This window comes from Littorina saxatilis, linkage group LG2, assembly GCF_037325665.1.
Source record: "Littorina saxatilis isolate snail1 linkage group LG2, US_GU_Lsax_2.0, whole genome shotgun sequence".
Lineage (NCBI taxonomy): Eukaryota > Metazoa > Mollusca > Gastropoda > Littorinimorpha > Littorinidae > Littorina > Littorina saxatilis.
Genome location: NC_090246.1, coordinates 14,462,870 through 14,607,048, shown reverse-complemented (window position 1 = coordinate 14,607,048; position 144,179 = coordinate 14,462,870). Strand labels below are relative to the sequence as shown.

At 41.1% G+C, this 144,179-nt stretch overlaps 8 protein-coding genes across 10 annotated transcripts in view; 4 read left to right on the top strand and 4 right to left on the bottom strand.

Annotated features, from left to right (window-relative positions):
* LOC138958267 (uncharacterized) overlaps positions 1–4,083 on the top strand; it is a 15,056-nt gene extending 10,973 nt beyond the window's left edge. Inside the window, exons 7-8 of the mRNA XM_070329377.1 lie at positions 3,005–3,110; positions 3,578–4,083. Of these exons, the coding sequence (XP_070185478.1) occupies positions 3,005–3,110; positions 3,578–3,750 (279 nt within the window). The 3' untranslated portion in view covers positions 3,751–4,083. The remainder of the gene's footprint in view (positions 1–3,004; positions 3,111–3,577) is intronic.
* A 1,323-nt stretch (positions 4,084–5,406) lies between these two features.
* On the bottom strand, positions 5,407–29,314 carry LOC138958278 (uncharacterized). The gene is made up of 9 exons (XM_070329388.1): positions 29,173–29,314; positions 23,285–23,396; positions 21,818–22,955; positions 20,684–20,778; positions 20,238–20,517; positions 17,626–17,738; positions 16,770–16,875; positions 9,226–13,825; positions 5,407–8,900 (listed from the first exon to the last, which is right to left on the bottom strand). The coding sequence occupies exons 1-8, from the start codon at positions 29,211–29,213 to the stop codon at positions 13,641–13,643; spliced, it is 2,070 nt and encodes a 689-aa protein (XP_070185489.1). The 5' UTR covers positions 29,214–29,314; the 3' UTR covers positions 5,407–8,900; positions 9,226–13,640.
* Positions 29,315–29,367: 53 nt separating this feature from the next.
* LOC138958283 (kinetochore protein spc24-like) lies at positions 29,368–37,374 on the top strand. 2 transcript variants are annotated; one of them, XM_070329394.1, is made up of 5 exons: positions 29,368–29,506; positions 31,227–31,423; positions 32,377–32,623; positions 35,419–35,495; positions 36,109–37,374. In XM_070329394.1, exons 2-5 carry the CDS (start codon positions 31,255–31,257, stop codon positions 36,213–36,215), a joined length of 600 nt encoding a protein of 199 aa, XP_070185495.1. In that variant the 5' UTR covers positions 29,368–29,506; positions 31,227–31,254; the 3' UTR covers positions 36,216–37,374. The 2 variants fall into 2 exon arrangements, with proteins under 2 accessions (XP_070185495.1, XP_070185496.1); XM_070329395.1 differs by lacking the exon at positions 29,368–29,506 and adding an exon at positions 29,670–29,890.
* Positions 37,375–41,532: 4,158 nt separating this feature from the next.
* LOC138958282 (retinoid-inducible serine carboxypeptidase-like) lies at positions 41,533–54,327 on the bottom strand. The gene is made up of 11 exons (XM_070329393.1): positions 54,042–54,327; positions 51,634–51,773; positions 51,046–51,135; positions 50,387–50,542; positions 49,709–49,783; positions 48,920–49,030; positions 48,244–48,466; positions 47,646–47,822; positions 46,602–46,679; positions 44,863–45,011; positions 41,533–44,424 (listed from the first exon to the last, which is right to left on the bottom strand). Exons 1-11 carry the CDS (start codon positions 54,133–54,135, stop codon positions 44,365–44,367), a joined length of 1,353 nt encoding a protein of 450 aa, XP_070185494.1. The 5' UTR covers positions 54,136–54,327; the 3' UTR covers positions 41,533–44,364.
* Positions 54,328–54,961: 634 nt separating this feature from the next.
* Positions 54,962–63,141, bottom strand: LOC138958266 (centromere protein X-like). The gene is made up of 6 exons (XM_070329376.1): positions 62,982–63,141; positions 60,952–61,003; positions 60,445–60,498; positions 59,939–59,970; positions 57,485–57,541; positions 54,962–56,812 (listed from the first exon to the last, which is right to left on the bottom strand). Exons 1-6 carry the CDS (start codon positions 63,009–63,011, stop codon positions 56,798–56,800), a joined length of 240 nt encoding a protein of 79 aa, XP_070185477.1. The 5' UTR covers positions 63,012–63,141; the 3' UTR covers positions 54,962–56,797.
* A 1,388-nt stretch (positions 63,142–64,529) lies between these two features.
* LOC138958280 (splicing factor 1-like) lies at positions 64,530–83,065 on the bottom strand. Of its 2 annotated transcripts, none has more exons than XM_070329389.1 (13): positions 82,908–83,065; positions 81,358–81,522; positions 79,193–79,268; positions 74,465–74,617; positions 73,383–73,503; positions 72,908–73,060; positions 72,547–72,665; positions 71,912–72,016; positions 71,279–71,345; positions 70,767–70,883; positions 69,923–70,190; positions 66,290–66,601; positions 64,530–65,846 (listed from the first exon to the last, which is right to left on the bottom strand). In XM_070329389.1, the coding sequence occupies exons 1-13, from the start codon at positions 82,951–82,953 to the stop codon at positions 65,557–65,559; spliced, it is 1,992 nt and encodes a 663-aa protein (XP_070185490.1). In that variant the 5' UTR covers positions 82,954–83,065; the 3' UTR covers positions 64,530–65,556. The 2 variants fall into 2 exon arrangements, with proteins under 2 accessions (XP_070185490.1, XP_070185491.1); XM_070329390.1 differs by having other exon boundaries at positions 65,713–65,846; positions 66,264–66,601.
* Positions 83,066–95,525: 12,460 nt separating this feature from the next.
* On the top strand, positions 95,526–104,729 carry LOC138958264 (monocarboxylate transporter 14-like). Its single transcript, XM_070329375.1, has 4 exons — positions 95,526–95,743; positions 97,296–97,439; positions 98,614–99,726; positions 101,353–104,729. The coding sequence occupies exons 1-4, from the start codon at positions 95,563–95,565 to the stop codon at positions 101,508–101,510; spliced, it is 1,596 nt and encodes a 531-aa protein (XP_070185476.1). The 5' UTR covers positions 95,526–95,562; the 3' UTR covers positions 101,511–104,729.
* A 10,185-nt stretch (positions 104,730–114,914) lies between these two features.
* Positions 114,915–119,529, top strand: LOC138958287 (protein chibby homolog 1-like). Its single transcript, XM_070329399.1, has 4 exons — positions 114,915–115,033; positions 115,508–115,701; positions 116,949–117,064; positions 118,733–119,529. The coding sequence occupies exons 2-4, from the start codon at positions 115,512–115,514 to the stop codon at positions 118,811–118,813; spliced, it is 387 nt and encodes a 128-aa protein (XP_070185500.1). The 5' UTR covers positions 114,915–115,033; positions 115,508–115,511; the 3' UTR covers positions 118,814–119,529.
* Positions 119,530–144,179: the final 24,650 nt, after the last annotated feature.

Sequence of the window (144,179 nt, the reverse complement as noted above, 5' to 3'; positions counted from 1 at the left end):
TCAGATGTACTCCAACATTTGGCACGAGCAATAAGTCACCGATTAACCATTGTTTTAGTGTGTGTGCGTGTGCGTGTGTGTGTGTGTGTGTGTGTGAGCGCGTGCGTGCGTGTATGTGTGTGCGTGCGTGCGTGCATGTGTGTGTGTGTGTGTGAAAGAATTGCACATAAATATGTCCACTTTACACAGGAAGCTGTGAGGTTGTTACTTTTTGCTTTGAGTCCAGAGATATACTCTGACAGGCATGCAAGACTTCATATGATGAGGAGAATCGTTTGTACTTGAAGGATTGTGCTTTTTAACAAAGCAGAATTATAAAACAACAAGTCGCGTAAGGCGAAAATACAATATTTAGTCAAGTAGCTGTCGAACTCACAGAATGAAACTGAACGCAACGCAACGCAGCAAGACCGTATACTCGTAGCATCGTCACTCCACCGCCCGTGGCAAAGGCAGTGCACGTGGAATTGACAAGAAGAGCGGGGTATTCGTTGCGCTGAGAAGGATAGCACGCTTTTCTGTACCTCTCTTCGTTTTAACTTTCTGAGCGTGTTTTTAATCCAAACATATCATATCTATATATTTTTGGAATCAGGAACCGACAAGGAATAAGATGAAAGTGTTTTTAAATTGATTTCGAAAAAATAATTTTGATAATAATTTTTATATATTTAATTTTCAGAGCTTGTTTGTAATCCGAATATAACATATTTATATGTTTTTGGAATCAGCAAATGATGGAGAATAAGATAAACGTAAATTTGGATCGTTTTATAAATTTTTATTTTTTTTTACAATTTTCCGATTTTTAATGACCAAAGTCATTAATTAATTTTTAAGCCACCAAGCTGAAATGCAATACCGAACCCCGGGCTTCGTCGAAGAGTACTTGACCAAAATTTCAACCAATTTGGTTGAAAAATGAGGGCGTGACAGTGCCGCCTCAACTTTCACGAAAAGCCGGATATGACGTCATCAAAGACATTTATCAAAAAAATGAAAAAAACGTTCGGGGATTTCATACCCAGGAACTCTCATGTCAAATTTCATAAAGATCGGTCCAGTAGTTTAGTCTGAATCGCTCTACACACACACACACACAGACAGACAGACGCACATACACCACGACCCTCGTTTCGATTCCCCCTCGATGTTAAAATATTTAGTCAAAACTTGACTAAATATAAAAACAAAAAGCACTCAACTCTCTGTCTCTTTTTTCTTTTTTTGTGGTCATAAACAAAACAAACCTGATTAACTGCGTGTCATATAAAACTGTCGAGCACACTTATTCTTGAATGTTATGGAAATTAAAAGAAGTTGTTCCTCTGCAAGTGTGTGAATGTAGGCATTATAGTAGCCTATATGTGTTATATGCAGTTTCCATCTTGTTGAGCCCGACGCCTATGCCTGGCAAGACCAGAGCGATGCTTATACCGCTTCATGCACGCATTGCATAAATAAGCGTAGCCAGTAGAGTGGGTGATTTGGTGGTCACGAAGATACTTTCTTCTCATGAACGACTTTTGACAGGTTTGGCACTAAAACCCCGGCTTTTCACCCAGACATATATGCTTGTCCAGACTGCGTTTGTGTACGATTTTTTGCAAACACCACACTGGAAAGGTTTGGTGCCTGCATGCTTGTTCATATGAGACTGGTAATCTACCTGTCGACCAAACCTCTTGTCACAAACTATGCATACAAAACGAGATTCGTTGCCATGTTTCTCACGTTTGTGATTGTCCAATGTTCGCTTGTGTTTGTATGCTGATCCGCATTCGTCACACAAATGGAGGAGACCAACCTTCTTCGGTGTAGAAGTCTGTAAAGGGACTGTCTCACCTATAGTCACCTCACTACTGATGTCTAGGTAGCTGTCGATTACTTCCCCAGACACCTCCCCGGCAGATAGCGTGTGGTCGCTGGTCTCCATCTGTCAAATAAAAACGCTTCAAACGGGTCAGTTTTGCTGTCCATGATGTGCTTTTTCAGCGCGCATGTGCGGGGGGGGCGTAGTAGGCACTCCAGCAAAAATGCGGGGGACCTTATCTGGTGTCTGCGGGGGACCTTACCCACTGAGAATCGAGTACCACAAAATAACGCTAGATTAGAGCAGCTTATCCACGATGCTGGTGCCCAAAAACGCGCATACAAGGCTGCAAGGTATCGAAGATTAAACTGTGAGTATTAAAATAGTGTTTTAAATGGTAGTTCTAGGTTAATTTGTACGAAATTGAGACCTCTCTGTATAATTTTCACGGACTTCGGCAGAAAATCGAACGCCACTGTTCACGAGTACACAACAAGACATAAGTTACATATTATACATATAGCCTAGGCAATTCTGCTTCAGAATATCTATACTTGATAATGTGATTTGCCACAACGTACCTTCACAGGGCAATTCCTTTGCGAGATAACAATTTTGCTTCCGCGTGCGGGGGAACGAATTGGGTGTTGTTCCTGCGGTGGAAAAAACTAGGCGTGCCACCGTCTACGGCGTGCATCAGGCATCCGCTGACGGCAGTATCACTGTGTTCTGCTGGTGTTTTCTTTGAACTCGGGTTTGTTAAAAACAACGGCAGAACACAGTAAGGGAAGTTGCTGTGTTCTGCCGTTGTTTTTTGAGAACTTAAATCGGTTTAAATGGACTTACTTTATGAAATCTCAGGAACTAAACGTCATTGAGACTTAAAATTTACTGACAAAATGCGCGCTGATGTGCTCATAATGATGACATAAAAATCTCATTTTTGACAAAAATGGACTTACTGTGTTTTGTCAGAGGACGGCAGATTAGAAATCAGCACGCCAGCACTACTGGCCAGAAGACACCAGCCTGGACACCAAGCTCTGGGGACCCGCTGCCGAACTGCTGAAGACTGCGGACTTCATGGTAGCCACCGACCTGACGATATGACGGCCATGAATTATATCAAACGCAGAAGAAGAAGCAGAATACATTAGAAATAAGACAAGATCTGTTGTCTTTTTTTTCCAGGCAGCTGCATGGAAACGGAATCTGGTTCGAGTAACTGTTGTGCTAATAATTGGTGTGTTGGCTGTTCTATTGAGGAACAGCTTTGCCTACATCTCTGCTTTCATAGGTTGGTGGCAGCAATTTAGCATACTTATTATCAGCAGTATTTCTTCATCGGTCAGTTTTCTTTCCCTGTTAGTGGTGCATCTCCTTTGTTTTAGTAGATGTATGAGCTTTGGACCGAAAAAAGCGGTACGTGTATGGGACGGGAGAGGGGTTGTTGTTTGTTTATCTGTCTGAGTGCGCTTTCAAACTATAACTGGTTTTCTTTTCGCGTGCGTGCGTGTGTGTGTGTGTGTGTGTGTGTGTGTGTGCGGTGTGTGTTGGTTGTGTCTCTGTGTGTCCGTGTGTGTGTGTGTGCGTTCTCGTGTGCGTCAGTCACGTGTGTGTTTCTCTGCGTGCGTGCGTGCGTGCGTGCGTGCGTGCGTGCGTGTAGGATGTGTCTGTATTGACTTATTTTGTAAGCTGTTTATTTCTTCATCTTCATACCTTTTCTTTCAATTAGTTTGCTATCTGCTACTGAATTGTGTGCAGGTGCCCTGGGCAGCACTTTCGTGGCCTTCGTCCTGCCCTGCGTCTTCCACCTCAGGCTGTGCTGGCCCTTCCTGTCCCTGCCAATCAAACTCAAAGACATGTCAATCATTGTTGTGGGCGTGGTCTTCTGCGTCACTGGGGTCTACTCTGTGATGAAAGACATGATAGCTTGAGAGTACCTGTGCCTTGTTTTAAAACTTGTTTTTGTAGCCCTGAACTGCTGTTTGTTTGTGTCAATGGTATCCCTCTTTGCAGACCACCAAAAAAACCATCTGTTAACCCCTTCACTGCCCACCCCGTATGTAATACGTGGTCATTTTCGGTTTGTCCTACGCCCATAACCGTATCTCATACGTGGGATTTGTGTCAACAACATTTCAGGACATTTCTGAAAACTAAATGGGAGGTAACCACTGTCCAAGTACTTGTAGGGGTTCTAAACACATTTCTTTCCCATAGACCGTTCGGATAATGCTGTTATACTGTGGCAGTGAAGGGGTTAAAAATCAGGGCTTGGAGAAGGAGTTAATTTATGGACATTATGAACTGAGAAAATCTTTGGAAGCATGCAATAACTTATGCTCATCTTCAGGTCCTCTTTGTTCACCCTGTTCCACTGTGGTTTTGTATTACATGTAGCCTATGTTATGTTATATTGCTGTTTTTCCTGTACTTATGTATCTTGTATGTGTCCATAGGCTCTGTGCTTTAATGACAATAAATTCTGATTCTGATTCTGATTCTGCAGCGTCTTAAAAAGGCGGGGGGGGGGGGGGGGGGGGGGGTGGAGGGGTCTTGAATTGGGGAACTTAAAAGAGGCCGGTGGGAGAGGGGAGGGGAAGTGGGGGTCTTTAAAGAGGCCGGGAGGGGGGGGGGGGGGGGGGTCCATAGTATGTAAATGAAGTAATGAACAGAGCAAAAGAATATATGGTTCATTTTGGGCTCAATTTTTGGGCTTTTTTATTTTGTTACTATCGTTTATGAGATTTAGTAGAAGTCTGTGTGTCAATAGATATACAGGGGCATCTTCTGTCCCACTGGTAAAGAATTGTAAGTAAAAGGTTTCAACTGTCCAAAAATAGAATGTTTTATCCTGCATATTCTTATCTAAAGCCAAAAGTGATAAAACTATCTGCCCAAAAGCACAACTGTGTGAACTTTGCCACAATGACTGAACCTGAGTTACAGAAATTTTAAATGATCAGGATGAAAGTTTTTGACTCACTTGTACATGTTGTCAAAGTAGGAAGACGTACACAGAATGGCAACTGAGTTTTGTTTTTCTTCTGTGGAATTTCGTCAGACTATTGGTACTTTTATGTTGTGATGTGCTTGTTGGAGTCTCTCTCTCTTTTCACCCTCACATAAACACACACACACTTTACTCTCTCTCCCTCACTCGTACACCTTCTCTCACACACACACCCTTCTCTCACACACACACACCCTTCTCTAATTCTCTCTCACACACACACTCACTCTTTTCCTTATAGACACACACACACACTCTCTTAATTCCTCATTCTCTCTCACACACACACAGTCTCTCTCTCTCTCTCTCTCCCCCACTGGATTTGTGATTTCGTAGTTCAGTCCCCCACACTCTCAATCTTTCCTTCCAAACTGAGTGTTGTGAAAGTGATTCTGTATTCTCGAACGAAAGTACAATACTGTTTTGGAGAACGCACTCACAACCATTTCATCATGGACTGTGTTAATTTTTATCAAGTGTGTAGAAACTGTGCAGCCCTGGAATGAAACCGTAACACACACACACACACACACACACACACACACACATAAAGGTAGAAAGAGAAATAAGTCAAGGACATTTTTAAAGACCATTTATTTTTAACAGAATCCAAGCTTTCACAGATGTGCATATAACGCACAGAAATGAAGAACTACAGCGTAGAGTCATAAGGCAGCAGAGAGGCTAGTTGCTATTACATTTTTTTTACTATTTAAAAAAAAAATAGTATAACTTTTTATCTTTCCAAGCTCACATGCACAAAGGTACATGCAGTCTCACACCTGAAACACTCTCATACACATGCACTCTCGGCGGCAAACATCGTCATGTGATCATCAACCTAATTACCCCTGGAACACTGTGGCTCACAAAAATGTTTTTATGGATTCTCTCTGAAACATTCAACAATTAAGTTGAGGAAGCCCCTCAACCCCCCCCCCCCCTCCCCCCCCCCCCCCCAAAACAAAACAAACAAGTCGCGTAAGGCGAAAATACAACATTTAGTCAAGTAGCTGTCGAACTCACAGAATGAAACTGAACGCAATGCAACGCAGCAAGACCGTATACTCGTAGCATCGTCAGTCCACCGCTCACGGCATAGGCAGTGAAATTGACAAGAAGAGCGGGGTAGTAGTTGCGCTGGGAAGGACAGCACGCTTTTCTGTACCTCTCTTCGTTTTAACTTTCTGAGCGTGTTTTTAATCCGAACATATCATATCTATATGTTTTTGGAATCAGGAACCGACAAGGAATAAGATGAAAGTGTTTTTAAATTGATTTGGAAAATTTAATTTTGATAATAATTTTTATATATTTAATTTTCAGAGCTTGTTTTTAATCCGAATATAACATATTTATATGTTTTTGGAATCAGCAAATGATGGAGAATAAGATAAACGTAAATTTGGATCGTTTTATAAATTTTTATATTTTTTTTACAATTTTCCGATTTTTAATGACCAAAGTCATTAATTAATTTTTAAGCCACCAAGCTGAAATGCAATACCACAGTCCGGGCTTCGTCGAAGATTACTTGACCAAAATGTCAACCAATTTGGTTGAAAAATGAGGGCGTGACAGTGCCGCCTCAACTTTCACGAAAAGCCGGATATGACGTCATCAAAGACATTTATCAAAAAAATGAAAAAAACGTTCGGGGATTTCATACCCAGGACCTCTCATGTCAAATTTCATAAAGATCGGTCCAGTAGTTTAGTCTGAATCGCTCTACACACACACACACACACACAGACACACACACACACGCACATACACCACGACCCTCGTTTCGATTCCCCCTCGATGTTAAAATATTTAGTCAAAACTTGACTAAATATAAAAAGAGAGAGAGAAAGATGGCAAGAGAGAATAAATGCATCATGAAAGACTTCAAGTTTCCCCCTATTTGGAGAGGTGGTTACATTGGTAATGCTATCATCATCAACAGTCTCAGCGTGCGAAGACCAGAATCTAATAATCATGTAGTTCATTGAAGTTATTGGATTGAAAATAAACCTTCAAGCAATGTCGATGTCTGGGTATCATCTTCAAATGTCATGAATTCCCCTTACAAATTATTCACATGATTTTAATGTTCATAAACATGAAAGTGAGTGTGTTGTCTTGACCATAAAAATGAGTATGTATCTTGTTCCCTTGCACACTTAAAAAAATAGTGTACAGCCTAAACAAATGCAGTTTGAAAAAGTGAAAGTGATACTTCTCATTATTGTGATTTGGCAAGGTCTGGAATAATAAAGCCAAAATTATTCTTCTTCTTCTTCTTTTATGTTCCTAGATCAAAAATCAATCACAACATCTTTACAGCATTTTAAGTAGCAATGACAGTGTTTTGGTAAGTTTAGACACAACAACAGCAACATTTAGTCTTAGGCTAAAACATTGCCAGACGTAAAAGGGATTTAAAATGTGTAAAGCTAATGTCAAATGCTACAAAAATAAAGAAAATGCATGCCTCTCATATTAGCACACAAGAAAAATTGCCACTAAAAACTGTATTGCACACTTGATACAACCATGCAAATAGAAAAAGCAATCTCAAATAGAACCACAACAGGAATGAAATAATCTTTTCTCATCTATCACATAAAACAAAAGATCATCCGGCAAGGGTTTAAATGCGGCAGAACCGTGTATGTTTAACCAGTACACAATGCAATCACATGTACACCATAGGTGGATTTTTTTTCTCTAGTGTCAATAATAAATACAAAGTATAGATTCCATTTACAAAGTTAACTCAGTTTGTAACTCAAATGTTCACTCTTGCGGTCCCAAAAAGAATTGCTATTGCTATGGAGGAATTATGAGAATAAAAAAAACATGTTAAAAAGCATGAATATTTAAAAATAAGCCTGTTAAACCAATTGTTCATGCTCACTACCCGGAAGGCATGACTGAACTGTCATCAAAGACAAAGCAGTATATTGTGTAGAATCAAACATTGTACCTTCAAGTTTCATTTTGAATGTGCTAAACTTGAGTAGTGATGGACTACAGTTTCTGTACTACACCGGTACAGTGAGCTACTGCTACTACATATACATACAATGTGCTACATTTTTGTACAGACGCACTACTGCTACATACTACTATCAACACAAGCAGTGGAACCCGCCTTTTAAGACCTCCAAAAATAAAAAATAAAAAATGTCTTAAAAGGGAGGGAGTCTTAAAAGGGAGGGAGTCTTAAAAGGGAGTGAGTCTTAAAAGGGAGTGAGTCTTAAAAGGGAGGGAGTCTTAAAAGGGAGTGAGTCTTAAAAGGGAGGGAGTCTTAAAATGGAGGGAGTCTTAAAGGGGAGGGAGTCTTAAAAAGGAGGGAGTCTTAAAGGGCAGGGAGTCTTACAAGGGAGGGAGTCTTACAAGGGAGGGAGTCTTAAAAAGGAGGGAGTCTTAAAGGGGAGGGAGTCTTAAAGGGGAGGGAGTCTTAAAAAGGAGGGAGTCTTAAAGGGGAGGGAGTCTTAAAGGGAGGGAGTCTTAAAGGGGAGGGAGTCTTAAAAGGGAGGGAGTCTTAAAATGGACGTACATTTTACAGAGGCAATGAAGAAAAAATCTGAGAAAACTAAAAGGGAAGGAATCAAAAAACAAGAAAGGTAGGTTGTTCGAACGTTTGTTATTGACAAAACAATACATTCACAGAATATTTCGACCCAACGGTCTTTTAAGTGAACAGACAAACAAATATTCACACAAAACTTATCTTGATAGTTCTATCAGTTTACGTCCACTCGTCAGGAAGCCGAGCGAATGAACTATCAAACTGATGCTTCAGTTTAAGATTATACGTAAACTGATAGAACTACCAAGATAAGTTTTGTGTGAATATTTGTTTGTCTGTTCACTTAAAAGACCGTTGGGTCGAAATATCTGTGAATGTATTGTTTTGTCAATAACAAACGTTCCAACAACCTACCTTTCTTGTTTTTTGATTCTGAATTTTGGAACGTTGGCAGTCTCTTTGTTTTGGGATTTATTTAAAAGGGAAGGAGTCTTACAAGGGTGGCCCCACTGTACTCCTATTAATATCATTACATATACTGTTTGGACAACCTCTAGTAAGACCGGCACGGTTGGCCTAGTGGTAAGGCGTCCGCCCCGTGATCGGGAGGTCGTGGGTTCGAACCCCGGCCGGGTCATACCAAAGACTTTAAAATTGGCAATCTAGTGGCTGCTCCGCCTGGCGTCTGGCATTATGGGGTTAGTGCTAGGACTGGTTGGTCCGGTGTCAGAATAATGTGACTGGGTGAGACATGAAGCCTGTGCTGCGACTTCTGTCTTGTGTGTGGCGCACGTTAAATGTCAAAGCAGCACCGCCCTGATATGGCCCTTCGTGGTCGGCTGGGCGTTAAGCAAACAAACAAACAAACAAACAAACCTCTAGTCAAATTTTCACCAGCAAGGAAAGACACCATATGTGCTGTGAGAGACACAGACTAAAACAAAAAAACCCATGAAAATACTGATATAGCTAGGCAAGGTCTGTTAAACTGAAAAAAAAGGTTCAAACACCTGCCTTGGAAAACACCTCTAAATAATAACCACCTTCCCACAATGGCCACCACAAAAGATCTCCCATAAGTTTTTGTTTTCTACATAATTCACCTTTCCATAGCCACCCTATGTCTACAACAACCACTCTTGGGCGGTGGTCATAGACAGGTTGGACTGTATTGAAAAAAAATCAGGATACAAAACTTTTGCACAAACAAGGCCAGGTTACCTAGCATATAACCACGTCATGTCCCAAATAGACTCTAGTTCTGGGGACAGCAAAACCAAGTTAGCATAGCAATTAGCAAGGCCAGGCATCATTCTTCTTCTCCATTCAGGTTTCTTCAGACCACAAAATGGTTGACGAACTAAGGGTGCGATGTGAAACAATGTAAACGTGCACAGATCATGACATGTGAGCACACCTGAACAAGAGATGCCACGAGGAAACAAATGCTAAACAGAGTTCTGTACATGAAAGTATTATGTTTGTTTATTTCATAATATACAAAAATTTACCACAAAAGAAAAGACACAGAAAAATAAGTGACAGCCATAACAGAAATATAAACAAGTCGCGTAAGGCGAAAATACAATATTTAGTCAAGTAGCTGTCGAACTCACAGAACACGTGGAATTGACAAGAAGAGCGGGGTATTCGTTGCGCTGAGAAGGATAGCACGCTTTTCTGTACCTCTCTTTGTTTTAACTTTCTGAGCGTGTTTTTAATCCAAACATATCATATCTATATATTTTTGGAATTAGGAACCGACAAGGAATAAGATGAAAGTGTTTTTAAATTGATTTCGAAAAAAAAAATTTGATAATAATTTTTATATATTTAATTTTCAGAGCTTGTTTTTAATCCGAATATAACATATTTATATGTTTTTGGAATCAGCAAATGATGGAGAATAAGATAAACGTAAATTTGGATCGTTTTATAAATTTTTATTTTTTTTTACAATTTTCCGATTTTTAATGACCAAAGTCATTAATTAATTTTTAAGCCACCAAGCTGAAATGCAATACCGAACCCCGGGCTTCGTTGAAGAGTACTTGACCAAAATTTCAACCAATTTGGTTGAAAAATGAGGGCGTGACAGTGCCGCCTCAACTTTCACGAAAAGCCGGATATGACGTCATCAAAGACATTTATCAAAAAAATGAAAAAAACGTTCGGGGATTTCATACCCAGGAACTCTCATGTCAAATTTCATAAAGATCGGTCCAGTAGTTTAGTCTGAATCGCTCTACACACACACACACACACACGCACGCACACACATACGCACATACACCACGACCCTCGTTTCGATTCCCCCTCGATGTTAAAATATTTAGTCAAAACTTGACTAAATATAAAAATGAACGGGAAATCAAAAAAATAAAACTGGTTACTTATAAAATTCCTGCTTTAATTTTGTTGTTGTTATTTGTTGTTGTTGGAAGATCGATCTTATTCTCTTTTTTTTTCTTCTCATCCAACTCTTTAAAAAGCAATTCACGTTTAAAGCATATCACAATAAAACTAAGGTATATGGTTCCTAAAAATAAATTCTTTCACACTTCGTAATTTAAAAGTTGTTAAAACTCTTAATTTCTTTCAAAAAGGAAAGATAAAGCACAATACATGTACACGCATCTTCTTCAATTATACAACATGAGTAACATATCGCTAGTACTTCTCCTATTGCTTTTATGGTATAAATAAACAAAATGTTATTCAGATTCATACACACCACAACAGCTACTTCAGCATTTACAGCAAGTGCTCACAGTGTAATCCTTAAAGGTATCATCCTTTTCGGGTATACCGTCCTAAAATTCACCACCACTGGTCTGTTTACCTTTAACATGGGGCAAGAACATCCCCCCACTTGGACACATACCCAAACCCAACAGCCTGACGGCTTTCTTTGCACAGTGAAATAAATTTAAATTTTTTTTTTTTTTACTGAATTGATTTTTAAATTACACCTCCGAAAATAAAGCATATCACAATAAAACTAAGGTATATGGTTCCTAAAAATAAATTCTTTCACACTTCGTAATTTAAAAGTTGTTAAAACTCTTAATTTCTTTCAAAAAGGAAAGATAAAGCACAATACATGTACACGCATCTTCTTCAATTATACAACATGAGTAACATATCGCTAGTACTTCTCCTATTGCTTTTATGGTATAAATAAACAAAATGTTATTCAGATTCATACACACCACAACAGCTACTTCAGCATTTACAGCAAGTGCTCACAGTGTAATCCTTAAAGGTATCATCCTTTTCGGGTATACCGTCCTAAAATTCACCACCACTGGTCTGTTTACCTTTAACACGGGGCAACAACATCCCCCCCACTTGGACACATACCCAAACCCAACAGCCTGACGACTTTCTTTGCACAGTGAAATTAAAAAAAAAAAATTTTTTTTTTTTACTGAATTGATTTTTAAATTACACCTCTGAAAACGGCGTATGGCTGCCTAAATGGCGGGGTAAAAATCGGTCATACACGTAAAATTCCACTCGTGCAAAAAAAAACCACGAGTGTACGTGGGAGTTTCAGCCCACGAACGCAGGAGAAGAAGAAGAAGAAGAAATTACACCATTGTCAATTTGCAAAAAAACATGCAATGCAAAATTCTTCCTCTGCACAAGTAGCGTCAAGGATGTTGATATTTGGTATGTGTGCAAGTGTAATGAAGGTCTTATTCCATGTGAAAACCTGCACAGATCTGTGATTATTGTGTACCTTCAACTTTACCTGTACTCCTTGTACCATTGCTACTGCTGATGCTGCAACTACTAATGCAGTCATCAACACACACACCAGTCAAAAGGAAATAAGTTGTGTGATAATGGCAAAAGTACAACACAAAATAACAAATCCTTAAAAGTAAAAATCACAAAGATAAGGATACCTAAATTGTCGATGAAGTCATGACTACTATGTCAGAAAATGTTTTAAAAAAATGAAAATATTATGTCATGGTAATCCAGACATTAGCTTTTCTTTGAGCTGGGATTGGGAATGGTGTTTTGTTGTGTTTTACATACAATACATGTACAGCGAGCATCAACAAATCAAAACTGAACAATATGCTGTTGTAACCAAACGGATCAGGTTGATTTTCCACTACCAACAGTAACAATACCAACAGGAATGATGGAGCATTTGTCATGCTGAACAGTTGAGCAAACACTGTAAATCAACCATAGAGCATTTAAAGTTCTGGCAATTCAAGTTACATTCTGCCTATCACAGTAAAAGCACGTACCACAGGTACACACAAACACACACACACACACACACACACACACACACACACACACACACACACACACACACACACACACACACACACACACACACACACACACACACACCTTCACAGGATGGACATTAAAAATCTAGTTTTTGTTATGTAAAACTAACCACAAAGGATTTCACATTAACTTCAAGCGTCTGGTGGTATGAACTTATCAAAATTCTGATCAAATACTGGCCTAAAATTAACACTGGCAAAGTTTTCACACACGAATACTAGTCTTGCAAGATTTCTAATTGACATCAAGACAAGTTTCCTGTTTTTACATCACTTAAAATAATAATAATGATAAACGCAGGTCTTTGCAGAGGCACAGTGAGGCACAAATTGAAAGGCTCAAATGCTAGTATAAAAAAGAGAGTCTAAAACTAAAAGGGAAATGCAAAGCATATGCCAATTTCACATCAAATTTGCTCGTGTCAATATTCACATGCTAGATGCTTCTGAGGCATTAAAACAAAACCATTAAACACTTTGTACAGATACATATTTACTAAATCTGGCATGTCTACTCAATAAAAATGTGCACGTTTTCAAATCACTGCACACACACACACACGCAAATGTACACAGAGTTCAAAATGAACTAGCATCTGTATACACTCCTAAAATGCAATAAGAAATATCTTACAGCAGTTGCTACTACGTACAATGTACATACAATTCTTTACACAGGATTTATTACCCTGTGTCCAATATTTTCATGATTACTTTGAAAGCAGTTCACGTCAGAGATGCGTGGAAACCAAAAATTCACTGTAACCCCTAAATCTTATAACACACACACACACACACACACACTCGCACATGTACGCATGCACAAAAACGCATGCAAAACTAACCTATATTCAACAGATTAGAAGCACCGAAAGACTTGCTTTTCCTTGTGGCCAAGAAAATCTACACCTGCTGAGACCTTGCAAGCAAATTAAACGAAGAAAAAAAAAAATAACCCACGGACAAAGGTGATCAAGTGTTCCCGCTGCTGATGATTTCCTGCAGAACTGAGTAAATGCCGGCAACTCCGCAAGCAATGCCGAGGATGATGATAATAATGTCCTTGACCCTGATAAAGACCGGCAAGTCTTGCCAGCACAGTCGGAGGTGGAAGAGACAGGGCAGGATGTAGGCTAGCATGGTACTGCCCAGAGCACCTGCAGCAAAAAGCAACACACACTTTGTAGCTGACAGTTAAATAATATGTTGACAGTTAAATAATATGTTGTCTGGCGGATGTGCCTATAGACGAATTACAGAAATAACCTGGACAAGCATTTCACTGCCTGTGAAGGACCTGTGCCCCAACCCGAACAATGAGGTTAACATGCATGGCCATAATTATTCTTGGCGATTTTGATGTTTTCGTGCTTAGTAGACTAAATAAATAATTCTAAATGAGAAATATTCTCTAAATGTTTACGATGGACAATCTATGACTTAACATTCTTTTATCTATCTTTCCATGCTAGGTACAAATATAAACACTATTTCAAAATAAGAATAAGAATTTTTTTCTTCTGCTGAGAAGCTGCCTAAAATGAGTTACGTCAAAATTCCATGACGTCGTTGACATACACAGAGAGAGAGAGAGAGAGAGAGAGAGTGACTAAGAGACAGAGAGACAGACAGAGAGACAGACATAGAGAGAGAGAGAGAGAGAGAGAGAGAGAGAGAGAGAGAGAGAGAGAGAGAGAGACAGACAGACAGACAGACAGAGACAGAGACAGAGACAGAGACAGAGAGTGACTAAGAGACAGAGAGACAGACAGACAGACAGACACGCCTTGATTCTTCTGTGTCTCATCCTTGAGGACCAAGCACCAGACCATTTTACACATTACCTTTGCGGCTGATTTCTGACATAAGCAATACAATCTGTATCTGAGTCTAACCATCTGCTGAACTTGACAGCAATTATGTGTCCAGGTAAGCCATTATCAGCACATTTAATCTACCACTGATGTGTATTTCCTGATGATGTGACTGATTGTCATGGCTTAACCTTATCCTGTATCAATGACTCACACTTTGCTTTTCATGTTACACTTACAGTCCAACCTGTCTATGACCGCCATCCAAGCTACCAACCAAAAGTTGTTTATAGACATGTGGGAAGGTTAATTAAAATGAAAAAATAAACTTTATATGGAATCCTTTAGGGAGGTGGAAATGGGAAGTTTGACTGTAGAAGTACAGTGGAACCCCCCTATTAATACCCCTCAATTAAGGCCTCCTACCCCCCTCAATTAAGGCCTCCTACCCCCTCAATTAAGGCCTCCCCCTATTAATACCCTCTCCATTAAGGCCTCCTACCCCCTCAATTAAGGCCTCCCCTATTAATACCCCCTCAATTAAGGCCTCCTACCCCCTCAATTAAGGCCTCCCCCTATTAATACCTCCTCCATTAAGGCCTCCTACCCCCTCAATTAAGGCCTCCCCCTATTAATACCCCCTCAATTAAGCCCTCCTACCCCCTCAATTAAGGCCTCCTACCCCCTCAATTAAGGCCTCCCCCTATTAATACCCCCTCAATTAAGGCCTCCTACCCCCTCAATTAAGGCCTCCTACCCCCTCAATTAAGGCCTCCCCCTATTAAGACCTTGCTTTTTCAGATTTTCTGTTCAAATCTTATCTAAATGTACTCCCATTTTGAGAGTCCCTCTTTTTTAAGACCTGAATTTCTCAGATTTTCTGTTCAAATCCTATCTAAATGTACCCCCATTTTGAGAGTCCCTCTTTTTTAAGACCTAAATTTCTCAGATTTTCTGTTCAAATCCTATCCAAATGTACCCCCATTTTGAGAGTCCCTCTTTTTTAAGACCTGAATTTCTCAGATTTTCTGTTCAAATCCTATCTAAATGTACCCCCATTTTGAGAGTCCCTCTTTTTTAAGACCTAAATTTCTCAGATTTTCTGTTCAAATCCTATCTAAATGTACCCCCATTTTGAGAGTCGGGCTCTTTTTTAAGACCTGAATTTCTCAGATTTTTCGAGGTCTCAAAAGGGGGGTTCCACTGTATTAAGAAATGCTTACATGCAAAACATGGATGACAGGTGAGTGTAAGGCGGGTGTTGACAGTGAAGAAGGGAGAGGGTGATGGACAGAAGTGGAGAAAACAATGGAAAAGAAAGATGCAAGCTAAAATTAAACTGAGATTTTCACCATACAAATTTGTCTGCACTGTCACCATAGTGAAATTGTCTTCTTTACAAATGTACAATTACATGTGGGTTCTAACCTTATCTAGCACAAGATGCAAAGATCCAACAGGATTATAAAAAAAAACCTTCAACTCAACAAAACGTAACAAGAGAGGAATTTGTGTACGTGTGTGCGTGTCCAGGAACAAAAACAAGTTAATACAACTCATAAAACAAACAAACCAAAATATGGTCAAATCTTGCAATGAACAACTCACACCAGATATACCCACCAAAAACTGATCACAAAAAACTGCAAGAAATGGATTCACATGCTTTGTTAAAGACGTTCACACGTTCGAAAGTTTGGTAAAAATCTGCCTTTCTTCTTCTGGTAAAATCATGACAAGCATAACACATCCACAAACGCAGACAGACAGACAGACAGAAAAACATGCTGATTTCTGACAGAAACGCAAATGCCTGACTGCTTGGGAGGAAAAAGGCTGTGCTTTTAGAGCTCTCGCTAATTTAAAACTGGCTGAGGGGATGGAAAGTGGAGGATCGGGGCATCCATTACCTACTGATCCATCCATGGTTGATTGAACAAACCACTATGCTCCTTTCCAATTCTGAGTCATCCATCGATTATTAAATGCAACTTTGCTTTGCAAGGGAGTGTTGTGGTGGTAGGGGGAGGGGGGGAGAGGTAAAGTCGGAGACACAGAAAGGGAAAAAAACCCTGAAAACAAGCAAGATAACGAGAGAGAGAGAGAGAGAGAGAGAGAGAGAGAGAGACAGAGACAGAGAGACAGAGACAGAGAGAGGCACAGAGACACAGAGAGTGAGAGAGATAGAGACAGAGAGAAATAGAAAGATATAGGGAATGAGACAGGCAAAAAAACACATACAAACAAGCATTTAAAAACATGCAGGCAAAGAGACTGAACAACTTACCAACAAAAGCTGAAATGTAGGCAAAATTGTTCCGTAGCAACACTGCTAGACCAGCCGCAGTCAAGACGATAAATATCCGCAAAGCGTTTCTCTTCCACGTTGGTACCTGCACCAGAAAAAAGAATAAGCAATAACAAATAATTATGTGAAAAAATAAACATTCCAAAAAAAATCAAACAGAAGAGAGACTGTTTTAGAGTGGATTTACACATATACACTTGCCTATAGCAATAGAAAATTTAGCGTAAGTGTGTGTCTTACCCAGGTACTATCTTGATTGCACCCATACATTTCATGATTCTTTTAATGAAGTTTACAAACAATTCTGTAACAGTATAGTATTTATTTTTTTAACATTTAAATCAATTTAGATTCAATGTTACTCACAGGCCTCGGTCTTTGGTCATTTACGCATCCTTTTTTGACTTGGCACATTGTGTTGACCCCAGGGCCGGTCGAATGTCTCAATGCTTTTTGACACATAGCCGGGTGCCTTTTGACGTAACCATTTTTTTTGCACCATTTTGACCAAAACATATTCTGAATCCAGTGACCTATTGTCTTTAGGGTCTAGGAACAACACTGTTAAAAATGTGTGTATATATAGTGTGTATAGCATATATATGAATATTGTGTGAACAGTACATGTGGTGATTTTTGTCTGTATGGTTAATTGTTTTATGTAGGTTGTACATTTAATTGTTCTATTCTGTATATGTTCTTTTGTAAAGGGCCTAGAGCCATAGGTTAGGCTCTTAAAATGTCTAGTTATTATTATTATTATTATTATTATTATTATTATTATTATAAATTTGATAATAAATCATAGATGGTAACAACTAATATTTCCACTTACACTATCTGAGATTTTTTCGGCCACAGGTATAAACAACTCTGTTTCATTCTTGGGCAAAAGAGACTGGTGGTCGCTGGACTTGTCTTCCTCTGGCTGGGGACCACACAGGCGGCCTGCAACAAAAAATAAAATGATTCTTACACTGTAGATCAATCAATCAATCAATATTAGGCTTATATCGCGCGTATTCCGTGTGTACAGTTCTAAGCGCAGGGATTTATTTATTTTAATTTTTATTTTATGCAATTTATATCGCGCACATATTCAAGGCGCAGGGATTTATTTATGCCGTGTGAGATGGAATTTGTTTACACATTATTCCCCCCTCTGCTTCTTTACCTCTGTAAACTTGTCGAGCTAGTTATTTTTCAATAATGACCCAGCAACCAAACAAATAACGAGCCAGCAACAGCCTGAATCCTCGATAGTGCAATGGGTTGAGAAGCTGTTCTGTTTCGGTACTACTTTTGCGACTGAAAAGTTCCGAACGCTCTATACGTACGAAGTATACATCTCTGGAGCAAACAATACAAACATACCGCATTTAAATTAACAACTACAGGCCTGAACACATGAATCTCCATATAAAATCCATGAGTTCGGTTGTTTTCTGAATCTAGATCTGCCGTGCACAAACGTTCATCACAAGCAAATTCCCAAGGCAAGTAACTCATACTTTGTCTAGCGCCAAGAGTAGTTCCCCTTCTTTTCACTCAGTTTCTTCGACAACACTGACTGCAATCCGACGGTCAGTTTTCAACAATATTTCATTTTATAAACAGATCACACGCAACCAAATGCACACATCTCATCAATTTAAACAACATAAAGCGGTTTCATACACTATTTTCCCCAGAAAACTGAACTTCATACAGTAATTAACATTGGAACACGGGTGCAAAAGTTCGTCTGCTAGTCCCATTTGATGAAAGAACATTATCCTAAGCGATACTAAAACATAAACAGAACACACAATATCTGCCTTTACCGCCACAGCAGAATAACAGCATATCTGTGTACTTGATTTTAGTCCAAAACAGGGAAACTGACAAGAAGTGTTAACAGAATGGAATGATTTGCACGGAACTATACATCCGCGCATTAATCGATCGCCTGCGCAGGTTGACTGGTTGAGTGATTCGGATTCGATCAAACTTTCGCACAAAAACTCCTGTTTTCTTTGAATAACTGAAGAAAGGAGGAATAAAGAGGTTACACACCTCGTCTCAGTGATTATTAAAAATAATGGTCTCAGTTCACGGTCATAAAAAGCTCGCTGAAGCTTGCATTTTTCATGATCCGCCAACTTCGACCATTATTTTTAATAATCACCGAGACTCGGCATGTAACCTCTACATACATCACGCATTCACATCGGCCAGCAGATCGCAGCCATTTCGGCGCATATCCTACTTTTCACGGCCTATTATTCCAAGTCACACGGGTATTTTGGTGGACATTTTTTATCTATGCCCATACAATTTTGCCAGGAAAGACCCTTTTGTCAATCGTGGGATCTTTAACGTGCACACCCCATTGTAGTGTACACGAAGGGACCTCGGTTTTTCGTCTCATCCGAAAGACAAGCACTTGAACCCACCATCTAGGTTAGGAAAGGGGGGAGAAAATTGCTAACGCCCTGACCCAGGGTCGAACTCGCAACCTCTCGCTTCCGAGCGCAAGTGCGTTACCACTCGGCCACCCAATCTACGTAGAGAAATAATGAGGAAAAATACACTGTTTCTCGGCATGCAACAAGAAAAAACAAACTCATTCTTCTCCTGAAATAATGAGGAAAAATACATTGCTTCTAAGCCTGCCACAAAAAAGAAAAAACTGATTCGCTTCCAGAAATAACGAGGAAAAATACATTGCTTCTTGACCTGCAACAAGAAAGAACAATCTGATTCTTCTCCATGAATAATTTTAAAAAAATACATTGCCTTTCGACTTGCAACAAGAAAGAACAAACAGATTCTTCTCCAGAAATAATTAGAAAAAATACATTGCCTTTCGACCTGCAACAAGAAAGAACAAACAGATTCTTCTCCAGAAAAAATGAGGACAAAATACATTGCCTCATGGAGGCAAGAGAACCCCTGCCAGGCTATTGAACATTAGTTCAACCACTCTAGTATGTATAAAACTGATGAACAACCATCATTCCTTGTCAGCAAAACCTGCAAACTCCTGTCAATATCAAATGCAAAAAAACAAAACAAAAAAAAAGACCAAACAAAGACAGAACTTATAACATATGTGACCCTCCACCACGAAATGAGTTGCATGTCACCTCGTGCGGTTCTGCGCTAGGCTTGATATAAGTCCGGGGAGTGTCTGGTAACAGTGTGAGGGTCACCTTAGTCACAGGCTTATAACTCAAACAGTTTTCGCTCTTTTCACCACTGGATAGAGCATAAAAAACTCTTTAGGAAAATGTAAAAAGATGAAAATCATGCAAAGGTGACATGCGACTCATTCCGTGGTGGAGGGTCACATATCTTCTGAGCTGAAGTTCAAACTAATTCATGTGCATCTACATGTACTAAAAATGTAAGGTCTTAAAAGGGGCTTTCACAGTCACAACATCCAAAGGTAAAACTGAAACTCACCTCTGCCAAACAGGTACAGCTCGGCCAGTTCCACAACGGGAAACAACATGAGTGGGAAAGTCAGCAGCACGCCTATACACAGGCACACGTTTACGGCAATGCTCAGCCAGGCACCGTTAGGAATGTTGGCGTTGATCATCTGTTCCACGTCGTCGCCAAAACGCAGGTATCCCATAACACCAAAGGCGCCGAGAATCATGGCCAGTATAGCGATAGCTCCATACAGGAACTTGACGAAGTTGTGTCGGTTTCCTTCCATGCTGGCCTCGATTGGTAAGATCTGAAATGTACAACAAGTCAGACAAGTTAACATGCAGTACAGTTATGATTCCTTAATCAGCTGATGCATGCTTAAAAAACAAAACAAAAAACAAAAACAACAACTTATTGTATAACTGACACCCAAGAGCCACCGCATCACATAAATGTTGCTAACTGATACTCACAGTGCCAATCCCTTCAAACGCGCTTGTCACCATGCCAAAGAAGATAGGCATATCGTAAATGTTGATCCACTTGAAAGTGCTGCTAACCTCAAATCCTGGAAGAAGGCAATGTATACGTTCTTTTTATTTCTGACCAAATTAAATGTTTTACCAGACGTTCATTGTTCCATGAGATTGCGCTAGTGTTAACATAACATCTCATTCCTGTCAAAAAAGACCACAAAAATCAGTAGGATATGGACCATTTCTGTACAGCACTGTAATTTACAATGTAATGTCAGTTGTCTTATGATAAATATATATATCTATTAGATCTATTTAGCAAGCCATTATCCCCAGGGAGCCCAAAAACTCGATGGGAATACAGATGTTCATGACACTGACAGGACTAGATTCTCTTCTAAATCTGAAGCAACACATTTTCACTTCAGGCAGCTAAACAGTAACATCTCTTCCATCATCGTAAAAAGTTTCAAATTAACATAAGCCCAAATAAAGAGGCAGTGTCACAGTCTGTGGCCCTACCATCACATCCACAATACACACAATCTAACAAGCTTTCACTCACCAGGTAAATCATTAAATAAAGGGAAACGCTTTGGACTATTCAGTCCGGATGATGTGCATGGGTCGTGTATGACCGACACTTTTAAAGAAGGATTCAACGTAAAAAGTATGGGTCGTACACGACCCACGCCATCCAAATAGGGATATACTTTTTCCGCCTCTTTGCAGAGTGTGGGTCGTACACGATCCACGCCATCCGAATAGGGATAAACATCGAACATTCCTTCTTTAATTCCATATGGGTCGCCCACAATCCACATCATCAGGACAGCCTAGTTCAAATTACATCATTGTTTATTTTGTTGTTTGCAAAGATAATCCTTCAGAAAGTGGTCGATGGGAGGGTCCTATGGTGTTTGAGGATTACAAGAAGTCTTTATCAAAAACTCCCAATACTTTCAGAGATACAGACACATTTGTGAGGTTCTGGGTTGTCAATGAGCCAGGAAGCACGATGAAGGTAAAATGACTTTTGCCTTAAAATACACACTCACAGTCACACAGGCAAGTGCAAAATACACACTCACAGTCACACAGGCAAGTGCAAAACAATCAAACACAACTCACCAACAATCAGGAAGACGAGGACCTCAATGCAGCCGACAAAGATGGAGAAGTTGGCAATGGCTGAGATGAATCCAAGATGGCGCAGGTGACGGATCAACACCATGATGACAAAGAACGCCAGTGGAGTCAGAACCAAGAGCTTCAGATCTGGCACGTGCTTCCCTCGAGTCAGAATCCATTTTGTCATGTTCGTCCACGGCAAGGATGTGGTGTTTAGAAAAATGGTGGTGGTGAAATCTATGATGGTGGTGGTGTCTGGTGTAGGCGCGGTTGTGGTGGTGTTTGCTTCGGTTGTGTTGCCTGGTGACGCCGAAGTTGTACTGATGTTGGTTTCAGCTGTGGTGGCATTCATAAAAGCAGTTGTTACATTTGTTCCAGTTTGCGTTGTCACAATATTCAAAGCATGAGTGGTGTTCTCAGCAGCTGCAGAACTGGTCCCATCTGAAGGAACACGTTCTGTGACATGCACAGTGCTGATGTTGTTGCCCGACACTAAAAAATCCATCAAGCTGTCTACAGACGCTTCAGTTGTTGGTGAGTTTTGCTCGTCCAGGAAGGGCAGCATTCTCTTGTTGTGTAGCACCCCTGGCTCAGTCTCCAACATGTCTGACATGTCGACGTGAACAGCGTTCAGAGAGTTGAGGTGTGTCACCACCACACAGTGATTAGAACTTTGTGACAAAGTCGGAATGAAATCAGACGAGTTTGTGACAGCTACTGAGCAGTTGTAGAGGGGGAACATGCTATTTATCGTGTTTCCGATGAAGATGAAGTACCCGACACAGAACCCGAACTGCGTAATCATTATAGACACATTCACCAAAGCCAGTCCTGTTTTTCCCATGCAGATTCGTCCAATGTCCCCAAATGTCATATTTCGCTGCAGTTTTTTGTACAAAGTCTTTTTGTACAAAGTTTTCTGGTCGCCTGAACCTTCGTCACAGCTGCTCTCACTGCTTGTGTATGTGACGGAACTGTCTGCACTGTGACGTTGTTCCCTGGCATTTGTTTCCTGGGTGGTGCTACTGACTTTGGCCTTGAGAAGAATGTGATCGATGGAATGGTACTTGCACTTGACAATCAGCCGACAGCAGTGCGCCGTCAATGTTGCTATGGCAATCAAGCCGATCCATCCCAGCTGCAAACAACATTTATATTTTTTTAAATGTATTGTCCTATCACATAGAACTTTCAGAGGTGATCGCCAGGGCAGATTTGATTGTGCAAAAAAATCCATACTTATCTCATGTCAGATTATTACATACTATTTATTGTATGTACATGTCATTGTTTTGTCAGCTATTTATGAAACTTTTTCCAAAAAAACCAAAAACACTTCAGCAGCTATAACTTCATCAAAAAAAGATGTAAAGGACAAGAGATTTAAAGACAAGGGGCATTTTCAACTTGTATTCATCAGAAAAAGTGCAATAAACGTTGGTAAGAATGCACACTGGGCTAACTTACATGAACTCCACTCTGTCGAAAAGCGAAGGCGATGGTGAGATAGTTACTGCCGATGAAAGCCTTCAGCATGTTGGCAAAGTCCATCAGATGATGTCGCAGGCTTGGGGGCCCACTGCAAAGGGGAACAAAAGTCAGAAAACATCTCTGCTGCGTTGAGATTTCTGGTCACCTTAGGGTGAGGGTTTTGCATGCATGCCACACTTTTTTTTTTGCCCTGCCACAAGGTCAATATGACATGTACTGTCTTCGATGATGTTCTTGCTAAGTACATGTGTACATCTTGCTATTAGTAAGACAACAAGAGGCGAAGCCATCAAGGCTCACGTAAGAAATCGACAAACAGTAACACACACGCGCACACACACACACACACACACACACAGAAAGAGCATAGGTGAAACTGTGCAAGAAAGCGAGACACTAGATCTAGATCTAGCTGAGTGTCTGTCTGCATGTAGCACTTACAGGGACACGACTGCCAACTAGTCTCGGCCCGCTCAAAATAATAATGACCGAGACTTTCAGTACTTCCTTCGCGTGACGTCTAACCCTCTTACGTCATAATGTGACGTCAATGTAATGTGACGTCTTCAAATGTTAGAGTTTCTACCACAGACATACACACGCACGCACGCACATACGCACGCACGCACAGACAGACAAAGTTACGATCGCATAGGCTACACTTACGTGAGCCAAAAATGTACATGGACACCTGCATGGCAATGGCATGAAAAAACCTGTCAAAACTGTATCTCTGGTGTTAATAAATGCATTTTTTGGCCCTGTCACGAGGTCAGTATGATATATACCGTCTTCGAGGATGTGCTTGCCAAGTATCTGTGTTAACTTACTATTATTAAGGGGGAAATGAAAACATTCTCAAAACTGTATCTCTGGTGTTTATCAATGCATCTTCATTTAAGTTTGCACACTAATGCAAATAACCAAGATGAGCTTTTATACAAAGTTTTACCAAAATATATACAAAAGTTTTAACTCAATTACAACAACAAAACAAAAGGGATACAGCTTTTGACCCCAATCCTACGGAAAATGTGTTGATTGACTGAAGCTGGTTGTGGTTTGAGAACAAACAACATGCATGAGACAAACCAATAAAACCATTTGTGCTCCTCTCTCTGACATACACAGTGTTTCACACTTGAAAAAAAAAAGGAGGAAATACTGTACTCACTAACTAAGCTTGGTATAGTCATCACCCCATCACAGTGTTTTTGCTTTCAGTTTTATTGCATGTATAATTGTATTGGCCATCTTACATCAGGGTACCAAATTTCATAAGTATTGTACAATAATTGCGTGTTTTGGAGAGAGGGAAAAAGTAGTATCTCTTTTAATATCTTTTTAATAATTATTCTATGTATTTTGAAACTAGTGCAAATATATTGTTGAAGTTTATACAAACTCATCTTAGCTATTAACATTGGTGTGCCACATATGTTGTTATGAAGATGCATTCGAAAAACACCAGAAATATGACAATTGCAGCAGGATTTTTACATGTTATATAATATATATATGACGGTTTTTCAATTTTGAGGCAAAAACGTGTCTTTGAACTTCACAGAAATTCAGAGCTTCACACAGTGCTCCAATTGTACTGAAATTTGGGTTAATGTCTTCTTCAAAATGTCCTTAGCAAACTGGTCAAGAGTTTTGCGTTACTTTGTGTTTACCTTATACCTTTCAAGGCCAAATAGTAAGCAAGGGTGTCAAAAAATGGGTGTCTTTTGGTTAGAAGGCAAAATTTCAAATGTCTGTAGATCGTCAGAAAAAAATCGTACATGAATGAAAAAATATTCAAAAAATTGTTTTTTAGAACACTAACCGATCTGTGAGCAGCTTTTTTAATGTCCTTTTATACTTTATTTATGAAACGAAAATAAAAGAGCAAAAAATGCTGTCTTCACTTTTTATGTCCGTCGTGTCACGTTTACTGAACGCGACTGAAAAACAATGACTGGTCCCTTTTTTCGTAATTTTAAATGTAACCAAGATCGCGTCCCTTTCGTCGCCTCCTTTCAGGAAAAACCTATCGCAGCGTGGCCTTTACGTCTTATTTTATTGGTGTCCTGAAGTTGTCAAAGTGAGTATTACAAATATTTTATGTCCATCGTGTCACGGGGTGTGTGTTAGCATACAGATCTTCTATGTATGTCTCTGGTGTTAGTGATTAAAACTTGAAATGTGCTCAAATCACATCCAATACGTGGGACTTTGGGACACTTAACTATCTAGATTTGAAATTGCAATCAAATTTGGAACAGGGAGCATTCATTATTATTTTTGTTGAAATTTGTCCATCGTGTCACGGTCCATCGTGTCACGATCTCAGTCATGACACGACAGACACAATTGTGACACAACAAACATATTCATGTGTCTTGTTCGATGTAATTAAGTGATTTATGTATAGGCGATGAAATGGGCTAGCTATACACCTGACAATGTAAGCATGGAGATCTAGTGATACATACACTCTTCAAAAAAAGTTAAGGATCGGTTGAAAAAACGGATCTAATTATAAAAAATTGCCAACAAATTAAACATCGACATAATAATTAAAAGATTAATGTGTTTGAATTAACAAATGAACAATGAGTCTTGACCTAGAATTTTGTTTGGCAGGCAGTTATTTCCCTTTGTGTGACTTCTCAAAAGTTTCTGCATTTTGGAAGAAAAAGGGTGTTTTTTTATAGCCCCATGAAGTTTGCGGAACGCATGCCAGGGCAAAAGGTTGTGATGCACGTGCTACAACAGGGTCCTGGCTATTAACATCGATCACCACCTTGTGTTTAAAGGTTGACACGCTGACACAATTATGCACAGTAGCAACATGCCCCCACGAAGAAAACTGAGCGATTTGGATAGAGAAAGGGCAATAGGATGGCTACAAGACGGTGTTGCTGTCAGGCAAGTGGCCCAGAGGCTTGCAGTGGCTCCCTCTGTCATCATTAGACTAAAACAGAGATTCCACGCAGCTGGAAGAGTGCAGGAGCGACAACGTTCTCGTCGGCCCAGAGTCACCACACAAAGAGAGGATCGCTTCATTCAGAGGCAGGCCATGCAACAAAGAATGGCTATGGCAAACAACATTAGGCAACGCCTACAAGCTACCACCAACACTGTTGTTAGTGGTCAGACGATCCGAAACCGCTTACACAACTTTGGCTTGCGTGCAAGGCGTCCAGTCCGAGGGACAACCCTGACTGCTAATCACCGAGCAGCTCGCCGAGCCTGGTGCACTCAACATGTGAGGTGGCAACGTCAGCAGTGGGCTCAGGTGTTGTTTACAGATGAGTCCCAGTTTTGCTTGGAACCTGCTGATGGTCGCATCCGAGTGTGGAGGCGTCGCGGAGAGCGCATCGCAGAAGGCGCTGTTCTGGAACGACAGCGTTTTGGCGGAGGCTCTGTGATGGTTTGGGGAGGGATCAGCACACGTCAAAGGACACCTCTGTGCCATGTGGTGGGCAACTTGACCAGTGTCCGCTACCAGAATGAGATCCTGCAACCCCTGGTAATTCCAGCCCTCCAAGAGATCGTCCCTCGTGCGATTCTTCAGGATGACAACGCACCTCCTCATCGCTCTGCAGCTGTAAACACCTTCATCCAGCAGGCCAGGGTCAACAGGATACTGTGGCCAGCCAACAGCCCGGACCTGAACCCCATAGAGCACATGTGGGACGAGCTTTGTTGTCGGGTACAGCAACATCACCCTCCTCCTGCCAATCTGGGTCAACTGCTGCAATGGCTCCAGCAGGAGTGGAATGGAGTTCCCAGAGCATTCATATGCAACCTGATCCACTCCATGCGCCAACGATGTGTTGAATGTCTGGCACACAACGGAGGGCACACGCGTTATTGACACTGATTCACATTTTTGTGAATTCCATTTTCGAGGGTTGTCACGTTTGACACACTCTAGCTAAATTGTCGCTGCCGCGTTCGATCTTTGCTTTGTTTGTCATTACTCCTTGGTTGTTCAATTATATAATTTTTAAAAAAAAGAAAGAATTCGGTCTTGTCTGTTATGTGTGGCGTGCTTGTAAAAAAGTTATCCTTAACCTTTTTTGAAGAGTGTAGAAGGAATTCGGCCGGAAGATTATCTTGGGCGTTGGGTGTTTGTCGCTTACGAAAAGATGGCATATCCCGGTCTAGTGGTAGACGTTGACAATGGAGAATACCTGGTGGACTGCTTGCACCAACTTGGAAAGGACAATTGGTTTTTTTCACCAAGAATGAAGGACACACTATGGTACCCCCATGGAGATATTCTGGCTGTCATCTCTGAGCCAGTTCAAAAAGATGGCTTCTCTGATCATTACACTGTAGATCTATTTGTATGGAATCATGTGCAAGAGAAGCTTTTCCAGAGACACACCCCGTTGCAGTATGGTGTGTTCACTCAACCTAGAGCTCGCTATCTTAACAGACATTAAGTTCAAAGACGGTTACCTTTACACTTTTTCAGTCGTTCCTCTTGACTCGTTCAGTTTGATAAAAATGCCAAGTGGAAAGGCATTCCAATTCTGCTTTTTGTTTGCTTAGTTTAATACCCAATTTTTAAAAAATGTAATTTTCAAACTTGCTTCCTTTTGTATGTGCAAATGTCTATCGTGTCACGAGCGTGTCCATCGTGTCACGAGTGTGTCCATCGTGTCACACTGCACACTAAGGCTTAATTTGCAAACCAAAGATGTTGTTTCATAATCAAGGGTTTTGGGTGCTTGTTGCCATCGTTTAGAGTTACTAGTAAAAAAAAGTTTCACATAAATGTGTGCATTTGTTTCAGTTTTATGTGTGTTGACGTGTGCTGTGATTTATTACTTTTTCGTTCTACTCTATTATTTTCTGTAATCAATGCACTTTCTTTTAAAAAAAAACCCACATATTTTGATTTATTCCATTGAAGGCTGATCTGTGTGTTGTGTAACTGAAAAGAAATGGACTGACTGATTAAATTTATCATAAAAAAATTAAAAAAACCTTGTCCGTGACACGATGGACATTTTCACATGTGTACATTTTTTCCCATTTTTATATTTCTTCACATAGTTTTGTAAAAGTGGCAAGAAGCGACCTATGGAATACGCAATGTGTATAGTTCAACATATTATTGCTGATTCTTTTGGTGAAGATTATTCCCCCCCCCGATTTTTTATTTCCTTTTTGCCCCCAAATTGAAAACCCCTCATATATGTTCTGTTTGCAGAAACAGCCTCCTATTACACACTTCAGAAGACATAACATCCAAAAGTAGTATGACTCTTGTTCTTCAGCCAGGATAAAATGCTCCAATGAGATATTTGAAGTGAACAAAACAACTTTTTACGCCCCCCCCCCCCCCCCCCCCCCCCCCCTCCAGCAATTTTTGTTGTTGTTTGCAAAGACAATATGTTTTTATCCAGCAAGCTGTTTTACTTTTAGGTAAAAATCATTCCAACTACAAATTGGAAGATTTTCAATGAAGAAGCATGCAGTTGTATGCGTTGAGTGTGACCACAGGCGGAAGGTATCGTCCACTGGACTACTACTATCACAGAAAGACTACTCTTTCTGTGATACTAGTACTAGTAGTCCAGTGGACGATACCCCGCCTGTGGTGTGACATCAGCTGATCAAAACCGTTAAAGAGCCAAACCGCTGTATCCTCCGTTGTGCTTACAGGTGTATGGCAAAACGAAATTCTAAATTATGTTACCTACACTATTCCCACGAACGGGGACCAACATCTGAGGAAGTGGATGTACTAACTTTTAGCAGACAGTGCTGTAATTGTGCGTATACGGATGTAATTATATTATTACGAATGTAATGCCTGCACAGCTGTCTCTGTGTTCATTTCGATTAAGTACCATAAATACCTTAGTGGTCCAATCGATACTTCTATATTGTCGGTAGACATGATGGATTATTACGTGCACCGACGCTTGCGATCTGTCATTCATCTGTTGTGTTGATACTATGCTCCGATGGGGAAATTCCAGCTGACACCACCGGAAGACACCGCCCGACGTCATCAAATTGAATGGGGATTTTCCGATACTTCTCATTGGCTACTCGACATCCGAATAGCCAATAAAATTCGTCGTCTAGAAATGCATGGCGGAATCTTCAAAGTAAAGGAATTTCGTGTCAACAGCAGTGTTTGAATTGTCTCGTATGATCCTGGTTGCTTACTTTGAAGACTATATTAGGGTGAGTTTGTCAGTAAAGGTTTGTTTTTAACTTTATTCGCATGGATTTTAAACAGTGTGCCGCCTTTGCGAGATTGGCATGTGATAAGCAACTTTGCTTTTGTGGCCGCACTCACGGTGACAGTGGCCAGTGATCAATGACAATGTCTAAGGTGTAGTGTTTGTGGATTTCCCTTACGGAGTAAGGGGAGTAAGAGAAACAACTCCCTTAATTTTCCCCTCCCGTGACCGGAACCAATAAGCCACGCTTCGGCGGGCTTATTTGTTAGTGTTGACTGAAGATCCCAACTGAACAGACGTACACACTGACAGCGCGCCGTAACAAGAGACAGCAGCACTTTCCGAGCTGGGCTTGGGTGCTGCCTTTTACCACGTGTGTTTTCATGTACGTCGGAGCGATAGAATACATGCGTGAAGTGTCTCGTCTTGTTATATGTTTACAGCTCGGCTTTCACAACGAAGGGAAAGCAACCTTCATCTGAATGGTGTAGTGTCCAAAGTGAACTCTTTCGGTCCACAGTTCATTTTGTAAATTTATCCCATTAAGCCTATTTAATTGGGTGTATTTACACCCCCGGTATAGGGGTGTGTATAGGATTCGGTCGATGTGTTTGTTTGTTTGTTTGTGTTCGCATATAGATCTCAAGAATGAACGGACCGATCGTCACCAAACTTGGTGAACAGGTTCTATACATTCCTGAGACGGTCCTTACAAAAATTGGGACCAGTCAAACACACGGTTAGGGAGTTATTGGTGGATTAAGATTCTACAAGGACTTATAGAGGGACATATTAATGGTCAAAGGGAAATAACCTTCTCAGTTGGTGGCAGTGAGAATGGTTATTTCCCTTTGACCAACGGGGGTGTTTTTCCTACCTCGGAGGAATTTCTTGTTTATTTTTCGTAATCTGCAGTGCCAGACCACAGGCGGAAGTCTTTCTGTGATAGTAGTAGTCCAGTGGACGGTCTTCCGCCTGTGGCCAGACTCGGCTTGTGCTACTAAGTCATGCACTAAGCTCTGTTCCCATGCACTGTCAACAGCCTCAAGAGTAGACTGGAACGCACACTGGCAAAATCTACCCTCAAAATATGACCCAGATGGCAAGATCGTGACATAGACGAAAATGTGTTTGAATCTGAATGTTCATGTGATTTGTGATTTGTAACTTAGTTGTCTCTGCTGTACAATTGAATGTGAATATTAGGCCCCGTGGCCATAGGCTTTCACGCCTCACGTGATAGAAAAATGAACCAACGTTATTTTTGTCGTGATGCGCCATACGACTTCACGCTTCACGCCTCACGTATCACGCGTGAATAGGAAAGTGGGAAGGTTCACTTTTTCCAAGACGTGATATGAGGATGGAGATCTTATTGAGCTGGTTAGAGCGAGGCAACTACTTTGGGATCCTAGGCATCCTGATTATAAGGGCCAAAAGGTTAGTTTTGATTGATTTTTTGAATGAAAATCCAACAGACACAGACATGGCAAACAAAATAGGCTGGCCGAGAGCATACACTGATAATTGTCCAGAAATTTGTTTTCATCCGAAGAATCCATTTTCGAGCGCTAAACTGAAATCAAAAACAAACCATCAACATAGGGAGCGTGAGGCGTGATGTCCTACCAAAAAAAGACGTGAGGCGTGATAGTCTATGGCCCAGCAGCCTTAGGTGCAAATAAATGGCTGAGGTGTTTATTGTATTATTGTACTGACAGGTGACGAGAAAGAGCCAGAAAGAGCATCATGAGTCAACTGGGACTGGACGAGATGTTGATGTACGGGGAACAGCTGCTCACAGTGCTGGTGGGGGACAATACGGAGGCTGCCACCATGCACAACATACATGAGATCAGCCGACAAGTGATCGCCATCCGTCAGAAACAGATGCAGCAAATGAAGGAGGATGTTGAGTGTGAGTTGTGGTCTTCTACAAGTTCTAGTGCTACAAGGCTGGTTTTCCTAAAGTGATTCTGCTAATCTGTCTTGAAATTCTGCAAATTAGAGCCTTGCATCCTTCCTCCCTTTGTATTTGTGTGTGTGTGTGGGGGGGGGGGGGGGGCTGTGTTCTGAACCAGCTAAGCGTAAGATCATTTCATGGCTGTGAAAGGACCATGTCTGCACACATACGTGTATTCACAACGTAAAAAGTTTAACGTCCTTGAAGAAAACAAGCACACATTTGTGGCAATAAAAACAAATTCTACTTTGATATGCATTATGGAAAAAAAATCTGGTAAAAATATAGAAACTTTACAACTTGAATTAAAATAATAGAACTGAACATTATTGAGTCACTTGAGAAAATGTGACTCTATGTAATCGGTCAGTGTTAGTCTGTCCGGCCGGCCGTCCGGCCGGCCGTCCGTCCGTCCGGCCGTCCGTAGACACCACCTTAACGTTGGACTTTTCTCGGAAACTATCAAAGCGATCGGGCTCATATTTTGTTTAGTCGTGACCTCCAATGACCTCTACACTTTAACGATGGTTTCGTTGACCTTTGACCTTTTTCAAGGTCACAGGTCAGCGTCAAAGGAAAAATTAGACATTTTATATCTTTGACAAAGTTCATCGGATGTGATTGAAACTTTGTAGGATTATTCTTTACATCAAAGTATTTACATCTGTAGCCTTTTACGAACGTTATCAGAAAAACAAGGGAGATAACTAGCCTTTTCTGTTCGGCAACACACAACTTAACGTTGGGCTTTTCTCGGAAACTATAAAAGTGACCGGGCTCAAATTTTATGTGAACGTGACTCATTGTGTTGTGAATAGCAATTTCTTCCTGTCCATCTGATGCCTCATATAATATTCAGAACTGCGAAAGTGACTCGATCGAGCGTTTGCTCTTCTTGTTATGTCTAGATCTGACCAGGGAAGTGGGCGTCAGTGACGGGGCAGGAGACTCGAACAGCACACCTGATGACCTGGCAAGCATAGAGACCTTGCTGCAGAACAAAGTGGAGGCAGTGAGTACGCAGTCTAGCACAGTCATCAGGGAGTGTCAGCAGCTGAAAGAAGGGCTGACAAAAGCGCAGAGGGAGCTTGAAACACTGAAGGAACAGCGCCAGTCTCAAAAAGATGCCATAACAGCTGCCTTACCAAAGGCTCGGTGAGAACGAGATACCTAATTGTGTGTGTTTGATTCTGTGAGTGTGGTGTTCTTATTAGATGATTGATAACTTCTGTTTGAAAATATGTGCCTTTTTGATGTTGTTTGTGTGTGTGCATACTCGGAAGATGAACGCTTGTTTGCTATTTTTGTTGTGCCAAGCTGATTTTCTGACGTTGGGAAACCAAGGGGATCATTGCAGATGTGCCTGTGGAAGAGTTCAAAGTTATTGCAGACATTTGGGGCTCCCATGGGGTCGCCTTCACGCGGCGGGAGTGTTTCCACAGAGCTACCCCACCCCTTTACTTCTCTTCTTTTGTCTTATTTCTGCCTTACCAGTCCTTTCACCTATATTTCCTTCCAAGAAAACTCTCCCTACTATTCCCTGCAGTTTTCCAATTCTTTTCTTGTTGTCTTATTTTTACCTGACTGGATCCATCACCTTTATTTCACTTACCAAAAGTCTTCTTTTTCACATCCTTATTTCTCTGCCCCCCGCATGTCGTAAGAGCCGACTAACGGATTCTGTTTCTCCTTTTACCCTTGTTGAGTGGTTCTTGTATAGAATATAGTCAATGTTTGTAAAGATTTTAGTCAAGCAGTATGTAAGAAATGTTAAGTCCTTTGTCCTGGAAACTTGCATTCTCCCAGTAAGGTCATATATTGTACTACGTTGCAAGCCCCTGGAGCAATTTTTTGATTAGTGCTTTTGTGAACAAGAAACACTTAACAAGTGGCTCTATCCCATCTCCCCCCTTTCCCCTATCCCATCTCCCCCCTTTCCCTCGTCGCGATATAACCTTCGTGGTTGAAAACGACGTTAAACACCAAATAAAGAAAGAAAGATTGCAGACATTTGGGGAAAAGGAGGGTCACACACACACTCAAGATTGTATTTTGTATTTTAATGTTTGCATGCATGGGGGAGTGGGGTATACCTGTTAGTGTTACACTTACAGGGTTTAGCCTAGGAGGAGAAAACTCAGGGTCATTTGAACCCCTCAAGCAAATTTATAGACAATGTTCGGAAAAGAACTGTCAGGATTAACAAACGTTGTGGACGGGTTGCGGCCCACTTTAGTGAGTCAAACAATAACATGAGGTTGACCAGTTAAAACCAGCTATCGCAGCGAATAACTGACTCTGATGTGTATGTTATGCAGTGTCCGCTCAATATGATGGCTTTTTCTTTCGAAAATCTGCACATTGTGTAGCATTGTAAATAGCCTGGCATATTTTAAGAGGTTTTCATTTTGGTATTTTGCTCTAATGAGCTTTTGTGTGTGCGTGTGTGTGCGTGTGGGAAAGTGTCCCATCATTATGTGTAGCGAACATCTGAGACAGTAGTTGATAGCGATAGATAAGATTCATTTGAATTGTGTACGTGATTGTGTTTCCATTTAGTTAAGGTTTATTTGTTTTTAATGTGTATTGTTGCTGTTATTAAGATTATTATATTTAAGATTGATTTAAGGCGTATGTTGTGTATTGTCGCTGTTATTAAGATTATTATATAAGATTGTAAGGTGCTTAGAACTATTTTAGGATTTGCACCCTATAAATACCCTTACATCTATTATTATTATTATTATTATTAATTACATCGGAGTCAGTTATTTGCTGCGATTGTTGGATTTAACTGGTTGACCACATGTTATCCCCAAGTACGCTAGTACTTGGGCTCAGCAGACTTTAATTGTGTGTCTGTGTGTGTGTGTGTGTGTCTTTCTCCACTTAACAGCTTATTGCTGGGAAACTACTGGGCGCAGTTCGTTCAAAAGTTGATACACTAACTTGATAATAGGTCCGATTGATCGTATTAAAACTTCATAATGTTACCTGGGACCTAAATGCGAAATAATCCACAAAAACGACTCTTGGCGGTGGGCGCAATTCGCGGTGGGATAGAACTGCTGTTCGGCTAATAGAACAGCCAGCCAGTTGGTGGCTTGGTGGAAAGCACGTCCGCCTATGGCCAAAGTGATCCGGGTTCGATTCCCGGCATGGGCGATCTATTTTTTTTTATTTTTTTTTTATTAAATTCTTGTTTACTATTGTTTATCCCCGAGTACGTTAGTACTTGGGCTCAGCGGACTTTAATCATGTGTCTGTGTGTGTGTGAGTCTGTGTGTGAGTGTGTGTGTGTCTTTCTCCACTTAACAGCTTATTGCTGGGAAGCTACTGGGCGCAGTTCGTTCAAAAGTTGATACACTAACTTGATAATAGGTCCGATTGATCGTATTAAAACTTCATAATGTTACCTGGGACCTAAATGCGAAATAAACCACAAAAACGACTTGGCGTAGGACGAATTCAAACGGCAACAACCAGCCTCATAGAACAGCCTGCCAGCACCCAATAGCCTTAAATTTCACTGATAGAATTGTCAGAGTTGGTGGTAGGCACGTCCGCCTATGGTCAGAGTGATCCGGGTTCGATTCCCGGTATGGGCGGTCTTTTTTTTTTTCTTTTTTTTTTTGAATTCTTGTTTACTATTGTTTATTATGAACGTTTTAATGTTTTATTTTACTCTAATAATTGTTTTTATTGTGTAAAATAAATAAATAATTTTTTTATTTTGTTTTATTTTTATTTTTTTTAAATCCACGTGCACAAGACAAAAAATTTCATACTGGGGGAGCGAGCCAGTCTGAAGAGTACTCGGGTCCAGCGCGAGCGTTTTTTATTGTTTGACTCGCGTTCTGGAGGGCATCTCTTCCACAACGCTTGAAAACCTGACAGAGTTGTTTGTGGAAAATGTCTATTGTGTATCTCACTATCTGTTGGATGTGCAGGTGTGATGCCAACTTGTACAGCAACATTACCAACCTGCGCTGGCAGTTCAACACAGAACCTCATGAAGTCAAGGGATGTATCCTTTTCACTTTGGTCTGGATCTTCTTCTTCTTCTGCGTTCGTGGGCTGAAACTCCCACGTACACTCGTGTTTTTTGCACGAGTGGAATTTTACGTGTATGACCGTTTTGGTCTGGATATTCTGCATTCATTTTTATTTAATATTTGCATTATCCTAGTTCTGCACTAGCTGGATCATACAGCTGCTTGGGAGTAAATTTGTACCATTAATTTATATTTCATCACTTTTTCAACATCTCATGTGCAGTTTACTGGACAAATAATGGCTGGTTTTTTTTCTATATGTCATATCAGTCATTTTGTGTTATCTGCCACAAATGCCGTTGATGCAGTTGGAAGGAATAATCTCTTAGTCTTATAGCCTTTGAATCTCAAATTTTTCTATCAAAAGACCATTCTACAGTTCAGAAACTGAAGAGCCAGTTTTACTCAATCATGTTCAGGGTTCAGATTTTACTCTTATTTGTCATCAGGCTAGATTTCAAGCCAAACTTTTCAATCATTGGCTAAATGTTTAATTGCTGATACGTACATGTGTATGTAGCTGTCTGTTTCACAATAGTATAGTGCATTTTGCTGAAGCAGTACAATTCCTTGACGGCGACAAAGACATCTGCAACAATGCTGGTGTGAAGACTTTTAACCTCAACTCCCAGGAAGTGTCGCGCTTCTTCATCACCAACTATCTGTGGGATTTGATTGAAGAGGACTGGTAGGCTTTACAGCCTGTGTTCCATGAGTATGCTGTTGAAATTTAGCATTTGAAAGGGGTATTTAGGGTCTACTTGAGAAATAAGGTACATTTGCAGGAGGGGGGGAGCTTCCGGAACCCAGGACTCCCCCCCCCCCCCCCCCCCCCCCGATCCAGCCCTGGGTGGCTTGTCATGACAGGTAATGAGGTAGGCTATGTTTTGGTCAAGATATCTGATAGTGCAAACTATGGGGCCCAGCAGTTTTCTTTATTTGGTGTTTAACGTCGTTTTCAACCACGAAGGTTATATCGCGACGGGGAAAGGGGGGAGATGGGATAGAGCCACTTGTCAATTGTTTCTTGTTCACAAAAGCACTAATCAAAAATTTGCTCCAGGGGCTTGCAACTGGGAGAATGCAAGTTTTCAGTACAGAGGACTTAACATTTCTTACATACTGCTTGACTAAAATCTTTACAAAAATTGACTATATTCTATACAAGAAACACTTAACAAGGGTAAAAAGAGAAACAGAATCCGTTAGTCGCCTCTTACGACATGCTGGGGAGCATCGGGTAAATTCTTCCCCCTAAACCGCGGGGGGTGGCCCAGCAGTGTCCCTGGAGCGAACTGCAGACTTCATCACATTAACAGTCTAGCGGGATGGCGACAGGTACGCACAAGAAGGTCAAGATAGTAGACAAATGGACAACAGGAAATGTTCTCTTCTCAGAAAGGTCTTGCATTGCAGATTCCCCTTCACTACACACTTTGGACTTCCACAATTTGGTTGCAGATGCTGGATTGCCTGAATAGTAGTGTATACCATGAGTACTACATTGTACTACCTGACGTGTACGTACCTTGGTCTGATGCTAAAACTGTACTCACCTTATTTTCCACGACATCCTAATCACGTGCCGCCCTTACACATCAGGCACTGTTGAACGAGGATGTGCGATTGTATATATATTGAAACCTCAGTTTTGTTGGGGGGAGGGGGGGGAGGGGTTGAATATTGAAACGCATTCTGTCTCTCTCTCTGTCACAACCCACGTGCACACAATAAAACAGGCATGTTGCATGTTTTGTAAAGCTATAAAAGCAAACAAAGGATTATTCTGCTGTTTTCTGGTGTAACTGTTTATTTGACATGTATTGTCTCAATAAAATGAGCTGATGTTTATCCACATTGTTTTGAGTGATCGACAAGAAGAAGAAGATCCACATTGTTTGGTTGTTTGTATTTTTTTCTTCTTCTTTTTTTCAAGTAACTGTGATCACAATGTTGCCAAAGCCATGACTCCTTTAAAGGCACACTCCTTCCTGTGCAAGCAGTTCGGCTCACCATCTCAGATCTTGAAAGGCTTTTCCATCAATTAAGATCATCCCTCCACTGGGTCACATACCAAACACCAACACCCTGGCTGCTTGCTGTGCTGAGTTCGAATTTATTCATGAATTTTCTGAACTATACATAATTGATTCATAAAAAAAATCTCACTTTGCATAGAGTGCACCGAGGCTGTTGATATTTTGGATGTAACCAAGTGCTGGGATGATCATATCCCATGTAAAAGCCTGGTGAGATCTGAGATGGTGAGCCGAACTAAACTTGGCCAAAAAATTATTGCAACAAATTTCAAACCCAAATTAAAGCATTAATCCCCGTGTCATTTTATTTACACTTTGTATGCCAGAGAAGGCCGTTCACTTAACCTTCAGGATCACCATTTGGATTATATATTTCTTTTACAGGAATCACGTGACTGCCGCTTAAGTAAGGGTACCCTCAAAATCGACCAGACAAAAACGGAAGAGCCGAATGAAAAATCGAAGAAAAATCACAATAGGCAAAACGTTGCAACTTTTACATACGAGAAGAAAGTCAAACCAATTATCTACCCTGAACCGATTGTTTTGTTTTGCTACCTTGCGTATTTCGCGTGCTTTGCTATTCCTACTGATGCAGGTGTCGATCGCAAGAGCGGTCAAAAACGGGACTTTTTGCGTCATTTTTTAGGGGTATCACGACAAAAAAGTCTGCACTTTAGCAAAGACTTGGGGTATTGCTTTGAAACTTTCAGAATATTTTACCAACATACTAGAGATACTTCGAGCGAAATGATGGATTGTTACAGGTGTTTGTTAAAATGTTATGCAATTTTTCGAAAGAAGTTTTTAATCTTGTCGTAGGATTGTTCCCTTGGGTCCAAAAAATGTATGACTTTGCATGTCTTTAGAAAAATGATTGATACACACACTGCTAAAGTTTTATGCGCGTGTAAGCACTGACGCAGATTTGCTGGACCAGTAAACACGCTACATATTTAAGCGATGATTCTGGTTCCCACAGCGATGCCCAGCCAAGCGTGACTGTAGCATGTTTTAAGAGGCACGCAGCGATAACAGCTGTAAGCGCGAAACAGCGTGAACGTTCCATTTTTTCCTCATGAGTTTGCATGACTAGCAAATTAACGCCACCAGCTACACGCAAATGAAACTTAGACAGAATCTGTATCAATCATTTATCTGTAGATATGCAAAGTCATGTTTTTTTTGGACACAAGTGAACAATCCTATGACAAGTTTAACAACATTTTCCGAAACATTGCGTCACATCTGGATAAATAACCGTAACGATCCAAACTTTCGCAGCGAAGTATCTCTAGTATGTTGGTAAAATATTCTGAAAGTTTCAAAGCAATCCACCAAGTCATTGCGAAAATGTAGCGCTTTTTGACATGATACCCATAAAAATTGACGTAAAACGTTCCGTTTTTGACCGCTCTTGCGATCAACACCTGCATCAGTAGGAATAGCATAGCACGCGAAATACGCAAGGTAGCAAAACAAAATAATCTGTTCAGGGTAGATAATTGGTTTGACTTTCTTCTCGTATGTGAAAGTTGCAAAGTTTTGGCTATTGTGATTTTTTGTCGATTTTTCATTCGGCTCTTCCGTTTTTGTCTGGTCGATTTTGAGGGTACCGTACACTTACTTGAGCGGCGGTCACATGATCCCTGTAAAAAAAAAAATGTAATCCAAAAGGTGATCCTGAAGGTTAAGTGAACGGCCTTCTTTGGCATATACAGTTTTAATAAAATAACACAGGAATTAATGCTTTAATTTGGGTTTGAAATTTGTTGCAATAATTTTTTGGCCAACTTTACTTAGGAGGAGTGTGCCTTTAACCATCTCCCTGTGTCATGGACAACACAACCTCACAATATTAAAAAGCGTCTATCTCTGAAGCTATTGGGAAGTTTGACAAAAGTTATCCTCAAACATAAGACATAAGACTTTATTTCAACCATGTGCAGTACACTAGGGACATGTTTTGGCCAGAGTACAATCAATCAATCCATACACACCCTTCCAAACATCGCTTTCAATCTCAGTCACACACACGCTCACGCACGCCCGCATACATTCCCCACACAAAACCCACAACAGCACACACGCGCAAGCATGCTCCTCCTTAACAAAACGTGTTTAACCATCAATTGTACATATGCGTAAGAAGTATAGAAGTATCGGTAAGAATTATATATGTATCAGACATCAGTTATGACAACACCATAGAACCTTGGTACCGACCTCTTTTTAAAGAATTCTGTTTGTAAACAAATAAACTGACATAATTTGAACTGCACAGTCCCAATGATGTGGATCGTGTACAACCCATACTGAATTTAAGATGAAATTTTATGGTGTTATTTGGATATTTGTCGTGTATGATCCATGCTTTGTTTACATTGAAGCTTTGTTTTTCACGACCCACATCATTCCGATTGTGAGCCCAAAGCGTGATACGATAAAGGTTAAGCTGCTTACAGTTATGTGAAATGGCAACATTAAGTATCTTTTTCATCACAGATTCAAGCAAATGGAACAAAGCTTTCACAAACTTTAAACAAAGAGCTCATTTTATACAAGTGATAAAATCAGTTTTATTTCTCTGTCATTTTTCTTCCATACAATTATTAAAATGAAAAGTATTAAAAAATTAACAAAGAAACAATTCCTACAGCTACTTACGTCTGAACGGAAACCAGAGCACACAAGCTTAAACAAACACAAACCTGAACCATTCATAGAATGAGTGACTTGCACTACATGTATAGATCTGTTATGTGGCTGAAAAACTGGTAAGAACGTGCTGATGTTATAAACACCATTTTTCGCAACAGGTGTCTGTGTCAAAATCCACAGTGCAAGTGTTGATGGGGCAACAGCTGTGATTGTTGCTCACAATGAAAGCACAAAAGCCTTTTGTACTTGAAAGTGTAATAGATAACACTGAAGCTGATAAGAGTAGAACCCCCTTTCAAGAACCCCCAATTAAGAATTTCTTTCTTTATTTGGTGTTTAACGTCGTTTTCAACCACGAAGGTTATATCTTTCTTTATTTGGTGTTTAACGTCGTTTTCAACCACGAAGGTTATATCTTTCTTTATTTGGTGTTTAACGTCGTTTTCTAACACGAAGGTTATATCTTTCTTTATTTGGTGTTTAACGTCATTTTCAAACACGAAGGTTATATCTTTCTTTATTTGGTGTTTAACGTTGTTTTCAAACACGAAGGTTATATCTCTCTTTATTTGGTATTTAACGTCGTTTTCAACCACGAAGGTTATATCGCGAACGGGGAAAGATGGGATAGAGCCACTTGTCAATTGTTTCTTGTTCACAAAAGCACTAATCAAAAATTTGCTCCAGGGGCTTGCAACGTAGTACTGGGAGAATGCAAGTTTCCAGTACAAAGGACTTAACATTTCTTACATACTGCTTGACTAAAATCTTTACAAAAATTGACTATATTCTATACAAGAAACATTTAACAAGGGTAAAAGGAGAAACAGAATCCGTTAGTCGCCTCTTACGACATGCTGGGGAGCATGGGGTAAATTCTTCCCCCAAACCCGCTGGGGGTCCCAATTAAGACCTCACCCCCTTCTTCTTCTTCTTCTAAATCTGCGTTCGTGGGCTGAAACTCCCACGTACACTCGTGTTTTGCACGAGTGGAATTTTACGTTTATGACCGTTTTTACCCTGCCATTTAGGCAGCCATACGCCGCTTTCGGAGGAAGCATGCTGGGTATGTTCGTGTTTCTATAACCCACCGAACTCTGACATGGATTACAGGATCTTTTTTGTGTGCACTTGGTCTTGTGCTTGCGTGCACACACGGAGGTGTTCGGACACCGAGGAGAGTCTGCACACAAAGTTGACTCTGAGAAATAAATCTCGCCGAACGTGGGGACGAACTCACGCTGACAGCAGCCAACTGAATACAAATCCAGCGCGCTACCGACTGAGCTACATCCCCGCCCTCACCTCCTTCTAATACCATGTTCTTTCTGACCTGTTCATGACCTCTGCAAATTTGCCTCCATTTTAAGACTCCTTCCTTTGTAAGACCTGACTCAGATTTGTGGAGGCCTTAAAAGGGGGGTTCCACTGTAGCCTCTATATAGAAATGTGCACATCATGCAAGGTGTTTCTCCTCAAAAAACACATTCTAAAATGTGAGATTCTGCTTCCATCATCTCAAGTATTTAGAAGAACAGTTCATTCGAAGTGCACAAGGTCTATCCGCTCACCTTAAGTACAGATCCTGCCGTGCTGTACTCTGTACATGGTCAAAGGACAGGTTCGAAGATTAGGCTAAGCCTAAAGCCATTAATCCTTTTGTAATACAATTCTGAGTTCTGCTGTATTAAGGCTATTCCAAGATATAGCAACAAACTATATGAACATAATGAGTTTGCTGAAATCTTGTGGATTCTAAATTACTGAGCTGGATAAAGATGCAAGAAAGCAACAATAAAATGAATTATAAGAGACATTTCTCTGTGTATGCAACCAGCTGTACACAGACTGAATTGTCTGGCTAAAAAGATGAACTTGGTTCCTTCTCCTTTCTAAATCTGTCAAAACAAAAACAGACAGAATAGCACAGTTTGCAGAGCTGTCAATAACAAAAACAGACAGAAAAACACAGTTTGCAGAGCTGTCAAAAACAAAAACAGACACAATAAAAAAAAATAAAAAAAATAAAAATTTACAAGAATTTGATAAAAACAGAAAATGAAAAACAATTTTTTTTTAATTTAAAAAAAAGAGCGAGAACGGAGTGCAGAAGAAAAAAGTGAGAGCTGACAGACAGACAGACGGCAATCCGCTTGTGTCCAGACAGACAGCCAGACAGAGAGAGAGTCTCGTGCTGATCGCAAACGAGCAATAGTCAGCTGCATGCCCGGACGAAAATAATTAACAACAAAATGTTCAGGCCATGACGCCATTTGAACCCGGCACCTTCGCCTTTCCACGTGAGCGCTCTTACCGATTGAGCTATTGTGTACTCTCAAGTCTCACTAGCACATTTCTTGGACGTCAAGTGTTACGTTGAGACGCGCATCTTCATTTTAAATCCTTTTAAAAAAAAAAAGTTCCCTGGCTGGGCGCGTAAAGGCGTGCAAAGCTAATATCTCAAGTTTGACTAAAGTTAGGAACCTAATGTTTTGCACACACCCTAGGCCCCACAATTTCAAGCTACTCACCAAGTTTGAGCTCAATTGACCCCAGAGTACCAGAGATACAAGTCTAAACTGTCGTGGGACAAACCGACAAACAAACAGACACAGTCACTGAAACCTAACAGCCGCTTTATATATAAAGGCGGCTAAAAAACACAGTTTGCAGAGCTGTCAACAACAAAAACGGACAGAAGAACACAGTTTGCAGAGGTGGCAAGACTACTGTGCCTAGATGCAGACTGCCTTGTCCTACAGAACAGTCACTGAAGGCAAAACTGTAATGGTCTAGGGATGAAATAGAAAAGACAGTCCAATGCAGACTGAATTGCATTTGACTTTGAGAGATTATGTCGGTTGATGCTCAACAAGACATATTTCACAACAGTGGTACTCTGGAACCGCCCCTTTTATGACCTTCAAAAATCTGAGAAAGTCAGGTCTTAAAATGGAGGGACTCTTAAAATGGAGGTAAATTTACAGAGGTCATGAAAAGAGCATCTGAGAAAGGAGGGTCTAAAGAGGAGGAAGTCTTAAATCGGGGGATCTTAAAAGGGGGGTTCCACTGTACCAATGCCACATTTACACAAAACTTGGCAATGAGCCCAACCACTAAGAAGACGCCCAGCTCTGCATAGACACAACTTGACTTCATAACCTGGAACACCCAGGGTATTTTCACATTTGCACACAAAAACATAAAAAGGTATACAAATCGTACCCTGTTGGTTTCACTAGTCATAAGATTTTTTTGAAACGAGTACCTTCTCATTTGAGACCAACAAAAATCTCAAAAGTGTACACTGTATCTCTGTACTCTGTCACAAACATGATCTTTAAAAAAAAAAGGGTCAACAAAAGCTACGGTAATGCAGTTAACGAATACTTCACCACCTAGGTCAATTTAGCAATCAATCATAACCATTGCACAATTCAAACTACAAAAGAATAAACAGCAAAAAGAAACAAAAGCAAGAAAACAAAAAATCTGATTTCAGCAACTAGCTAACATTACCTCCCAATCTGTGCCTTCACACAACCACAAGCTGAACTCAACTTATTGCATCAACTGAACACTGCTGCTTCGTATACTTGCTTGCTCCATTAACATTTTTATCTCAAAACCAAAAAAATCCAACTAAGTTACAACAGCTAGATGTAGCAAATGCAAACCGCATACAGCCCGACTCTTCTGTGTGAAAATTGCGATCTAAGAGAATCTACTTAAAGTGAGGACAAAAACATCCACAAATACAACAAATCAGCTGCAATGAACTGGCTAACACTTTGTGTGTGTATTCAAATTTATAGAAAAGAAAAACAACTAAAATTGAAACTTGCGATCTCAGATAATCTACTTTTAGTGGGGCCAAAAACATCCAAAAAATATAACAAATCAGCTGACATGAAATGGCTAACATAATGTGTGTGTTTTAAGATTAAAAAAAATTTATATTAAAATAAATTGATTCAAAATAATATTCCTTTGGCAAAATACTAAGAAGCTGTAAATTGCAGATGTACCATGTGCAAAATGAACTCCCAACATTTTCAGAATGCACCAACACAGAACCTGATGTATAAAATCACAGAAAATCGGTGGAATGAACTGCTCGAGCTGTCTACCGTCCTCGGCTCTACTTTCCAACGATGCGTTTCAACATCATCAGTGCTGCTGGGCCATTGTCAGATGGAACCTGCACAAAACCGACAAATAATAATTCAGTCAAAATTAGCACATAAATGGGTTTAAAAAGTTGATGAATTCCTTCTTATGCTCATTTCAGTACAACCAGATTGCACTTCCATTGCTCTACTTTCAGTGAACCCAGTCCAACATTAAAGCGACATCATCAGAGATTTTACACAGGTGTTGTAGCATTTTAATTAATAATGACAGCTTATATAGCCCGAAGCACAGGGATATGTGCTCTCCATGCTTTACATATTTACTTTTAAAATATTAACGAAGTAATTTTGCAGCGACAAAATCCTTGGTGTTTTTGTTTCATGCATTCGACAAATTGCCCCCCCCCCCCCAAAAAAAAATAGAATCTCGATCTGCTTATCTGCTTCCCTCACAAAATTCTGCAAATCATTTTTTTAACGGTTTTCATCCATATCATTTGCCTTACCATGTGACCTGCAGCCAGTATATAGTAATACTCGAAATTCTTGGCGACCTTGACAAAGGCCTGGGGGATACCCTGCAGCTCCATAACCTCTTTCTTAGCTTTTGAGAACTGGTCTGCTATTGCCAGTCGGTATACCCAGGCCTCAGTACCTGTACACAAGACAATCAGAAATTAGTGGGACCAAGGGACTATATGCAGTGGACTCCCCCCCCTCCCCCATTTAGGGACCTCCAAAACATCTGAGAAAATCAGGTCTTGAAGAGGAGGGAGTCTTCTTCTTCTTCTTCTGCGTTCGTGGGCTGAAACTCCCACGTACACTCGTGTTTTGTGCACGAGTGGAATTTTACGTGTATGACCATTTTTTACCCCGCCATTTAGGCATACGCCGTTTTCGGAGGAAGCATGCTGGGTATTTTCGTGTTTCTATAACCCACCGAACTCTGACATGGATTACAGGATCTTTTTCATGCGCACTTGGTCTTGTGCTTGCGTGTTCGGACACCGAGGAGAGTCTGCACACAAAATTGACTCTGAGAAATAAATCTCTCGCCGAACGTGGGGACGAACTCACGCTCATGGGGGTAAATTTACTGAGGTTATGAACAGCAAATCTGAGAAAATAGGGTCTTAAAAGGGTCTTTAATTGGAGGGTCTTAAAGGAGTGGGCGGGGGGAGGATGTTCAACTGTACAGTATACAAAATGTTATCAGCTTAGGTTAAAAATTCAGCCAGGTGTGTTACCAGGTAAAAAGGCATCCACTCAAATCATGCATGCCCAAACGTACATGCTGTAGAACTTCTTTTTCTGCGTTCATGGGCTGAAACTCCCACGTTCACTCGTGTTTTTGCATGAATGGATTTGACCGTTTTTACCCCGCCATTTAGGCAGCCATTTAGGCAGCCATACGCCGCTTTCGGAGGAAGCATGCTGGGAATTTTGTGTGTTTCTATAACCCACCGAACTCTGACATGGATTACATGATCTTCCGTGCGCACTTAGTCTTGTGCTTGTGTGTACACACGAAGGGGGATAAGGCACTGGCATGTCTGTATATAAGTTGACCTGGGAAATCGGAAAAATCTCCACCCTTAACCCCCCAGGCGGCAGCAGCCGGGAACTGAACTGATGACCTTCCGCTTGGGAGGCCGGCGTCTTACCACTAGGCCATTTCACCCGTCTTTGTTGAAGAACAAGTGTAAACAAAATAACTTAAAATACGTTCTCAAATTAATCAACATAACTTTCTTTCTTTCTTTATTTGGTGTTTAACGTCGTTTTCAACCACGAAGGTTATATCGCGACGGGGAAAGGGGGGAGATGGGATAGAGCCACTTGTCAATTGTTTCTTGTTCACAAAAGCACTAATCAAAAATTTGCTCCAGGGGCTTGCAACGTAGTACAATATATGACCTTACTGGGAGAATGCAAGTTTTCAGTACAAAGGACTTAACATTTCTTACATACTGCTTGACTAAAATCTTTACAAAAATTGACTATATTCTATACAAGAAACACTTAACAAGGGTAAAAGGAGAAACAGAATCCGTTAGTCGCCTCTTACGACATGCTGGGGAGCATCGGGTAAATTCTTCCCCCTAACCCGCGGGGGGTGTGAGCGCTCTTACCGATTGAGCTATTGTGTACTCTCAAGTCTCACACACACACACACACACACACAGGGATGGAGTCTTCAATGGGAGGGTCTTAAAAGGGGACTCCACTGTAATGAGGGACTCACCCAGGTTGTCCACAATGAGGTCAAGCTGACCGCTGTACACCACCACCTTCAGCGAGGAGTTGAGGATCAAGGTGTCCACTGGAACAACACACACGTCCATAACAATCAGTATTATCCTTGCATCCCGACTAACATTTAGATATGAGAAACAAAGGGAAGTAAACGCTCTGAATGCATACACCATGTGCAATGGAGTAAGTGAGAGTCTTGCGGAACCAATCTCACGGCACCTGATAGAATACCAAGCATTGAAATAAAAATGCAACTTTCATCCTTAAATAGGATATTTAATCCCCCCAAAAATGTACATGTATCAAATTAAAAAACCAAAACACTACATATCAATGGTGATCGGTCTTTTTTTAAGTTTTGTGTACAGTTCAGGCTTGGGCAAATTTGAGCTTCCAAAAGCCGTGATGTCAGCTGACTGCTTTTAATACTAAATCACATAACTTCCTAAACACTTTTGCATTTATAATTCACAAGGAAATGATTCAAGCAGAGACGACAAATATTGGTTGGTTGCCACTGTCCACACATGTGTAGTGCTATGAACTTTGTTCAGAGCTGTCTAGGAAAACAAAGTGTATACAAGTTGTACAAGCCATTGATAAACAGATCTGTGAGAATAAATCAAGGTAATCCTATACAAGCGCATAGTGCTTTTAGTTATGCGCTATAGAAATCTAGTTAAACATATGTCTCGTGGGTCAACTTTCCCACGTGACATTACATGCCAGTCACTAGCGAGAGGGCGTGTCTCAAACACGTGTACAGGAAGCACATGGCAATGTTTGTCTGCACAAAAGCAAGGGCACTCACTCTTTCACAACCCACACAAACCCGACAGAGTTATTTCCGGAATTTGTCTATTGCTCTTTAATACGTGATCCGACAGTGATGATTAACAGTGTCATTCAAATACAAGTCAGTCTTCATGCCGTAGATTCCACAGTCAGCAAAATGAAGCAACTTTAACTGGCAGTTTTCAAGACCTGCATCGTGCGAGGGGCTGAGGAGCGGAAATAAGTCAAATAAACTGACCGATGTCCGAAACAGGTTTCATGAAGTCTCCTGCTTGTTTGGTAAACACCATCCCAGACTGAGCACCCCACATGACTTTGGCTGGAATACAACCCAGCTTCTTCTTGATTGGTCCATTCATCAGAGCTGCCAGGTCGTCTTTTTGAAGTACCCCCACATGTCGCAAAAGTGCCCGCTCTGGAAAAAAGGATTAGGATTAGTCTGTTATCTTTACAAAAACAGCATCATCACTTGTGTTTTGTGTGTTCTGTTCTGTTTATTTGCCTTTTTATCTGTGCTGAAAGCATCCAATCAATAACCATTCTGGTAAAATCTAAATTCCTGCAATTGTACCATGCTTAAAAAATGCAATCACTACAGTGTCATTTAACTTTTCAAAAGAGACGACTATGATGTCATCAAAGATATTTATCGAAAAAATGAAGATAAAAAAGAAGAAAAATGTGGGGATATCTGGAAAAATTCACACGTAAAGTTTCCTGAATATCTGTCTAGTAGTTTCTGGTAATTGCTCTACACAGACACACACACCCTTGTCTTGAGTCCCAGTCTATCTGAAAATATTCAGTCAAAAATACATGTAAATAGACAAACTAACCATACGAAGACAGGCTCTTTCTGCCAGTCATCTGACTGCTGTTTTCGGAACCGCCCCATTGCTGGATGTTGTAGAAGTTGACCCCTGCTGTACTGGCCTCGACCTCGTCTTCCAGCGCTGACCACTCCGCTGTGGCATTGACCCATTTTCCGCTGGCCGCTAGTTCCGCAATCTTGTTGGCTGTCTTGTTCAGCTGGGCCAGCTGGGTTCGATCTATCAACGACTGAGGACAAGGGGATTGATTTTGTTATGATAAAATTATTGTTGTCAGTATTTTTCTGTTATGAAGTCTACTTGACATTTAACTTTTTTTTTATTATAGAATCTAAAAAGCACTGTTCTGATATTTGTATGGGGTCTGGAAGAGTTGCCCTTGAAACGGTCGGTTAATTATACAAAGGGAAGCAAGCGGTTAAAAACAGGCGTCGATACAAAGGGAAGCAAGCGGTTAAAAACAGGCGTCGATAGACGCAATGAAAGGGGATACACCCTTGTAGATGATATATCTGTGCTAAAAGTCATTTGCTGTCTGCCCTGAAAATCTGAACAATTCCGGGCTTGATCTGTACATCTTTTTAATTTTTTCGATTTTGATTGATAGTACTCACATTGACATAAAGGTAAGGTCCCCGTGAATATGAACATGATTCAATAGATTTTGATTGATAGTACTCACATTAACATAAAGGTAAGGTCCCCATGAATATGTGGAATCCACAGGTGAGATCCACGAGTCCCCCATGGCAAAGCCCTTGAAGTTGCACTTGATGTCACCCGACTGGACGGCCTTCAAACAGAGCAGGGGGAATTACACGTTCAGTCATCAGCGGGGAATAATGCATAAATTGACACAAATCCAAAAACAAATTTACTGCCAACGTTTCAAGCTTCAGAATCAAAAAACAAGAAAGGTAAGTTGTTGGAACGTTTAATTTGAATTTAAAAAATTTTTTTTTTCAAATTAAACGTTCGAACAACTTACCTTTCTTGTCTTTTTGATTTTGCATAAATTCAGAGAAATATACGCTAAGAGTGAATATGAACAAACTGAAACAGACTATATATGTCAAAAATGATTCAACAGTGCTGAAATTCAGATCATTAATCTTGCTCATTCTTTTCTTTCTTGTGCAGTTGTTGCAGCTTGTCCAAGCACATGATTATATCATCTGACACAAGATACAAAGACACATGTAACACACAAGGTGGATTGGTAACATTCTGGTGCCTTCCAAACAAATTGGCATACCCAAAACACAAGCACCAACTACATTAACAATACTACAATACCTTTATTAACACTAAAAGTAAGGTGTATAGTAGTATACAGTGGAACCCCCAATTTAAGACACCTTCCTTTTTAAGACCTGATTTTTTCAGATTGTTCGAGGTCTTAAAATGTGGGTTCCATTGTACACACAAAATACTGTGTGCTTTACTTTAAACAGAAAAGAGTTGCACCAACCTTGTATAAGACTTGGCTAAACCCAGCTGTCATTTTGCCACCATAGGACTCGGAGAAGATGTAAAACGGTACAGTCTGTAAAGAAATCATGTATAAATGAAAGCAATAACTACAGTCGGTAGATGTAAAGCCAGTTCATGTACACAAGCCAGCTCTTCCTGGAAAACATCCTCTACAATTTTATTTCAAGCAAAAAAATTGCTGCAGTGAGGCAATGAGGAGTTCAAACGTGTGTTTTCATAAGTCAAAAAAACATAGTGGAAAAGGCATCCTCTAACCACTTCTCTCCCCTTTTACTTCTTTCCGTTCCTAGAGTTTCTTCCCTTTTGTGTTTCTCCTCCATCTTCTTTTCAAACCTTGTTCGTTCTACGTGTTGCTTTTGTTTCTTGTTGCCCTTTGTGTTTGTCTGTTCATGAACCTGATGATGCTTTCATAAGTGAAAATTTGTACTGTATTGTGCTGTCCTTGTATTGGTGAGTACAGAATTCTTTTTATTTTTTATTTTTTTTTTAACTTTATTCATCTCACCACAGTCACTTTGTTGTTTAGATTTAGTGGAAAAGATTCAAGTTTGTTGTTCATTGCTGATCTCAATCTTAAAATATGCAGACATTTCACACCCAACATGCACCCATGCAAAAGATCAACTAATTAAAGCATCACAGAGATCACACTCACCGACATATCATCGTTAACTTTCATGACGATCTTTAGGATGCTGAGAAGGTCAGCGGAAATCTGCTGAAGGTCAGTTGTGTAAGCCTTGTCATTGTCCACATAGCTGTACCCCGTTCCCACTGGGTTGTCAATAAACAGCAGGTTCACCTCTGTTAGCTGCAGCATAGAACACATGATACATGTATAAAGTGATCTATGTTTTGAGAGGGCTGTGCTAACTCATAGAGAATGTATCTTGAAAAGAAAAGACTTAAAATTTATTTTTGTTAACCAAACAACATACAATATTGTATCGAAAACAGCAATTTCTATTCCATCAATACTTCAGTCAAACAAACAAATATGAAAATTTTCTGACAATTATTTTGCCAGAGATCGGACGAAAACCATTATGAGATAAGTTCCATATCATTTGTTTGTTGTCTGTCCACAATAAAGACCATTGGGTCAATGTACTTGTGGATGTTTTGTTTCGTCAAAAAATAAACGCTCCATTGACTAACCATTCTTGTTTTTTTAATCTGAAATTTCAAAAGTGTAGCAGCGTTATGTTTTTGGTCAAAATGATTTTGATTGCTGTCAAAATGATTTCCTAATCTGGTGTTCTGCAAATAGAGATTTCCCTTTTGTGTGATCCTCATATCTACAGAATGGCATACCCATGTTGTTTTGCGAGGGTTCTGCTCAACGTCCAAAGGTCCAATTTCTTGAAAATTGCCAAACCCTGTACCTGAGCCACCAGGACCTCCCTGTAATTCACACAATACACAGAGAGCATGAATGCAAAGTATTATTCAACAAAAGAAGCATGCACAAACACACACAAAGACAGATAAAAACATATGCACAAGCACTGGCATAAACTGGTAGCTGCGATGTGAGGTCCTTCCAAATCCAATGACTGAACATCTCCCACAAGGACATTTTTTTGTCCCTCTAATATTACACACATTTTCCATTATGCATGTATTTAATTTGACTGAACCAGCGATGTAATGCCACCCGTGCTTGAGGGACACTTTTGGCTCGTCCCAAGGGTGGCATTACATGGTTCAGTAAAATTAAATACATGTAAAATGGAAAATATGATAACTTACTGATGATGAATGAATAAGAAAATTATGTTATTGATACCCAGTGTGCTAAAGCTACTTTGTCAGCAGACTTAAAATACCCTCCCCCCCCCCCCCCCCCCCCCCAAAGAAAACCCAACAACAAAACACGCCAACACACACACCAACGCCTACCTGCAGCCATAGAACCAGTGGGACATTAGTAGAACCTTTAGGATTGGTGGATCTGTACAGCCACCAGAACATATGGGCGTCAGGCCGCACAGTGACGTAGCCCCACTTCTCACCCTCTGTGTTCACTGTTACCTTTTCCTCTGCAATCAAAGTTTCACAGGGTGAACTGCATGGGATCAGTCAGGCACTAATGAAAGCAAGAGACTTGCCAGAGAGCACCAAGCCTCTGTACCTCCATCAGCACTACCAATCAGCTTCTCAGATCTGCCGCAGCCATGGAATGAAGACTACAAGAATCTTCACATCTCCACCACAGTCCCCTACGTTACCTCAAGAGATTCCCAGAACGACACTGCCAGGCGCACCCTAACACTCGCCATGATTGCTGAACGGTACCCTGAAGACGCCTGGATCCACGCGTATACAGACGGTTCAGCAACAAACGCCGTGGCCAATGGAGGAGCAGGTGTACTTGTCAGATCTCCTGAGGGGCACACTTCCACAGCAGGGATACCAACAGGAAAGTACTGCTCAAACTATGCAGCAGAAGTTCAGGCCATCATGCAAGCAGCCTCCATGATTCATGACTCGGAAATCGAATGCCCCCAAGTTGTATTCCTCTCCGATGCACGGTCTGCCTTGGAAGCCCTTGCAGGAAACAAACTTCCTCGTCTGATGGAGAAACTCCAGGAGCTTGCCAAGACTCGACGAGTAGTCCTGCAATGGGTTCCAGCACACTGCGGAATTCCAGGCAATGAAACAGCTGATGAGCTCGCCAAACTCGGAGCCAGGGAGGAACAACCAGACAACCCAGTCAGCTTCGCTGAAAAGAAAACCCTCGTGAAGGCAGCAATGCGACCACAATCCACGAGAGACGCATATCATCTCCTAGAACGATGGCAGCAAGTAGTGATCATGCGACTACGAACTGGTCACTGTCGCCTCAACGCCCACATGTTCAGGAAGCTGAAGCTGACCCCATCACCAACCTGTCCCTGTGGTCTGGAAGACCAGACTCCAGAACATGTCTTAATGACATGCCCCCAACTCAAACCAATCAGAGACAAAGTGTGGCCAGCATCAGTCCCTCTCCGCACCAAACTCTATGGGAGCAGACAAGACCTGGAAGCCACGACGTCATTCGTCTCGCAGACTAAACTGATGGTGTGACGGCGAACGCAAGAAGAAGAAGAAGACATCCAAAAATCAGGTCTTAAAAAGGAGGGAGTCTTAAAATGAAGGTAGATTTACAGAGGTACTAAAACTCTGAACAATCAAGGAAGTTTTAAATTGAGGGGAGGGTGTGTCTTTTAGGTTCCACTGCATTCAGTGCAGCTATACTACAACCAAGGGACAGGAGGTTACCACAAATGACACAAAGGCTGGTTTCTGTCTGTATGTTTGTACCAGGTATGTGTACATGTTTTTTTTCTATTCCCCTCGATCTCTCTTTCTCTCTCCGTCTGTATGTGTGTGTGTTTACATACATGTGTGTGTGTTATAAGTGTGTCTAGTCTGTGACACCAACAGATTGCCTAATTTCTTCATAAACTGCTGTGACGTAAAAACACTCAAAACCAACAAGCATAAAATGAAGGGAGGCTTTAGCATGTTAACACACACTTTTAAGATTGCCAGAGATAGGGGGAAGCACATTTATAAGACACTTGTGACAGATAAAAAAAAATGCACACACAATATTACAGGCTCAAAAAGAAGATAAAACATCTCAACAGGCAGTCAAGCAGATGCTTTGAATCAAATGATATTTGAGTCACAGTTCTTGCCAGTCATGGGCCTTCAGTGTATTGCAACACATGACTTAATTGCTGGTGAATAAAAATCAGGTCACAGCTATAGGTTTGTGGAGAATTTCATATACAGTTCTTTTCAGTGGTCCCCGCGCTACAACTGATTTAGATCTTTCCAGAACCTGTATAATGCATCAGCCAGGTTCACACACACACATCGCACTCACAAACTTCAATTGCTTTTTAAATACTTCCCTTTTCTTTATCTGATAAAGAGGACATGCTCACAAGGAACTATATAACACTAAAACGAGAAGTCACCAATTGGATTTTTAGACTCAATACTTTGCAGAACTTTGTTTTGAAATACACGTTTAACACATTGTCACAATTTCGACAGTGATGAAGCACCATCCTGTCGTTAAACTTGTATAAGCTTATATAACCAAAGGCGGAAGGTATCGTTCACTGGACCACTACTTTCATAGTCTTTCTATGGAAGTAGTGGTCCAGAACGATACCTTCCGCCTGTGACATAACTATAAGTACCTTAATTATTCTTCAACACCACCAAACTCAGTTGAGAGACAGCACAGGAGACAGTGAGAGAGAAAAATCAGAGCGATGCACCCCATGTCTGGTGCCTGAGTCACTTACTTGGAAACTCTGTCTTGTTGATTTGCAGCGATGAACACACAAGCGTGAGAGACAGCAGCAAGTACAACGCTGCTTTCGTTTTGGATGGTGCCATTTCTGCGGCTAAACTTTATCAAGGAAATGCTGATGGTCAGTCTTAATTCAGAAAGAGTATGCGCCTTGTTTTACAGCCTCACGCTTTAAAACGCCAAAAAGATGATTATCTGCAATACATGCACACTCAAAAACAACTTATTTGTCCACCGTTGTTCGCCTTGTTCGTGTGCGGGTGCAGACGAGTGACGAAGTGTCACATGATCACTTGTGATGAAGCATGTGACCAGGACGACGACAAACCCAAATGTATACAAATACCAACATCTCTTCAATAAAATAATGGTTCGGCCCTGCAGTCGTACACGTCACTACTTCACAACAAATTTGTTCTTCTTTGGGTTTTTTCCTTCATTATTTGTCAATACTGCACGATTTTGGTGCTTCCACCTATCAGTACATGCTAAACTATGATTTGCTATGTCATACTTCAGAGTTTCAGGGACAGTTACCACTGGGATCCAGCACTGTTTTACACTGAATATTGCAACACTTGTGTTTGCTTTGTCAGGATGTGACGATATTGTATTGGTGAAGCATTGTCAGGTGCTGTTCACATAGCCAGTTTACAACCAACTTTAACAGTTAGCAAAATTAGAATGACTTGAGTGAATGTTGCGCTGTGGGCATAGGCAGCTATTTCCAACCATTTCATTTCTGACAAAAATCAGTTCAGAGTTTGTTGTAAATTGATCATGCAAACATCACCTTACATTCATGTCTGCGCAGCTCTACATGTAAAACTTCATGACTTTCACGCCCTTGATAGATTTCATTCTGCAATGTTCCACAAAGAGATGCACAGAAACAATCGTACAACACATAACTGCACTGTCAGAGTTTTTATTAAATTATATGCACAACAAATATTGCACGTATTCCAATCTGATTTTTACTTTTGTTACTCGCGTTGCCTTATATATACATTTACTGATATATCTGAACATACCATCCACACATACAACCAACGTGGCAGCATTTTCAACATGATGCAACCCACAGCAATGAAATAAAATAATGAAAGGTACGATGAATTTAGTGTGATACACCACCATTTTCTGTCTTGATGCCCTAAAATCAATGCAAACTGGTATAACGTCTGTTCTTTTTCTTGTGGTCATTCTTGGCAGAATTTTTTTTATATTTCACGGACGTTCTCTTTTTGATGAACACACTTCATTTCTGATCCCCCCTTTTATTACCTTCAAAATTCTGAAAAAATAAGGTCTTGAAAAGGAGGGAATCTTGAAAGAGGGTCACCATGGGGGGGGGGGGGGGGGGGGGGGGATCTGTGCACGTGCACGTTGAGGCCAAAAGTGCCATGCACGGTGATCCACGGTGCACGCTACGAAAAAGCTCCATGTACGGTGCACGCCGGACCTCTGTGCACGGTGCACGCTACGAGAATTTCCCCATTCCCATGCACGTTACGAAAAAGCTCCATGTACGGTGCACGCCGGACCTCTGTGCACGGTGCACGCTACGAGAATTTCCCCATTCCCATGCACGTTACGTCCAAAAAGCCCATTCCCGGTGCACGTGGTAAAGCATCGCCCCCCCTCTTGAAAGGGAGATACTATGAACCGAACATCTTAAAAATTAACGTCTTAAATAGGAAGACGTCTTAAATTGGTGGGTCCACTTTGTATCAAATACAGACTTGCAAGCCATATAAAATTTCTGACAAATCAAATTCCATTAAATTGTGAACATGTTGTCTTCTTCTTCTTCCTTCGCACACATTTAAAGGCACAGTAAGCCTCCCATAAACCATCACAGATACTGTCAGGCTTTTACACACAGTACAAACACCCTTCCATTTGAATGCTCACCGAAAGGGAACATCCTAAGTGCCCTATGTAAAGAGCGAGCAATTTTCAAAGAATTAATTTTGCGGATTGTCTCCTTACACAATCGGACCGTGGTGCGTTTTGGCGCCAGACCTAACTTTTAAAATCTAAATAATAAATTGACAGCTTGTTACACAAACATTCTTAAATCATAAAAGAATTCTTTTTTCATCAAGACAAGATCAGTACAATTCGAAGTTTTGAAAGTTTGAAAAAAGAAAAGCCCGGAAGCAGGGCTCTCGTAGCAGACAACGGTTTATGCCTGTCGCCAGTTCCTCTGAACAGTCAAAAGCCATCGCTAGAGTTCTTGTGAACCACAGCCGTTTGTTTCGTGCATAGTCAGAGGTACATAATAACTGCTATTGCAGATAAGCTCACATCGAGTCGCATTCAAATTACTAACTGACGACTGCATTGTGAAAAAGGGAAACTGGATCACACGGGTTCACGATGGCTCAGGGGTAAGATAAACCACGCAAAAATAAATTCTTTGAAAATTGCTCGCTCTTTATGGAGGGCACCTAGGATGTTCTCAAGTGGTGAGTGTTTAAATGAAAGGGTGTTTGTACTGTGTGTAAAAGCCTGACAGTATCTGTGATGGTTTACGGGAGGCTTACTGTGCCTTTAAGAAATAACCAATAATCAAGTACATGTACAACAAACGCTCACAACCCCCCCAAAAGTTCGGCAACAGTTTCTGAAACTCTATTTTTCCTTCAAGGTATTGCTAGTTTAGAATGGACGCCATTCAAAACAGGGTTCATTGGATTTGCCTCCTGGTGTGGTATCACCTGCTCCACACTCCCTTCCTGGTCACACATCCAGTAACTGTTCCGGACAAAATAAAACAATGCATTACCGAACGTAGATCCAAGAAACCAAGGAACATAAGCGCTATGCCGCCTTAGAGAATAACACACACTGAAATAAACTAGCGATTTTCATCCTCAAATGAGTATGAAAGTCACTTGAATAAATGAAGATGAAAATAGCTTGTTTATTGCACTGCTTTCGGTTTTTTTCTCAGGTGCCTGAAGATTGGTTCCGCACAATTCCAACTTTCTCTCTCTCAAAATTGTATGAAATTTCACTCAAACATCAAACTTACTGTTATTTACGATGCTGTAAGAAAATACCCAGTGAAACAAACAAATGAAACTCACAGAAAATATACTTTTCAAACTTTCTTCAAAAATTGTTCGAGAGATAAGCTGTGATACTCCTTAGAACTCAGGCATTGCATAATACAAATCTGAACGAAAGAATGATACATATGCTAACAAAATAAATGCACATATTGTGACTCTCAACTTTAACATTTTCAGAGAAACATCCTTCCAATTCAAACAATGTCAGGCTCAGAAGCTAGAGCGTTTGTTGTCACTACTATTAGTTGTGTGTTGAAATGCTAGCTCTGCCGGGGAATTAATAAATGCAGTTTCACGACAGAAATAAATGAATATTATCACCATGGCTACTGCAAATTTCTAGTTTTCTCACCAGCTGTGGCAAGATCTTTTCCACATGTTCCACAGAAGCGCGATTTGATCCATCCTTCTGAAAAAATAACATGCATGTTCTTGTGTAAAAATCATGTTACTTTATTCAACAGTGTTAACCGTGTAAAAAAAAAAGAAGACAGAAATCAAAAGCTCAGCAGTCACGAAAGTCACATTTTTATCACAGTGATTGTCCAACATACAGCAGACCCCCCCCCCCCCCCCCCCCCTTTTTAGACCCACCAATTTAAGACTTCCTCTTTTATAAGACCTTGCTTTTTCAATTTTTCTGTTCATAACCTCTGTATAATTATCTCCGTTTTAAGACTCCTTTCCAAGACCTGATTTTCTCAGATTTTTTTGAGGATTTAAAAGGGGGGTCCCACTGTACATGTATTAATTATATCAAGTCTTATATCGCGCGTATCTCCAGACTCGGACTCAAGGCGCAGGGATCTATTTATGCAGTGCGAGATGGAATTTTTTACACAATACATCACGCAGTCACATCGACCAGCAGATCGCAGCCATTTCGGCGCATATCCTACTTTTCACGGCCTATTATTCCAAGTCACACGGGTATTTTGGTGGACATTTTTTATCTATGCCTATACAATTTTGCCAGGAAAGACCCTTTTGTCAATCGAGGGATCTTCAACGTGCACACCCCAATGTAGTGTACACGAAGGGACCTCGGTTTTTCGTCTCATCCGAAAGACCAGCACTTGAACCCACCACCTAGGTTAGGAAAGGGGTGAGTAAATTGCTAACGCCCTGACCCAGGGTCGAACTTGCAACCTCTCGCTTCCGAGTGCAAGTGCGTTACCACTCGGCCACCCAGTCCACAATTAATAATATTAATAATAATAATAAAACATTCTTTTACAGCGCTGTTCACCGCCAAATGGCAGTCTCATGGCGCTTTACATTAGACATTAAAATTTAACATTTTACATACATATAAAAAGTTTTCTCGTAAGAAATAACATACAAGCATTAAAAACAATTCATAGACAACGACCACTTATAATTATAAGATAATCTAGAAAAATTGTTTTTAAAAAGGTGAGAAAAAAAACACGTATTAACAGTTCTGCAAGTATTGGCTCCAACTCTCTTTATTGTCATTCATCTGTGTACTTCTGTGCTTTCAAATAAAGCCACGCCAGTTCAAATTTTAAGACAATGTACTAGTAAGGTATCAACAATGTCACCAGACCTGTTTACCCCCATAAGTGTTTTGGAGTAATGCTCAGCCCCAAAAATAGTAATCCTGGCACAAAAATAGTAATCATCCAGCATTCGTCGCCAATTACAACGCACATGACAACTGTGTCTGCGAAACGCAATCATGCACATATATCCATCATTCACAAAAAACCCACATCAGTCAGTTTTTGTAGTCATCATAATTTCAAAGAAGATCACATCAAAAGCACATGCATCACTGATTCTTTTTCTTTTGCTCGTAGTAGGCCTTTTTCAGTGTGTCAAGCGCTACTCTACTGTACTTGCGCTTGCCGAATGAGTGAGGGCGAGACTTCACCACTAGAAGGCTCTCCAGCGTCTCATCAGACAGACATGATCTCTGGTCAGTCCTGTGCTTTTTCACCCCATTTTGCCATTGAAAAAAACAATGCCAAACATGTGAATTAATAAAAAAATAAAAATAAATAAATAAAAAAAGTTAACTTTTTTTTTATTTATGAAAATCGTAGTCTTGACACGGATAGCGGAATGGCGTATTTTTTGCAGAAAATCGTAATAAATTACGCCAAAATCGTAAGGGTAAACAGGTCTGTGTCACGGACACATACCCTTTTGATTTGACCTGACTGGCCAGTCGAATGCCGCATAGTCTTGACATGACAATGGGATACTCTGGCGATCGACAAGAAGACAATGGGACACTCGACCGGCCAGAGGTCAGATCAAAAGGTACCGTATGTATCCTACCAATCTTCTTCTGCGTTCTTCTTCTGCGTTCGTGGGCTGAAACTTCCACGTACACTCGTGTTTTTTGCACGAGTGGAATTTTACGTGTATGACCGTTTTTTACCCCGCCATTTAGGCAGCCATACGCCGTTTTCGGAGGAAGCATGCTGGGTATTTTCGTGTTTCTATAACCCACCGAACTCCGACATGGATTACAGGATCTTTTTCGTGCGCACTTGGTCTTGTGCTTGCGTGTACACACGGGGGTGTTCGGACACCGAGGAGAGTCTGCACACAAAGTTGACTCTGAGAAATAAATCTCTCGCCGAACGTGGGGACGAACTCACGCTGACAGCGGCCAACTGGATACAAATCCAGCGCGCTACCGACTGAGCTACATCCCCGCCCATCCTACCAATCGAACAAAGCTGGGACATTTGAACCTGTACGGATGTTCAATCCAGGTCCAACTGGCCTTTTCTTCTGCTGCTTGAAACAACACTGTACCAAGGAAACTTACTTGAGCCTGGACTGCAGATCTCTCTGCGGCTTCTGAAATTGCACAGAAACAAAAATTATGAAACTCTGTCAGTGACAGATTCTTAACACAAATCTGGTTTAGTAAGCTTATACAACTTAATTGAAATGATTAAATGTGCCAAAAATGCCCTCAGAAAAATTATACTAGCAGCTATGGCATTTTTGAATGATAGCAATATAATTATCAGTTCTGATAATTTGCATCATATTTTTTCCATGCTGTAGGTAAACCAAGCCAAACATACATTATATTTATATATAGAAATGAAATTTGGAGGGCATTTTCTGTCTCTTTAATAAAAAGTTTAAACTCTTTTTAGAAAAGTTCTTTAATCTTACAGTAGTTATACTGGATAGACAAATACATGTGAAACCATCAAAGTCTTGTTTTTTTCCTCATCAATTTCTAAAAAAATTCCATTAAGAATAAAAAATCAGACAAAATTTACTTGTTTAGTGTCAGAGAGCTGACATATCATAAGTTACCTGATACAAACACACGCAGTAGCTCCGTCACCAGTGTCAGTGCATCTGTATTCACTGAAACATACACAAACAAGGTTCAACACAAACACTCATAGTCATAGCACAGTCTGTGCCATTCAAATCAAAACATTAAGTAGAACTTTTTTATCTCCATGATCAGCAGAATATGTGTGACCAATTCTGAGTCCCATTCTAGATTTTGTTTGAAAGCAAGTGTCTCCATTTTCAAGGTTTGATTCTGTTGGTTTCCCTCTAGGTCATTACTTGCTCATCAGTTTTGGCTGCATCTTGTGGCACAAAGTACATTGTTTCGCATGGATAAGTCTGACTGCATGCTGCATGTATGTTACGAGTTGGGCCATCTTCCTCAGGCACACAGATGAAACACGTACTGCAATCAGTGTGCAGTGACATGTCCAGATGAAAGACATCAACATCTTGACTTGAAGCACTATTCGAAATAGTAGTCCTTCCTACACATCACCCTGTACAGACGAAATGACTGACCTTTAGTTTTATCATCTTTGAAATGAAGCTGGAGGACGCTCTGAACCGTTTTCTGCAATAAAAAAAAGTAACTAATGTTAGGATTGCGCAGTATACTGTTTGTCAATTATGTAAAGCAGTGGTTACTGTTCCCCCTTTATAAGTTTGATATGTCACTTAATTGTTATATGGAGGCAAGAATTGTTTTTTTTAGCTTGCATCTCGCTATGTGTATACGAAACCATTTGGGGGCTAGCTCGACAAGAATTAAACACGATTGGTTAATAAATGTACACCAAAAAATGTGTCTGCATTGTGATAAAATGTGAACAGCTAATCAGATTGGCAGGTGTTCAGCCACCATTTTTTCTAGCGTAGCGAGCATCTCCAAGGCATGCTGGCCTATACTAGAGCTCCCCAAATCCTAGCTACCAGTACCATTCCTCATGGTGAGTCTTCTCCCAAAAGATGCTACAGTACTTCCTCGCCCCACTCGCCAATAGACCCTATCGGTATTCCAAGCTCTCGTAATCTCTCGCAAGCTTCAGAGCATCTAGAGCAAAGCATGCGATACAGCGATCTCGTGCGAGCTGCACAAGCGAAGGTTCGAAGTTCTCACGATGTTCAAAGCATAACAAAGAGCGTGTCTCGCGAGAGCTGCTCAGATACCGAAAAGGTCTATTCTCGTCGCTGAGAAACGGGGACTGGCTTGCCCACTTTATGGTTATGCCACGTACTTTATCGAGTTTAAGACGGGGAGCTAGGTTTTGCCTTCGAAAAACCAATTCTGAGATTTTGATGTCACAGACTCGCACCTACTGATCACACAATAAATGTATTTTGAACAAGAGGCGAAGCCTTCAAGGCTCACGTAAGAAATCGACAAACAGTAACACAAACTCAATCACTCTGTCACACACACACACACACACACACACACACACACACACACACACACACACACACACACACACACACACAGTAAGCATAGGTGAAACTGTGCAAGAAAGGGAGACCCTGGATCTGCCAATTAGTCTCGGCCCGCTCACAATAACAATGACCGAGACTTTCAGTAATTCCTTTGCGTGACGTCCAACCCTCTTACGTCATAATGTGACGTCTTCAAATAGTTTCTATCACACACGTCAAACACTTTTGACCGAGACGTAATCTTCTTATGCGAGCTTTATCCATAGACTCGGAAATGTTAAAGTTTCTATCACACACACACGCACGCACGCACGCACGCACGCACGCACGCACGCACAAAGTTTATCATCGCATAGGCTACACTTACGTGAGTCAAAAACAACTTATCACAGACTGATAACTGATCAGTCATCTGATCACACAATGAGCCCTAAGGCCCCCCCCCAAAATAGGTGTGGTGAAGGTAACATAGCCAAAATAATAGGGTAGGAAGGTAGGCAATCACTTTTTTTTCTAATGTGTACAAATTAAACCTACTTGACAGGGAAATAAGTGTGCGACTCGAGCGCTGTCGCTTTTATTGCGTTTTCTGCACTGTTTTTTGGTTTGTTTTTGTTGACAATTTATGTAATAAAAAGTTATAGGGTCGGCCCCTAAAAATAGGATAGGTCGGGTTACCGTAACCACACCTATTTTTTTTTTTAGGCCTAATAAAATTACTGCATCATGTCAATACATTACAGCAGTTGACCCAGGATGCAAAATGACTGCGCGTGTACCTCTTGCTCTAAAAGTTACATCTTGAGTCGAAATCGGCTCACAGGCGGAAGGTATCGTCCACTGGACTACTACTATCACAGAAAGACTACTTTCTGTGATAGTAGTAGTGTGATAGTAGTAGTCCAGTGGACGATACCCGCCTGTGATCGGCTCCTGTGAGTGTGACGAACACCTGCAGCTTCAGTGACTCCATCAGACGAAAGCACCACTTTTCGCGGTTTTAAGCGCTGAAATTTGAAATTAGTTTCTAGGCTTTTCCAATCAGTTTCCACACACGATTGGTAAATGCTCCGAACCATTTACAGCAGCTCACTCCGAGTAAAGAATGAATGATCACTTACCGCTTTGAAAGTTGCGGGAATGTCGGCCATTGTTGTTATGTCTTTTTACTGAGAATTAGATGAAAAAGTTGAAATACCTACTAAAAATCCGTATCGGCTGGTAAAGCATTTAGGTTACATTGCAGTTTGTGTGGTTTTGCATAAAATTTGCACCTTCAGTTCTCATGAAATGTGTATTTGAAACTGTTAATTTGCAGTATTTCACTTTGAGGCAATGTATGAACCCATAGACCTATCTCAATATAGGTCCCTGATGAACCAAACTCAGCATGACAGAATGCTTCATTCACCAAGTGTTCTGTTTAGTAAGCAGATAAGCGGTGCACATTATGAATCACGTTTTCTTTGAAATATTAAAACCTTTCGTAAACAGCTCTTTTCTGTTATGTTTCTTTGTCATGTTATGTGGAAGTAGATTGGATACTATTCAGCATTGTGAAATGTTGTAAAATGGGATCCTGTTCCTAATGAAAACTCAGTATTGTCAAATACTTGCTATTTGTTCCTACCATGAGTTCCTTACTTTGGATTTTGAGGTGTTTTGCTATGTAGATTACCAGAACAAACAAAATCCAGTCAGTCAGTGAGAGGGAGGGAGAGAAAGCAAGAGCGATGGACACACACACACACACTCAATCTCACACAAGTGACAGAGGGCCACTGCTATGTCAAATAAGGCAAAACACGCGAATACAATAATGTCAGATTTAATTTGTTCAGAATGACCAGAAACCATGGTGAGTTCATAAAGAATTGTTTATGTTCAAACCTCAACCATACAAACATGGTACCGCGCATTACTTTGTAATTGTGAATGTCAAACTTCAGAAGACACAATTACATGACATTGTATTGCAATAAATGGGGCAAATGATTCCCAACACAGTGGCACACTCCAGTCATTTACATCAGACACATTAATGCACAGACTTCCACACATTGGCCATTCTTATTTTTAGCAGCTAACTATCAGTGGAGGTTTCAATAACTGTAATTGTAGTACATGTGTGTCCGTCTTATTGCTGTACAGCCTTTTTTTGTGTTAATGACATATACTTGTGTTCCTGTTTCTTACATTAATCAAGTTTTGGCTAAATATTTTAACATAGACTGTTTATTTTTTAGTTAAGACTGTCCTCAATTGAGCTTTCAGTTGATTTCGCGAAGACTTACCAAAATATTTATACGAAAAATTCAGTGCCAAAGCTTTTTGCAGCAAACTTTGCAAAGTTAATTTCGCCCAAATAATATCAGGCCTACATAACAATGCTTCCCCACCAAAAGGCTGCTGTCTTAAACAATTACAAGCAGGCAGAGCCTAATCAACAAGAGTGAAAGGAAGGGGGGGAGGGGGGGACCTTCACATCTACTGCCTTGTTTACAATTGCTGTTTCGCTAAGCAAGTGTCAACGAATTAACACTCGCCACTCGTTACCACTGCAACTAGTCATCATGTTAATTGTGTCTGCCATCAACTCTCACACAAACTCTGATAACCCAATTCCCTTCATTACAGAAGCAACCTTTTGTCATTAAAATCCAAACATAAAAGAGCTATCACTTTATTACAATTTGAAATGATGACAAAACATGTAAAAGCACGCAGATGAATTGAACACAACAAAAACTTTAAATAAATCAATGCATCTAAAATCTACAGCAAATATACATTATTCATGAATGCTGTCATTCGAAAATCACCAAAATAAAAGAAGAAAGAGATGATGAAGAGACAGAGAGGGACACACACAAAAAGTCTGAATACAGCTTTTTGAACAGTGATTTTGCCGACTGGAAATGGTGTACATAAACATTCAAATGACATGTGAAAATCAACAGTCAGACGAAGTTACAGAAGACATGAAGAACAGTAACTAACAATTTCTTGATTTTGTTGTTGGAATGTAACTGTTGCTTACTACACTGATACGAGTTAATATCACTGATCTGTTTGACAGAGTAAGCAGAATGCAATGGGGAGGGGTCTCAAGCATCTTTACAAGGTGTCTACCTAGAAAAATCATTAACAAGTCAAGTTTGCAAGGCTTCTTTAGGGTATCTCTCATCAGAGAACACTTCAAACATGTACAGGTCTTAGATATTGTCGTAACAATGTAAAAGTTCATAGTGGATTCCATGTTTTCGAGGTTTCTTCCAACCTAAAATTCACAAGAGATCAAAGTTCAATGTTTAGATTACAAACCAGGCATCATGGAAAGGCCTGCAGACCAGAATGCAAGGAAAGAAATAGCAAAATAACACGTGGCCGTACAAGCATGTGTAACAAAAATGTCTTATTTCTTGGGTGACGATGACAACTGATGAGAAACAAAGTGACAGTATAACATGAAGTGAAAACAGGTTTCTTCTGAGATCTGCGCTAAACATGTTTAACAGTCAGAATAATGAAAATGATAAGCACACAATTACACATGACAATTTATTTTCTCCCTCAAAGCAAGTGCAGGAAATCAGATTGCATCCATATAATTTCTCCACAGCATCACTCAAAACAATCCCCTTAAAAATGTATCTGCAGTCACTGTTCTGATTTTTTTCCGTTTTGTCCAGCACATCAGTGTGGGGGAGGGGGAGGAGGAGGGGGAGCCACCATCATAGGATTCCCCGATCCCATCTGCTGCCCCATGTCAAAGCCAGTTGGAGGGGGTGGAGGGGGCATGTGGCTGAAACCCTGCTGCCCGTTTTGTGGTGGTGGGGGTGGTGGCACTGGTGGTGGGGCGGACTGTTGGTGCTGTTGTTGCTGTTGCCACGGTGGCAGAGAAGCCATACCCATGGGGTTTTGCTGCCAAGGGGCGCTGGTGGTGGTCTGCACTTGTGGGGGTGGCACCATGGCTATGCTTACTCCTGCAGCGAGAACAAGTAATTTTTAAAAATTAAATGTACAGTACAAAGAACAGGGATAATGCTTGGAGACTGCCTCAAGCAGAAGGAATTTCATTGAACTCCCTTGAACTCTTTCCAGATGGGTTCCAAGATAACTCAGAAGATGATTACGCCACTCAGTAACAAGTTGTAACTTTTGCTCAAGTCAGCTGAAAATCTTTCACCATCCTTGCACAGATGCATTTTATCCGCATGTGACACTGACTTTTAAAGTTTTTAGCCAGCCTACAGCGTCCACACTCACACACACACAGTGACACACACGCACAGCGACACAAACACACCCACACACACAGTGACACACACACACACACACAGTGACACACCCACACACACAGTGACACACACACACACACACACACAAAATGCCCTGCTTACCATTCAACGCCACCAAGTTGCCCTACCTGGTTGTTGCATACCGGGCTGTTGCATACCGGGCTGCTGCATGCCGGGCTGCTGCATGCCAGGCTGCTGCATGCCAGGCTGTTGCATGCCGGGCTGCTGCATGCCGGGCTGTTGCATACCTGGCTGCTGCATGCCAGGCTGTTGCATACCGGGCTGTTGCATAACGGGCTGCTGCATGCCAGGCTGGCCCATTCCAGCTTGTGCCATAGTGGACTGCAGAGAGTTGAGGCTCCAGGGCATGTTGGGCTGGGCCTGACTGTTTGGCGGTGGGGGTGGTGCCGACATCTGCATGTTATGCGGGGGTGGGACACCTGTACGTGAAAACAACACCTTGTTGCAGAAACTTAGTGAAGAAATGTTGATATCTTTTCTTTATTTGGTGTTTAACATCGTTTTCAACCACGAAGGTTATATCGCGACGGAGAAAGGGGGGAGAGGGGATAGAGCCACTTGTCAATTGTTTCTTGTTTACAAAAGCACTAATCAAAAATTTGCTCCAGGGGCTTGCAACGTAGTACAATATATGACCTTACTGGAAGAATGCAAGTTTCCAGTACAAAGGACTTAACATTTCTTACATACTGCTTGACTAAAATCTTTACAAAAATTGACTATATTCTATACAAGAAACACTTAACAAGGGTAAAAGGAGAAACAGAATCCGTTAGTCTTTCTTTCTTTCTTTATTTGGTGTTTAACATCGTTTTCAACCACGAAGGTTATATCGCGACGGGGAATGGGGGGAGATGGGACAGAGCCACTCGTCAATTGTTTCCTGTTCACAAAAGCACCAATCAAAAAATCGCTCCAGGGGCCCGCAACGTAGCACAACACACCACCTCACCGGGAGAACGCAAGTCTCCAGGACAAAGGACCCAACACCCCCCACACACTGCTTGACATCCGTTAGTCGCCTCTTAGGACATGCTGGGGAGCATTGGGTAAATTCTTCCCCCTAACCCGCGGGGGGTAATGTTGATATCGAGGTGATGCCATTACAGTAAAACCTGCGAGTAAAGGACACTCTTGGGGAACCTTGCCACTGTCCTTTGTAGCAAGGTGTCCTTTCTTATGAATATGAATGCGCCGACACTTTTTTGGAAAAAAACCCAACAGCCAAATGAATTACATGATTGTTAGTGGTACATGTAGTTTTATTGTATGTGTGTGCATGTTTATTAATAAATGTAAATAGAGTGTCTATGCATGTTTAGTTCTTTCATTTTCTTTCATTACATGTAATAACAAGAAGGGCAAAGCCCATACGACTCACATGCTTGACCTTGACATGACCTTGACCTTCAGGGTCAAGGTCAAATAACTAAACCTAGCAATGACATCATACACTAAGAACTGCTTTACACATTTTTCCTACCAAAATACATGTGACCTTGACCCAAGGTCAAGGCCATCCAAGGTCATGCAACACAAAGCTGTTAATTCAAGACATAGCAAGTACAATGGTGCTTATTGGCTCTTTCTACCATGAGATATGGTCACTTTTAGTGGTTCACTACCTTATTTTGGTCACATTTCATAAGGGTCAAAGTGACCTTGACCTTGATCATATGTGACCAAATGTGTCTCATGATGAAAGCATAACATGTGCCCCACATAATTTTTAAGTTTGAAACAGTTATCTTCCATAGTTCAGGGTCAAGGTCACTTCAAAATATGTATACAATCCAACTTTGAAGAGCTCCTGTGACCTTGACCTTGAAGCAAGGTAAACCAAACTGGTATCAAAAGATGGGGCTTACTTTGCCCTATATATCATATATAGGTGATGTATTCAATCTCAAAAACTTCAGAGAAAATGGGAAAAATGTGAACAAGAAGAGCAAACGCTCGATCGAGTCACTTTCGCAGTTCTGAATATTATATGAGGCATCAGATGGACAGGAAGAAATTGCTATTCACAACACAATGAGTCACGTTCACATAAAATTTGAGCCCGGTCACTTTTATAGTTTCCGAGAAAAGCCCAACGTTAAGTTGTGTGTTGCCGAACAGAAAAGGCTAGTTATCTCCCTTGTTTTTCTGATAACGTTCGTAAAAGGCTACAGATGTAAATACTTTGATGTAAAGAATAATCCTACAAAGTTTCAATCACATCCGATGAACTTTGTCAAAGATATAAAATGTCTAATTTTTCCTTTGACGCTGACCTGTGACCTTGAAAAAGGTCAAAGGTCAACGAAACCATCGTTAAAGTGTAGAGGTCATTGGAGGTCACGACTAAACAAAATATGAGCCCGATCGCTTTGATAGTTTCCGAGAAAAGATATAAAATGTCTAATTTTTCCTTTGACGCTGACCTGTGACCTTGAAAAAGGTCAAAGGTCAACGAAACCATCGTTAAAGTGTAGAGGTCATTGGAGGTCACGACTAAACAAAATATGAGCCCGATCGCTTTGATAGTTTCCGAGAAAAGTCCAACGTTAAGGTGGTGTCTACGGACGGCCGGCCGGCCGGCTGGACGGCCGGCCGGCCGGACAGACTAACACTGACCGATTACATAGTCACTTTTTCTCAAGTGACTCAAAAATAGCTGTTTTTTAGACAACATTTCCTTTTGGAAATGTTCATAGGTGTACAGTTGGGACTTTGTTGTGAAAATGTGACTTATATTCAATATGGATTACCTAGACATCATTTGGTGAGTGTCACAGTTTTGTTTCATTTGAGTCAGGATGCTGTGAGTGAATGCGGGATTTGCTTGTTTTTTTCTTTGTACTGTCTCCTTATTTCTGTGTAGAATGTTAACAATATTTCAGCTAATTCATATGTTTTACACCTTGTTTGGTTATAACATTATTTATAATACTTTCTGTTAAAAAATAACTTTTAAAAAAGCAGTGGAAAAGAAAACACACACAAAAAAACACAAATTATCCCCCTTTCACCCCCCCTTTGCTAAAACAAATTGCGTGACAAACTTATAAATAGCACGACTGAACTGGGCATCCATTTTTTAATTAGTACACAAAATGTGGTGGTGATTGGACTTAATTCAAGCTTGCTAGACAGATTTCTTTACAGTTACTGTTTTTTGGGAAGTTTCTTGGTGGCAAGCTTGGGCAGGCAGGACGTTAACGCCGTGGCAATGCTAGTCACAATAGTGTTAAGGTGTTTTTGAGTGTAAAATACATCCGTCCTCACTTGAATTGTCCGTGATGCAAAGGTGTCCGCCGAAATAAGGGTCCGCTGGATGCAGGTTTTACTGTATTGGGATAATATACTCGATGCACTGTTGACGTGACATTGTCGACCACAAGGACCATTTCCTGTTGTCTTCACACTATTGCAGCTGTGCTGATCATGACAAATTATCAATCTACAGTGCTGCAACATTTTCAATGATTAGGCCTTAGAAGCTTGTTCTGTAACTGGACAAAAAGGGGTCTTGATTATTTTTCTTAAAGACCAAAGCCACCAGAAAATCATAAAGTTACAACAATTTCAACAAAGTAAAGGGAATAAATGAGTTGATAAGAGAACAAATAGCTTAGCACTGACTGCCTCCTCTGCAACTAGTGTGCACAAGATTTTACATTTTCTGAGGCACACATATTGAGATCAACAAATTTTTCAGAAAAAAAGTTCAAGACAAAAGTGAATCCATCACTCACCCATAGGAACTGAGGGGTTAGGCAGCAGGGACGGTGTAGTAGTGTTGAGCTGGGGTGGCTGCCACGGTCTCATCGGGGGTGGGCCCTGAGAGGCCATGGGGTTGGGCAGGGGGAGGGAAGGTGGCATGCGGTTCTGCTGAGACATGGGGGGCACCATGGAAGGGGGGGCTTGCAGTGCTAGCGGGCGGGGCGTTGAGTGCTGTTGCTGCTGCTGATGATGATGATGGTGATGCTGCTGCTGTTGTTGTTGCCAGGGTGGGTTGAAAGCCTGTCACATTGTACCATACATTCGTAGAAGAGTCTTTGCTTCGTCATCCTAAATGACCCGAAGCGGCTTAAAGTATGGCCAGATTACCGGTTACGTAAGGTTTGGTAAGATAATGTTATATAGTCCTGTGAAGTAAACCCTCATGCAAATTCAGGTTGCTTTTTCCCTGGAGACAGTGAGCTGCCATGTACAAGTTTCTCTGCTAGAACACTGAACACAGAGAAAATATATTCCATGACTGAGATTGGAATCTGACTACATTCACATTCTATATGTAAGAAATCAGACTTACTTCTGATTTCAACTGGCTGAGATCTAAATTTCAGATTCTACTTTCAGCTGGGTCAGATCTGAATTTCAGGTCTATTCAAAAGTTCACTTGATAGTATCAGAATTATATTTCTATCTAGGCCTATAATCTATCTGGCAAATGAGTTTGATCAGATTAGAAAAATAATTTCAACCTGCCTACCTACTTTCCTAAGCCATCTTCTTCTGCTTTTCATTAATATGTTATTGTATGGTGTGGTAAATGACAACTGTCACTGTAACTTGACATGTGACACAAGTACTGACCATAGGATTGGGTGGCATCTGGTTGTGGAAAAGCTGTGGCCGGTGAGATTGTTGGGTGGGTGCTGATGTTGACTTGGGCGGGGGTCCCTCTCCCAGCTCAGCCATCAGAGACATGTACTGTATCAAGCAAACAAAACAATTCAAGATTTTACTACAAGGTTTTATACATTGAGAAAGATCACAGCTTGTGGGAGTAATTGTTATGGTTAGTTTGTCCTTTAACATTTTTTTCTTATCAGCATATGTAAAAAAAATCAATCAGTCTACTGTGGTACACAACATAAATTATCGGTGGGTTAATACGCACAGCAACTATCTTTTTGGACACATAAGATGTGACGTGTGACTAAGCATAATTGCATTTCAAAAAAAGAAGGAAGAAAAAACAGGCTACCACTCTCAGCATCTACTATTTGTATGCCAATAATTCAATAAAATACAACTTCATTGTCTGATTAGTGGGTACAATTTCATCTTTTTCAGAAAGAAAATTGTGACAAGAAGTAACTTACCTCACTGTCCATCTTGGCACGGTCAGTAGAAGTCTGTACCTGTGTCATTCTGAACGAGTCTCCAGGTCTGCAGGAAAACCACAAACATTTTTTACTTATTTATTCCTCATTTCCTGTCCTCAGCCGAGACATTTCATTTTCAAACAATACACTGACAAATTAGAGAGTTGGGATTACAGTAATACATTGCCTAGCGTTTTAATCAACCGATCGGACTGCATCACAAGTCAATCTGTGTGCTTCACTAGGGGGTGCAACCAACAGTGAAGTGTAGAGTAGTTATGGCTTGTTGACGCATGGTCTTCAGCTCAAGAAGTGGATGAACAGTTTTATCTGACTCGTACCTGGGAGATTTATCTTTAGCACAGCCGATACATTTGGAGTTTAGAGTCACCCCCCCCCCCCCCCAGAACTTCTCTGCTGGCGTCAGTCTAAACCGTGACTTTTTAACACGCACTGTTGAGTTTCGTTGTGCGCGCGCATCCCAGCGGGCAAGAGAAAATAAGGTGGCGAAGAGAAAGTGGTGGGCTTTGTTCTTCTCTCTAAATCTAGCTACTGTCTCCATCCTTTCAAATCCCCTACAATCCAAACACACACAAGACCAACAAACACACACACATACTGAGTACATACTTCCTTTCTTTGCAGTCCTGAGCGATGTGCCCAGCACCGCCACACACCGTGCAGAGAATGGTGTTGGTCACGATCGTCTGTGCCTGTGCAATTTGCTTTAGCTTCCTGCACAGTCATTGAGGAAACAGTATGAGTTATCAGAAAATCATCAAGGAAGAACTATCAGGTATCAGAAATCAGAGAACAAAAATCTGACCGTAACCTCTATTTGTATCCATTTTGAGGCATTCAGAGACAATACCTTGCCCAGTGCTTCAATGTTTTAAGAACATGGACTCTTTTTATAATGTCACAAAAGACTTGTGAACAGATGGACTTTTTTAATCAGTGACTCAAAATATTATTAACATATTCAGCATATTAACCAATTCGTATTTGTTTCAAGGCATGATCTTTGTCTGAAGATTACTCAAATGCCAAGACTACCCCCCCCCCCCCCCCCCCCCCAACACACTTTGTGGTATGATAAATACAGGTGACCTTTCTTTTTTGACATCACGGTTGATTGTTAGCCCAATAGAGATATAAAGCCAATTTGCTCTGAAAGTTGCCATTCATTTCCTTTCATTTTCAAAATGTCATGCTCAAAGTGAACCCATACAGAAGCATCATACGATTCATAGCTGTCAACTTACGCCAAACCATCATTTTCCCGCAGAGTTCCGTTCAGTAGAGCCAGTTCCCTCAGCTGCTGTCGCCGAAGATCATTCTGACCTTCGGGAACCTCTATGCCCTGGCGAATTATTTCCTTTATCTGCAACAAAACAATTTTTAAAAAATTAAAATAGATGAACACAAAAATAAATCTGAATAAGTAAAAAAAAAAAGTTGTTTCAATTAGCAGCTGTTCTTCTTCCTAGAATCAACACAACAGTTCAACACATTGTTCTCTGTTTCTCAGAGACTGAGTGTAGTTATTCCTTCACTTCACTAAAAGCAACTGTACCATGTTAACGTTTGACAAGAAAGATGAAGCAAGGTAGAACTACGCCTCACCTTTTCCACAGCTTTCTTCACATTCTCTGGGTTGTTTGCAGTCACATACGCATGCAGAGGTTCGTCTTCTCCCGGTAGAGGTTGACCATCCTTGCGGCCAATCTTTCCTTCTTTGACGGATCCTTTGCCGCGAATGATGATCTTAGCACCAGTCTGAAAGCAAGAGAGCAAATTATACAACCAAATTCGCACAAAAGCATTTACACATGTGAGCACACACACGCACATATTCATACACAGCCTTACAAAACAAGAATTTCCCATAATCTTAGCACTTGTCTGAAAAAGCACAACTGTGAATACACAGCAATAACGCTTATTGCCTCAGTGAAAATGACTGAAGCTACATGCTATGCACTATGTGTAACAAAATTAAAACCAAAATTAACAACCGCACATAACATTAAAATAAGCAGAAGAAGTTCAACAGCATTCTCAGGTTTTCACAACTGACAAAAGCGTATCTGAAGCTTACCTCCTTTTCCAGATTTTTCAAAGTGTTGCCACGCGGACCGATGAGCAGGCCGACAAAGTTGATGTCAGGGTGTTCCTCCTGAGGAATCATCACCTTGTCACTCACACGCACAATTGGAGGCCTGTCAACACACACAAAGAAACACAGTGTCACAAGTCTGTTTTTATGAATCAATACTTTACAAAAATCATATATTATTATCATTACTGGACTAAATCCAGCTTGGAGGGGACAGCACACAAATACAGTAAAACCTGCCACTAACGACCTTGAAAATGTCCTGAAAAATCAGTCTAAAAAGAAAGTTTTTTTTAATTGGTAATTTTATTTCTATTTTCATATTGAGAAACTTTTTGCGATTCCGAGCAGGGTTTCACCTTTGTAGGTCAGATGGACCTGGATTGAAAATATGCACAAGTTCAAATGTTCTGGCGACAAAACATTTTACCGTATGAAGACATCTTACATATCAAACTCCTGGACGGGCGGGGATGTAGCTCAGTCGGTAGCGCGCTGGATTTGTATCCAGTTGGCCGCTGTCAGCGTGAGTTCGTCCCCACGTTCGGTGAGAGATTCATTTCTCAAGAGTCAACTTTGTGTGCAGACTCTCCTCGGTGTCCGAACACCCCCGTGTGTACACGCAAGCACAAGACCAAGTGCGCACGAAAAAGATCCTGTAATCCATGTCAGAGTTCGGTGGGTTATAGAAACACGAAAATACCCAGCATGCTTCCTCCGAAAACGGCGTATGGCTGCCTAAATGGCGGGGTAAAAAACGGTCATACAAGTAAAATTCCACTCGTGCAAAAAACACGAGTGTACGTGGGAGTTTCAGCCCACGAACGCAGAAGAAGAAGAAGAAAAAAAACTCCAGGACAGTTGGCCAGGGGTTGGACCATCGAGTCCGATCAAACAAGTTAACAGACATGAAACCCAGAACAATACGGCAAACTCCTTTTTGTAACATCGCCATTTTCACAAGTCTACTAGCCACAACAGTGCACCCGTCGCGATATAACCTTGAATGGTTGAAAACGACGTTAAACACCAAAGAAAGAAACACAACAGTGCCGATGGCTTACTTGTAGTCTGCAGGGGGTTTGTAGTTGGGGTTGAGCTTCCAGGCTTCCACAACCAACTGGTGACGTTCGTCTTCCAGCTTTTTGCGCGTGCGGTATTCACGTGTGTTCAGCCGCTTGCCCTCGTTGTTGTAGATCGGCTCTGGGGAGGGAGATCTGAACAACACACACATTTTTGATAGAATCCATAGTCCAATTATACAATTTGACGGGCAGGTTTAAAACACCTCTACTTATTGAATTTTGTGTCCTGTGTACAAATACAATTTATTCGTTCTTGACTCGCCTGTTCCGAATTGTCTTCTTGGAAGGGTTCATAGTTAACTTTGGAGAAAAAAGACATAAGTGCTCAACAGGGCATTGAGTTTTATAACTCATCATTCATTTACAATCCAGAATATACTGATTGACACCCTTCCCCAAAATTTAAAAAAAAAAACCCAATCCTTTGAGAACTGTATAAAAAAAAAAGACAGCTACAATTTACGCCTGAAATGTTTTTATATTTCAGAAATCGGCAAACAAAAATGCAAAGAAAACAAAATGGATGAAAGGGAGATAATCAAGTGCTACTGAAAGCCATCCCGTTTAGGTGGTGGCACTGAACTCGCAAACCGAGTAAGAGGACATTTCTGTGAAGAATTTGGAGAGCATCAACAGAAGTCACTGTGCAGTCATGCTGAGCTATAAGACAATGAATTTTGTTAGGTATCTATCATCAGTCAATTATCTGTCGTTTCATTAGTTACTCAATCCTGGAAACAAAAAAATTATGTACAAACTACATTCATCATGCCGAACTAAGAAACCGTCTTAACACACCTCACAGTCACAGGACCACCACACAAATTCACGTGGAATAAAAGCAGGTATAGCCAGATTATAGAAATTTACCCACAAATTGCGTGTATAGCAGCTACGTTTGAAAAGACATATGGCCCCGTTATATTTCACTTCTAAGCAAAGGTAAAACCTCCTGCACACACTTGACTATACTACCAAGTTTCCATCAAATGTTCACGGCAACAATGTCACAAACAAGACATCAATTTGTATTCAAACACATGAAAGCCATGTGGTTACCAACTAGACCTTTTTATTCAAAACTATGGACCAATTTGACCAAATCATAAGCAAAGGAGAAAGCAAAGACAGTACATGTTTCATTATCACAGGGATAAGAAAACTCCTGGCAAAAACACCCTACCATATCTTGCGAAGCAATCGTGTTAAACTTTAAAGCCAGATCAGAGAACTTTGACAAATTGACTGAACAAGAGAGCAGGAATTTGCATGATCACATTATTTTTAGCCATTTCCTTATTACTGATGCAAGCCGATTGCTGTTCTATGAAATTGTCATTTTTTGGTGCTCCCCGGATTCAATTAGTCAGGACAAACAAGAAAGGCAAACGCCTGAAACACTCGCCTTAGCAATAATACTAGTTTCTACTACACAATCATACCATTTTGACCTTTCAACAATGTTTTCAATGTTATAATGACCTTGACATTTGGTGGAAGTTGTCCAAACTTTGTGAACAAAGAAGGTCATATGAGACTATAAGTGTACAAAGTTTGAATGTGATAGCTACAAATCCTTTTGAGAAAAGTCCAATTTACTGCAAGAAACAAAGCTTTTTAATTCAATTTACAACAGCCAGCCGGCCATGCTATGCCTCTAACAGACAAACGGGGTCAATCAAATTTACACCTTGTGCCGGAATCATCAAAGACAAAGTGGTCATGTGTCAATGCTTCAGCTACAAGAACATCAGCAAAAACGCAACAATTCTATTTCTTAAACCTCAACTTGACCCCGACGTGACCTTGAAATTTCATGAGGGTCAACCAGACCTTCAAAATGACTGGAGAACCTCACCCCTGGAAATGTAGTTTCAAAGCTCATTAAACGAGGCAGAACAGAGTAACTCCTCATGAAAGCATTCGCACATTAGCTTGAAAAAAAAAGAAAAAAAAGCAGGGGCTAAAAGATGCCGGAAATAGTGCATAAAATCTGAAACAGCACTGCCTACAACCTGTACCAAAATGTCAGTTATGTCAGGTTCACATGATTAGTCAATCAAAGAGAGATTATTTACATCATGGTTTATTAATTACAGCTGCAGAAAGACATGCATAGCAGTTAAACAAAGCTCCCACTTTAAACACCCTGGCTGGAAGGAAAGATATTCTTACTGCCACGGAACACAATACAAATTACAATGCACAATTTCAGACTTTCCATTCAATAGCGACAATAAACTCTTGTTTTGCATAAGAATTATCTGTAGTCAATACATGTGCAAGCTCAACTCTGCATCAAAGACGACTATTGACATTACAATTTTTCAGAGGCTGATGCTAGGAGCAAAGAATAATGTAATCATTCAAAAGGCCAAATTAGCTGCAGGGACTCACATGAAAACAAACAAACAAATAAACGGTGGGACATACATCAACTGCTGCAACCTACAGACACTCATACCAGGGCTCCCACTGAAGAAAAGCTAAAGTTCCTCAAATTCAAGTGGGTCTGGAATATTTTAGCAATTTACAATTTATTTGTTCTCTTACAAAGTTACTTTCAAAATGGTGCATTCATTAGGAAATTTGATCAGTCTCTTCTTTTTATATTCTCGGAAATCAGCGAATTCGCAGAAAAGTAGGAGCCCTGTCATATTTATCCATCTTTGCACCTTCAGAGGGAAATGAGGACTATACAGGTAAGAATAATAACCAAAATAAATGAAAAATAAATTGATAAAAATACTTTTCTTGTGTGTCTCAAGTTCCAGCTTAAAACAAGAAGAGCAAACGCTCGATCGAGTCACTTTCGCAGTTCTGAATATTATATGAGGCATCAGATGGACAGGAAGAAATTGCTATTCACAACACAATGAGTCACGTTCACATAAAATTTGAGCCCGGTCACTTTTATAGTTTCCGAGAAAAGCCCAACGTTAAGTTGTGTGTTGAACAGAAAAGGCTAGTTATCTCCCTTGTTTTTCTGATAACGTTCGTAAAAGGCTACAGATGTAAATACTTTGATGTAAAGAATAATCCTACAAAGTTTCAATCACATCCGATGAACTTTGTCAAAGATATAAAATGTCTAATTTTTCCTTTGACGCTGACCTGTGACCTTGAAAAAGGTCAAAGGTCAACGAAACCATCGTTAAAGTGTAGAGGTCATTGGAGGTCACGACTAAACAAAATATGAGCCCGATCGCTTTGATAGTTTCCGAGAAAAGTCCAACGTTAAGGTGGTGTCTACGGACGGCCGGCCGGCCGGACAGACTAACACTGACCGATTACATAGAGTCACTTTTTCTCAAGTGACTCAATCAGGTAAAACGATTTTGATCTGATGTCTAGAGGCTGTTTGTGGTTATCCGCTTTGAAGCTTATGTACCCTTTCTCATTGAAAACTGACAGCGGACTTCATGCTAGAAGAATTCATATACGCTAACCTCAATGTTCGCTCGACCAATTTATGGCTTCATGAATTTTGTAAAAGAAATGATAACATAAACAAATAATCTTAACAAAAATGATGCATTGACATCAATCCTTTTATTAAAACAACAAATTCTATGTCTTATGAAAGACAATTACATGATAAAAACAACCTTATAAATCAAGGTGATGCTTCTTGACAGAATGATCTTGAAGGAAGGTTCAGATCATCAAAAGAAAAGCAAACACGTTGACCTAAATTCTTAAAACTGAGGACTAAGGGTTTTAACTTGTACCTAGTGCCCCCATAAAATGCCTGAACAGCTCAGCAAGGTCTCAGTCTTACTTCAGTGGCTGTGGTGTTCAGTACCCAAGAACATCTTCCAGTTTCACTGTGGATTTCTTCTGGCAGTAGTGAAAAGTTCAAGGTGTGCAGTCAGTGATGGCGCTAGTATTTTTTCAAACCGGTACGCAAACTTTAATGATGCAAACAGTCCAGAAAAAAACGGTAGGCTAGTCGTACTGGTTTTGTTGTCTTATCAGCGAAAAAAACTCCAGTAGTTCAAAAATCAAACTGTAGGTCATACCGGCAGCCTTTTTGGTTCCGGTATTTTCTCATTTCAACTTACCGGTATGACCGGTTAACGCCAATACTGGCAGTCAGACTGACAGCTAGACTCACAGCTCAACATTTCATGGGGGCACTGCGAGAGGGAAACTTGGGTAGCACCGGTGGGACACACACACTAGGGGACACTATCCAGGATAGTGAAAGCTGAATTTGGGCTGTGGCATGTATGCCCTTCTTCTTCCAAGTGCTAGTAAATTCACAAAAAGTGTTACTCTTCAGCTTCAATAAATACAAACACTTTCTCTTTAACAAGCAGCTGAACAGGGAATGCTCTAGATGTTACTCAAAAACATTTTGCAGTGACAACTTTATCTATAAAACATATGCGAAGTATCAACCATAAATAAACCAGTTTTTAAGTATCCTGCTTGAAAAAAGAAGAACAGAATAAAAACAGAAACTGAGAAAGACAAAGATTGGATGGCCCAAATAAAAAATAAAAGCGACCACCTTTTGTTTTACCATAGTCAAGTAGGTCTGCAAAAAGGATTAATAGATAATGATAACGTGTACTTGATACATATACCATCCATCAGCTGATAACTGCATAAGAGCTGGAATGTGTGAATCCAATGGTTTAAATTAGGTTATCGTTAGGGCTGGCTGGCGCCAAGGACGCTGCTGTACCACAAGATGCACACCTGTCTTCAGGGTTAGGTGAGATGCCCAGGTCTCCAGAGCGTAGCTTACGACTAATCTCCTCTATTTGTAAATGAACTGAAAGAAAAGTGAATCAGATTTAAGCAAAAATATCACATAAATGAAATTACCATCACACATTTTATCCCCTCAATCAGGTTATTATTAGTATCAACATGTACACAGATGAAGAGACATACAGTGACACACACACAATCAGTAACAAAACTCAATGTGTCACAAGCACATATTTACGCTACTAAGCACAGCATGAGTAACAAAACTTTAAGCACTTTGTAAGATCTATACTGCCGTTTTACTGGTTGTGCCTTCTTGCGAATAACATGTTTTTACATACTTTTTTCATTTGTTTAAATGCACATGTATTCAAACTGCATATATATATATAGTCTTATTTTAGACAACACTAAATGAGGGTAATTACATACTGAAAACACATGGTTAAAAAAAAGTGCAATGTAGACCTGTATATCAATGTTATAAACTGGGCAAATGGAAATGTTTGCCAGTAATTATTGAGTAATCCTTGGCAATGGCATGAAAATGTGCTCTAAACTAAATAAACAAGAAGGGCAAAGCCCATACGACTCACATGCTTTACACATTTTTCCTACCAAAATACATGTGACCTTGACCCAAGGTCAAGGTCATCCAAGGTCATGCAACACAAAGCTGTTAATTCAAGACATAGGAAGTACAATGGTGCTTATTGGCTCTTTCTACCATGAGATATGGTCACTTTTAGTGGTTCACTACCTTATTTTGGTCACATTTCATAAGGGTCAAAGTGACCTTGACCTTGATCATATGTGACCAAATGTGTCTCATGATGAAAGCATAACATGTGCCCCACATAATTTTTAAGTTTGAAACAGTTATCTTCCATAGTTCAGGGTCAAGGTCACTTCAAAATATGTATACAATCCAACTTCGAAGAGCTCCTGTGACCTTGACCTTGAAGCAAGGTAAACCAAACTGGTATCAAAAGATGGGGCTTACTTTGCCCTATATATCATTTATAGGTGAGGTATTGAATCTCAAAAACTTCAGAGAAAATGGGAAAAATGTGAAAAATAGCTGTTTTTTAGGCAACATTTATGGCCCCTGCGACCTTGACCTTGAAGCAAGGTCAAGATGCTATGTATGTTTTTTGGGGCCTTGTCATCATACACCATCTTGCCAAATTTGGTACTGATAGACTGAATAGTGTCCAAGAAATATCCAACGTTAAAGTTTTTCGGACGGACGTCCGGACGGGGGGGGACGGACGGACGGACGGACGACTCGGGTGAGTACATAGACTCACTTTTGCTTCGCATGTGAGTCAAAAATCTTCTGAATCATGAAATACAACACTCAGTGAAGAAATGGACTGCAATAAGATTCAATAATTTATAACAATCACTCAAAAAGTTCATTTGCATAAAAAAATGATCAGCTTGGCAGCTATGTTATATTAAGTCTGATATCGCGCACGTATCACCAGACTCGGACTCAAGGCGCAGGGATCTATTTCTGCCGTGTGAGATGGAATTTTTTACACAATACATCACGCATTCACATCGACCAGCAGATCGCAGCCATTTTGGCGCATATCCTACTTTTCACGGCCTATTATTCCAAGTCACACGGGAATTTTGGTGGACATTTTTTATCTATGCCTATACAATTTTGCCAGGAAAGACCCTTTTGTCAATCGTGGGATCTTTAACGTGCACACCCCAATGTAGTGTACACGAAGGGACCTCGGTTTTTCGTCTCATTCGAAAGACTAGCACTTGAACCCACCACCTAGGTTTGGAAAGGGGGGAGAAAATTGCTAACGCCCTGACCCAGGGTCGAACTCGCAACCTCTCGCTTCCGAGCGCAAGTGCGTTACCACTCGGCCACCCAGTCCTCCAGGCAGCTGCATTAATCGTCTCACCAGATCATAGAAAAAACAATTTTGAAATTAAGATTATCACTCCTGAAGCAATTCAAAATTAAGAGATCGCCCATGAAGCTCCACCTGTGAATAACATACAAAACACAGAATTAAGCAGACAAACACTGACATTGACAAACACAGCAGCAGTAGACAAAGAAAATGACCAACAGAACAGGCCCAATCTAATACAATTCCTGGCAGAAGAATACTGATGCATACCAATATACTGCTTCTCCTGTTCCTTGGAGAGGTTAGGTGGAATGGTAGTTGGCATGCCAGGAATTACAGTCTTGTCGTCAATTTCTGTGTTCCAACGACTTCTCTTTTTCTTCTTCCGTCCAGTTCCATCATTGCTGTCATCACCATTCCCACCCCATTCTCCCACTGTAATCATAAAGTGTGCAATTTCACACATACAAGAAATCTTATGACACTTTTATCTCTGTGATAATTGTTTTTAAAAGATTGGCCTAAATGCCCTATGTTTTGGGCCATGTTAGTTGTTACTGTTAGTTGTTACACATAACCCAAATTTTGTTGTTTGCTTTACTTTTAACCTTCCAAAGCAAGTACTCCAGAAGAAACTACCCTTCTCCAACATCCTGGGGACACATCTAGCACAGATTCTGACCTTCTTCTTCTTCTTCTGATGTTGTCTGACCAAAGGCAAGCCTTTTTAGAGAATTAACATAAATGGTGACGCGGTTTTGCGTCTGAAGGTGATTTTCGGCCTTGGCGGGCAGGAAAGGGGAGAGAAAGCTCGACTCGTCAAAATGGCTAACGGTGGCAGTCGACCGGGCCCTAGTTGGGAAAAACAAAGACGGACTGACGCTACAGGCGGTGCAAATGATTATGGATACTGACAGGGGAAGGGGGAGATTTTCTTTCGGACGATTCGTTGGAAACAGGTAGATGACAGTGATTATGATCCTTTCTTGGAGCAAGCAAAACAGCCACCTGTGTTTGATCCACAGGCACCGGAAGATGTGCCGGACTGATTTTTCAAAAGTTCATATTTAAACATCATTATAAGCCAAACTAATTATTGTTTCCATGTTTAGACACTAAAAACAGATTCTTGGTTCAATTTCCTTTAAAAATAACATAGGTTTTATTTACCTACCTACTGCCAGTTTGGAGCAAGAATTTTTTGTGAATTATTACACCCCGAACTCCAAAATTCCCTGGCAATCAGGAATGCACATAAGTAAGTTTTGATTGGCAGCGAAAGGGTTAAAGAAGTAAGAGTCTAAAAGTAAAACTACAACAATTATTGCTAAAAACACAATACCATAACAACTAATAATTATTGTTTAATGTGTAGTCTAAAGAGTGTTAGTGCTGTTATGCTTACAGTCTTTAATAATTATCCAATGTTACTGCCAGTGCCAGTTTCATAAGCAAAATAAGCACCCACATTTATAGTAATTACTAAATTAGTATACAAACATGTATTGAAAAAAACATTGTGAAATTTTGTCAGCGTCAGTCGACTGTGTCCCACACCCACTGTGCGCAACTTCACGGCCTTCATCCATCTCGCAAAGAGTGGATCTGGGACGCTTATCTAGGGTATGATGTGCTGAGCATTGCGAGCTAACCCGATCTAGGAGTAGGACCGATTGCAACTTTCCATAATAAAAATCAGCCAGCAAATTTGCCTGACACGAAAGTATGCCGATTGCCGTCAACTTGACAGAGGTCATATGTCATGTCTGTGTTCAGCAAAAACTTTAAAAGCAAAGCAAGAAAGCGATCATTTTACTCACTATCAAATCCAGACGGGCGTTTTATACCCTGCGGAGCACCAAACATGGTGATATTTTCCAAAAAGTCTTCCAACTTCGCTCTAAATTAGCAAATTTCCAAAGGCGTGGACTGACGTTGGCGACTACAAGGAATTCTGGGAATTTTATGATCGTCTTTTCACCACAACTTGCACAAAATATTGTAAGATATCGTTACCATGAGTCTTTATACAATCACAAGGAGTCTCAAGAATCACTGGCTGCATTGCTGATATCGATAAAATAATTATGTCCAAGATCCGACAAAGCCACTGTTGTCAAAAATAACACGGGGATGATATTGATGATCATGATGATGGTTGACTTTCAAAAACAAATAACGTTCCATTCATGATTCATGATTTGGCCTGAGACCAGCAACTATTATAAGATGCTTGTGAATAACTAAAATTCTGAATCAACGTTCAGTGACTTTGTTGTTGTTGTCACCAAATTTTGATGAAGATTTGGAGTTAGGCAAACAGATATGTAACATAAGAATTCAGCAGCATGAAAATATCAAATTACTGTCTGTAAACAGGGTTTAGATTGTATTTCAGTAGGGGAAGGGCTCCTAATATGGACCGGCTCCTAATATGAAACACCTCCTGTTCTGACAAACTAACGGCGCTAGAGCGCTCAAAAAAGTTTTATTCACTGTATTCACCCTCTTTGGATATCTTGCACATGTCAAAACAGTTGCAGAAACACACATCTCAAAACCGTTAGGCTTTTTCTCTTTTTTTCACTTTTGGCAGTATTCACTCTAAAGTTGCTGCCTAAAACAGACTCGTTTCTGTCCACAGCTAAAGCTTTTATCACACAAAATTGCTATAAATGACAGCTAAGACCGCATTTTGTTACATTTTAGCAGTGTTGACCCCGAGTTTCTACTGCAAACAAAAAATAATAGCAAAATCTCAAAGTATGTGCAAGTCCCCTAATATGGACCACCTTCAACAAATCGAAGAAAATAAAAGCTAAAGGCTATTTTCATTAATTCATTAAGAAGCTTGCTGGAAATAACCTATAACTAGCCCTCGAGATTTAAAAAAAATAAAACAAAAAGCTTCTTTTCGTGGAAGTTGATAATTTCACTTATTTTCACTCTGTTTTTGATAAGCTTCTTTAGTTTCCTGGTGTGCTTCAAATAATGCTCTCATCAACCCGACACAGATCAATCTAAAGCATATTTTAATTAGTCTGACTTGTACACTAAGTTGTATCATGTTATTTTGAAGTATAGGGGGCTTTTTACAGTGATTCGTGAAGGCCGCTTCACTGGTCCATATTAGACGACCAGGCTCCTAATATGGACCATTTGTGATTTTTTCTGCATTTAATTTTTGTTGAATGTCTATCAAAGCTATTTCACTCTAATTAGGCCTAACGGTTAACCTACGAGAGAAGGACTACCAAACTCAAAATGAAACTTCTTCGCAAGAAAACAAGCTAGTTATTAGCATGAAACAAAAAGTGGTCCATATTAGGAGCCATTCCCCTACACATTAAATTCATATGATATAATTTGTAATGACTAATTCAACCACTGACAACAAAATGAATAGGTTATGTTCAGAATGGAGTGTTTGTCCACATAGAGACTGCCTGGTCCATTACAAATTGATTGAACAAATTGACCAGTTTCAATTCAAACCAATCTGTTATTCAAACAAATTCAGATGTCAGTAACTCATGCATGACTGGTAACAAGCCCAATCCCTACCATGTCAGCATCTTTATCAAGATGGTCTTTGTTTGTTTGTTTGTTTGTTTGTGTGTGTGTGTGTGTGTGTGTGTGTGTGTGTGTGTGTGTGTGTGTGTGTGTGTGTGTGTTTGTTGTTTGTCAGTTTTCTGGTTGACTTCTTCTTCTCTTCTTCTCTTCTTTCTGACTTTCTCCGCAATAAAAATTCTATTTTATATTCTTGTTGCCTTAGCATTTTTTTCTTTCTCCATTTGTATACTTCTTTAATGAATAATATGTCAAGTATTTGTAAGGACAGGTTGTTAGATAAGGCAATGTGCCTTAAACCTTTATTAGCCTTGTCGAATGAAGTTTAATGTTCGTTCGTTCGTCCTGTTGCTGGTCATATTTATTCAACAACAGTAACCTTGAAAGAAAGCTCAAGTGTCCGGTTAGGTACAATTTTTGCTTTAAACCTCAGCAAAATTGGATGATAAGTAAGCAATATCAACCTTGCAGTATCTCTCCGGCACAGCGTTTTGGGGCCGGTTCTATTTACAGTGTTTATAAATGATTTACCAGATGTGGTTAGTGGTATAGTGAAGATATTTGCGGATGATACAAAGCTATACAATAAAGCAACAAACAGTTCAGTCATGCAAAAAGACATACACTTACTTCAGGATTGGACAAATAAATGGAAATTATTTTTTAATGTTTCAAAGTGCAATGTTCTGCATTCTGGTAAAAAGAATCCCAAATATGACTACGTGATGACTGTCAATGATGCTATTGAAAAAATAAATGAATGTGATGAAGAAAAGGACATCGGTGTTGTTTTCGACAGCAATTTGTCATTCGACCCGCATATTCGAGGAGTTGTGTCAAAAGCTAATCAGAGGATTGGCATTATCAAACGAGCGTTCTCATTTCTTGACAAGGACACCTTCTTAAAGCTATACAAACCTTTGTGAGACCACTGGTGGAATATGCAAATGTGGTGTGGAGTCCATTCCTCAAGAGACAATTGAGAGGGTGCAGCGTCGAGCAACTAAAATTCTAAAGGAGTGCCGTGATAAATCTTACGCGGACAGACTCAAATACTTAGACCTCCACTCTCTGAAGGGAAGGAGGACAAGGGGTGACCTAATACAAACATATAGAATTATAAATGGGGTGGATGATATTGACATGCACAAAATATTCACATTCAAGCAGACAGACAACACCAGAAACAGCCAGGGAAAAATCTTTGTTCAACACTGTAAGACTAACAAGCGCAAGTTTTCGTTTTCTCATAGAGTTGCTAACAATTGGAATGCACTACCCACTAACATAAAATTCGCACCCACAGTGGACGCCTTCAAAAACTTCTTGGACAATTCTCCAAAATTTCTTAACCTTTTTTTACGACTTTGATTGAAAGCATTGAAAGAATAGGGATTTAGGCATGCAAAGTATCTGACAAAGAAGGCCTCGCGGCCTTCGGCTAACAAATATAGCCGCCCCTACATACTACTACTACTACTACCAGAGACTATAGAGTATACATTCTATAGTCTCTGCTACTACTACTACTACATTGCGGCATACATATATTCACCTTACTTTGCGGTGAAAAGATTGGCATATGCAAACAAAAACGTACAACTTTCTGGTGAAAAGATTACAAAAATCTAACCACAAACAGAAAAGCACAGAAACCGTGTGAAACATCGCCGGTTTTTTTACAATCTGACTGAATGAGAACAAACATATATGATGATCGTTGCACGACGTTTGACTTTGTAACTTGGTATCGATCCCGCAAGGATGAGGAAGTCACTGGACCGAAGGCTCGCGTGGTACGCGAGGGGTGACTGCGATGTGGGTCTTTCGGCTGCTGGGATGTCCTGAAGAAAGACGGAGTTGAATTGCACAGGGCTACCGTCAATATGCCTGTTGGGGTTCCAGAGCCGGTGGGTGGTTTGGTTTATAGAATGGGACTTTGGGAAGATCTACTCCTGGTGCAGACATTTGACACAGATACGTGTTGTGACATCTGCAGTATAAGTATGCGTTCGTTTTGTTTGTGTAACGTGTGCTCTCTGAGTACCCCCCCCCCTCTCTCTCTCTCTCTCTCTGTAGCTCTCTCTCTCGGTATAAATTATAATACATGCGCAAACTGTGTGTGTGTGTGTGTGTCAATGTAGGTTTGTATGCACAGTATGGCTGTGAAGTATGGGGCCCAAATTTAGTAAATTTAGCAACAAAATTGCAGCTTCGTTTTTATAAGATGTATGGTATGAGGCGAATTAGGCAAATTTCCACTAGATGTCCAAGTTACAAATAGAATATTTAGTTTTTGGTTTAAATTGGTGGATTGTAATAATAGTAATACGTTTTCAAATGTATTGCACCGTTTTTTGCATCGTATGTAAATAATATATATATGAAGCACCCTATTTAAAACATGTTGAAACAACTTTGGTCTTAGTGGTTTTTTGGGGCGGGGATGTAGCTCAGTCGGTAGCGCGCTGGATTTGTATCCAGTTGGCCGCTGTCAGTGTGAGTTCGTCCCCACGTTCGGCGAGAGATTTATTTCTCAGAGTCAACTTTGTGTGCAGACTCTCCTCGGTGTCCGAACACCCCCGTGTGTACACGCAAGCACAAGACCAAGTGCGCACGAAAAAGATCCTGTAATCCATGTCAGAGTTCGGTGGGTTATAGAAACACGAAAATACCCAGCATGCTTCCTCCGAAAACGGCGTATGGCTGCCTAAATGGCGGGGTAAAAAACGGTCATACACGTAAAATTCCACTCGTGCAAAAAACACGAGTGTACATGGGAGTTTCAGCCCACGAACGCAGAAGAAGAAGTGGTTTTTGGCATGACCAGTTTAATTTACGATGTTCCAAAAAATGGTTTAAATTGAAAACGTTGCAATGCCTAAAAGATCAATATACAATCGTGGTTATCGGAATTAAATGGAAAAGAAATTTGTTTGAATTATAGATTGTTTAAAGATACACATGTATGTATTTGAAAATTATTTGAACATTTTACCCAATAACCTAGCACTCTCTTTTTTACGCTTTAGAACATTAAATCATAAATTGCCAATTCAGAAAGGCCGAATATGAAATATGCCACATAACGAAAGATTATGTGTTAAATGCCAGTCTGGAGAACTCGGAGATGAATTTCATTATTTAAGTGTTCATTTTTTTATATTTAGTCAAGTTTTGACTAAATATTTTAACATCGAGGGGGAATCGAAACGAGGGTCGTGGTGTATGTGCGTGTGTGTGTGTGTGTGTCTGTGTGTGTGTGTGTGTGTGTAGAGCGATTCAGACTAAACTACTGGACCGATCTTTATGAAATTTTACATGAGAGTTCCTGGGTATGAAATCCCCGAACGTTTTTTTCATTTTTTTGATAAATATCTTTGATGACGTCATATCCGGCTTTTCGTGAAAGTTGAGGCGGCACTGTCACGCCCTCATTTTTCAACCAAATTGGTTGAAATTTTGGTCAAGTAATCTTCGACGAAGCCCGGACTTCGGTATTGCATTTCAGCTTGGTGGCTTAAAAATTAATTAATGACTTTCGTCATTAAAAATCTGAAAATTGTAAAAAATAAATAAAAATGTATAAAACGATCCAAATTTACATTTATCTTATTCTCCATCATTTGCTGATTCCAAAAACATATAAATATGTTATATTCGGATTAAAAACAAGCTCTGAAAATTAAATATATAAAAATTATTATCAAAATTAAATTGTCCAAATCAATTTAAAAACACTTTCATCTTATTCCTTGTCGGTTCCTGATTCCAAAAACATATAGATATGATATGTTTGGATTAAAAACACGCTCAGAAAGTTAAAACAAAGAGAGGTACAGAAAAGCGTGCTATCCTTCTTAGCGCAACTACTACCCCGCTCTTCTTGTCAATTTCACTGCCTTTGCCATGAGCGGTGGACTGACGATGCTACGAGTATACGGTCTTGCTGAAAAATGGCATTGCGTTCAGTTTCATTCTGTGAGTTCGACAGCTACTTGACTAAATATTGTATTTTCGCCTTACGCGACTTGTTTAACACTTGAGGAAAAAGTTGTTACCATTGTATTTTCGTAGAAATTCAAATGCAGTCAAATTTAAACATTTATTTGAATTAACAAAAAAACGACAGTTATTGAATTTTATATATTTTTATTAAGAATATTTTGAAAGAGTTCTCATTATTTGTTCACGTTTTTTATTAAAACAAAAACGAAAACAGAAACAAATAGAGTCCTGTTAAAAAATGTATGATTACAATTATTTAGTTATGAATTAAGTTTGATTTATTTCTGGTTAATTTGAAGTGTTGTGTCTCATTATTACATATCTTTTTTGTCGTGTTTATTGTAAACATTGTTTTTTGACTCACATGCGAAGCAAAAGTGAGTCTATGTACTCACCCGAGTCGTCCGTCCGGACGTCCGGAAAACTTTAACGTTGGATATTTCTTGGACACTATTCAGTCTATCAGTACCAAATTTGGCAAGATGGTGTATGATGACAAGGCCCCAAAAAACATACATAGCATCTTGACCTTGCTTCAAGGTCAAGGTCGCAGGGGCCATAAATGTTGCCTAAAAAACAGCTATTTTTCTCATTTTCTCTGAAGTTTTTGAGATTGAATACCTCACCTATATATGATATATAGGGCAAAGTAAGCCCCATCTTTTGATACCAGTTTGGTTTACCTTGCTTCAAGGTCAAGGTCACAGGAGCTCTTCAAAGTTGGATTTGTATACATATTTTGAAGTGACCTTGACCCTGAACTATGGAAGATAACTGTTTCAAACTTAAAAATTATGTGGGGCACATGTTATGCTTTCATCATGAGACACATTTGGTCACATATGATCAAGGTCAAGGTCACTTTGACCCTTATGAAATGTGACCAAAATAAGGTAGTGAACCACTAAAAGTGACCATATCTCATGGTAGAAAGAGCCAATAAGCACCATTGTACTTCCTATGTCTTGAATTAACAGCTTTGTGTTGCATGACCTTGGATGACCTTGACCTTGGGTCAAGGTCACATGTATTTTGGTAGAAAAAATGTGTAAAGCAGTTCTTAGTGTATGATGTCATTGCTAGGTTTAGTTACCCTAAAGGTCGAGGTCAAGCATGTGAGTCGTATGGGCTTTGCCCTTCTTGTTTAGAATTCATGTAACCCTAGGTTTTAAAATAAATAAATATAGACTTGACTTGACTTGACTTATTAATAATAACTTTGATGAATGAATTGAACATAATTATATATCTTGGAAGTTAATGCAGACCAAAGAAAACTAAATGTTGAACAAATATTGATGGGAGGATTTATGGGCTTTACGGCCTATACTCCATTTGTCCCCACAAACTCAACTATCAATCAATATGAGGCTTATATTGCGCGTATTCCGTGGGTACAGTTCTAAGCGCAGGGATTTTAATTTTTTTTATTTTATTTTTATTTTATGCAATTTATATCGCGCATATATGTTAATATGTTAATCCAAACAATGATATAATTACTGTGATGTTCTTAACTACACTTTAACATGGAATGTATGTATGTATGTATGTATGTATGTATGTATGTATGTATGTATTTATGTAGGTATGTATGTAGGCATGTATGCATGTGTATTGGTGTGTCGGTGTGTCAGGTGTGCAAGAAAAAAAGGGTATTTTTATATCATGGGTTTTATGAATTTTCTTCTTTTATTCTTTTATACTTTATTAATTAATGACCTATATGTGCTGATGACTAATTTAATTTCCTTTGTTGGATCAATAAAATGTTATGAGTTATGAGTTATGAGTTATTCAAGGCGCAGGGATTTATTTATGTCGTGTGAGATGACATTTTTTTACACAATACATCACGCATTCACATCGGCCAGCAGATCGCAGCCATTTCGGTGCATATCCTACTTTTCACGGCCTATTATTATAAGTCACATGGGTATTTTGGTGGACATTTTTATCTATGCCTATACAATTTTGCCAGGAAAGACCCTTTTGTCAACCGTGGGATCTTTAACGTGCACACCCCAATGTAGTGTAAACTAAACTAAACTCAACTTAAGTGTTAGGCTGTGGCTCGTGAATCGATGACGAGTCAGTTATTGAGGCCCCAGACTTGAAAACCAGCACTCACAACTAACTCCTGAAATAGAGGTTCCCTTTTTTCAAAGAACGGACGAGTCAGTAAGATATGTTCCAATTTAGACTTATTGAAAGACTTGTATCTTGATCAGCAAGAGATTTCTACACCAGTGGTGATTTTTCGCTCCTTCAATCTGTTCAGGGACGCATTCAGTAATGGTCGAATGACTTGGAATTGAAAGACTGGCAAGTTTTTTTGCGGTGATCTTTGTTCTTCCATAAATCACATAAAGTGAAAAGTTTTGGAATTAAGAAGAAAACAAGTCGCGTAAGGCGAAAATACAACATTTAGTCAAGCTGTCGAACTCACAGAATGAAACTGAACGCAATGCAATTTTTCAGCAAGACCGTATACTCGTAGCATCGTCAGTCCACCGCTCGTGGCAAAGGCAGTGAAATTGACAAGAAGAGCGGGATAGTAGTTGCGCTGAGAAGGATAGCACGCTTTTCTGTACCTCTCTTCGTTTTAACTTTCTGAGCGTGTTTTTAATCCAAACATATCATATCTATATGTTTTTGGAATCAGGAACCGACAAGGAATACGATGAAAGTGTTTTTAAATTGATTTCGAAAATTTAATTTTGATCATAATTTTTATATTTTTAATTTTCAGAGCTTGTTTTTAATCCAAATATAACATATTTATATGTTTTTGGAATCAGAAAATGATGAAGAATAAGATGAACGTAAATTTGGATCGTTTTATAAAAAATTTTTTTTTTTTACAATTTTCAGATTTTTAATGACCAAAGTCATTAATTAAGTTTTAAGCCACCAAGCTGAAATGCAATACCGAAGTCCGGCCTTCGTCGAAGATTGCTTGGCCAAAATTTCAATCAATTTGATTGAAAAATGAGGGTGTGACAGTGCCGCCTCAACTTTTACAAAAAGCCGGATATGACGTCATCAAAGGTATTTATCGAAAAAAAGAAAAAAACATCCGTGGATATCATTTTCAGGAACTCTCATGTAAAATTTCATAAAGATCGGTCCAGTAGTTTGGTCTGAATCGCTCTACACACACACACCACGACCCTCGTCTCGATTCCCCCTCTATGTTAAAACATTTAGTCAAAACTTGACTAAATGTGAAAAGAAAATAAGAGAAGGAGGTTATACCATAGTAAGGAAAAAGGACTATTGAAAAATCAAGAAAAAAAAGTTATCTCTCAGTCTGTGGACTACAGCGGTACCCACTATACTTCTCTACCCATTATACTTCTCGGGCAAAAAAAATCTCCATTTTCCAATAGCTAGTTATGAGAGACAATTTTTCTAGTGGCTCTATAACCGACTTGTCGGTTCCCGAGCCTCTCCTTAAATATTATGATTATTTTGCATGTATAAATACTATAAGCTATTTCATTTAAAACATTTCCAAAGGAAAAAACGTGTAAAAATAACTGAGCACTACTGAGAAGCCAAAAAAGGTATAAGAAATTCTGAAAGGGGGTCCTATGAGGCATGAAACTTAAAAAGTGCGGGTCCCGCGATGCACTAATTAAATTTGCGTTATCATGCCTACCGTCAGTACTGATTTTCAGATTGTTATCGTCCAATATAGCTTTTCTGATGGACACGTAGGGGAATTCGGGGGCTGTGATGGGATGGTCTCACACATCCCTTTTCCGATCATCAAAGCATAACGCTACGGAAGTTGGCCATTTTTGCCGATATCCAAACGATATCGGCAATAACAAAGACGCATGGTTCCGGTTTCTTCCACGTGTATAAAGTACACGCATACCTCGCCAGGTTTGTTTCTGTGGCTAGTCGACAGACGATGCCATTTGCTTTGTGTGTGTTTTTGTTGTTGCTTACTGTACATGACATACATTACGTGTAAAATCCAGTTCTTTAACAGGCAACAAACCTTGCAAATTTCCAGAAGCTGCAATCTGAAGCGACCTATCTCTGATTCTAGCAGACGACCTCTCCAATGTTTAACACAAAATCAGCAAACTCTCCTGTCACATAGAACGTCCATTGTATAGTGCAATGTTGAAATGAAGTTACCGGTCTGAAACATTTCGTCGTTTCTTCTGAGACAATCCTTGTTCTCTTATCATCTACAGATTTACCGCAGTCTTCACCACGCGAATTTCCAACAGAAGTCAGATTTCGAACATGCAATCTACGTAGGCAAGCATGATACGTTATGACGTCATATGATTCGTAACATATTGACATAATGCTAAGCATCCGGTTATCTCGAGTTTTCTCCGTAATACATGTCCGTGGGTTTTTCAATGTTCGGTTATTTCCGTGGCTTCATTCGGAAAGTGAACCGTCGTCTGCAATCAACGACATGGACCATTCTGGTACTTGTTGCTGACAAAAACATGATTTTAACACAGAATTTAATGTCAGAATAGCTATATAAACGCTATTGTGTTTTCATCGTAGCAATAGGGTTCGATATTTAGACTCGAACAAGTATAATGCGACTTGTCTTCGACTCGTCGGCATTATACTTGTCTCGTCTAAATATCGGGCCCTATTGCTACGCTGAAAACACAATAGCTGTTAGTAATTTCTTTAAAGAGTGGACATGAATGTACATTTGGCTGGATTTTGAAGACGAGAACATTTTTTGTCAGATCTGTACCAAGTCAACTTTATGGTCTAAATCTAGCTAACTCAGTAACTGATATATATAATATATATCTATGACAAATAATATTTTTGTGAAGTCCTCTCAGAACTTCCAAAGGTCCTCCCAGTCCTGAACGTGGGACCCTCTAAAGTTCTGCTGAGGGGTCCTTGGACCCCCTAATGTTATATTTTAAAATTGTGTTCCCTCGACCGTCTAGGTAGAGCATTTGTGGGGAGCCCTGATAAATGCCTAAACTATAAACAGAGATTGAAGTTAATCAGTAAAGATTAAAGGAGATTGAGAGATGACGTACGTGATTAAAACATGCAATATGATTATATACACCAGATTTATGATGCAGGAAAGATAACAAATGAGATTGAGAGATGATGTAATTAAAACATGCAATATGATATATATATTGCACCAGATTTATGATGCATGAGTTACAAAAATACTTTGCCCGTTGAAGGAACCGTAATAAATTTGACTGCGTTGTATATAATTGAGATAACTTACTACCTAATAGTTGTGAATGTCAGCAGGAACACTTACCAACACACACAAAAAGGCTGGATAAACAGTGGGAAAGATTTGTTCTCTATAAATGTAAGCTCAGCAAACTCAACCTGACTGTGGCCGTCGTTAAATGTGATAAGGTAATATTCTCTCTCATTTCTCTCTCTCATTTCTCATTACTTTATTGTCCCATCGCTGGGAAATTCAGGTCGCTTCCTCCCAGTGGAAAGCTAGCAGCAACGGAGTCGCGCTACCCAGGTGTCTGCGTGTTTAGGTGTATTCAGCCACCTGCACTTATGGCAGAATGACCAAGGTCTTTTACGTGCCATTGTGATGACACGGGGGTGGGACATGGCTTCCGTCTCTGGGTCTGCACATAAAGTTGACCCGTGTCCGTCCCGGCCCGAATTCGAACCTGCGACCTTTCGATCACAAGTCCAGTGCTCTACCAACTGAGCTACCGGGCCCCCACCACGGAATGAGTCGCATATCACCTTTGCATGATTTTCATATTTTTACATTTTTCTAGAGTTTTTTATGCTCTATCCAGTGGTGAAAACCGTTTTAGAAAAGAGCGAAAACTGTTTGAGTTATAAGCCTGTGACTAAGGTGACTCTCACACTGTTACCAGACACTACCCGGACTTTTATTAAGCCTAGCGCAGAACCGCGTGAGGTGACATGCGACTCATTTCGTGGTGGAGGGTCACGTATTGTTAAGAGTACATTTGTTCATAGATAATATACATACATACATACATACATGAACAGTCGCAGATATCTGGTTGACAAGCCATTAAATGGTAAACAAGCAACAGCTGGTGCCCATGACAGAGACAGACAGGCACTCAGACAAAGACACAGACACTGAGAGAGAGAGAGAGAGAGGGAGAGAGACAGACAGACACGCACACAGACAAGAGACCCAGACAGACATGGAGCTGAGAGAGCAAGACAAAAAGAGAGACAGACAGACAGACACATAGACAGACATAGAGAGAGAGAGAGACAGAGAGACAGAGACAGAGAGAGAGAGAGAGATGTTTACATTTATTTTGCTATGAAAGCGTTAACCGGTCTGTCAATTCAAAGAGGGGGAATGGCAAAAATTACTGAAGTACAGTGCAATTTCTTCTGCCATCCAAATCAACAGCTGAAACCTTCCAGTTCCAGACTCTACTCCTCACCCTCCTTCCCACTGATCAATACTTCTTTCTGATTACCAGGAGGCCGGTCATAAGTGGCCTAGATTTATTATGCATTTTTGGATTAGTGCAGTATGTATGGTTATCACTTTAGCACTGTTGTTGGCATAGATGTGTGTAGAGCTGGTGTGGTGTGGTTGGTTGCGGTGTGCGTGAGTTCCTTCCTGCGTGTGTGAGTGTGTTTGTGTGAGCCTTGCGGCCTCGGTAAATAACAATGAAACAGAAGATGATATGTGCTCCCCTCAGACGGACACAAAATCTGGTCTGACAACAAGCCACCAAACATCTTATAATGTCTTATGTGTGTGCATTATCATAAGGTTTGCCCCCCATTGAAACTGTTAACCACGAGAAATGTAAACCGGGTCTCATAATTTCTTTTCTTTTTCTTCATAGGTCTGCGTTCAGCTGAAGTTATAGGGATTCCATAGCAGCCAAGATGGAAGGAGGACTATGGGGACTCATTATCGTGGCCTCGGCATTCCTCATTCAGGTCTTTGCTTTCGGTCTCAGCGCTTCCATTGGTGTCTACAACATCGAGTTTCTCGATTACTTTGACCATGACACCGTAGGAGTGTCTTTCATTGCGGCCACCAACTGGGCAACGTTTCTGGGTTCAGGTATATTTGAGTGTGTTCTTGGTATTTGGTATGCTTATTGTCCTTTGAATGTCCTTGTACAGTGACAGAATCGCGCTTCCCAGTGTTTTTGTGTGTGTGTTTTTCTTGCATGCTTGTACGTGTACTTGTGATTTTTAAGCTATGAAACCCTGCGCTTGGGGTCTTTACTTGGTGCATGCTTGCACACTGGAATGTTCAGACACCTGGAAGAGTCTGAACAAAGTTGACTCTGAAATCTTCTCCGTTGTTAATGGGCTGAAGCTCCCCCATTTTGTGTGTATGACCATTTTTACCCCGCCATTTAGGCAGCTATACACCGCTTTTGGGGGATGCATGCTAGGTAGTTTTATGATTCTATAACCCATCGAACCCTGGCATAGATTACAGGATCTTTTCCGTGCACACTTGTTCTTGTGCTTGCGTATACACACAGAGGGGGAAAAGGCACGAGCAGGACTGCACATTAGTTGACCTGGGAGATCCCAAAAAGCTCCACACTTAACCCACTAGACGCGGCTGGGATTCAAACCCATGACCTTCCGCTTGGGAGGCCTGCCGGCATGTTATCCACAAGGCCATTGCAGCCGTCTGCCTCTGAAATAAATTCTCCACCAAGAGCTGGGTTCGCACCCATTGCCAATAGCGACAAACAGATTCTTCTGTTTTCCGGTACACTGCACAAACCTTTATTTTCTCTGTTTTACTGGTTAGTGGTTTGCATGAATATGTGCTATCTACCAGTTATTTACTGCATCTCCATCAACTCTAAAAATCGTATCTTAGCATACAGGGTTTAGGCCAGATGTGTTCATTGATCATTGATGCATTAAAATTTGAAATGACTAATCGTTCTGGCTGGGAGGTTAAAGTCCTTTGAACAATCTACCATGCCCATCAAGGGTATGTGGAATAGACTGAGGCATCAGTTTTGAAAAGATACATTGTCTTTATGATGATTTAGTCAAATGATGCATAAAAATACATTTTGTGCTGCTTCTGGCCTGATCCCTCATGCAGGCATTTTCAATACCAGGAGTGATCTGTTTTCTAAACACACATTGTTTACTAATCAAAATTAAGTGGAATTGACGTGATGAAAAGCATCAGTGCCAGGGAGCTAACACATTTTATGGGCGGTTGTCACAGTATTCTGTGTAAACATTCTGGAGTTTCGCTCTTGGCAGTGTGACAGGGGAGGCTACCGCTCCTTTCACAGCAGACTCTGCACCCGAGTTTTTGGCCTTTAAAAGTCAACACCAGTGGATTGTAGAGTTCTGTTTGTGATGGGGTCTGGTGGTTTCCGATTGTCTGTATGTTCATGGAAACCTTCGGGTTTGCATAACAGTTTTTATAGGGCTAAGAAATTAACCCTAACATTTTCAATCCTGTTTGATTGCACTTCGCTTCCCGAGGTGATCGTAGTGTTTCGGCACACGGTTACAGCAGTTTACCCAGTAAAGGAAGCATTTGCACAAAACTTGAATTTTGTCATCAGAAGTGTTTTCAAATATATGTGTATTAATTTTACCTTGTTCTAAATTACATATTTCAGGTCCTCTGGTCAGTTTTCTGATGCAGAAGATAAGTTACCGGAAACTTGCACTGATGGGCTCAGCACTGGTAGCGTTGGGTGTTGGGCTGATGCCCTTTTTGCCTTACATTCCTGCGTACTGCCTCTGCTTTGGTCTGCTGGCAGGTGCGTACTGTTGTGATTCATTATGACAAAACATTTCAGTATTTTTCTGTATATATGTGTGTATTGTGTGTGTGTGTGTGTGTGTGTGTGTGTGTGTGTGTATGAGTGAGAGAGAGAGACAGACTGTGTGTTTATGTGAGAGGGAGACTGAAAGACAGCGTGTATGTATTTATGTACGTACGTACGTATGTGTTTGCCTAGTTTGCCGATAGCAGTACCAAGACTTAGTTGATTACTTGACTGTGCTGCACATGAAACTAAAATGTTTACTTTTTTAAAACTTTCTGATTTGACCCATCAGAACTTAGTTGAGGAGGTCAAATGAGTCTTTTTCTCACAGACCGAACCCTGATGTTTAATAAGCGAAGGAAAATCATGATGCATTGAAAATTATGGCTCACTATGCCTTAAAGGTCCTTGTCTACATTTTTATACCGAAATCGCCATTTGACCATTAAAATGCAGAGTCTATTATTTACAAATATCAACAATACACCCCCTTTCGATCAGGAAAGACAAAGCCAGTGTAGCCGTTTGAAAATTCATTGTAGTATTCCAGCGTAGTACTCATAGTAGGATATCCTTATTTGGAAAATGCCAAGCGCAAAACTCCTCTCAAATCCCGTGCATTTCGTGCGTTTAAAAAAAAGCTTGGACAGCGCTCCAGTGTCAAACTGTTGCTGCACTTGTTTGGGCGTGGCTATAAGCATAGTGACATGAATTTGATTGGTCAGTATTTTTAGGCAAAGCACATGTTCTCAGCAAACAGAAAACAAAATATTGGAAGCGTGAGTCACGCTACCCAAAAATAAAAAAAATTTTACATATATTTTTTTTTCTATAACTTTTTTTCCCCATGGTTTATTCATAATTTGACATAATTTTGTATCAAAATCTAACCATAAGATTATTGAAAAAAAGCACAAATGTAGACGACCACCTTTAATGTGCATATATAAACAGTGGAACCCCTCTTTTGAGACCCTCCAATAAAAGACTCCCTACTGTTTAAGACCGTTTTCTTAGTTTTTCTGTTCATTACTTTTCTAAATTTACCCTCCTTTTAAGACTCCCTCCTTTTGAAGACCTGATTTTCTCAGATTTGTTTAGGTCTTAAAAAAGGGGGGTCCTACTGTCCAGATATATATTCAGTCCTTACACATATATGTTTCAGGTTTTGGATCATGCCTTGTGTATGTGCCATCTCATGTGCTGTGCGGTTTGTACTACGATCGACATCAGAGTCTGGCCACTGGCATCGCCACAAGCGGTTCCGGTCTTGGCGGCGCCATCATGCCCATTGTTTTTGGCAAACTCATTGAGACCTACGGCTGGAAGAATTCACTGGTAATCGTGGCAGGTTTAGAGCTGCATCTCTTCGTCTTTGCAGCCCTGCTACTCCCACCGCCAGCTAGTGAAAAACGAAAAGTGGTCGAGTTTGAAGTTTCGGTATCGCAGGAAAAATCTGACAAAAATTCTACTGCAGCAGATCCTTATCCCAGCATCGTGGCGATACAGAAGAACGGACACATCAGAGCTAGGTTAGCTGAACCGGAAGAAGTAGGAGACTTGCAGATAGACAGTGAAAGCTCCAGGGAGGATGAGGCAAAAGAGTTGCTACCTGTACAGGAGAAGGAGTCGTCTTCCGTTAAGGATGAAAAAAGATCTGATTCTGTGCAAACAACAGCCCGTTCAGAGAAGCCAGTATTCCCAGTAAACAGAGTTAAACATGACAGCTGTGAGCTGAAGAACGGTGTGCCCGGCAACTCTGGGGCAAAGGAAATGGATTCGCTGTCTCTTAAGGCCCATGTTAAGGTGCTTCGCCACATTTACCTCTTCACAGATGTCAGCTTCAATGTTTATTTCTTCAGTAGTATTCTCTGGAATGCCAGTGCTGCAATAATGATGTCTTTCGGACCTGAGTTTGTGGTTATAGGTGGAATCAGTCAAATGAACGCTGCCTGGCTTCTGACAATCTTTGGCCTGGGCGATTTTATCGGGGGCCTCATTGGAGGGGTGATTGGAAACATATGGATGGCCCATCGACAAGCGCAGTACATTGGTGCGAATGTCGTTTTCGGTGTGTGCATTTTGGTGTTTCCATTTGGTTCGACGTTTGAAGAATTTGCTGCCATGCTGATCTGCGGAGGCCTGGCATTTGGTGTGGTCTTGGGGCTCTTGGTGGTGGTGCTGATCGATATCGTCGGAATAGGGAGTCTTGTCGACGGCCTAGGCTACATTATGCTCGCCAATGGTCTTGGAGCCTTCGCCGGCCCAGCCTTAGCAGGTGTGTTTTGTTACATGAGCGTAAAGAGGAATTTCAGAAATAACTCTGCCGGGTTTGAATGTGTTATGAAAGAGTGAGTACCCTCGCATTTACGCAGACAAACATTGCCATGTGCTTCCTGTACACTTGTTTGAGACACGCCCTCTTGCAAGTGACTAGCCTGTAATACCACGTGACAAAGTTTCCCCACATGACAATCACTGACATTATTTCCCACGTGACATTACAGGCCATCACTAGCGAGAGGGCGTGTCCCAAACATGTGTACAGGAAGCACATGGCAATGTTTGTCTGCACAAATGCAAGGGTACTCACTCTTTCAGGTCCCATGCAAACCCGACAGAATTATTTCTGAAAATCGTCTATCAAGCTTTAGTTGAGATGTAAAATGTTTCTGCACGAAAGACTCTACTGTTTTATTTTCAAAGAATGACTCTGGTACCTGTATTTTAAGACCTACAAAAATGTAAATCTTAGAAAAGTGTTAGCCTTAAAGGTCCTTGTCTACATTTTTATACCGAAATCGCCATTTGACCATTAAAATGCAGAGTCTATTATCTGCAAATATCAACAATACACCCCCTTTCGATCAGGAAAGACGAAGCCAGTGTAGCCGTTTGAAAATTCATTGTAGTATTCCAGCGTAGTACTCATAGTAGGATATCCTTATTTGGAAAATGCCAAGCGCAAAACTCCTCTCAAATACCGTGCATTTCGTGCGTCACTTTAAAAAAAAGCGTGGACAGCACTCCAGTGTCAAACTGTTGCTGCACTTGTTTGGGCGTGGCTATAAGCATAGTGACATGAATTTGATTGGTCAGTATTTTTTGGCAAAGCACATGTTCTCAGCAAACAGAAAACAAAATATTGGAAGCGTGAGTCACGCTACCCAAAAATAATTTTTTTTTTTACATAGGTATATATTTTTTTTCTATAACTTTTTTCCCCATGGTTATTTCATCATCTGACATAACTTTTTAGCGAAATCTAACCATAAGATTATTGAAAAAAAAGCAAAAATGTAGACGACTACCTTTAAAAAGAAAGTAAATTGATTAACACCCTGAAGAGGAAGTCTGAAAAAATCAGGTCTTAATGTAGAGTGAGGCTTCAAACCATCTGCGTGTACCTTTAGTTAAAACACGTAGACCTTTGTGCAAGTTTAATACTGCAGTCGTCCTTTTACTGATTCCAATTTTGGGACAAAAAACTCAAGTCTGATATAGTTTAATTAAATATATTTGCTCTGGTGTACGCCCATGCGCATGCTTGTACGAGTGTATGTGAGTGTGTGTGTTTTATGATGTTCTTTATGTAGGTGGGGGGGGGGGGGGGGAGAATTTGAGAGAATTCAACACTGTGAGGAAGGAACAGAGTTAGCTGTTAATGGTGTGTGTGTGTGATATGCATATGAGCATGTGTGTGTGTGTGTGTGTGCATGCATTCATGTGTGTGTGTGTCAGTGCATCGGTGTGTTCAGCTAGAGGTGCCTTCGGCCTTGCGGTCATGCGTGTGTGCGTTTGTTTTTTGTATTCTTGGTTCCATTAGTGTGTGTGTGAGTGTGAATTCCACAGTTATTTTGCTTATTGTTACTTCTCTAAATTCTCGTTCCTTGCTCATTTTCAGGCTGCATCTACAAGTCTACAGGAGCCTATGACCTGGCGTTTTACGTGGGAGGGTTGATGGCCATTGTTAGTGGTGCAAGTATGTGGCTCATACCTCCCATCAAAAGATTCACACACAGAAAAAACTCGCCTGCTACCGTGACGATTGATGTGGCTTAATATGTGATAGCCGGGTCATGAGAAAAACGGGCATATTTGAATTTTTTGTCAAATTGATTTTTTAAGATTCTTCTTCTTCTTGTTCACTACTTTCCTGAGTTATCCACTGTAATGGGCATGACGAAGGGGAGTCGTGTAAAGCGTTTGCTTTTCTTGTAAAATTATGGACAATAGCAAAGGATGCAGAATTACATGCATAAAACTAAGTCATGGCACAAAAAGTACTGGTTTTACAGAAAGTCTGTACAGGGATACAGTGTTGTAAGTGAAAAATACCTGCTCAGTTTTTGTAATTTTGCAAAAAGTATTTGATGTTCTAGACGTGAGTCCCATAAAATGCTACATTTGAAAAGCATTGAATTTTCACCTGCTGCCAGTTTTCATCCTGTAACTTGACAGTGTGTTCGGCGACTTGTACCCTCTTTTTCCAAACGCTGTCACATACTATTGTCAGCAAAGGATTATTTTTTGTTTTAATCACAGTTCTTCCATAAGTAACTACATGTACATATAGAGCTGGAACATGTTTGCATTTGTGCAAGTGCTTTGTTCGATCGTCAGAAAACAACGACAAAAATTGACAACAACAATGGCAACGGAACGACAACAGCAACAATGTACTAAAACGACTGAAGACTTGTCATGATTTCACTGGGATATTTCACCATAAGAATCTATGCATGAACATGGAAAATATGCAGGATAGTTGGGCTGGGTAGCTCAGTTGGTAGAGCACTATACTTGTGATCCGAAGGTCACAGGTTTGAATCCTGGCCGGGATGGACACGGGTCTTCTTCTTCTTCTTCTTCTGCGTTCGTGGGCTGAAACTCCCACGTACACTCGTGTTTTTGCACGAGTGGAATTTTACGTGTATGACCGTTTTTACCCCGCCATTTAGGCAGCCATACGCCGCTTTCGGAGGAAGCATGCTGGGTATTTTCGTGTTTCTATAACCCACCGAACTCTGACATGGATTACAGGATCTTTTTCGTGCGCACTTGGTCTTGTGCTTGCGTATGCACACGAAGGGGGATAAGCCACTAGCAGGTCTGCACATAAGTTGACCTGGGAGATCAGAAAAATCTCCACACTTAACCCACCAGGCGGCCGCGGCCGGGATTCGAACCCTCGACCTTCCGCTTTGGAGGCCGACGTCTTACCACCACGCCACAGCGCCCGTCGGACACGGGTCAACTTTATGTGCAAATTCAGATGGTATTCATGTCCCACCCCAGTGTCACCACAGGGGTACGTAAAAGACCTTGTTCATTCTGCCATAAGTGCAGCTCTTGCTGGTGCTAGCTTTCCACTGGGAGGAAGCAACCTGAATTTCCTTTTTGGATAATTAAGTTAAGTTATGGTGCATGAAATGTGTTCAGAATGTTCTGTTTTATTTGCTCTTCCATTGCTCCTTAACTTCTAAAGATATTTTAAAGATCTCGGCAGGAATGGATGAAGTGTTTGCAGTTATAACTGAAATTCATGGTTTCAGAGGCCTCCAGGGCTATTCTTGAGATGAGTAACTTGTGTCCATACTATAAGTAAATAACCCCAACATTTTTGACAAAGCCTTATTTTCCGCCTTTTTGGAATCTTTTTCCTGAATATGAATACACTTCAGGATAAGTTTTGATGTATACAGGTAAAAGGTATAACTTGTCTACACTGCGAATGTTTGCATACTTTCTTTAACTATACAGTGGAACCCCCCTTTTAAGACCTCCAAAAATCTGAGAAATTCAGGTCTTAAAAAAGAGGTACAGGCAAATCCAGCTAACTCACAAACGGTTAAGTCAAAAATTCGCTTAGCACACAAAGAAATTCTGGTCCGGAATTATCCCTCTTTATCTATGTGTACAAAGTACCCTGAGCTCGAAATGGGATTTCTCTTACGTAAGTCGAAAGACGGATAGCACACAACAGAAAGTCAGTCCCAAAGACAAAGTTTACTCTATATTTACTACAGCAACTCGAAACACGAAACTTGGCGTCTCACACTAGCGCATTGTGTAACCTTATTCCCTTCTTCTCTACACGGACGCCACACCGACTGGTCAGTCGGCACGCAATAAAGTATGAACTGAAGTTAGGAGGGGGCGAGGAGTAAGGAGGGGGCGAGGAGTAAGGAGAATTATCCAACTCCAAGAAAACATTCTGAAAAAGGTGGGGAAGTGGTGACAAGGCAGTGAACGCACTCACCATGCACTGACATCATACGAAAGCAGCCACACAAACACAGCACAGAGGCAGAGGCAGGTGTGCAGATGCTTTGTGAGAATAAGCGTTGAAAACCAGTTTGAATAAAAAAAAACAGCAGATAGAGCCGCATGTCATAATCATTCTTCTTGTCTGGCTTTATTGACTGCATGCCGATCTTGTGGCAGTGACTTTTCACTCTTCAGTCGGACTGTACACAAACCGCTCTCACTCTCCCTCACTAATGCCTACCCCAAGCCGTGACAACTGATGCTTGGAAATTGTGTGGAAGAGTACACCTCTCTATTTCTCTCCAATGCTCTTCCTGCTGACTTCAGTGACACCGGACACCCCACTGAGTTTAGCCAGCAACCCCCCAGCCATGTACTGTTTGGTGCTGTGGCCAGAGAGGTGTCACCGGCTAATTGAGGCCAGCTGCACTGTTCACTCAGAGCAAAACTAGTTGACTGTGTCTAACTTTTGACAAAGCAACACAACTGAAGGGTTCACAGATTAGGTAACCGACTCACTGGTCAAGGCTGCAGGGAAACAAGAGTATCTTAATTGTCAATGAAAGAGGTTACACACAGATACGCGATGCTGAGAACGGTGGCCGATTTTTCACTCTCTTTCTCGGAGGGCCTTCATCATTGCAGGGACTGCTGTAAAGAAATGCTTGCTCAGAAACTAACTCTTTTTGCATTGAAACATGCACCAGAACTGGTGGACACCATCGACAATGTCAAACATGAAATCGAAGCAGTTTGCTTGAGGAAACGGTCGTCAGCAACTCAAACTTCTCTGTTTTCTTTTTTTAAGAAAATCTGAGGTGATTTTCTTTGTGGCCCCGCCTCCTCCCTCTGTAAGGACCCCCCTCCATAAGGACCGATTTTTGTCAACATTTTCAAGGTCGCTAGAGAGGGGTTCCACTGTACTATGACCAAGTCGAAATTTCGGATAGGACACAATAACAATTCGGTCCCTTCAATTTCGTCTTATCCGGATTTGCCTGTAGTCTTAAAAATGGGGGTAATTTATGAAGAAAAAATCTGAAAAAGCAGGTCTTAAAAGGGGGGAGGTCTTAAATTGGGGGGTGGGGGGTGTGTGTGTGTGTGTGTGTAAAAGGGGGTAGTAGAAATTAGGCAACTTACTTCGTGAAGTATTACTATTTAATTCCCTGTGAAGGCAATTTAATTGTGCAATGAGTGTTTGATTTCTGGCCATTTTAGGCTCTGAATTTAGGTATTGTTTTTGTATATATTGTATTATTCCTTTGTACTTAAAAAAAAAATCTTTTTATGTGCTCATGCTTATTGATATACAGCGGTACCTGTGATGTAGGAACACCCTTGGGACCAGCCGGAAGTGTCCTGTATTGCAGGTGGTCTGTCATGACAGGTAAACGTTGGTGAAGAAATTAGACATTGGGGGAGAGGCCTCCTTTATTGGGAGGTGTTCTCCCATCCCATGACAGGTAATATTTTGTAATCAGATATTCCCCTCCCCCCCCCCCCCCCCCTAGTTCAGTAAGAAACAGCAACATTTTTGCTGAAGTATCTTACTCAGATAATAAACAGCAACATTTTTGCTAAAGTATTGGACTCAGATAATAAACAGCAACATTTTTGCTAAAGTATCCAACTCCGATAATATACAGCAACATTTTTGCTAAAGTATTTGACTCGGATAATAAACAGTAACATTTTTGCTAAAGTATCCGACTCAAATAATAAACAGCAACATTTTTGCTAAAGTATCTCACTCAGATAATAAGCAGCAACAATTTTGCGAAAGTATCCGACTCAAATAATAAAGAGCAACATTTTTGCTAAAGTATCCGACTCCAAGTCTCAATGGACAAACTACTTATCTTATACAGCCATCCTCCAAAGACGGAGTATGGCTGCCTATGTGGTGGGGGGGATTTAAAATGTTTCTATTTGCATTACAGATCTAGAATTACCTTCAACGGGCATAGTGGATAAAAGACAGCGGCCTCCTTAGTGGAAGGTCGTGGGTTTGAATCCCAGCTGCACCTGATTGGTTAAGGGTAGAGATTTGTCCGATCTCTCGGGTCAACTTATGTGCAGACCTGCTAGTGCCTTATCCCCCTTCTTGTGTTGTCACGCAAGCACAAGACCAAGTGTGCACAGAAAAGATCCTGTAATCCATGTCAGAGTTCGGTGGGTTATAGAAACAATACCAAGCATGCATCTTCCGAAAGCAGTGAATGGCTGCTTAAATGGCGGGTTAAAAACGGTCATTCACGTAAAATCCACTGATGCAAAAACATGAGTGAACGAGGGAGTTTCAGCCCATGAACGAAGAAGAAGTAGAGTTATCTTCTCTGTATTAAGTGATACATGTACCACCAATATCTTCTTCTTCTTCTTCTGCGTTCGTGGGCTGAAATTCCCATGTACACGTGTTTTTGCACGAGTGGATTTTTACGTGTATGACCGTTTTTACCCCGCCATTTAGGCAGCCATACGCCGCTTTCGGAGGAAACCACCAATATCAAGGAGGGGTACATTCAACAACAACAACATAAACAGCCGACTGTCATTCAAGTATTTTACTTTGCTCATGACATTGTTTTCTGTCATTCAAGTGAAGTGGTCATTTGTAACATTGTCCTGTGAATGATTTCGAAATTATGACATCTAAAGCCTGTTTTTGACTCACATGCGAAGCAAAAGTGAGTCTATGTACTCACCCGAGTCGTCCGTCCGTCCGTCCGTCCGTCTGTCCGGACGTCCGTCCGTCCGGCCGTCCGGAAAACTTTAACGTTGGATATTTCTTGGACACTATTCAGTCTATCAGTACCAAATTTGGCAAGATGGTGTATGATGACAAGGCCCCAAAAAACATACATAGCATCTTGACCTTGCTTCAAGGTCAAGGTCGCAGGGGCCATAAATGTTGTCTAAAAAACAGCTATTTTTCACATTTTTCACATTTTCTCTGAAGTTTTTGAGATTGAATACCTCACCTATATATGATATATAGGGCAAAGTAAGCCCCGTCTTTTGATACCAGTTTGGTTTACCTTGCTTCAAGGTCAAGGTCACAGGAGCTCTACAAAGTTGGATTGTATACATATTTTGAAGTGACCTTGACCCTGAACTATGGAAGATAACTGTTTCAAACTTAAAAATTATGTGGGGCACATGTTATGCTTTCATCATGAGACACATTTGGTCACATATGATCAAGGTCAAGGTCACTTTGACCCTTATGAAATGTGACCAAAATAAGGTAGTGAACCACTAAAAGTGACCATATCTCATGGTAGAAAGAGCCAATAAGCACCATTGTACTTCCTGTCTTGAATTAACAGCTTTGTGTTGCATGACCTTGGATGACCTTGGGTCAAGGTCACATGTATTTTGGTAGTAAACATGTGTAAAGCAGTTCTTAGTGTATGATGTCATTGCTAGGTTTAGCTGAAGGTCAAGGTCATGTAAAGGTCAAGGTCAAGCATGTGAGTCGTATGGGCTTTGCCCTTCTTGTTTGTTATGATATCCAGAGCCCAGGTTACTACAGCATTATATTACAGAACTCAGCTGCATCAACGATATTAAAGTACGTTACTACATATTACTTGGGCACAAAGTTTGTAATGGAGACCATAAATTCATATTGATCATCTAAGAGCTAACTTGTTACTTCATTCAATCTGCAAGTATTAGATCCTTGAACTGTCTTAATTTGCACATTTATGTTTGTGACCCATTTGCTTCTATATAAAAGTATCTGGTGCTATAGTTAATGTGTTACATCATCTTTTCATATGAAATCAACATTTCTCTTTTTAAAAACTGTATTTTTGAACCAGTGCAAGCTTAGTTCTGGTGATTTCAATTTGTAACTACAGGATGTGTAAAAATTTTCCGTCAGCATTTGTTGTTCAAACAGGATAAGTTGTTACAGTAAGAAACAAGAAATTCCTCCGATAGGAACTACACCCCCGTCAAAGGGAAATAACCTCAGTTGGTGGCAGTGAGAATGGTTATTTCCCTTTGACCAACGGGGGTGTCCGTCTATACCAGGCCTTGTATAATTTTAATCCACCAATAACTCCCTAACCGTGTGTTTGACTGGTCCCAATTTTTGTAAGGACCGTTTCAGGAATGTATAGAACCTGTTCACCAAGTTTGGTGACGATCGGTCCGTTCATTCTTGAGATCTACTTGCGAACACAAACACATCGAGTGAAACCTATACACACCCCTATACCGGGGGTGTAATTAAGATGTCCAATATCATGCTCGATGAGAAGCGGACAGACGGAAATGAGAAAACCGAACTGAAAGGTTGGTTTTGGATTACCCATGCACTAATAAACTAGGCCAATCGCTAAGAAGTGAAAAAGCAAATAAACCTGTGATGATGTAGACATTTGATATGTGGGCATAGGTATGTGGTATGTGTGGAAATACCTGTATACTTAAAACCAAACTGACAAATGCGGATGAAACCTTTGTGTATTATTCAAGCAGCATTTATTTGACCATATATGTTTAAGATATTGGTTGTATTTGAGACGCCCCCAACCAGGTGTATTAAGACCCCCCTTTTTGACACCATTTTCTCTCAAGATTTTATCTTCATATCTGTAGATTTACATGTATATATGTTTCAAGAAACCTTTCCTTTTCAGACCTGATTTTCTCAGGTTTTTAGAGGTCTTAAAAGTGTTGACAATAACACATGTATTTTGTTACCAAAAAAATGGTGTATTTTTTGGAGAGATTTTGTTGTTGAGCATCTCAATTGGATTGTTTTTTTGGGTGTTTTCTGGCTTCCTGCCTTTCACCTGCCTTGATATTACTTGTATCACAATTTTGGGAAAGGAATTTAGCCTGTATTTGTTTGATCTGTGATAACCTATGAAGATGATGAAGCATTAGATCTATAGAAGTTCAAGTATTTATTTGCCTACCGTTTTGTCTGAAGACAGACTGCGTATTATTTTTTAATTGTTACAAAAGCATATGTTACGGTAAGCTTGACTTTATGTGCTCTTTTTTTTTTTTTTTTTTTTACACAGAAGAATATGAGCATTTCAAAAACCCAGGTTTAACTCTTTGCATAAGTTTTTTCTCCAAACACTATATCACAAACTACAGAGTTAAGCAATCATAGTATTGATGTGTGTGCCTGTGTGTGTATGTTTGTGTGTGTGTGTTTATGTGTGTGGTGCTTATTAAAAAAATTTGCACAATTTACCCCTTGTGTTGACATATATACTATTTTGGATTACAATTGGCATTTATGTTTAAAGGTGGTCGTCTACATTTTTGCTTTTTTTCAATAATCTTATGGTTAGATTTCGCTAAAACGTTATGTCAGTCGATGAATGAACCATGGGGGAAAATGTTATAGAAAAAAATATATAATGTAAAAAAAGATTTTATTTTTGGGTAGCGTGACTCATGCTTCCAATATTTTGTTTTCTGTTTGCTGAGAACATGTGCTTTGCCTAAAAATACTGACCAATCAAATTCATGTCACTATGCTTATAGCCACGCCCAAACAAGTGTAGCAACAGTTTGACACTGGAGCGCTGTCCACGCTTTTTTTTTAAACGCACGAAATGCACGGGATTTGAGAGGAGTTTTGCGCTTGGCATTTTCCAAATAAGGATATGCTACTATGAGTACTACGCTGGAATACTACAATGAATTTTCAAACGGCTACACTGGCTTCGTCTTTCCTGATCGAAAGGGGGTGTATTGTTGATATTTGTAGATAATAGACTCTGCATTTTAATGGTCAAATGGCGATTTCGGTATAAAAATGTAGACAAGGACCTTTAAACAGATAAGTTTTTTCTCCAAGCACTATCACAAACTGCAGAGTTAGGCAATGATATTATTGATGTGTGTGTATGTTTGTGTGTGTGTGTGTGTGTTTATGTGTGTGGTGCTTGTTAACAAAATTTGCACAATAATTACCCCCTGTGTTGACATATACTATTTTGGATTACAATTGGCATTTATGTTTAAACAGATTTTTTTCACCTAAAGCTACATATCTTCCCATCATATTTGTATAAAAAATGAATTGAGATATAATGCATATCTCCAGCTTAGTTGTCAGAGGACTATGTCATATGTGCAGACTTTTAGTCAAGCAGTATGTAAGAAATGTTAAGTCCTTTGTACTGGAAACTTGCATTCTCATATATTGTACTACGTTGCAAGCCCCTGGAGCAAATTTTTGATTAGTGCTTTTGTGAACAAGAAACAATTGACAAGTGGCTCTATCCCATCTTCCCCCCTTTCCCCGTCGCGATATAACCTTTGTGGTTGAAAACGACGTTAAACACCAAAGAAAGTAAGAAAGAATATGTGCAGACGGCAGCTGTCACCATGGAGGAAAAGAAGAAGAATACAAATGGAGATGTGTAATAGTGATTGCTGATGAGTAGAATAAACATAACTTGTTGCCCATTATGACCGTTGGCATTTAAGAGGGCATAATTATTAATTATTTTAAACTGCTGAACCATTCTAAACACATGAGACAACAATGAAAGAAAACGAATCAGACTTTGAATTTATTATTATTATTATTATATACTGACGTCCAAAAGAAACGCGAAAAATATTTATTTTACAAATATTTTTTTTCTGGATTAACAAAAGTTGCGTTATTTTTGGCAGCCAGTATATCAAGACCGATGTCTGAGGAAGGTGTATTGTGAATTTTACCGCATCAGCGCACTTGCAATCCACGTAAAGCCCGAGTTAGCTGAGACATTTTTCTTGTGCAGTTCAGCTGCACGTGCAAGAAAAGCACAAAAGCTGATCAGTGAGTGGTGTTCACTGTCACTAGAGGATAAAAATGGCACAAAGTTACAGGTTTCATCAGTCCCGCATTCGACGCTATCACCATGCCAAGACTCACTTCTGCTGAACGCGAGAGAGCCATTGGACGTCTGGAGGCTGGGGACATGCCGGAAGCCGTGGCTGCGACTTTCCAATGTCACATATCCACCATTTATCGTCTCCTGCAGCGGTTTGTGATAACTGGCTCTACTGCTGATGCCGAGTGAAGCGGCAGACCCCGAGTGACGACGCCAAGGCAAGATCGGCACATTTTCCGCAGCCATGTTGCACATCCCTTCAGAACAGCTGCAGAAACAGCCAGGACTGTTATAGGGACACACCAGGCACCCATTTCTAGGCAAACGGCCAGCCGGTGACTGCGCTTCAGGGGGCTGAGGAACTGCCGTCCAGCCAGGGGACCCGTCCTCACCGTGCGCCATTAAAAGACAGGCACTCCTGCATTGGGCGCAAGGCCACCTCAATGGAACAATGTTCACTGGCAGAACGTGCTTTTCAGCGATGAAAGCCGTTTCTGCATTGACCATGCCGACGGGCGTGTTCGGGTATGGAGAAGAAGTGGTTACCGCTATGCTGACAACTGTGTCGTGGAGAACAACGCCTGGGGTGGGCCCAGCCTCATGTTGTGGGGCGCCATCGGCCACAACCAGGTGCTAGGTCCCGTCATCTTCCAAGGCCTGGGTCCTGGACTCGGCAACGGCGTAACAGCGCAGCGCTATATGGACCAGGTGCTGCACCCTCTAGTGCTGCCCTTTTTTCAAGCCCATGGAAACTGGGTTTTCCAGCTCGACAACGCGCGCCTCCACACCACCAGGGCCACTCAGGATCTCCTGCACCTCTCAGACATCCAGGTGATGCCTTGGCCAGCGTTATCTCCTGACATGAACCCTATTGAGCAATTTTGGGACTTGCTCCAGACACAGCTCAACAGGGTGGTCCCAAGGCCCACAACTGTCGCTGATCTTGATCTTGGTCCGCTCAATGCACCGCCGATGCCAGGCCGTCATCGATGCTAATGGGGGCCACACACGCTATTGACTGTTCTGTTAAGCGCTAATAACGCATCGTCTCCGCAACCTTACTGTGTTATGGACCATAAGTCAGTGTTCTACTCTACCAAAAATTGGACATTAATAATCAAATTTGAATTTTTGTACTATTTTTTTATTAGGCAATAAATGACACTAGACACTGTTTTTCGCGTTTCTTTTGGACGTCAGTATATTATTTTGTGTTGTTATTATGAAGTATATTCTTTATATCAGATTATCAAAACATTTTATGAGCAACGGATTTCAAAAGTTTATATTATTAGTGTGATGTTGAATAAATAGAGTTAAACGTCTCTTGTCGTTGCTGCTTTAGTTCATGAGCAAATGTGTGTGTGTGTGTGTTGCTTTGGAAAAAAAGGATGCTTCAGCAGATGACAAAATTTGGTTATTCCACAGAAAAACAAATTTTTCCATGGCATTTTTGTTTTTCCCATGGAATAACCGAATAATGTCTTTATCGGCTAAGAATACCCTTTTTTCCAAAGCAAAACAGTTTTTCTGCAAAAAAACTTAAATGAAGAAGAGTAAAAACAGAACTGATCTTTTACTGTGGACAAAAGTTTTCGGTTTGTCTGTGTCGGTTTGTGCATGTATACTCGCGCATGAATGTGTATTGGTGTTTTTTTTCCCCCAGTGGGTTTGTTTGTGTGTGTGGATGTGTGTGTGTGCGCCTGCCCAGTGCGTGTGCATTCTACACGGTGTTAAAGCATGTGACCTACTCCGTAGTTCTTTTTTTTCTCTCATGACATGAAATGGCTGTACCGTCACTGTAAGCATACATATGCACATGATTTGCTCTTCACGTGGTTCATTTGTTTGTTCAGCCCTCGTGATAATAGCATGTGGGCTTTCATCCCTTTGTGTGTTCTGTTTATGCTTTTATGCAAATGATTTGCTTTGTGCTATTGTGTAAGCTTCTTTGTAGGCTACATCACAAATTATTATTTTGGTCGTCTATGTGCACAAAGCACTGAGGACAAAAAGTTCCATGTGTGGTCGGGAGCTATAGCGCGACAGCCATCCCTCCCTTGCGGTGGCCCTTTTTTACATTTAGTCAAGTTTTGACTAAATGTTTTAACATAGAGGGCCGGCATCGAGACGAACTAGGGTCGTGGTGTGTGTGTGTGTGTGTGTCTGTCTGTCTGTGCGTGTGTGTGTGTAGACTACTGGACCGATCTTTATGAAATTTTACATAAGAGTTCCTGGGTATGAAATCCCCAGACGTTTTTTTTCTTTTTTTCGATAAATGTCTTTTATGACGTCATATCCGGCTTTTTGTAGAAGTTGAGGCGGCACTGTCACACCTTCATTTTTCAATCAAATTGATTGGAATTTTGGCCAAGCAATCTTCGACGAAGGCCGGACTTCGGTATTGCATTTCAGCATGGAGGCTTAAAAATTAATTAATGACTTTGGTCATTAAAAATCTGAAAATTGTAATTAAAATTATTTTGTTATAAAACGATCCAAAATTACTTTTATTTGATTCTTCATCATGTTCTGATTCCAAAAACATATAAATATGTTATATTCGGATTAAAAACAAGCTCTGAAAATTAAAAATATAAAAATTATGATTAAAATTATAATTATTTCCGAAATCGTTTTAAAAACAATTTCATCTTTTTCCTTGTCAGTTCCTGATTCCAAAAACATATAGATATGATATGTTTGGATTAAAAACACGCTCAGAAAGTTAAAACGAAGAGAGGTACAGTAAAGCGTGATATGCAGCACAGCGCAACCGCTACCGCGCTCAACAGGCTCATCACTTTCACTACCTTTTGCACTAGCGGCGGACTACGGTCATTGTGAAAAAATGAAGTGCGTTCAGTTTCATTCTGTGAGTTCCACAGCTTGACTAAATGTAGTAATTTCGCCTTACGCGACTTATTTTCTTCTTTTTTTCCCACCTACGTCGGGGTCAAACCTGGGAACATGCCCCTAATGGTTTTACCGTGAGGGCGTTAAACACTACTTATCTGTGTTGTCATTGGGACGATGACAGCCGCTGTGATAGTATTAATGTCCTCAACCTTTGAACATTAATGATATCAGAGACATAGATAGAATGTTATGTTTGGTCGGTTTCTTTGCCTGTGCGTGTATAGTATGCTTGGTCGATGTATGTATTGTAAAGCGCTAAGAGTAGACATTTTTCTAGAATAGCGCTATAAAAGTTTGCATTATTATTATTATTAATGTATTCAATGTATGTCTCTGATGATATACGATACCGCTACATGCACAGCCTAGTGGTGACCTTATGAGTTTTCGCCTGCTGATATGACGAAGTCACCGAGACATAAGTTCGTTCTCAAAGTCGAAGTTCCTTGTTGGTTTCAGAGACGGACGCGCAGGCGGAGTAGCGATGAAACAGTGTTTACGTAACGCCGTTATTTGCGGCTATATTAGCATTATGACGTCTTTTTGAACCGGTGTGACGTTTTCATCCTTCGCCGTGGTGATATTTCGATTCTCGGCCTCGTTGATCTAGTATAAACTCTACACTGAACAAAAACCACCCTTCGATAGTACTGATGAGCGACCTTGTGTACCTTACATTCATGGGGCCAAATTTGTCCAACCACATTTTTTTTTATTTAACTTACAAATTTGATTCATCCTAAAATGTTTCCCTTCTTACGCAAGGGACGTAACCACTCGGTACACGTTTTCGAATAAATCGATTTGGGGTGAAATCTATTACATTTCACCACCAATTTTCTTCACATGCAAGAAACTGACATGCTTTTCGTCCATAAATAATTTCACTTCTTAATTTTACCAGGAAACAACATTTCAGTCTTGAGTATATATCGAGGGGGAAATATGTAAACAGGCGAAAGATGAAATCGTGACACCGGCTTTGTTTCGCTTTTGACGGCAGAGGCCTTCCTTTACTGAAGAGGGGCCAGTCAATCTGTCGGCCTGAAACTGTGTTCCGGGAAGTGCTCTACACACACACACACACACACACACTACTAAATGTAAAAACGACTAACCGATCGAACAGCTTCTTTTTCAGGCTGAACATCGATTTTTCTCCCTTCCCCGACAACATAAAGACTGAAACTAACACAGGCCTGCTCTGTCTCTTTCAGTCTGCCATGGGGAAAACAGACACTGTCTCAGTCTGTACTTATCTCTTAATAGATTTGTTATGGGGCCATAAAGGGGCTTTTATCTATTTCCGTCGATTGCTTTTCCTGTGTCCCATTGTCACTACCCACCAAACCTCCTCTTAGCTATCTCCGCCTCCACCCCTCCCGTCGAGGCCACTGCAACGCGCATACATGTTCGAGCAGACGACGGAACAGGGGAGGCCAGTCAAGTCGCGATAAGTTGCATTTCCGGTTCTGTCTCAACAGACGCTTTTTCGCGTTGTCAACTTCATTTTCAGAAGCTTCAGTAAACCAGGTTAGTGGAAATCTATCTGTATATCTGTGTTAGCTCAACTGCATTTTTGTTGTGATCTCCCTGACTGATTGAAACCAGCAGTATCCTTGTTTTGAAGTTAGAAGAACTGACTCAGATAACTGCTAGTTCGCTCACTGATGTGATTCTTGCGAGTTCTGACACGTAAATTATATACATGTGTGAAAGAAGTCTTCCCAAATTCCTATTTGTAGTAAATTCTATCTTTTTATTTTAATTTTAAAGCAGACAAATTTAACAAGGAAACAGAGAAAAAGAGAGAGAGAGAGAGAGAGAGAGAGGGGGGTGTGATTACTTTAATGAAGTCTTTATGTCTTCAATAAAGTTCTACTGTTCGAGTCAGTCTCCTACATGTTTGTTGTATACATGTTAAACAGGAACTAAACCAGTCTCCCTTGTTATAATCTTCAGAATGGACTAGGCTTACATCTAATAATCGCTTTCATCTGCTCTCAGCATCATGCCTCTCGGAATATTCGGTAACAAGTTTTCACCCAAGAAAACACCGCCACGCCGAGCGCAATCGCTGTCTAACCTGAACCTAGACGCTGAGCAGTCCCGCGCAGAGTTTGGTGTTGATGGCTACAATGGTGTCAAGCTGAACCTGGGTGGCCAAGAGGTCGCCTTTGAGGATGGAATGTGGGTGGCAGGTGAGACAAATTGTTTTTAGCCTGTTCGCTGCCAGGAAATAGTTGTATATGATTATGAAGCATTACCTGTGTTGACCTGAATTGACAACTTACTGTGTGCCCTTGATGTGTACAAGAGTCCTCACACATACAAGTACAATTTTTGTGTGTATTTTCTTCTTCTTCTGTTGTTGTTTATTGAACAGTTTGCTGTCCGTTAAAGCAAGTTACCCAGGAGGCCAGCTGACGTCCGGTAATCTTGAACTTTAGTGTGTTAAATTCATAGCTCAGAATTTATGATACAAGTCACTGTAATCAAGCCAAAGAACATTTGTCGTGAAATTAATTGAGGGATTGAGCTCCAAACTTAAGCATAATTACTTGATTTGGTTGTTTGATCAACGAAAATGCCTCGGAAATGGCGTACGTTGTCAACCAAGGGACATCATTTACACGACAGAGTTGCCTACCCTGTCCACCCATACGAATAATTCCTTCTTTGACGTATGTAAACAAAATGCAACCGAACAGTTCATCGGAGTTTATTTCGTGACTTCAAAGGGATCTAAAATGACTTGTTATGATTACAAGTGCAGATTCTACAAATTTGTATCGCCTTGTAAGACCGTGCTATGAAGCTTTGTGTCATATGTATATATTTATAAATGTATGTTTAGGCGAGAGTTTTTAAGAATAGTTTTCATAGTATTGTTAGTATTTAGTGTGTGTGTGTGTGTGTGTGTGTACATGCGTGTATGTGTGTGTGCGTGTGTGTGTGTGTGTACGCTGTTGCTATTGTACATCGCCATGAGCTCTGGTGAGAAGGGGCGATTAATAAGTGTCCATTATTATTATTATTGTTGTTTGGCATCACAATTCACACTTAACTGCCCATGGAGAGCAAGGCAGTGGTGACTTGTTACATTATTTTTTCCCCAAACATCTTTTTTTGTTGGCACACCTGGAAATTATCTCTTTTGTCCTTTACCAAAATATACATGTCATGACAAGCGACCTGCAATGTAAGGACGTTTTTGACTGGTCCCATGCATGTCCTTTTAACGAATATATATATACCACGACTGGTGATTTTTTCATTTGTCCTTTAACAAAATACACCTGTCATGACAGACCACCTGCAATGTAGGGACATTTTTGGCTGGTCCCATGGGTGTCCTTTCAACGAAGATACCACTGCATCTGTTTGTTGACATATTTGGTGATGAGAACCCAGGCTAAGATAATGATGTTTTTTTGTGATGTTGCAGAGTCTGGTGCAGGGGGAGGCAGCCAGAGGGAGATGATGCGACTCAAGAAAACCAACCTGCAGATGCATGAAGAGAACAACCTCCTCAAGCTCAAAGTGGACATCCTTCTGGACATTGTGAGTACCTCTGCTTTATAATTTACATGTATAGCCTGTCAAGAATTTATTTGTGTGTGTGTGTGTGAGAGAGAGAGAGAGAGAGAGAGAGAGAGAGAGAGAGAGAGAGAGAGAGAGAGAGAGAGAGAGAGTGTGTGTGTCTGTGAGAGAGTGAGTGTGTGTGAGAGAGAGCATGAGGGAGAGAGTGTGTGTGTGTCAGCAAGTGAGTGTCTGTGAGAGAGAGAGAGAGAGAGAGAGAGAGAGTGTGTGTGTCTGTGAGAGAGTGTGTGTGTGAGAGAGAGCATGAGGGAGAGAGTGTGTGTGTGTCAGCAAGTGAGTGTCTGTGAGAGAGAGAGAGAGAGAGAGAGAGAGAGAGAGAGAGAGAGAGAGAGAGAGAGAGAGTGTGTGTGTGTGTATAAGTTCTGCTACAAAAAGATAACCTGGGACATTAAAAGATCAGAAAACAAAAATCATTTTAATCAGCTCACACAAAATCAAATGGAAACTGCTGATGCAATGAGACAAAGGCATGGAAAGATGTACAGACTTGGTGTTAAATGCCTTCATCCTTTTTTGCAGTAATTTTTTGTTAACCCATAAGTTTGGGGGGGATAACGCACTATAGCAGGTCTGCACATGAGACAACCCTCCATCCACCCTTTGTGGTTGTTTTTGGTTTTTCACAGGCAGGTTAGACGTGTCAAAGACAATTTTCCATTTTAGTGGACAATAAAAACCGCTGGCGCTGGACCCGAGTACTCTTCAGACTGGCTCGCTCCCCCAGTATGAAAGTTTTTGTCTTGTGCACGTGGATTTAAAAAAAATTAAAAACAAATTATTTATTTTACACAATTAAAAAAATTATCAGAGTAAAATAAAACATAATAAACAATAGTAAACAAGAATTAAAAAAAAAAAAAAAAAAAAAAAAAAAGACCGCCCATGCTGGGAATCAAACCCGTGTCACTTGGATTTATAAAAAATAAAAAAAATAAAAAAATATTTATTTATTTTACACAATTAAAAAAATTATTAGAGTGAAATAAAACATTAAAACGTTCATAATAAACAATAGTAAACGAGAATTTAAAAATATAAATAAAAAAAATATAGACCGCCCATGCCGGGAATCGATCCCGGATCACTTTGGCCATAGACTCTCTCGTGCTCTCTGTCTCTCTTTCACCGAGACCAAACCCTGCATTTTAGTTTCTTTGCCGAGACCATATCCCCACCCGTTGTCTGGCTTGCAAATCATGCTTTTCTCGTCACTGCGTGACGTGTTCGGCTGAGGCCACCCAAGTCTCCCCTTTAGTTCAGTGACTGGCTGTTCGCAAAGCGACCAGCCTCCCACCGCAAAAACTCCCCCCGTTAAGAGTCGTTTTTGTGGAATATTTCGCATTTAGGTCCCAGGTAACATTATGAAGTTTTAATACGATCAATCGGACCTATTATCAAGTTAGTGTATCAACTTTTGAAAGAACTGCGCCCAGTAGTTTCCCAGCAATAAGCTGTTAAGTCGAGACAGACACACAGACACACAGATACACACACAGACAGACACACAATTAAAGTCTGCTGGACCCTCCTACTGCGTACTCGGGGATAAAGTGTTGTTATTGTTATTGTTGTCTCATCTGGCTGGCTGTAATACACAGATTTGTTAAAAATGTTTGGTTTGTTGTGCAGTTGGCAGAAACCTTTGCAGTTTCACAGTTCCATGAAAATGAAGTGAAGCAGCTGCGTGAATCAAAAGGCAAAAGGAAGTGATCCGTCAAAGCATTCAAAACAATTAAATAAATTGCGAGCGAGTGTTCGAAGGAGAGAGAAAGAGAGAGACTGAGAGAGAAAGTGTAAAAGAGATATGGATACTCTCGCATGACTGCAAAAGCATTTTGCAAATTAGTTTTGTTAACATGACTTCATAATATAATCATATGTTACGTAGTGAGATTCACTTGTCCAAAAACACTGATGGATTTGGATGGAGCATTAGCTGTCCTTTCACACAATGAAAAGCTATTTATGATACAAAAACATTGGACTTGTATCATGTTTGTGATGATATATTTACATGCTTTTATTAGTGACAGTTCTGGAGCTTCCTCTCTTTTAGTGTCATGTTGTAGAGATCAACCTCAACATTATAAATAGAATTGTTGCTACACCGACAAAGAGAGTCTAAGTGGCAACTCAAGCTGGATCTTTTTAGCATGTTAAAAGTTGTGTGTAATCTTTTTATTTCAGTTTCTAAGTTTACTGCCGCGCTTGGTTGCACCAGTTTGTACTTAAAAATGAGTTTTGAATAGCATAATTTAAAAAGTTTGTGTGTATGTTCTTTACAGATATTTGAGGTGTATGCCAGGAAGCAATCATGCATGCTGTTCAGTAGAGAAGCAAAATGTAAATCATGTTATGCTACCATTACCATTACAATGTAAATACACCACTCCATGTATATTAATACCATCTTCGTACCAACTCTTACTCAAATTGTCAATGATAGCCTGTTATCTGGTGTTTTTCCATCATTGTTCAAAACTGCACTTGTCAAACCACTTCTCAAAAAACCTACCGTACTTTCCGGGTGACAAGGCGCTTCGTTATCTAAGACGCACCCCCTTCTTTTTAAAAAAAATTGTAATCCAGTCACCCATTGGACGCAGGGGGCCGATAGGGCGCACCAAAATGACCCAGGTTTTGCCATGAGAGGTGGTTCCCCTGTCATATCTGAGAGAGGAAACACTTCCTGCATCGGGGTCAGTGACCCAGTTTAACAGAGTGGAAATCTGTGTGTGCGGCCAGATCAAAGGCAGGGCAGTACCTAGTAGCTGAAACATGCATTATCACAAGTTGTTTGACTGGTACTCAAGCGGTCTCTTTGATTTTTTTCGTATTTCATACACGGATTAGGCGCTTCGTTATACAAGACGCAGGGGTCGAACTCGAGGAAAAAAGTCGCGCCTTATGACCCGGAAAGTACGGTAGTCTTGATGTCAATATTTTGAAGAATTATTGTCCTGTATCTAATTTATCATTCTTGTCTTTTCTGTCTTTATTTGGTGTTTAACGTCGTTTTCAACCACGAAGGTTATATCGCGACGGGGAAAGGGGGGGAGATGGGATAGAGCCACTTGTTAATTGTTTCTTGTTCACAAAAGCACTAAGGCCTAAAAAAACAAGAGGCGAAGCCATCAAGGCTCACGTAAGAAATCGACAAACAGTAACACAAACTCAATCACTCCGTCACACACACACACACACACACACACACACACACACACACACACACACACACACACACATAAAGAGCATAGGTGAAACTGTGCAAGAAAGCGAGACACTAGATCTAGATCTGTCTGTCTGCATGTAGCCTACTTACAAGGACACGACTGCCAACTAGTCTCGGCGTGCTCAAAATAATAATGACCGAGACTGTCAGTACTTCCTTCGCGTGACGTCTAACCCTCTTACGTCATAATGTGACGTCAATGTAATGTGACGTCTTCAAATGTTAGAGTTTCTACCACAGACATACACACGCACAGACGCACGCACGCACGCACGCACAGACAGACAAAGTTACGATCGCATAGGCTACACTTACGTGAGCCAAAAATAGGTGTGGTTACGGTAACCCGACCTACCCTATTTTTAGGGGCCGACCCTATAACTTTTTATTACATTTGTCAAAAAACACACAGGAAAACGAGTGCAGAAAACGCAATGAAAGCGAAAGCGCTCGAGTCGCACACTTATTGCCCTGTCAAGTAGGTTTAATTTGTACACATTAGAAAAAAAAGTTTAAAAAAAAAAACCAAGTGATTGCCTACCTTCCTACCCTACTTTTTTTGGCTATGTTACCATAACCACACCTATTATTTTTTTTGGCCTAATCAAAAATTTGCTCCAGGGGCTTGCAACGTAGTATACAATGTATTACCTTACTGGGAGATTGCAAGTTTCCAGTACAAAGGACTTAACATTTCTTACATACTGCTTGACTAAAATCTTTACAAACATTGACTATATTCTATACAAGAAACACTTAACAAGGGTAAAAGGAGAAACAGAATCCGTTAGTCGCCTCTTACGACATGCTGGGGAGCATCGGGTAAATTCTTCCCCCTAACCCGTGGGGGGTTCATCATTCTTGTCCAAAGTTTTTGAAAAGGTAGTTTTGAAGCAGCTGTTGTCATATTTGAACACCCATGATTTGATCTCGCACTCTCAGTCCGCTTATCGCCCTTCTCACCGTACTGAAACAGCCCTACTTAAAGTAATCAGTGACATTCTGTCTGCTCTGGATGGTGGTGATGTGACAGTGCTTACCCTACTTGACCTTTCTGCAGCGTTCGACACGATTGACCATATCACGCTTCTCCATAGACTTCAGACTCTGTACGGCATCTCCGGTCCACCGCTAGCATGGCTTGAGTCCTATCTCATTGGCAGGACTCAGGCTGTGTTTGTCGATGGCCAGATGTCTGGTCCAGCCCCACTTTCTTTCGGCATTCCTCAAGGTTCAGTACTCGGTCCCATCCTTTTCATCATGTACACTAAGCCCCTCTCCACACTGATTCAAAACCATTCTGTTTTAAATCAGTCTTTTGCTGATGACACCCAGCTGTATAAACCCAGTCCCCCTGCAGAGACACATTCCGCCATCCAGACCATTCAGACATGCATCACTGATGTTAAATCTTGGATGGTCGATAACAAACTTCAACTGAATGATCATAAGACTGAAGTCTTACTGTGCAAAAAGAACACTACATTTCCCTCTCCCCAACCTGTTTCTGTTCAAATAGGCAACACCGACATTCTTTTCTCACCATCAGCTAGAAACCTTGGATTCACCCTTTCATCTGACATGACCCTTAACAAACATATATCTTTAGTCTGTAGAGCAGCTTATTTTGAGCTTCGTAAGATCAGCACCATTCACCACACACTCTCCTCTCAAACAACTAACACTCTTGTCTGTGCCTTTGTTCTTTCTAAACTTGACTACTGCAACTCTCTTCTCTCTGGCTGTCCTCTGTACCTCCTGCATAAACTACAAAAAGTCCAAAACTCGGCAGCACGCCTCATTCTCAAAGCACGAAAACGAGATCACGCAACACCACTTCTTCACACACTGCACTGGTTACCTATTCAAGCCCGCATTGACTACAAACTGTCCACCCTTCTGCTTTAACTTCTTTTCTGGCTCGTCTCCTGCTTACTTCTCTGAAATCCTCACCGTCTATTCTCCAGCAAGACAACTCCGTGCCTCTTCTGACTGTCGCATCCTTACCATTCCACACACCAAAACCAAAACCTACGGACAACGCACTTTTATTTTCTGCGCACCCACACAATGGAATTCTCTCCCCTTTCACATCCGCCACTCTCGGTCACCCCAAGCATTCAAACGAGCACCTCTTCAAGAAATACAACCCCTGATTTTGTTTTCTCAGTCCATCAGTAGGCTACATGTCGTGTATTTGTTGTTTTAGTGATAATGTATATAAACATCTAGGACTGTTTTTAGTATTGTTGATAACATGTTCTGTTTGATTAAGGGTATTCAGCTATTTCCTTGTTTTTCACTACCTATTTTATTCATGTTTTTATTACTTAGTTAGTGGAAGAATCTTTTGTAATGTATGTTTGATGGTGTATGCTTTTAATTAAGCGTTGTTGACTATGAATGTAGATGTAAATGCTTGTGTAACTGTGTTTTAATTTTAAATGTGTCAAGCGCAAAGAGCATAATTGTAAAGTTATGATGTTGCGCTATATAAATGCTCATTTATTATTATTATTATTATTATATTCTTTGCCACCCCCCGCGGGTTAGGGGGAAGAATTTACCCGATGCTCCCCAGCATGTCGTTAGAGGCGACTAACGGATTCTGTTTCTCTTTTTACCCTTGTTAAGTGTTTCTTGTATAGAATATAGTCAATTTTTGTAAAGATTTTAGTCAAGCAGTATGTAAGAAATGTTAAGTCCTTTGTACTGGAAACTTGCATTCTCCCAGTAAGGTAATACATTGTACTACGTTGCAAGCCCCTGGAGCAAATTTTTGATTAGTGCTTTTGTAAACAAGAAACAATTGACAAGTGGCTCTATCCCATCTCCCCCCCCCTTTCCCCGTCGCGATATAACCTTCGTGGTTGAAAACGACGTTAAACACCAAATAAAGAAAGAAAGAACATTCTTTGCTCGCTGGATGTTTTAAGCAGAATTTTCACATGTCATGCAAGCTTCTGTTCTGTCGAGTATCACTATCACTGCAGGATTGTTTTTGACATTTTCAACAATTTAGATTAGTTTACTGGAAGCAGGCACTTGAAATAAATGATATGCATTAATTCTGAATAACTAGTTTCTTACTATTAGAATAAGAAACTAGAAATTACCTGCTTTTTGCAATCTGAAAATGAAGAACAAATGGCTGATTTCAGACGCGTGAGGTTTGTTTTTCTGCTATGGACTCATGTACTAATATTGTCCTTTTAATTAATGGACCGTAAAGAGCTACATGCCTGTTTCTTAATATAAAGATGAATACTGATGCATTTCAAGAAACACAACTAATTTCATCAGTACTGCATATTTTAATTTCATGAACAATTAAAATAGTCTTCACATAAATTCATGTCACAAGCTTCAACATGGAACGTTTCCATGTATTCCCTCTCATTCATCAACACATTAAAACCCTAACAATAATATAAAATGCAGAGTAACTGTGGTTAAAACAACTGATAAATACATAAAATAAAACAAACCATAAAATCATAATGTTCACATGATAAATGGCTGGGTCACAGAACATAAACACTTCCATTTTGAAAATCATATAGTGTTCCAATTTTTTTTCTCCATTTCATTCAAATTATTTTTACACCCTGGCACTTTTTTTTTCAGCAATGAATGGTTGAAGTGAACATGGACAGGTACATGTATCACAAAAGACAAATCTCCATGAAGCTTTAGCTCAAGTTGAAAACACAATCATTTGCACAACTCTATATGAAAAAAGAACAACCTAAACCATCCAGTGATTCTGAAATTAAAATAAGATGCCTTTGGTTACATGCACTTTCGGCATAACCTTGCACAGACCTGTTTACCAGTACGATTTGGGCGTATTTTGTACGCCAAATTATTATCGGTACGACAATACGCGACACATGCACAAAATACGACTAAGAAAAAGTCTAGAATACGTTTTCCGGTGTTGTTGTGCTGATTACGGGATGGTACTAATACCAGTTTCAGTCTAAGGGAGATAACCCTGACAGTGATTCTTCAGCTGTGGAAACCTCGTTCAGTTGTTGGCACGTGCGATCGTCTGGACAATCGTGGCAAAATGAAGAGGAAAAATTTGCCAGTTTCGGATGACTGTACCAAGTCTAAACAGCAGAAGCAGCAGATTTTCTTGGAGAAATATAAGAAAGAGCCAGGAATTGTGGAGTCTACTGTGGGAAAAAGTCATGCACACTGTAAGTATTGTAAATCAGATTTCTCCGTTGCCCATGCTGGGAAATATGACATCGAACGACACTGCAGTTCCAAAACTCACCTGGACAAGGTTGCTGCAAAGAAATCCGCTGAAAGCTGCCAAGGAATTATGAAGTTCATTCCTGCAAAGCAAATCCTGCCAGAAGAAAAGGCTGTAGTCCGTGCTGAAGCAATGTTTTCTGAGATGATTGTAAAAATGAACTTGCCACTGTCAACCGCATGCTACAAACTGACAAGTCAATACAATTGTTTTATCCCTGTTATATTGGAAGGAGTTAAATTCTGAAGTTGTTCACAAGACATGCTATTCTTACACAAACACGTTTGCACCCACGCGTGCATTTTTCCTAGCCCATATGGCTTTGCTTGCAAAGTACACCAACTTTTTGAAAAATACACTCAACTTTTTGGGAAAGTACTCTTGCCTCGGGTTTAGGGTAAACAGGTCTGCTTGCATATAAAATACAACAGATTGTGATAGACAAAATTTATTTGTAAGAAAAAAACAGGAAGAAAAATAATAAAAGAAGATCCTAAAACAGCACTCTTGAATATAAACTATATAACCCAACTTTATTTATGCCAACGAGGTGAAAGGCCAACTCCTGGTTGTTCGACAAGGAATCTTACTTAAAAATTTTAGTAATAAATTTTCATTTGATTAATATACTTACCCAACTCACATATAGCAATTAACCCATAGTTCAGTGCTGATACCGCTGTACGCGTCCCCTTAGCAACAAGGAAGACGCCTCTAAAAAAGAGTGACCGAGACCCGTAAGGGTATCCAGGCCAGCCCGTAAGGGAGGCTGCCTTCCATATGCGCGCGCATATGCCGCCATCTTGTCATTCTACACGAAGCCCAACTCACTACTTTTTTAGACCCCCATACCCCCCACAGCGGGGAGGCGGGAGGGAATAAACGATGTGAGTTGGGTAAGTATATTAATCAAATGAAAATTTATTACTAAAATTTTTAATTAAATTACATATCTTACCCAACTCACATATAGCAGATTGCTACTATAGGAGGAGGGTACTTACCAACTTAAGACCGCAGGACCTGCCCTGCAGCCACGAGAGCCGGCAAAGCCGCACTGCCATCTTGCCGCCTTGCAGCAATGTCTCTCAAATAAAAATTGATGAACACGTCCTCAGATTTCCAATAAGCCGCCGCCAGGACCTCTGATAGGCGCCCTGAGCGAAGCACGGCCACAGAAGACGCCCAAGCCCTCGCTTCGTGCGTCCTGGCTGACGTAAGAGGAAGCACCGCCCTGACCTCGCCAGACTGGCGTTGCCACCATCCATACGCTTGCTTAATGGTCAGTGAAACCCATTTAGTCAAGGTGACCTTCGAGATATCCTTCGCTCGCACAGTGTTGAGGGATATAAACAATAATTTCTGAGTTTCCGAGCGAATCGGCGAAGACCTAGACAGGTAGCTGCTTAACGCCCTGACAGGACAATTTGACAGATCGGGGTCTCCAGGAGCGAGTATATCGCTCAAGGGTGGAATACGAATGCAAGGCGAAGCCTGACCGGGCTTTTGATTTTTAGCGAGAAAATTAGACGTAAATCTCAAAGAGTAGGAGCCATCCCTCTCCAGGGAAATATCTTTAGCGAGACCAGAAAGTGCGTGCACCTCGCTACCCCTCCTAGCCGTGGCCAGCAAGACCAAAAACAGAGTTTTTCTCGTCAAATTAGGTAAACTAGCCAACCGGAGAGGCTCAAAGTCCTCCGATGCAAGGAAACGGAGAACCACAAACAGATCCCAGGCAGGGAGCTGTGATCTTGAGAGAGCTGCGTCAAGGGCAGCTCCCTTAAGCACGCTTGAAATGACACCGTCAAGATTGATCTTGCGACCGAGCTGTCTAAGAGTGGAAGAAATCGCAGACCTTCTAACTCGCAGTGAAGAAGGAGAGACCCCCCTACTAGCCAACCAAGAGAGGTGGTTGGCTACCTCCATGGACCTTGGGGAAAGATGTTGAACCTTATTCTCAGAGCACCACTTGGCCCATGCAGCCCAATGAGAAGAGTAAACGGAGCTAGTTGAGTCTCTGTGTGCTTTCTGTACCAGTTTCAAAGTTGTGGCCGAGGCCCCGGCACGACGCAGAGCGATTCTGACAGAATCCAGCCGTGAAGCTGCAACGCTTGCGGATTCTCGTGCGGGACCCCTGACCTGGGCTGTAACAGGTCGCCCCTTCGAACGCCTAGAGGAATGGGTGGGCGCACTGCCAGCCGCAGAAGGTCCGGATACCAGTGCTGGCTGGGCCAAAGAGGAGCAACCAGCACCAGCGCTGGCTTTTCCAGATCCACTTTTCTTACTACCTTCCCTAGCAGGCAAAACGGAGGAAAAGCATACGCCTGCAGATTTGACCAATCCAGATCCAACGCGTTCACCGCCCACGCCAGAGGGTCCGGGAACGGTGAGACGAAAAGGGGAAGCCTGGTGGAGAATCTCGTTGCAAACAGATCTATGCAAGGCTTGTCTACTTGAACCCAAAGGCGGTCCAACGCCTGGTGGGAGAGGGTCCATTCTGAGTGCAGAACCTTGTCCCCCCGACTGAGGGCATCCGCCAAAACATTGAGCGTGCCCTTCAGGTACTTGGCTGAGAGAAGTATGCTGTGCGAGCTGCACCAAACCAACAGACGGCCAGCGCTCTCCGACAGCTTCTGCGAGCGTGTGCCCCCCTGCCGATTTATGTAAGCGGCCACAGTCGTATTGTCCGTGTGGACTTGAACATGACTGCCCCCCAGAAGCGGCAGGAAAGCCTGTAAACCCAGAGACACAGCCTCCAGCTCCAGCACGTTTATGTGCTGTGGAGCTAGGGAGAGATCCCACAGACCTGAGGCTGTCTGATCGGCCAGATGAGCACCCCAGCCTGTCATGGATGCATCTGTAACAAGAATGTTCTCCGGCGCCGGAGGAACGATCGGAACACCCTGAGAGACCCAGGGGAGCAGCCAAACACTTGTAGTGTTGTTGAACCAACTCCCCAGTCCTATGCGAACATTCCAGCCCTGAGAGGCTTGGTCCCACTGCCTCCTCAAAGCCGCCTGAAACGGCCTCTTGTGGACCCTGCCTAGAGGCACAAGGGGAGCCATCGATTCCATCTGCCCCAGTAGGGAGGACAACTCCCGGGCCGTGGACACACTCTTTCCTTTCAACGAGCGAACCAAGTTCTGAAGCTTGTCCACCCTCTTTTGAGAGGGACGGACTAGCCACTCCACCGTATCGAAATCCATGCCCAGGTAAGTGAAGCGTTGGGATGGTTCTAACTCTGACTTCCCTAGATTGACTGTAAAGCCCAGCTGAGCCGCCAGGTCGAGAACCCTCGCAGTCTGAGTTCTGCACATGTACTGGTCCTGATGCAGATTCAACCAATCGTCTAAATACGCCCGTAGGCGTACCCCCTCTTGTCTGACAAGGGAGCAAAGCTGGCGAACGACCAGCGTGAAGATCCAGGGGGCCAGGGAAAGCCCGAAGGGGAGTGCCCGAAATTGAAACACTTTCTCGCCCCACAGAAAGCGCAGCCATTTCCTGTCTTGAACATGCATGAGCACATGGAAATATGCGTCGGTGAGATCCACCGACGTGGCCCAATCTCCCGGACGCAGAGCTTCCCTTACAGAGAGAGGAGTCTCCATGACAAACTTGACTACCCGTAGGTATTTGTTCAGGGTGGACAGGTCCAAAACAGGCCTCCATGCCCCTGAGGCTTTGGGCACCACGAACAGCCTGCCGTAAAAGCCGAGGGACTCTCGATCTCGAACTTCCTCTATCGCACCCTTCAGGAGTAGGGAAGCCACCTCCGCATGAACGGCTGACTTGGCTTCCGGGTCCACGGGATATCTGAAAGGCGGAGGTATCCTGGACAGAGGTGCCTTCCCCTCTGCCCAGAGGAGACGGAATCCCGAACGCACTATTCCCAAAATCCACCGGCTGGACACCAGGCGTGTCCAGGCGGCCAAGGCCCTGGAGGGGCCACCCGCCGCCACCACGGCGGGGGTTACTGGGAATAGTGGCTCGGGAGACCCTCATTGGGGGTGAGGCTTGTGCCCCGACCCCCGAGAACCCCCAAAGGAGCCTCTCTTCGGGTAAGGCGCGCCTCGCCCCCTACCCCGAAAAGAGGTGGACTGATTTAGCATCTTGCCCCCCCCAGACGAAGAAGGCTGAGCCTTACTCTGGGAGGTAGGCTTGCTCTGAACCTTCTGAAAGCCGTGGTGAGCAATCCTTGCAATAGCCAGATCCCTAGCGTCCTGGGTTTCCTTCTGCAAAGCGTCCAAAGAGGAAGTACCCAGCAGCGACCCTTCCGTAAACGGGGATACCTTAAGTCTGTCAATGGTACCCCTGTCTCGGATCTTTGAACCCGCCAAAAAGGCAGTTCTGCGGGAATGTACAGCATGCCCGTAAAGCCTGGCTGCCAAGCTCAATTGTTCCTGAGAGACCTTGGCAAGCGTCGCCAACAGAGTTGTCACATCCTCCTGGGAGGCGTCGTAACGGAACTCAAACGGGTCTAACGATGAAGCGATAGACCTAGACAAAGAGCGTTGGAGAGAACTAGAGACGGAACCCAACTCGAGCAGAGATCTACCCGTCTCCTCCAAAGCCTGAAGAGCAGACTCCGTGTAAGGGACTGATCTATCCCTGGCATACCCGTCCTCCCGCAGAGAAAGCAGTTCCGGAGTCACCGGTAGAACTGATCTCGGCAAAGCGAAAGAGTCAAGTAGAGCGACGGGACGAACCGACAGTTTAGAGCTCTTAGAGAGCGCAGAACAAGGAACGTGTTGACCCGCTTTAGCCAACCAGGGGCCCACCACCTCCGGCGCCTCCCCATGCTGTGACAACAGCGGAAAGGCATCGGACATAGCTCGACCTTTCGCAAAAACCTTCGACATCTCGACCGCCACAGAGGGGGACTCCCGGAATCGGAACGAACTTTTCGGTTCCTTAGCACTCCTGAAATCCCCTAAGGCAGAAGGAGGATGGACAAACTGAGATTTGTTCACCGCCACCTCCTCCTCGAGATATTTCGAAGCCACTCCAGCCGCCAGAGCCACCGCATCTGGCAGCTGCCGTGGCAAAAAGAATCCAGCACCTTCAGCCTGAGAGGCGGCACCGTCATCCAGGTAGCCGTCGTGCCCTTCCGTGCACTCCGGAGACTGGTCCCCGTACTGACTAACAGAGTCAAGTCCAGAGCCAGCCATACTACCACCAACTTCCTGCCCCCTGGGCGGAAGCAGATGCCCTTCAACCTGACTACGGCCAGGAAGAATAGGAACATCTGTTCGCTTGTCAGGGCTCTTCGCACCCACTGACACCCCGACTAAGCGGTGGATATCAGCCGATGTTTCAGAACTTTCACCTGGGATGAGACCCGAGGCTACTCCCTCAAGACAACGCTCACGTGGAGTGCACATACCTTGTGAAGAAGAACGGACACCGGCCGGAGACCCCACGGGAGCCTGAGAGATCCCATCCTGAGACGCATGCACGTCCGCCCTCGTAACAGTAGCAGAGGGAGGCAAACGCACACTGGCCAGCGACGACGTACCACCGACCCCTGCCGGCAGCGCACGTATCTCCGCCTTAGTTGACGAAACTTCAGCCGCTAAGGCCGAAACCTGAGAGCTTAATGTCAAAAGCAAAGAAGCAAAATCCGCAGATGCAAGCCCAGAACCTACAGGCGAGACATCCCCTACAACATGCTTAACCCCGAGCAAGGGCTTCTCCGTAGGTTTAGCAGACGAACCGGAAACTCCGGGCACGCCAACAACAACATCACTACATTTTTTGGATTCTGAACCCGAAAGAGCCACGGGCGTATCGCCGTGCGTTTTAGAACTTCTAGAACTTCTAGAGCCTTTCTTAACAGGAGAGGGCGAAGCAGCTACATGTTTAGATGTTGACCTCTTCCCGTCCGCATTGTCGGCCATGATGAAAACAACTCACAAACAAATTTGGAAAAAATTTAGTAAGTCCGAAAACAAGCCAACAATGCCGCCAAAATTCAGGTAAAAAAATGGAAAGATCTCACCTCAACAGCAAATGCGAAGTCCGGTGACAAGAAGACACCAAGGGGAACACAAACCAGGTCTGGAAGACCAAGCAAGTAGGCTGAAAACACAGCCGGAGCGTACCAAACACGACCAGCTCCACTGAGCGCTGAGAGTAGAATGACAAGATGGCGGCATATGCGCGCGCATATGGAAGGCAGCCTCCCTTACGGGCTGGCCTGGATACCCTTACGGGTCTCGGTCACTCTTTTTTAGAGGCGTCTTCCTTGTTGCTAAGGGGACGCGTACAGCGGTATCAGCACTGAACTATGGGTTAATTGCTATATGTGAGTTGGGTAAGATATGTAATTTAATTTAGTTTTGGAATTTCCAAGACCAATCACTGTAATTAAAACCAGCAAACAAACCAAAACCTGTCAATGTCAAACATTGAACTGCACATAATAACGGCAAATTGCTTAAACATTTGTGGAAGCTTAAAACACGCGAATATTTTATCCAACAAAGAACATTATCAGGTATATAGCGAGCAACTCCTGTCTCGAACTAGTTCTGATAATTTTTTGGGGGGTAGAACTAAAAGCTTTCTCTCTTTCAGTCTTTGGCCCTCATTCCTACACAAACCGCAACCTCTGGTAGTAGTACTGTAGTGCAGTTGCTAATATTAGATTTTCTGTTTAGCCCCTTGTTCTCATACATTTCTTCGAACATCAATCTTTGTGAGGACAAGTTTTCTTTGTGTGTCCCTCATCCCCACACAAACCGCAGCACTGTGGCCGTCTGGTGGTAGTGGTAGTGTTGTTGCTGGTATTCGATTTTCTTTTTTGAGCTATGATGCTGCCAGAACATCAATCTTTATGAGGACAAGTTTTCTTTGTGTGTCCCTCATCCCCACACAAACCGCAGCGCCGCGGCCGTCTGGTAGTAGTAGTTGTAGTGTTGTTGCTGGTGCTTGATTTTCTCTTCTGCCCCGCCATGCTGCCAGTGCCTCCTCTGCCCCGCCCCCCTCTAGCTGGGAAGGTGTTGGTGTTGGCACTGAAGCCACCTCCTCCACCAAACCCACCACCGCCCCCACCTGGAAATGAAAACAGATTTGTGCAGTCTTGGCCTTGCATAGAATAGGGTCAAAGATAAGGAGAAAAGATACATAATTATTCCAATGAGGAAAAGTTCAGATACAGTGTTTTGACATGATTAGTTAACACTAGGATGGGCCTTATTTGCTATTCGCATGGCCATGTGAACACACACACCCACCCCCCCAACTTACATGCACGCACATGCTAAGTCACACACACACATTCATACATGCACACACATACAGTGAGACACACATACACACAAACAACTACACATACATGCATGCACATGCAAAGTGACCCCCCCCCACACACACACACACTCACTACCCCTCTCTCTGCTTGCCTTACCTCCACCCTGCACTTCATCGGCCCACTGGAAGAAACCGCAGCCTTCACCGCGAGGTTTGGGGCAGCCGAAAAAGTCACGACCTGTGTTCGGTCCTTCCTTCTGAACGGTAAGCCTGCACATTATGGACAATCTTGAAATTTCACAGAAAAGTGTCACAAATTCTGTAAACAAAGCAGTACCAAGCAGGTTATAGGCTGTATGTAAATCAAGTTTGAGAACATTGAAGGTAAATAATCTGTAAACAGTTCTACTTTGATGTGTAAATATTAACAGCTGATTTTCACCTGACACCTCCCCCCCCCCCCCCAAAAAAAAAAAAAAAAACCCACACACAAAAAAAAAAAAAACAACACCACGAGTGGATGTACAAAGATAAATATGTTTTCAAATTCGTGAGTTGATGTCTTATGCCCAGCGCTTCATTCTGCATTTCAAATTATAGTTTCAAGAGGAAGTGCTTCTTATCTGCTAAAATGAATTTCAAGAGAAAAAGCAGGGGCATGTAAGCACCTTCATGTATTTAACATGGATATTGTTGCAGGCACTAACATGACAGTATACAGCTACTCACCTTCTTGCAGGATTGGCACAGTTACACTGGACGGTGTTGCCACCACTAGGCGGGGGAACTCGCGGGTTGTTGGCTTTGGGGGCAGTGAAACTGGATAGAGAAAAGGCGTATCAGTCGACTTCCCACAGACGGCAACACTCAGATGATGACAGCAGAGTCAGACATGGTCAACTCTCCATGATCCAAAAAGTATTTGAATGTATTTTTTGGGTATATTATTTACATTAACTTCAGCGAGCATTTGATAAAACCTATTTTGTGCATCAAGCGAGGGGGCCGCTCAGTAGGTAAGGCCTAAAAAAAAATAGGTGTGGTTACGGTAACCCGACCTACCCTATTTTTAGGGGCCGAACCTAAAACTTTTTATTACATTTGTCAAAAAAAAGAGAAAAAAAAGAAAACGCGTGCAGAAAACGCAATGAAAGCGAAAGCGCCCGAGTCGCACACTTATTTCCCTGTCAAGTAGGTTTAATTTGTACACATTAGAAAAAAAGTTTAAAAAAAAAAAGTGATTGCCTACCTTCCTACCCTATTTTTTTGGGCTATGTTACCGTAACCACACCTATTTTTTTTTTTGGCCTAAAGCACTAGAGTTGTCATCCTTGGGTCATGGGTTTGAATCCAGGCTGGGACGGATGTAGGTCAACTTTACGGATATAGGTCAACTTTACGGATATAGGTCAACTTTACGTGCAGACTCTCAGACATCCATACACATACATTTTTTAAATTCAAATTGATAAGAGGCTTCATTCAGTACAAACCTTGCAGCTGAGGAAGAACCACTGGCACTGTCTTGTTCATCAGCCCACAGAAAGAAATTGCATCCTTCACCTTGTGGCTTGCGGCACTTGTAAAACTGACGACCTGGAACACAAACACTCATCAGTACACATGTACCATACCCAACACAGAAAGCCGCCACAAGCAGATATGTAGCCAAACCAGAAGTGGAAAGATTACTTAAGCAAGGACCAGAGTCAAATTCCCTTCACTTCAATGACACACTGATAGGAGGTGGGGGACATTCACATTTGCTTATTCGTATGTGGAGAACGCACATATTTCATTCAATCTTACTGACTCTTCGGATGATTTTTAGTCCTTTCAGGCATACAAAGTGATGTGCAAGAATCAAGATGCAGTTTTTAACTCAGTGGAACAGCTGATGTAAAGCCTACTTTTAGTTTTAGAAGTAGCAGCAAGTTCATTTTTAAACATCCAATTCTACCCCTCAGATACCTGAACCTCTCAGATCAGGCTGCGGGCTTAGTACTCCGTCATCAAATTTCACATTGAGATAGATTTTACACGAATCACACTACCGTATTTTCCGGGTCATAAGGTGCGACTTTTTTCCTCGAGTTTGACCCCTGGGCCTTGTATAACGAAGCGCCTAATCCGTGTATGAAATACGAAAAAAAATCAGAGATCGCCTGAGTACCAGTCAAACAACTTGTGATAATGCATGTTTAGTTATATGAAGTCTTATATCGCGCGCGTATCTCCAAACTCGGACTCAAGGCGCAGGGATCTATTTATGCCGTGTGAGATGGAATTTTGTACACAATACATCACGCATTCACATCGACCTGCAGATCGCAGCCATTTCGGCGCATATCCTACTTTTCACGGCCTATTATTCCTTCTTCTTCTTCTTCTTCGGCGTTCCAGGCCTATTATTCCAAGTCACACGGGTATTTTGGTGGACATTTTTTTTATCTATGCCTATACAATTTTGCCAGGAAAGACCCTTTTGTCAATCGTGGGATCTTTAACGTGCACACCCCAATGTAGTGTACACGAAGGGACCTCGGTTTTTCGTCTCATCCGAAAGACTAGCACTTGAACCCACCACCTAGGTTAGGAAAGGGGGGAGAAAATTGCCAACGCCCTGACCCAGGGTCGAATTCGCAACCTCTCGCTTCCGAGCGCAAGTGCGTTACCACTCGGCCACCCAGTCCTTAGCTACTCAGCTACTAGGTACTACCCCGGCCAAGTTTCCTCTCAAGACATCAAAGAGACCCCCCATAGGTTAAACTCAGTCACTGACCCCGGTGCAGGAAGTGTATCCTCTCTCAGATATGACAGGGGAACCACCTCTCATAGCTAAAACTGGGTCATTGACCCCTGGGAAGAAGGTCAGTGTCTATAAACAAGGCAACCCAGCTATCACAATGGACCTGCCTTTGATCTCGCAGCACACACAGAGCACACATATTTCCACTCTGTATTCTTCCTTTGATGTGAGGCTTATTTTCATTCTTCGACCGTCTGTTACCGGTATACTTTTTCAATTTTGGTGCGCCCTATCGGCCCCCTGCGCCCCATGGGTGACTGGATTACAATTTTTTTTTAAAAGAAGGGGGTGCGCCTTATGCGCTGTAGCGCCTTGTAACCCGGAAAATATGGTACTCTACTTTGCTTTACTGTACTTTACTGTACTTTACTTTACTGTACTTTACTTTACTTTACTGTACTCTACTTTACTTTACTGTACTTTACTTTACTGTACTGTACTTTACTGTACTTTACTTTACTGTACTGTACTTTACTTTACTCTACTGTACTTTACTGTACTGTACTGTATTTTACTGTACTGTATTTTACTGTACTTTACTTTACTGTACTGTACTTTACTGTACTTTACTGTACTCTACTTTACTCTACTGTACTTTACTGTACTCTACTTTACTGTACTTTACTCTACTGTACTTTACTCTACTTCACTGTACTTTACTCTACTTTACTTTACTGTACTCTACTTTACTTTACTGTACTTTACTTTACTCTACTTTACTTTACTTTACTTTACTTTACTTTACTCTACTTTACTGTACTCTACTTTACTGTACTCTACTTTACTTTACTGTACTCTACTTTACTGTACTTTACTTTACTGTACTGTACTTTACTGTACTTTACTGTACTCTACTTTACTCTACTGTACTTTACTTTACTTTTCTGTACTTTACTTTACTGTACTTTACTGTACTGTACTTTACTCTACTTTACTGTACTGTACTTTACTCTACTTTACTTTAATGTACTTTACTGTACTCTACTGTATTCTACTTTAATCTACTGTACTTTACTTTACTGTACTCTACTTTACTGTACTCTACTTTACTTTACTGTACTCTACTTTGAGAATCTTAAACAAATGAGGCAGAGCGCTATTTTACGATCTGAGAAACAAAGGGAAGTAAGCGCTCTAAATGAATGAGGATGAAAGTCATTTGTTGGTTTCAATGCTTATTCTCTCAGGTGCATGGAGACAGGTTCTGCATAGCTCTCACTTACTCTATTGCACACACTGAATGCATTAAGAGCGCTTGTGTTCATTATGTTGTAGTGTCTCATGTTTTTTTTGCATCACCATTGTAATTTCTCATGCTTGAGATAAAAAAAAAAATTTGATTTTACTTTCCTTAGATTATCAGCTGTAGTGTACTTTACCTGTGTTTGGTCCTTCCTTGCGCACAGTAAGCTGCATAGCATCGTCCCCACAGTTGCACACGATCGCAGAACTGCTATCACCACCGCCACCACCACCGCCAAAACTGTTCCCCAAATCCTTTCCTGCACCTCCCAAACTGGTGTTTCTTCCTCTCCCAGCGTTCCCCAGGCCACTCCCTCCTCTTCCTGGGTTGCTGTTCCTTCCTCCTCCCGCGCCACCAAATCCGCTGTTCCCTCCACCTCCTGCGCCACCAAATCCGCTGTTCCCTCCACCTCCTGCGCCACCAAATCCACTGTTCCCTCCACCTCTTGCGCCACCAAATCCGCTGTTCCCTCCACCTCCTGCGCCACAAAATCCACTGTTCTCTCCACCTCCTGCACCACCAAATCCGCTGTTCCTTCCACCTCCTGTGCCAAACCCGCTGTTCCCTCCACCTCCCGTGCCACCAAATCCGCTGTTCCCTCCACCTCTCGCGCCCCCAAAACCACTATTTCCTGGCCTGTTAGTGTTGATGAAATAAGGCACGGGAACTCTGGATGTGTTTTGACCTCCACACCCTCCTCCTCTCCCTCCAGGGAAGGGTGGTTGGGGACCTGCTGCTGTGGTGAGGTTTCTGGTGGTTTTGGTGTTGCCTGCTCTGTTGTTGTTGCTGGTGGTGTTGCCTGCTCTGTTGTTGCTGTTGGTTCTGTTGTTGTTGTTGCCGGTATTGGGTGGCGGTGGTGGCTGGGCTGTGCCTGTGGCAGAAGCAGATAAGAACAGGGACGTAGAATCTTCAAATTTGTTTTCAGTTTCAGACAAAGTTGGTGTGTAATGTGTGCAATTGTTATATTCCCCAAACATCTTTGAGCTGGAGTTCATACAACTATTCATTACTGCTGGGCATCTAAACTTCTCAAAAATGAGACAACACAGTTTATACACAGTCTTTATTTCATGTCAAATAACTGCTACTGAAAATCTACTAAATTAGCTGCACAACAAAAATGGCAGGTATTGAAGTTTAACATACTAACACCCATATATTCCTGATAACATATGCTTGAAAATACATGGGCAAATAAGTACACTTCTTTAAGAACTTCAATTAGAACAGTAAAGGAAGACAGCTCACCAGGCCTGCTGGTGTTAACATTGGCAGTGCGTTGACGTCTTATCCCCAGCGCCTCATTCAGCATTTCATCACACCCACCAATACAGCCCGTGAAGCTGAAACAGTCACAGAAATGCCATCATTTGTATATGATGTTCAAATAGTATGTTTTTATTCAAACTGAGTGAATATCTTTTTCACTCTTATTTTAGTATGCGATGTTACTTTCAAATGGTTATATCTGGAGAAGGATGTAAAAGTAATACGAGGCCCCTCAGATGAGAACTCTGTGGTCCCTTGTTCCCTAAACTTGACCAAAGTGTACCCATCATGAATGGCAACCCACACTGTGGTAACACTCTTTGCTGTTTGTCATAGCTACCATTGTATGAAAATATTGCAAAGTGATTGAAATGTTTTTACCTAAATCATAGACAAGTGGACTCACTTGTTGGGTATGCATGGCGGCACAGTTCCAGAGCGAAACTTGAACTGCATGAGGTGAACCGGTCCGGGCTGGCACTGTCACAAACACACTACCATAACGTCATGTCACACACAGCACAGCAATGCACACCAAACGATGCAAATATGTTTAAAACAACAGTTCATCTCACAGTGCATGTGGACATTTTACGTATGTACATGTACACAAATTATAGCAACAGCAAAAACCACCTTTACAGGAGTCTTTCTGTTGTTGACATCAGGTCCTAAAAATAAGGGATTCTTTAATGGAAACAAATGCTGAGACACTATACAGTGGAACCTCCTTTTTAAGACACCTCGATTTCAGACTCCTAGACCCTCCCTCAAAGACCCTGTTTCAAAGATTTTCTGTTCATAACCTCTGTAAATTTATCCCAATTTCAAGACTCCCTCATTTTTAAGACCTAATTTTCTCAGACTTCTGGAGGTCTGAAAAAGGGGGTTCCACTGTACAGTGTTGGTCTTAGGCCTCCTTCTTTGGTCATTGACACATAGCTTAGATGTACTGGTTGTTCTTAGGCTTCCTTCTTTGGTCATTGACACATAGCTTAGATGTACTGGTTGTTCTGAGAACTTCTTTGGTCATTGACACATAGCTTAGATGTACTGGTTGTTCTGAGAACTTCTTTGGTCATTGACACATAGCTTAGATGTACTGGTTGTTCTTAGGCCTCCTTCTTTGGTCATTGACACATAGCTTAGATGTACTGGTTGTTCTTAGACCTTCTTTGGTCATTGACACATAGCTTAGATGTACTGGTTGTTCTTAGGCTTCCTTCTTTGGTCATTGACACATAGCTTAGATGTACTGGTTGTTCTTAGGCTTCCTTCTTTGGTCATTGACACATAGCTTAGATGTACTGGTTATTCTTAGGCCTTCTTTGGTCATTGACACATAGCTTAGATGTACTGGTTGTTCTTAGACCTTCTTTGGTCATTGACACATAGCTTAGATGTACTGGTTATTCTTAGGCCTTCTTTGGTCATTGACACATAGCTTAGATGTACTGGTTGTTCTTAGGCCTCCTTCTTTGGTCATTGACACATAGCTTAGATGTACTGGTTGTTCTTAGACCTTCTTTGGTCATTGACACATAGCTTGGATGTACTGGTTATTCTTAGGCCTTCTTTGGTCATTGACACATAGCTTAGATGTACTGGTTGTTCTTTGGCCTCCTTCTTTGGTCATTGACACATAGCTTAGATGTACTGGTTGTTCTTAGGCCTCCTTTGGTCATTGACACATAGCTTAGATGTACTGGTTGTTCTTAGGCCTCCTTCTTTGGTCATTGACACATAGCTTAGATGTACTGGTTGTTCTTAGGCCTTCTTTGGTCATTGACACATAGCTTAGATGTACTGGTTGTTCTTAGGCCTCCTTCTTTGGTCATTGGCACATAGCTTAGATGTACTGGTTGTTCCAACCCATGGCCGGTCGACTGTCCCATACTTTTGACATGTAAGAGGTCTTCTGACCATCAATTTTCCTTTCGAATCAAAGTCAGGACATTTGGACCGATACATATTTTCAATCCAGCTCCAATTGAAATTTTGTCTTCTGAGGCTGGGAACAGCACTGACAATATAATAGACATAAAACCCGTATGCATGCCATCGCATCACGTCATACACAGAATGACACTGAATACAATAGGAAGAGGACAAGAGAAGCAGGAGAGGAGTGAGCAATGAAGGAAGATGGACACTGACTGTATCACAGGTTTCAGGTTGTACGGTCGCCTCCAGCACACCGTCAGGCAGCCACAGAGCGTGGTGACAGTCGGGGTAGTTGGTGCAGCCAATGTAAAACCTGAACACAGACAAAACCGTGAAATACATACTCTGTAGAGACTAAACATAACGATACAATGGAACCCCCCCTTTACAGACCTTAACAAATGTGAGAAAATAAGGTCTTACAAAGGAGGGGGTCTTAAAATGGGGGTAAATTTAGAGCTTATGAACAGAACATGTGGGCGGGGATGTAGCTCAGTCGGTAGCGCGCTGGATTTGTATCCAGTTGGCCGCTGTCAGCGTGAGTTCATCCCCACGTTCGGCGAGAGATTTATTTCTCAGAGTCAACTTTGTGTGCAGACTCTCCTCGGTGTACGAACACCCCCCGTGTGTACACGCAAGCACAAGACCAAGTGCGCACGAAAAAGATCCTGTAATCCATGTCAGAGTTCGGTGGGTTATAGAAACACGAAAATACCCAGCATGCTTCCTCCGAAAACGGCGTATGGCTGCCTAAATGGCGGGGTAAAAAACGGTCATACATGTAAAATTCCACTCGTGCCAAAAACACGAGTGTACGTGGGAGTTTCAGCCCACGAACGCAGAAGAAGAAGAAGAAGAAGAGAACATGTGTAAAAGCAAAAGAGAGGAAGTCTTACATTGGGGTGCCTTAAAAGAGGGGTTCCACTGTATTGATAACAGCAAACATACAGTTTATTCTTTCACCAGAAACATCTTTTAGAACATTGTGTGCCTTCCAACTTACCCTTTTCCGTCTTTCTTAGTCCGAAGGACAAGGCTGTTGCCACACTTTGGACAGGGCATCACCACACTGACAGCACGCACTGCAAATTATTATCAGTTGTGTAAAATGTTCATTTTTACTCAGATCAGGCTTAACAAACATTATTTAATTAAACAAGCAATGACACTGTCCAATAATTCTCTGTGTAGAACACCAAAGTCTGACTCTACTTTTGTTATGTGATAATCTTAACGTTGTGTTTTTTGTTCACAGCTGGCCACCCACCATATGGACGGTCACTGCACATTACTAAGACTCACTAATTACTCAGGTGAGTTTAAAACCAGACACACTAGAGCGAACAGGCTGCAGACTTGCTACACACACACACACTGCAGCATGTCTGAATTTGTCTAAAAAAAAAACCGACCTACCCTATTTATTCCTTAAAAGGTTAGCTTAACCATCTATTTTTGTGGGGGTGGGGAGTGAGCTTGGTCCCCACTCCTTATTCATTTTAGGTTGATGGTTTTAAAGTCATCATTAAAAGGCGGATGTAGTTATCAGCAAAGAACTGGGTCTTACCTGGTTCAGCGGTGTAGGGCTGAGCATCACCCAGATACTGCGCCAAGGCCTCGTCCAGCTTCATTGCCTGTCAAATCAAATCAACTTAATTATCTCAAATCTATCAAATAACCAAAGGGAAGTAATCGCTCTTAATGCATACGACATGTGTAATAGAGTAAGCGAGAGTTGTACGGAACCTTTACTCCTGGCACCTGAGAGAATAACAAGCATTGAAATGAACAAGCGACTTTCATCCTCTATCTCAAATCTGAGAAATTATATTGGTGGTGCATAAACATGAAGACAAACGGAACACTACAACATTGTTCACACTAAAATAAATCTACTAACTAATAATTCTTACACCACCAAAAATCTTGCTGACTACAAATAATCTTCCCATTAAGATGTTACACACACACACACACACATACACACGCACACAAACACACACAAACTTGGATGTAAAAGATTCATTCAAGAATAAAAGATATTTGAGTTCTCTTAAATGTCAACAGTTCATGTTAAATTTGCCTGTACCCATACTCTGTTACTGCCTCAAATAGAAAGTCTTCTTAAAATGCACATTGTGGCCAAAAGAGAAAGTCAAATCACTACAGTCGAACCCCCAAATTTAAGACCCACAAATTAAGCCTCCCTCCGTTTTAAGACCTTGTTTTATCAGACTTTAGAAAGTCTTAAAAGGGGGGTTCTACTGTAAATTTCATTTCTTTTTCTTTCTTTATTTGGTGTTTAACGTCGTTTTCAACCACGAAGGTAATATCGCGACGGGGAAAGGGGGGAGATGGGATAGAGCCACTTGTCAATAGTTTCTTGTTCACAAAAGCACTAATCAAAAATTTGCTTCAGGGGCTTGCAACGTAGTACAATGTATTACCTTACTGGGAGAATGCAAGTTTCCAGTACAAAGGACTTAACATTTCTTACATACTGCTTGACTAAAATCTGTACAAAAATGGACTATATTCTATACAAGAAACACTTAACAAGGGTAAAAAGAGAAACAGAATCCGTTAGTCGCCTCTCACGACATGCTGGGGAGCATCAGGTAAATTCTTCCCCCTAACCTGCGGGGGGTTACTGTAAATTTAGACAGATGAAGAGACAGTCTAATCAAGCAGAGCCCTCTTAGTAAGGCGGCATACCATTGTTTTCCTGAAGCAGACTGTCACAGTTGCAAAATCTTCCCCTTTATTTTTGTTAAATAAGCTTACTTACTATACCTTACTTCTGAACTCTGCATAAATGCGATATGGTATTGGTAAAGCATGTACATTGTACCATTGAGTCTCAAGCTGGGAATACTTATTCATGAATATTTTAGAATTTCAAACAGTATCCACTGTAAGTGAAATGTCACAACATATAACTAAGTTCCAAATAGATCTAAGAATCAAAGAGACATAAATGTTCTAAATACAGAAGACGGGCAACAAGGTCAAGTAAAATGTATAGAGAGCCATATCTCCTGGCACCTGGGATAATAACGAGCTTTGAAACGAACAAGACTTTCTTCTTCTCCTTATTCCTTGTTTGCTGACCAGTAACTTTCATCGTCTAAGTTTAAAACAGCATGGCTGAGAAAGAGTTGGGTAGATGTTAGGTAGATGTAAATACAGTGAAGTCCGGCTGTAGTGATAGACCCATATAGTGATAGTCCGGCTGTAGTAATATAATTTCTGGGTCCCGGTCCCAGTTGTTCATGTTCTTTGTTAACTTAGTCCGGTTGTAGTGATATTTTTCAGTCCGGATATAGTGATAGTCCGCTTGTAGTGATACTATTTTCAAGTCCCGGGGAAGCTAAAGTCCGGCTGTAGTGATAATGTTCGAGAGTAATCTCCCTTTACCAAAATGGCGAGCAAAAGCCAGCCACGCACTGTGCTTACCCTGAAGCGGAAAATCTGACAATTTTTCATTTAACTCTTATTTCTAAGTGGCCCTCTCTCTCTCTCTCTCTCTCTCTCTAAAACACACGCACACACACACACACCGGCTGTTGAACTGCCAGGACGGGGGTAGGTTAACACAGGACATTTGCAAGCCTGACAAAGACGACAGAAGAAACGTCACAAAACGAAATCAATAGTGGTTCCAAAATCACCTTGTTACTGCCTTGAGGCTAGTTTACCAAATGTGCCGCCGCATGTAGCAATAAAAGCTTTGAAGATATCACTACAACTACACGCGATTGGCCGGATGTAGTAATAAAACCTACAAAAATAGAACTATATCCGGATGAAGTGATAAAACCTACAAAAATATCACTATAACCGGACGTCCGGATGTAGTGATAAAACCTACAAAAATATCACTATAACCGGACGTCCTGGTGTAATGATAGTCCGGATGTAGTGATAAAAAAATTTGGTCCCGAGGGCTATCACTACATCCGGACTTCACTGTAGTGGACGGAGGCTATGTGTGGGTCAGTAGATTTACCTGGTTGCAAGCCACTGTGAAGACTTCTTTGTACTTTCGCACTTGCTCGGCAAGAACAGCTGAAAACAGAAGAGAAAACTTTGTTCTTACATGTGTGTGCATGAAGCAGTCGTAATATGTTAAATCATGCACCCCCTCAACTGTTCCTTGATTATTAAAGACACACTCTTCATTTTGTTATGCCAACCAGTCAAACCAAGTCTAAAACACAGTGATTCATATTTTTCTGGATCCAACCAGTCAATTTCTTTTCCTGCATTTTGAGAGTTTCATCTGTAATCACCACAACCCCCCCCCCCCCCCCCCCCCAACCCTTTCAAAAGGAAACACCAGGATGAACTATTGAGTGTGGCTGACCAATAACATTCACATTGTTGTGTACTTGAAACTTACCATTTTTATCTTTTCTGCCTTCACAGATCCTGTTTGAAGACAAAAAAGGAAGGAAATAGTAAAATGAAAATGAATTTAAACAACAATGTTGTCTATAGTATATTTTATTCACAAAGCTCTGAATCTTAAAGTAAATTTATTTGTGTACAGTACAATAATAAATAGCATTCACTGAACACACACATTACTTATATCTCAAGCTTAACACTGATTATAAGCACAAAAAAGCATAATCATACAACCGGGGGAAACGCATGTACACAGACACAAAATACAGCTCTTTCTTCGATTCAAGTAATGCAAGTAACAGCTTACCCTTTGAGATCTGCTTCCAGTTCAGACACAAAATACAGCTCTTTCTTCGATTCAAGTAATGCAAGTAACAGCTTACCCTTTGAGATCTGCTTCGAGTTCAGACACAAAATACAGCTCTTTCTTCGATTCAAGTGATGCAAGTAACAGCTTACCCTTTGAGATCTGCTTCCAGTTCAGACACAAAATACAGCTCTTTCTTCGATTCAAGTAATGCAAGTAACAGCTTACCCTTTGAGATCTGCTTCCAGTTCAGACACAAAATACAGCTCTTTCTTCGATTCAAGTAATGCAAGTAACAGCTTACCCTTTGAGATCTGCTTCGAGTTCAGAACGAAGGTGTGGTTTTG

Bases quoted from the DNA above. Each gene is read 5' to 3' on its own strand.
- LOC138958278 (XM_070329388.1), bottom strand. From the start codon at position 29,213: ATGTCTACCGACAATATAGAAGTATCGATTGGACCACTAAG. The intron at 17,739-20,237 runs GTGAGTTTCAGT...TTTTTGTTGCAG, and splicing joins GCTGTACCTGTTTGGCAGAG to GCCGCCTGTGTGGTCCCCAG. The intron at 13,826-16,769 runs GTAAGTTGTTCA...TTTTTGCTGCAG, and splicing joins CTACATTTCAGCTTTTGTTG to GTGCTCTGGGCAGTACCATG.
- LOC138958280 (XM_070329389.1), bottom strand. From the start codon at position 82,953: ATGTTTGGTGCTCCGCAGGGTATAAAACGCCCGTCTGGATTTGATA. The intron at 81,523-82,907 runs GTGAGTAAAATG...TTATGATTACAG, and splicing joins ACGCCCGTCTGGATTTGATA to TGGGAGAATGGGGTGGGAAT. The intron at 74,618-79,192 runs GTGTGCATCTTG...TGTGTTGTTCAG, and splicing joins TCACCTAACCCTGAAGACAG to ATCTCCCTCCCCAGAGCCGA.
- LOC138958283 (XM_070329394.1), top strand. From the start codon at position 31,255: ATGAGTCAACTGGGACTGGACGAGATGTTGATGTACGGGGAACAGCTG. The intron at 31,424-32,376 runs GTGAGTTGTGGT...TGTTATGTCTAG, and splicing joins AATGAAGGAGGATGTTGAGT to ATCTGACCAGGGAAGTGGGC. The intron at 35,496-36,108 runs GTATCCTTTTCA...ACGGCGACAAAG, and splicing joins ACCTCATGAAGTCAAGGGAT to ACATCTGCAACAATGCTGGT.
- LOC138958264 (XM_070329375.1), top strand. From the start codon at position 95,563: ATGGAAGGAGGACTATGGGGACTCATTATCGTGGCCTCGGCATTCCTC. The intron at 97,440-98,613 runs GTGCGTACTGTT...TATATGTTTCAG, and splicing joins CTGCTTTGGTCTGCTGGCAG to GTTTTGGATCATGCCTTGTG. The intron at 99,727-101,352 runs GTGTGTTTTGTT...GCTCATTTTCAG, and splicing joins CGCCGGCCCAGCCTTAGCAG to GCTGCATCTACAAGTCTACA.
- LOC138958287 (XM_070329399.1), top strand. From the start codon at position 115,512: ATGCCTCTCGGAATATTCGGTAACAAGTTTTCACCCAAGAAAACACCG. The intron at 115,702-116,948 runs GTGAGACAAATT...GTGATGTTGCAG, and splicing joins GGATGGAATGTGGGTGGCAG to AGTCTGGTGCAGGGGGAGGC. The intron at 117,065-118,732 runs GTGAGTACCTCT...TTTGTTGTGCAG, and splicing joins TGGACATCCTTCTGGACATT to TTGGCAGAAACCTTTGCAGT.
- LOC138958266 (XM_070329376.1), bottom strand. From the start codon at position 63,011: ATGGCCGACATTCCCGCAACTTTCAAAGCG. The intron at 60,499-60,951 runs GTCAGTCATTTC...TGTATGTTTCAG, and splicing joins CAAAGATGATAAAACTAAAG to TGAATACAGATGCACTGACA. The intron at 57,542-59,938 runs GTAAGTTTCCTT...TTATTTTTTCAG, and splicing joins GATCTGCAGTCCAGGCTCAA to AAGGATGGATCAAATCGCGC.
- LOC138958282 (XM_070329393.1), bottom strand. From the start codon at position 54,135: ATGGCACCATCCAAAACGAAAGCAGCGTTGTACTTGCTGCTGTCTCTC. The intron at 51,136-51,633 runs GTAGGCGTTGGT...TGTGAATTACAG, and splicing joins CACTGGTTCTATGGCTGCAG to GGAGGTCCTGGTGGCTCAGG. The intron at 47,823-48,243 runs GTTAGTTTGTCT...CCTTTTTTCCAG, and splicing joins AAAGAGCCTGTCTTCGTATG to AGCGGGCACTTTTGCGACAT.